Here is a 116,772-nt window from a genome sequence, read left to right on the forward strand (position 1 = left end):
ATTTCTGGGATCTAAACCAGAAGTCCTTGAAAACAAATAGTACCAGCCACTTTGGGGAATGTATGCTCAATGTATTAGGTTATTATGGGTCTTGTGCCCCTGGCTGTGTTATGTTACCCGGGAGTGGAAGACAGCCTGGTACTTGGCCATGGTGGTAGTCTGGTTTACCACAAGATGGCACTCATACATTTGTTTTTGTATGCATTCATGAGAAATAAGTGACTTACACATGGTTGCTGAACATGATTCATGACTTATGTTTCAGAATTTGCATAGCAGATTTTGAGTCATTTTGATAGCTTTACAAGGGAGTCTTTTTCCTCTGAAACAAGAGAGTAGAGCTCTTTCTTTCTCTTTTTCTCTGATCTTCATGCTAAGAGGTGAGAAACGCTTAAGAGGTTATTTAAGGTACAGTGGTTGTTGTGGGAAGAGGAATGGGTTCTCCAGTAGAGCTTCCTGCAAGGCCCAGGAAAATGGACCCAACAGGTAGGGGAAAAAGCTAGACTGTGTCACCCTAGACTTCTCATCTTTTTCCAAAGAGAGTTACTGTGTAGATTTGAATCTTTTTATTCTCTGAGTCTGTCTCTGAGCCTTCGCCTAAGACTGACCATTGTCATCTTAAATGAGAGACTTTAGACCTATTTTAAAATATTGTATTTTTCTACTGTAAAAGTAATATAAGCTCGTTAGAGAAAAGTCTAAAGGAAGAATAAAAATCATTGTCTTTTCTCCATCTAGAATAGAACTAAACTTTGATGACATGTTTATGGATTTCCTTTCAGTATTTAAAAAGGCATATAATATGTATAATATTTAAACAAAGTTGAGTGTCATACATATATACAGGTTGATATCCTATTTTTCCCCCCTCGCTTAATATGGTATCACAGGTAATTTCCTGTGTGTTTAAATCTTTGAAAATAGATTTCTGGTGGTTCTACCTTACTTTTACTATTTGTTCCCACCCTGTTGAAAATTTTGGTTGTTTCAAATCCTTTGTTACTATCAATGATGCTGTAATGAACTTTCTTTTATATGTATTTTTGACTCTTGTACATATACTAACTTTTGTATATATCTTTGCTAATTTCTTTAGGATAGAATCCTAGAAATTGGATTGTGAGGAGGGGGACTCACATTGCTGGAGTGGGTACAGATTGATGGCACCTTTTAGGAATATATATCAAGGGAATGCTTCTCTTTGACCTTTTAGCTCCAAGCATCCCTATGCGTTCAACTGGGCTTCCATATGAGTAGCAGTAAGAGGGGCCTCTCTGAGTGCTCCCTGATCGTTATATCTGTAGGCCCTGAGTCTCTTCTGTGCGTACTTTCTGTCTCCCATCCTTATTTCCTTATTGCTTCTGTGTAGTATCTTCTGAGAACACTTTGTGTTTATTTTTAAATAAAAATGTAAAAAATTTTTAATTAAAAATAAAATTTTTAAATTTTAAAATAAAGGTCATAAACAGATTTTTTTCCTGAAGATAAACATTTCATGATTTGCCGTCCTAGAGTGAATGAGGCACAATATTCAGGCATTAGTTGCCACTTACAAGTGCAGCCATAAGTTACTTATTCATATCCATGTCATGGATAGAGATCAGATGACAAAATGTGCTCTGCTGAAATAAAGCCATTTTTAATCCTTCATTTTAGACTCTTAGGAACCCAGTGGGCAGAAAGAGCTTTTGTTCAGCTTCCTGTTCTGCCTGTTAGGGGCCCTAACATTTGACTATAAGTTAAATTCTTAGTTTAGTCTGCCTGAGTTTTACATTCATTCATCTTTCCTTCCTTTGTTTCTTCATTATATCTCATGCTTATGAGAGGTATCATTTTTTCTTTTAAAGGAGATATTTTCTCAGTTTGGTAGTTTACTAATTATGTATTTTAAATGAATCTTTTTTTCTGGTCTTTTGTCTTTTCTATTGTAAGGCGGTCATTTTTAGAGTATGTAATCCTCTCAGGAATACAGTGAGAATCAGTTTTTCTTGGATGAGATAAGCTGAAAGAGGGTGTAAGAATGATTATTGTTATGATTAACTCTTTATCTTAGTAACATAAAAATAATACATAATCTCCCAAATACTTTTATTTATTTATTTATTTTTTAAAGGATGACTAGTAATGGGATCTTAACCCTTGACTTGGTGGTGTCAGCACCACGCTCTCCCAAGCAAGCTGACTGGCCATCCCTATATAGGGATCCAAACCCCTGGCCTTGGTGTTATCAGCACCACACTTCCCAAGTAAGCCATGGGCTGGCCCCCCAAACGCTTTTATTTTGGAACTCGGCTATACTTTTCATGCATTCATCAGTTGCCCCCTAATGCTGGAGCCATACCTTCTGCCTGTCCCAATCCTGGAGCAGTTTTACGTCAGATGATGGAGAAGGGCAGACACGCAGCCAAAAAGCTCACATGTTCAAAAGCACCAATTCCATCAGCCTGCCAGGACATGCGTTAGTCACTCCCTTTGCTTGAGGCCCCAAGGCCTTTGCTTAAATGCCCACATTATTTGGGAATGTAGGAAGTACATTAGACCATTGTTTCCTTCTTACCTTAGCTTTGTCTGTGGCCAACTCTGGCTGGAGGCCCATGGGTAACTGAGCCAAAAGATTAGTCATTTGGGAGATAATCAAGAACTGATTTCCTTTGCATAGGGAATGTCAAAGGACCTCACTCATGCATCTGGGGTTGTATCCTCTTCTAGTATGGTACAAACTGCCTTAAAGGTCATTCTCTGCTCTAACTGAAAGTAGGTAGCTAATCTCATATGAACTCCAGGTAAACTCATAGCATTTGCCTTTCTAGCCTACTTTGTTATTAATTCTTGAATTTTTCTCTTACTGTTTGGGTAACCTGTTGCCTTTCTGCCAGCATAAGCTTCAAACGCTGCTGAATTTAGAATCAGTTTTATTTTATTTATTTATGATGTATGGTCCAGAATATTCCTGAGTTGGAGCTTCTACTTATATTCTACTTCTGCTTCCGAAAGATCTTCCTTCTTAGGCTGCAATACGTTGGGGTGGGGTTGGGATTCTGACTGTTCAGGCCACCAGGGTATCTGTTAAGTCCTGGATAAGAATCAGAATTTGAGCTTAGTAAGCTAAGGGCTGAAAAAGAAATGGGAGATTGAAACATGGGTTGTTTTAAAGGAGTTATGTTTACTTGGTTGGTCTGGGTGGCATGAGGGTCGTTTATGGATTTAACTTCATATTTTGCTTTTTCCTGTACCCAGTCTTGTCATGTGTTGGAGGATCAGAGAAAATGGGCTGGTGTCCTGGGTACTGATTCTAGCCATCAGCCGTGTATCTTTGATCCCATGTCTTTTATTTTTTTATTTTAAAAAAATTTGTTTTGGTGGCTGGCCAGTATGGGGAACTGAACCCTTGTCCTTGGTGTTACAAGGCTGTGCTCTAATTGGCCAGCCCATGCTGTGCATTTTTGGACACTTAACTTTTCTGGACTCCTTTTTGTGCCTATTATAACTAGAGGTTTGAATTAGATGTGCCGTAAGGGCCCTCCTAGCTGTAGCACTCTGTAATACATCCCACTGTTTCTTTATGTGGTACTTTCCCTTGCGTACTATGTACCTTCTGCTTCATTGCACACTTTTATCCTGTCCCCAGCCCTGGGAATGGAAACTGCATGGAAAGAAGGGTAGTGAGGGAGGTAAGATGCCATGCCATGTCCTCCTGGCCTCATTGACTAGGGAGAAGCTTACTCCCTCTATCTGGTACTCCACCTGGGGTCAAAATACCTTCTCAAAAGAGATGTGCTTTGTGTGGCTCTAGGGAACTCATATTTCCACTCAGTCCACTATTTAAACATAAAGAGAGAAGGGAAATCTTTATCTTTAACCATGTGGCCAGTGCTGTAAGGTTTAGTAAAAGATAAATGTAGAGTGGAAATATGGCAAGCATGCCACGTGTTGTAGATGGGAGGATATTGAGTGGAAAAAACCTTCTCATTTTAAGGATAAGAGAAATTAAAGATATGTCATAGAGACAGAATTGAATAGAATTGGGTACTTTAAATGGAAAACATTAAACCAATAAGTAAAAATATTCTTTTTTTTATGTTGTCGTGACTGCCTGAGAAAATTTGAGGCATCCACAGTGTCAACACATTGTTATCCATTTGTGAGTTCTAAGACATGATTAACTCACAGGAATACTGGGAAGAGTCTCTGGAACCTCTGTCTTGTATAGCCATCACTTGCCTTGGACTCTGTCCTGCTACGTTTGCCTTTGCCTGGATGGATAGACATATGCAATATGTGAAGTTTACATTTTATAAGCTGCTGAAAGATGTCTCTCTCTATATATAGTCATTTCCTATGGCCTGGGAGAAAATGTATTTTCTTTTCTTTTTTTTTTTTGTCGTTTTTTCGTGACCGGCACTCAGCCAGTGAGTGCACTGGTCAGTCCCATATAGGATCCGAACCCACGGCGGGAGCGTCGCCGCGCTGCCAGCGCAGCACTCTACCAAGTGCGCCACAGGCTCGGCCCTAGAAAATGTATTTTCTACTCCATCCTTGTGCTTAGTTTCAGTCCCAAAGAGAGTTTATTGGCTTTTCTTTGTGTAACACAGATTTGTACCAAGTATGCTGAACTTGGAGCTCTTTTCATAATAATCACCTCGGTTAGACATGAGCTCCAACTTTCTACCAAATTGGGTCTTTTTTTTTTTCTCATTCCAGAAAAAGTGACCAGATAGCCAAAAAAGCTCAAATACATTTCTCTGCCCTCTCCTCCTTGATGGACCCTAACTTTATCTAAAATTCTGACATCTTTTGTTATATCCCATAGAGCCAACTAAAGCCCCAGTCAGCTGGCTTAATTCCTTTTTAATCAAGATATGTATGTTTGGCCCTGGAGGTTTGGTAAGTCTGAGCTGTAGCACATATGGCTTCCTCCGAGTTCTTGGGATACGATGAGCAGGACTAAAATTGGCTCAGAAAAGGAACAGAAGATGACTTGGGGTTAGTTTTTCTTTTTTAAGTGTTATACAAGTGCAGAGCAGTTGGCTGCTATCCCCCTCTCAAACCATCAGCAGAGCTTGACCTTGGCCAAGATTTTGCTTCATCCTCTCGGCATTTCAGCATAGAGTTGCGTTTCAGGCATGGAATGCTTAACCAAAAGCACATGCTATAGTGGTGGTTTCCAAAGAGCAAGTTTTTGCAAAAAGTCCACATAGTATTGTTTTCTCAAAACAATAGCTTTCTCTGAATGACCAACCCAACAAACCTCTAAATGGTAGGTTTTTTGGCTTATTTGTACACAAGGGCTGTAATTTTTTGGTTGCTGTTAACGATACTTTATTGAAGTGTGGTATAATTAACATACAACAAAGTGCACAGATCTTAAGATTACAGCTTGATGAATTTCGACAAATGTATGCACCCACATAACCATCAAGGGCTGGGTTTTTTTGTTTGTTTGTTTTTGTTTTTTTGTCTTTTTCGTGACCGGTACTCAGCCAGTGAGTGCACCGGCCATTCCTATATAGGATCCGAACCCACAGCGGGAGCATCGCTGTGCTCCCAGCGCCGCACTCTCCCGAGTGCGCCACGGGCTTGGCCCAAGGGCTGGGGTTTTTAATGAAAGACCTATCTATACTGATGATGTACATTTTGAGATTGGAAGATTGTACATTCATCAGGCTTAGTAAATTACTGTAAAACAGTAAGTCCAGGTCAAAATGTGATGACAATTTGGTAGTCTCATCCAGGCAATTTGCCCTTTTGTCACATCTAGTGGACTTGGTTACTGCAAAGCTTCATGGTTTGTTTTTAATAGATTTTTTTTAAAAGAGGTAATATGTGCACATAGTACAAATTTTTTTTTTTTTAAGTATAATGAGAAGGAAATCTCCCCAGTCCTTCCCCTTTTTGAAGGTAATCAGTGTTGCTATTGCTTGTGCACTGTGCATTCTTCAGAGAGATTGTATGTGTGTGTGGTTTTAAGTCCCAGGTTTCTTCTTTGGTGGTTAACCAAGAATATGTCTCTCCACCCCTTTTCTTTATACTCCAGGCCCTAGTCTAGGGCATTTATGCAGAAACTTTTTGGATCCTGCAGCCTCAGGATAGAAAGTTCATCGTCTATATCTGTCATTTGGCTCAAAAGCAGGATTGGCCATGAGCTGATAATTGTTGAAGCTGGGTTTATTATATTGGGCTCTCTACTCTTTCATAGGTATTTGAATATTTCCATTAAATTTTTTAAAAAATTCATATTTCCTTAGCAGTAGCTCTTGAAACACAATCATCTGCTAAATTTTTTGTATGTCTTAATGATTAATTGCAACCTAAAAGCAAACTATAGGTGATTCTGTAGACAGACACCCCCCCAATCCAAATCAGACATTTAGAATTCCAAATTTACAAACATGAACTGGGATGATTATTCACTTTCATAAGCCATCCTTCTCTTTAAACAGGATCGACTTCAAATTTATTTTGAAAAACCAACTTCTCTGGCAGGCAAAATTTGATCTGAAGGAAGTCACCGAATCTTTCCCAGTGGAAGTGGATACTACAAGCAGCCTTTGGGACTGTGTTCAATATGCTAGGAGTTTAGTGGCCTGGCAGCTTGGGGGCAGGTGGTAGGGAAGGAGGGGGTCATTCAAGATGGGGCTGGGATCTTCATGGTCTCAGCCTTATGGTCCCTGCAGGGTCCTAATGCTGGGACAGTTCTCTCAGCCTTTGGCTCCAGCCTTTTCTGGGCAGGGAAACAAGGCAAAATGCCTGGTATGTTTTAAATCGAGTCTGCTTACTGCAGCCAGTAACCCCAACAGCTTGGAAGGTGAGTGACCCTTGCTGAGATTTATGTTGCGCCTTTCTTCCTGCCTCCAGCTTCTTGAATACTGACCACCCCAACTCTTCCTGCCCTTCTCTTCTCTGACCTAAATCCACTAATGTTAACCATCCTCTTGCTGCTCTCTGGATGGTTTCTCTTTAGGCCTTTCTGCTTTTAGTATTTATTACACTTTTATTGGTTTTCACTCTCTGCTTTTGTTTCCCTGGAGCTGTTCTTCCTCATGCTCTCTCTCTTTTTGTCTCTTGGAATCTGTTCATGTCCATTCTACCAAGTGCACATCTCTATTTGCTGCATCTTGTCTGACTCTGTCATGCCTTCTTGACTGTCCTCTTGCCCCCACCTGGGCTTGTGTGCAGTTGGGCTAAGCAAGAGAGGCACAGTGTTGGACACTGGGGCTAACAGAGTGAGGTCAGCATTCAGTGCTCCAGCACAGCCAGGTAGCTGGGGTGAGCATGAGCAGCATGCAGAGCCATGTTCAGAAGGTTCCTTCTAGCATAGAGAGCCTGAGGACTTCAGAGGACCAATGTGGCCTCTTCCCACCCTATCCACAGAGACCACTTACAGGACCTAAGACCAATTTTAAGCATATTTTAACTTTGATCTCTGGATCTCCAAAAAGAGGTACTACAAAGGAAGGAAAATAATATTTTTATTTAGTAACAAGATTGACGATGTAGATCCTGGAAAGAAGTAGGGTGTGGGGAATGTGAATAGAAGGTAGAGGAATCCACCTTGAGCAATCTCAGTTGTGGGGCAGGTGACAGTTCCAGACTGGGAAATGGACCTCAGCAATGGTAGCTGTTTCTTGGCAGTGCAGCAATGCATTAGGTAAGCCAAAGGAGAGGGAATCAGAGAACTCAGAGGAGGGGCAGAGGGAAGTAGAGGACACAAATGATGGGCTAGCACTTGTCTAAGGTTACAATCAGAAAAGGAGGCAGAAGAGGAAGGCCAGGTGGAGGCTAGATGTTGTGAGGGAAAGCTTATAAAAAGCTGGCATTAGGGGACCCTGCCAGAGGTGGCACAGCCCAGCTCTGCCAGTGGAAGCAAGCAGTGTGGGGATGAGGCCAGGAGAAAAGGGATCCCTGAAGGCCCCTTTTCTCCTCGTATCTAGCCCTTTTGATCTTTTTCTTTAATGGTTCTGTCCTCATGTTACATGAGAAGAAGAAAGCAAAAGAAAAGGTAGCATGTCTTTTACAGTGAATGGAAAGGTCTGGATAATTTAAGGCTGGATGCACTTCCCCCTTTGCTGAATTCTTAGGCCTCTTTGCCCATCTGGTTGCTGGAGTTAAGAGAGCCAGCCCCTTACTGAAACACCCTGAATGGAGTTCCTGTATATAGCCTGCCAGCCCAGAAGAGTGCCAGTGGCAAGGGTAGCAGCAAGGGTTTGCACTCACAGAACCCCTCCAGGCCCGTGGGGCAGCCCAGCTGGAGAGCTGGGGTTTGCCTTAGGCTGGGCCCAGACTGAAGGGCAGCTTCCATTGTGACTCTAGCTCTATCACTGGGCTCCTCTTCCCCTAGGAACTGAACTGCAGAGAAGCTTGTGGTAGAAAAAAGAGGAAAGAACTTTTCTCTTGCTTAAAAAGTATTTTTGGTGAAGAGGTAACAAATGCACATGGCAAGAAATTCAAAAGGTACAAAAAGATAAACAATGAAAGGTTCTCTCCCACTCCTGTTCTCTGCAAGTCCCCCTCCTCAGAGGTGTCCCCAGTGTGCCAGTTTTTGTACATTCTTGCAGTTACTCCTTTTTAGGTCTGCTGTGTTCCAGAAGTTTTCAGATTCTTGATCCTGTGGAATATTTTAATCATTTGGATGTATATGTGCCTTTGTAATATATAGGGGGGATCAAATGAAAATAAAATTGTATCCCAGTTTATTGCCAATAATTCTTGCTGGGGCAGGGAATGGTTTAAAATATTAAAATAAGTAAATAGAACTCTGAAATGCTAGCACTAGAAAGGTAACTCTTCCAGGGTTACCAGACTAGCAGATGACATACCTAGGACTAAATTCCAGGTTTCCCACCTCCCAAACATCCCAGTTCCCAAAGAACTTACTGAATGCTCCATGTTTAGGTAGTGAACTTTGTAAAGATATGTGCTTCAGAGATGGAAGGAAAGACAAATGATTAGACATGTATTTAGAAGTTTCCAGTGGACACAAACATGGGGGAAGAAATCTATTATTCCAGGAAAGACGTGAAGTCAAATTCCAATAGAAAAATAGACTGTATGTGTGCACCCCTCCCCCTCCCACAGGCATTGGCAGAAGGCAGAGATGACAGTCAGCAAAGTCTGTTGTCTGTCATGCTGGGCGCCAGGCAGAGGCCGTGGGAGGTACAGCAGTGCCACCCCTCTGCTGAAGAACCTGCAGCCCTTGGACCTACTGTCACTGGGCTGGAGGCAGAGGCAGGTATTTTCTTGTTGGACAGGAGGGAGAAATGTCAACCTGGACTACACTAAGAGGACAACCCATGCATAGACACAGGGGCAGGTGTGTCAGGGGAGAAAGGATGATGTGGGGAGGATGTGCCTGGCCATGCCATCATGGAGCTCTGCCACACTTGGCTCCATGGGATAGACAGCCCCAGCTGTTTACCACCTTCTACCAGGAGGAAATCCCCCAAGATTTATATGCTGATAAAATGGTAGGATGATTTAAAAAAATTCTCTCTGCTCTGGCACCAACCAGCTTCAGACACTGTGAACAATTTCAGTGTCCAAGCCAGACTGATGGGCCTTTTGATGACGTCAGAGGGTGGCTTCATTGAGAGGAGACATGTACGACTGTAAACACTGGCTGTAAAAACCTTCGGTTGCTTTGAAATGGTAAATTTTCAGGCAATCTGGATCTGATGTTACACGCCTCCTGCATTAACAGCTTTTTCTTCCTGTTCAATTATTTTGACTGGTAAGGGAGTAGAAATTACACTTCAAAATATATCGATGGATATTTTCAGCCTAGCTGAGTGCTTCATAATATATACCAATCCCAATAATATTCCTTTAATTTCTGCTTCCCAGGTTCACAAGGAAAATGGAGATATCAATTATAGGCACCATTAGACCTAAGGAAATGCAGGACCAGGACCACAGGTCTCTTTTCAATTCAAATTCCCTCTACTTATTGCCTGGCCTCTTTGATTTTGAGCCAGATTTTGTTCAAGCCCTTGGACCAGGGGTCCATCCTGATATATACTGGATGATGAGGTCCTTGATAAATAAATGAATATTCCTAACAGCCTGGGTCCAGGGGCTTGAATCAAGACTATCTGACAGGCAGAAAGAAATGCCAGTTCTCTATCTCTTCATCTTCACACAAGGGATCCAGAATCCCTAATCTCTGATGCAGATGGCCTCTCCCCCATGCCTAGGTACTGGGTACATGGGCAGCCACCCAGCAATGCATTTGCACCAATTGTGTTTCCGGTTTTCTCATCTCTACCTGATTGGCCCATCCACTCTTCCTGAGCTCCAGACCTGGATTTATAGATGTCTACTGGACTGATCAGAGAGAACTCAAGTTCAGTTGAACATGCCTTTCAAATCCGTTCCTTGTCACGTATTCCCCATTTCAGTGAATGGTTACCTTACACCAAAGCGCTTGTCTCCTAAGCAAGAAATTTACATGTTATTCTCAAATCCTTTCTCTCAAGTCCACCTCCAACTGATCACCAAATCCATTGAGTCTACCCTCTTTCTCTCCTGCTTCAGTGTTACTGCCCTAATCCAAGCTGGCAGCATTGCTTGCTTGGACAATGGCAATATTATTGTGATTCCCTGCCACTAGTACTCAACCTCCTCTAAAATTTATAACTGGTCATGTCACTCTGTTTTAAAATTTTGGATGGTTATCCTTGGTTTACCAGAGCAAAGTCCAAATTTCATACAAAGGCATAGAAGACATCTGGTCCATGCCTACCCTTCTAGCCTTATTACCATCACCATGCCCTACCCCATAAACACCAAGCCTCTTGCCATTTCCTGTGCTCCCGTGCACTTATACATCTTAGTGACTTTTATTTGTCCCTCTTTTCCCAGGATGCCCTTCCAGGTCTTGTCCACCTGCTTATCCTTTAAGCCTCACCTCTCAAATGACTTCTGACTTGTAAGGATGCCCCTCTGTGCTTCTGTAGAGCTCTAGTATATCATCTTGTGGTGATTAATGTATATTTCCCCACTGTCAATTACTGGAATCCTTAGAGGCTGGGACCAGATTTTGTTCATTTTTCTCCCCAGTACTTAGAAGTTCCTGGCATGGTAGGTATTCAAGAAAAAAAGGAAAGGAAGGGAATGGAAATGCCACCCCGATGGGCAAACAGGCAGTGGCTTTACAGTCTGAATGGGCTACTCAGCATTTTCATGGGACAGAACGGGGAGTAGCAGCAGCCTGCTACCCTAGATATTCATTCATTCACTTACTCTGCACAGATATTTAGTGATGCCCCACACTGCTAGAAACTCATGATACCCCAAAGAAGTTTGCCAGGTATGGCTTAGAGGAACTCACATTCAGTGGGGAGAGACAGGCATGTGGTGGGCACTGGCCTGGCATCTTGGTGGGCCATCTGGTTTGCTCTGAGGAACTTTGCCCTCAGCTCTGCAGAGGCTGTGGAGAAGTAGAAGGGGCAAAGGAGAAGGTGGTGGAGATGGGAAGGTCAGAGGGCCTTGGAAAGGGCTCTGCCCCGGGACCAATTCTGCCGAGCTGATAGCTTTATTTATGCATTTCTCATTTGCATGAATTCCTTGCTGTTAATAAAAAGCATTCGACACACTTCTAATTAGCCTGCAGCCTCTGCAATCCTATTATCCCCAAATGCAACAGCTGGGCCATTTCATAATCAGTGATAACATTTGTAGTTTCTGCAGTTGTCCACCAGAATCTGGACCATTCCTTCTCTGACTTCTGATGGAACCACAAAGGGCTTTCTCACTCATCCTGGGGTAGCAGGGTTCAGCCTGTGACCCCATGATTGGGAGAGGAGAGCGCTGTCAGGGGACTCATCACACTGGCTCACCCTGACCCTAGATGAGTTGCCCCCTTTCTCTGGGCTGTAGACTTGCCCCTGTCTCTCAAGTGCTTAAGAGAGAAGGGCATGTTTCATAGAGCTACCCTACCTTGTTTCCTCCCTCTTTCTCTCCTACCCCTTCCTTCTGTCAACAAATATCTAATGAGCATGTACTATATACCCCTACTATAAGCAGTGTTCTAAGCACTGTGGAAACAGTGGTGAACAAAACGTGTAAGTACTCCCCTCATGGAGCTTACACTTTAGTGGCAGAAACTAATAAACAAAAAGCCAGGATTATCAGACAAATAAGAGGATGATTGATAAGAAGACTGTTTCTTTCAAAGAGCCAGATCCTCTCCATCTATAATGGTTTATAGAACCTTATACATACATACCTTTTCCTTAGAGACAATTGGTGCATTAAGTGTGGTCAGCTGGCAGTGGGTAGCACATGCACCACTTGATGGCCGGAGACGTCTGCAGGCATCAGTATCTTCATTGGTAAAATGGGATGATGGAGCCTTCCTCACAGGGTCGTTGTGAGTATTCTGAGATCATGTATGGGCATAGTGCCTGTTATGTGGTAACATATGTTCTGTTCAAAATTTCTGCCTTCTTTCCTGCTTAGGACAAGGGGAGGGGTCCAATCAGGTCTCCTCACCCACCTTCCGGGACCCTGCTGCAGCTGCACACAGGACAAGAGGATTCTGAGCTGGCCCAGCATCCTGAGGGTAACCAGCATAGAGAGGTCAATTCTTGGCAGCAATGTGAGCAACCCCCTACATGTTCCCTGGGCAGACCCTTCAGGAGTAGCAGTGCCTGTGGGAATGGCCCTCCAGGCGACTGGGTGGTTACTGAGCACTGGACTTTACGTGCTTTATTTCATCCTACTTTCTCAACAAGTTAAGGGTTTCAATGCCCTCATTTTACAGTTGAGGAAACTGATGTTAGGAATTTGCCCACACTGCTCTTCTAACATGTGACAGAGTCAACATTTGAACTCAGGTTGATTCCAGAACCAGGGTCTTACACTGAGCTCTACCCTTTCTCCCCTCTGTATCCCCTCCCCTAAATCCCCACAACAAATGCACAGGGGGCAGAGAGCTCCAGGGGCATGTGGCACTTTGCCCAGCTTACCCTGAGTGCTGGCTTTGACAGCTTTAAAAGAGGTGAACTGTGCCTGAGAGAAATTCTGAAAGGGAGAAAATGCCCAAAGAACTAGGGTTCAAATGGCAAAGTTGGAGAAAGCCCACAGGACATCTCTCCATATTTCTTCTTTTACAGAGGAGAAAATGGAAGCCCAGGGTAGGAGGTGAGGTCCCTCCATACAGAAGTTCTGACTACCTGCAGACTGCCCAGTGGCCTCAGAAGCCCTACACTCATGCCCAGACACAGGCATTGAAAATGGTCCAGCTCCACCTGCTGTATAAGTCCAGGCAGGTTGAGAAGCTTCACTAAGCCTCAGTGTCCTCATCTGCAGGTAGGGATGATAATCGTCAACTCAGCTCAGGGCTGTGGGAGCTTCAGAGATAATATATGTGAAATGCTGGTACACTGGCTGGCACCTGGTAAGCGTTGAGTAAATAAACTGTAGCTATTATGATTAGTTTTGTTTCCAAAGTTCAGTGAATATCAGGAAAAAGCAAGTCTCTTAGCTTTGATTCTGTGGTTCTGCTGGAATCCATTCCTAGGACCAGAGAGGAAACTCATTGTCATCCCTGATCATTAAAATCTATTTCAGGGAAGGTTAGGCTCAGTTCTTCTCTCATTTGGGATTAGAATCTGGAAGAAAGACCATAGGCTGTAGCTGAGGAGGCAGCTCCTAGTCCCCAGCTCTGCAGAGTATCTGTGACTTGAAGCACATCACTCAAAAACTGTGTTACATATCTGTCTGTCAAATGATTATGGTAATTACCTGTCCCCTTATCACCCTTCCCCATCCTTCAAGGAAGTTTACCCATCTGAGGGAGGGCTGTTTGTGAAGTCTAACACCTTCTAGAGAGGCTACTTTCCTGTGGGGGTTTTCTGGTGGTGGGTAGGGAAGCCTTCTCTTAGGGAGTGACAATTTGGTGCTGATGTGTACATCCTCACTACTGAACCCTGGGGAGTAAGTGGTGAGACTTGTAGAAACCCTGCCAAATTTCAGCTCCTTCCTCCTCCTCAAGGAGTCACCAGAAATCCCATCAGCCTGATTTCAGCTTGGCATGGTCCAGCTTCATTCCCCATGCCAAGAGGTGAGTTTGGTGACTGTCATCAGGAGTTGTTTTGAGGTATTCAGATCCCACATCCTTTCTCCTGGTTATCTCCAGACTGAAGGCAAATAGACATGTATAAACCAGGCAGCTTATGGCAACAGAAGACTATTCCCCCAGTTTCCACCTGGCTGACCTCTTGAGAACCTGTGTGAAAATGGGGGCACCAGGAGGGCAGTTCCCTTAAATTCTGTCTTGATTGACTGGAGATGCCTGTGGAGCCCAATTCCTAAGGAGCAAAGTCTTTCCTGGCCTCCCACAGATGACATGACCACTGGATCTGCCCCACAATTCCTGCGGAAACCATGCAGTAGCTTGACAGTGGTTTTCTCCATCTAGGCAAATGAACCCTGGCCCTTAGCGCAGTCTGATTAAACTCCCCAGGCAAGAGAGACCTGGGAGAGCAAGGCTGGACTGCTGCCCCTATTGTTTGTGACTGCCACACAGCTCATGCCTCAGACTCCCTGCTGCCTTTATAGACCTTTTTGAGACTCTTTTTTGTGCATTATATTTTTCTCCTGTCACATTCCTGGTTGGGCCATTTTTGGACTTATCTAGGTGTTTTCATGAATAGTCTTCTGAGTGAGGGTGTTGTAGTTGCAGTGATGACCCTTGGTTTTCTGCAGAAAAAAACCAATTAGGGTCTTCTTCACTTCACCAGAAATGCATTGCACATCTACCATGCACATAGTTCAGTCCCGAGTGCTGGGGAAATGGAGAAAAGCCATCTTATTTCACTTCGGTGCCTTAGAGTGGTGCTGATGGGTGGCTGTGGGAGAGCATGATCCTGTGACCTCACTGTTTGCCTGATTCCCCAGGTGGCTTCATTTGGAGGCCTGACCCTATCTGGGTCTTCAGAGGAGCCACAGTGTCCAGCAGCACCAGCAGGAGGCAAAATCCCTGCCTACTCTGCCCCTGGCATTCAAGGACCTCCTGAGTCCAGACTTGCCCAGCCTGGCCAACCTCAACTCCCATCAAATCCTTTCCAGCATCCTGGGGACCTGGCAATGCCAGGCAGCTCTCATCCTTGAGTATACTAAGTGCTTCCATCCTCCTGATCTTTGCTCTGGCTATTCATGCAGCCAGCACCCTGCTTTCCCCTACCCCTTACCTGCCTCTTAAGGATGTATTCAAAGGATTTATCCCCTTTCTCTGAGAAGCCTTCCTAAAGACCACCTTGTGATAAATTATTCCTTCCTCCGAGATCCCTACTTCGTTGTTATTTCACATCTATTGGTTGAGCGTTTTGCTCTGTGCCCTACCCTGTACTGGTTTCCTAGAACTAATCTAGCCCACCTTATCTTCTGCCCGGACCAAGAGTAGTTCATGCCTGATTCTCAACGACTCCAGGGCTGGGGCAGGATCTCAATGATGTCTGTGTCCTTGTCTCTTACCATGTGTTTTGCACTTTGTCGGAAGTGTCAAATGGAGAGATGGCTTCTAGACTTGGCTCTGCCCACTAACTAGCCGTGTGGCCTCGGGAGAATTGTCCGGGTCTCTCTTAGCCTTCCTTCTTTCTGATGAAATGGTGATGATGATGATACCTCCGGGTTGTCCAGGGGACAAAGAGGCGGGGTGGAGGGAAGTGTCATGAAAACTAGGAGCCCCAGGCCAGTGAAAGATGTGGAGTGGTTGTACCCCTATTCTCCCTGTACCGGCTGTGAGGTAGCGTCGCCTCCCCTTCGCTCTCCCCGAAAGTCAAGTGCACCAGCTTCCAATCCCTCCTCGGGGCGGGCCCTCCGGCGGCTCCAAATCCTAGGCTGCGGAGGATTCCCGTGCAAACTCAGGACTCTCCTCCCCCCACAGCCGCCCCTTCCTAAGGACTCGCCGAACACACCTTGAACCCCGCGCCACAGCGCAGTTCGGAGCGCAGCCCGCAACCGCAGCTCCGCGGCGCGGGCCCAGGTCGGGGGTCGCGCGTCTCCTGCGGGTGACTCAGGGCCGCTCAGTCCGGGGGTGGGTGTGAGTAGGCTGGACCGACCAGGGCCGCGCGGGGGCAGCCGCCGGGCGCTTGGTCGCCGAGCGGTGGGAACCGAGGCTAGCTCTGGCCCGTCGCCATTCCGCCGCGGGTGTCTGTCTCGCCGGGTTCTCGGGCGCGGGAGGAAGGCCCGAGCCGCTTCCCACCCGGCGCGCTCCTGTCCCGGTGCGCAGCGGCCCGGGCGGCCGGCAGCGGCTGGAGCGCGGGGCCGGCTCTGCGTGCGAATGAATGGGCGGCCGGGGGACGCGCGCGCTCGGGGATGAAGGGCATTAGGACCGTGAGGATCGCTCAGTGCTCCTGTCTCTCCCTATCACCCCCCCCGCCCCCCATCTCTCCCTTTTCTGCTCTGCAGGACTGAGCAGCCGGGCGCAAGCGAAAACAAACAGCTGGGGCTGCGAACGCCCCCTTCCCCGGCCTCGAGAGCACGCCGGCCCCGGCCCCTACCCGGGGGGCCCGTTCGCCCACCATGAGGAAGATCCGCGCCAATGCCATCGCCATCCTGACCGTAGCCTGGATCCTGGGCACTTTCTACTACTTATGGCAGGACAACCGAGCCCACGCAGCATCCTCCGGCGGCCGGGGCGCGCAGAGGGCCGGCGGGAGGCCGGAGCAGCTCCGCGAGGACCGCACCATCCCGCTCATTGTAAGTACGCCCTGCGCGCCGGGCGGCTGGCCGGAGAGCAGCGGCGTCCTGCCCCCGCGCGGCAGCCAGGGCGCGGGGCCCGGCCGGGGGCTGCGTGCTCGCTGCGGCGGGCCGGCTTTGTATACGTTGAAGCATTCTTGCCCGTTGTTATGGCAACCTCAGCGGGGCTGGCGGGGCCAGGGCGCACCGACGAAGGGAGGGTGACAGTGGGTGGGGGCTGGGAGAAAGTGCTGCAAGTTTGGTGGGCCCGGCGTGTGCGCGCGACTGGGAACGTGGCGGCTCTCCCGGCATTGCGCCGCCGGGGCCGAGGGCCGTGGGGCTGCGGGGCTGCGGGCGCCTAGCCCGCCCCGGAAGGCGTCTGGACCTAGCGCGCAGACAGCAGGCGGTGCGAGCCGCTCGCAGCTGAGCGCGTAGGTGGCGGTGCGCACTCCTTCTCCAGCCTCCAGGGGGCAAAGAACGTCGGGTGGTGGCGTGGGTAGGGAAGGGTCACTCGGCGCTACGCCTGGCTTTGCGCCGCCTTGTGAACCTGGGTCCACTTGAACCTGCTTCTTCGGCACCGACACCTCTCCCTTCCTCTCCCGGAGTTCTTTGGGTGAGGGAAAGGTCTCGAACTGTACGCGCCCCTCACCCCTAAGATAAGTATCTACCGCCACCGCTGAGCGGACAGTGTCTGCGACCTGGCCTGGCGATTTCCTCGCACGAGGTCAGCCCCGCGACGCCTAAGCGAGCGGGGAAACAAAGGTGGTGTGGCACGGCAGGGGCCTCGGCGGAGCTGCGGGGGCCCTTGGTGCTCTGGGGACCCGGGCGGGGGCGTGTGGAGCCCCAGCCGCCCTGCTGCGGGCGTTTCTATTGCTTTATGTAGCTAGGCGGGGCACCTGTTGAGGCGGGAGGCTCCGGGTCCCGACGAGAGTGCGCTCGGGCGGGTGCGTTCTTCCTACTGGGTAGGGTGGTGGGCTAGAGCCTTGGGCGACCTTGGGGACGGACTGCGGGGCGGGGACAGCCCGACTGGAAGAGAACCAGGAGGAGGCAGAGCAAAGTGTGGGGCGGGGTATTGGAGTGGGGGAGGGTGGCAGTTGTGACGCTGAAAGATCTGGGCCTGGGGAAGGAGGGGTGAGAACCTCCTCGGGGAGGTGCTGGGGTCGGGAGGGCCGAGGCTTGTGTGGAGTAGAATCCGAGATACTTGTCCAAAGGCAGCTCTTGAACCCCAGTAATATGGGGAGGGTCAGTGTGGACGCGCTTTGATATTCCCATCCTGTCCCAGATTCCGTGTTTCGTTACCCACCTGGGGAGAAGTAAAAATCCCCTGCAAAGAAACCATTATTTCCGGGCTTGCCTGAGGAGATTTTTAGGGGTGTGGGTTTTGTCCTAGATCCCAGTCTAGAAAAACTCTCTGGGGGCAAGCCTGATTAGGTGTTGCGTTCCCTTTGGGGTTGTTGGTCCCGTCCCTAGGACACTGTTTCCAAAACACTCGTTAATGTTTGGACAGAAGGACTAATGAGGAAAAAACCTCTGTGCTAAGCCCCCAGAGTGTTGAGATCTGAATGCACCGACAGGTTGGAGCTGGAACTAGCCAAACCAAACCAGCAGTGGCCTTCAGACCCCCAGGGAGCTTCCACACCAAGAGCCCGAGCTGTCCCCATTCTTACTCCGGAAGGGGACCAGCCCTGGTCTCAGGGAAGGTGGGTCTGGAGCAGGCCACATGCCGTCCCACTCTCTGGTGAGGTGATGGGAGGAGTGTGTGAGCCGGAAGGGGAGGAGGGAGGAGATGCAGGGAAACTGCTGCTCAGAGCCTCAGCTTGGGAACCCTGAACCTGACCTTGCTCCTCTCAGCACCCTGTGAGATCCTGGGTAGGCCACTCAGACTCTGAGAGCCCTGAAATGGTGAGGAGGCACTGCTGGAGGGACTGAATGCTCGTTTTGAGGGCTGGGAATTGGAGGTGTTGGGGGGACGGTGGTGCCAGTGAACATCCTCTATCCCTCTCCTTATTCCCACGAGGTTTGACTTGCTGCAGATAAAAAGGCTAAGAACTGGAAGCTAAGTTTAAGGTGTGACGGAGTATCAGGGAGATACCTGGGAGTGAAGTAAGGTGCAAGAAGAAAGGAAGGGTGGAAGTCTGGGGTGTGGGGAGTGGCAGAGGCTTCTCTGGTCACTTAGGGGCACAGCCAGCTCCTTCTCTGTTCTTAAGCTTTAGCTCTGGCTGTCTTTTCCACCAGCATTGGTCCCCAGTCACACACTGCCTTTAACACTGCCTTGCATTGTATTCCTAATTCTCAGCCGAATGTAAGCCACGGATGCAGGGACTATGTTGGAAGCTCCTTGCATCCCCATATTGATATGCACAGCAAGACTTAAAAGTACTTCTTAAAGGAGTGAAATAGGATTTTTGCCCATTTCTGGAAGCGGTCAATGGTCCAAGCTTCATACTCCCTTAGTATTTTATTCCCAGCTTCAACTCGACTACAGGTAAGGAGATAGGGGAATACATGTTTAAGATTTTCCAGGAGTTGAACCCTTTGTTCAATTTAAAAGGGGCAAGTGCAGTTGAGCATTTGCTTTCTCCTTGAAATGTGTGGTAACCACTCACTGTCCTTGCTATTCCAAAACATTTCTCTGTCTAGTTGGGCCAGGATGTTGCACGTAGATTTTCAGATTCTTAGAGAATGATGTGGCCGGGCAGCCCTGCTTTCAGAGGCTGAACAAATTCAGAAAAGCGTCATCATCACTCCCCTGGGGGAATCAGAGAGCTGAGCTGGGAAAGGGAGGGTCTGCATGAGAGCCTGGACCAGGAGGCAGCTCTGCCTTCCTAATGTCTGGGCTATTCGGAGCCAGCCAAGTTGCTTCTGGACCAGACACTTGTTTAGCATTGTGGGGTGTCGGCATGGCAACCATATAGCTGGATTTCTCAGGGAGGTCTTGATTTTTAATATTCTCTCTTGCTGTCAGTCCATGTGTCACAAATTTTGATGTGAAAAATTTGGTTATGGAATCTGTAAAACTAATATGGCTGCCTACAATGTGGCAAGGTTAGTGATTTTTCCATGCTCAACTTTATGGGCAAGGCAGTGGCTTTGGGGTCATCCCCTTGAATCTGCATTGATACCTGCTTGGCACAGAACTCAGCTAAAGCAGGAGGCGGGCAGACATGGCTGGCCTGAAATCTTTAGGCCCTATAGGTAGGGGGAACATTTGTGGTTGTTTTGGTTTGAGACTCAGGTTTTCCATACACCAATTCTCTAACAGACATGGGTGAGAAGTGAAAGTGTGATATGGAATTGCCCTTTACATTTTTCATAAAGACTGTATTATGGGTATTTTCAGCATAGGTGTACTCATTTGTGACAAGTCTTCTATTCAGAACTATGAAAGATTTCAGCAAGAATTTTTCTTTCCTTTTTTTTAAAACATGACTGGTTTTTTTTTTTTTTTTAAACATGACTGGTATGGGGGCTGGCCCGTGGTTCACTCGGGAGAGTGCAGGGAGAGTGCGGTGCTGACAACACCAAGTCAAGGGTTAAGATCCCCTTACCGGTCATCTTTTAAAAAAAAAAAAAGGGAGTTCTTCTGAAGAATGTTGTGAGGTTTATGCTTATAGAAGGACATGCCCCTGTCAGGGGGAGGTCCCACAGTAACCCTCCAAGCCTTGCAGGAGTCCCCACTTACCTAGCAGACAGGTGATGGCTTTTCTAGTGCTGTTCTCCGAGAGCAGAGGCTGCAATAAGAGATGCGTGAGTTTATGTTTTATTTATAATGTGTGCATTTTGGAACTGTGGGAATATGATTTGCCTAAATGACAGAAAATGATTCTGTATTTAATTTGTCTAGGTGCCACATGCGAGAAAAAGGATGGGAAGGGAGAAGCACAAACACGCACAACTCCCTTTGCCAAAATGTTGAGATTTAAAGGGCCTGATTTCTTGTCAATAGAATCCGTTCCTGGACCATTTTGAGACCTGCCTAATGGGACGTGGGGACAGCCTAGAGGCACCCAAGACTGCTGGGGGCCTGAGAGCCTAACAGTCACCTTCCTGAGAGGCCAGAGACCCAAGGGCACAGGATTAGTTTTAAGGTGCTTCTCACTCTCCTGACAGGTCCTTTATTTCTGTGCTGTAATAACTATTCCCTCAGCAGCTGCTCTGAGGGTTTGGGAGCATGGATTCCTTCTCTCATGGCTGTGTTTGTCAGCTCTGTGAGCAGAGGAAGCCCTCAGATCTGGAAATGCCATTTAAGGTAGACATGGAGGGAGCACTGGTAGGCAAGGCCAGGCTGAGTTGCCCAGGGGACTGTCTTGCTATAATGGATGAAACTGCCCTGAGGTCAGAAGGAAGCCTATAGCTGAGCCATTCATTACAGTTACAAGATTGAAAATTTATACCCTGTCTGCTTCTTGAGGAGACCTGAAGCACTTTTCCCATGAGCAGCGGGCAAAGACACAAGGAGGCTAAAGAGACATAAGGCCCAAGTCTTCTGGGAAGGAGCAGGGAACTGAGCTTTCAGACGCGAGTCAAATGATGATTATACTTTGGCATTAAAATCGATTCACTTGGGCCGAGCCTGTGGCGCACTCGGGAGGGTGCGGCGCTGGGAGCACGGCGACGCTCCCAGCGGGCCGCGGGTTCGGATCCTATATAGGAATGGCCGGTGCACTCACTGGCTGAGTGCCGGTCACGAAAAAGAAAAAAAAAAAAAAAATCGATTCACTTAATCAGTACGGTCACAGACTGTGTGTAGTCCACTCGGAAAACAGTTTCAAGTGGCTTAGTCTCTCTCCTCTGAATGCTTGTGGACTTTGATCTGTACTTGTCTCACCTCACTGTCTACTCTGCATTATTATGGTAGCTACATTCATTGGATGCTGTTTACCTGTTTTACAAGCTTTACCTCTGAATCCTCTCAACAACCTAACAAGATAGGTACCATTATCAGGTCCAGTTAACGTAGGAGTAAACTGAAGCTCACCCACAGTCTGACAGTTTGTAAGTGCACTTGAAGTTAGCTGTTTCTGACTCAAAAGTCCTGCTCATGTCTTCTTTCCCCTGGAATATCTTCAGGGCAAGATCCAAGTCTGATGTATTAGTGTGTTTTTCCTGGAGCACCTGGATCAGCACTTTGCTTGTATTCACTCTGTAAACATTTGTTGGCGGGAAAATGCAAAAAACCAGAACAAAATGTTAATAGTAGGGAATTAGGATTATGGGTAATCCCTCCTTTTACCTTTTGGTTTTTTTCCTCCAACATATTTTCTATATTAAGCATTTTCTAAAATAAGCATCTATTAATGTGCTAATGATAAAACCAATAAAGATAATTATTTAAAGAATATTTGATGATCAATTAAAATCACTCGACTCCTCAGTGAAAGCGTAAACTTCTTAACCGTGTCTCACACTTCTGAATTGCCCATCAATGCTTAGCACTGAACGAACAGAAAAGACTTATTTGAATTATTTTAGGATTCCAAGGAATAGAACTTTGACCAGTAGATCAAAGTTGCAAGGAGAGAGATTTCTTTGTAGCAGAAAGAAAACTTTCTTGCAGAACCATCCAACACTGAAGTGATCCAAAGGCCAACCAGGGTTTCTCTCCACACTTCCGTCAGCAGATAAGTGCTTCCAACAGTAGTGGGTAGGGGAGAAAAAAGACTCGCTGTCATGAAATAGGGTCCAATTATTGCACTGCAAGGGACCTGGAGCCTTGGGAAGCAGAGCTGGCTCAACACACTGAGGCTGGGGAGGGGGGCAGCTAAAAGAAACCCATAACTGCTGCTGTGCTCTCCCCTCCCAGATCTTTTGGTGCTGCCAAGCAGGGAGGAGGAGTGCAGCCAAAGCTGGTCAGAGGCAAAGCTGCAAAGTAGAAAGCACTGGTCTTAGTATCTTTCCTGCTCCTGGGGTCTGAGGCCTAAGAGGCGTTCCTGCCTGGTGGAGGTGCCTTGAGGCCGGCCTTCCCATATTCCACTTCTATTTCCTTGCTCTAGCCCAGGTATGGTTTACAGTGGCCTGGCCTGTCTTCAGGGCCTTGACCATTGCTTTCCAGGGCGGTGCTGCTGGCCATGCCCTTCTGAGCTGTGCATTTTTGCAGGAGGCTGAAGTCCAGGCCTGCTTGTCTCCCCACACCCCTGAATTTCAGCTGCCCCCTTGAACAGTATCTGGCTAGAGACAGCATGACCACCCAGAGGACTTTTGCAATAGGAATATCAGGAGTGGCAGGCTGGGGCTACTTAGGGAAAGAGGGGCAAATGGAAGAAGCTTGTGGATTATACTAAATAGGCAAGATAAAGCTCAGGCGACATTTGAGGAGGCATTGAGGCAAGTCTGTTGCAGCCTTTCCATCTCTGGAAAAAAGCTCCACATTCAGCAGGATTTCAGAACTCAGAGGTGTGTGAAATCTGTTAACATGAGTTGTGAGACCTGCCATTATGGGATTTCCCCTGGGCCCTATCTGGGTCTGGCAGAATGGAGTAGCCTAGGACAGAAAGATCCTGGCTGTCAGGGATGTGGGTGTGTGGGGCGGGGGAGAGGATGTGAATGAAGGCCAAGTGTCTCCACTTCTAGGCTCAGCCCTGCCCCCAGAGGGACTGTATTTACTTGGGTGAGTCACTTCCACTCTCTGGGACTTAAGTTTTCTCACCTGTCAGATGACAGTTGAACTAACTACAGGGTCTCCGAGGTCGCTCCTAGCTCAAACCATCTTTGATTTTTTTGAACCTCTTCTGCGAGAGGGAGGTGGCCCTCAGCCAGCGCTCAAAGTCAGACAGTGCTTGAATTAAAGAGAATAAGGCCAGAGGGTGCATTGTACAAAGGTCTAGACCACTTGTATTCAGAAGTGCTTGAAACTTTTAAATTTTGTAAGGAATAAACTGGCCCTACCCCTCCCTGTTCTCCTACCTTAAAACACCATCTGACAGAGCTATGCAGCTCCCCTTCTGCTGAACTAGAAGCCGTCGGTACTTGCAAGTGTGTCTGGGGTTGCACACAGACATGTCTGCAGGTGGACTTCAGACATCTCAACAATCTAAGAAGACCAGAAGGAAGCTACAAAGACTCCTGAGCAGAGCATCAATAATCACAGCACTCATGGACTTGACTCAGAAGACAGGCATGGAATTGCCCTTAGGCCACAACCTGGAAATTAACATTGTTTATAAAAATCAGTTTAAGCAGTTCAGGAGTTTGGTAAATCTCCTGGCAACTGTCAGCTTTTTCTAAGTTACAAATAAAGCAGATTAGGTGAAACAAGATGAGGGAATTGTTAGGAGCTGCTGGAACATTGAGAAGTGACAGCTGACAAGAAAGGACCAGCCAGAAAGGGCCATGTGAGGTAGGAATGAGCCACCTTCCACATGCACACACTAGTCAGAATACTGAAAGCATCATTTATTCATTCTCTTGACAGTTATTTACTGAGCGTCTACTATGTGCCAGGACTGTTACAAGCGCTGGAGATAATGAAACAGGTAAAATCGCTCCTCTCAAGGAGCCAGCATCCTATCGGGGGGAGAGAGACAATAAACAGTTACACATATAATATGTAAGGTAGTGGCAAATAATACTATGAAAATAAAATAAAGCAGCATAAGGGAGCAGAAAGGTAGAAGATGGATGACCAGGAAAGGCCTCTCTGATAAGATGACATCTGAGCTGAGGCATGAATGGAAAGAGAGAGTGAGCCATACAGACATGCAGAGAGAGAGAGAGTGTTCGAGACAGCCAAGGCCCAGGGCACCATCCCTGTAGGGTGTGTGCTGGTGCACTTGGTGGGGGCAGCCTGAGCACTAGGAAAAGCAGCCAGAGGTGAAGGCCAGATCATTAGGCCTCATAGGCTGTGGTTAAGACAGGCTCGGAAACATGTCCCTGAATCTTCAGGAAGTGATAAATTACATTCAGTGTCTGGGCTTGGTAAGTCAAGGAACTATGTCATTCATTTCAGAAAATTTTCCAGCAAGATCGTCAAATTTATTACTAAGTGTTGGTTCTTAAAGAGACAAACATAAGTTCTTTGGAAAATGTTCTGTGACGGGAACACTTCGTTTCCTTATAATGTGGGATCAATGAGGTACCTGTGTGTTGTGTGTGGTATGCATGTGTGGGGTGTGCGTGTCATGTGTATGGTGTGTGGTATGTGTATGTGGGGTGTGTTGGGGGGGTGTTATGTGTGTTGTGTGTGCGGTGAGGCTGGTACAGGGGAAGGGAGGGTGCTGGTGCCTGAAGAGATTTAAAAGACAAAAGATAATGGGGCCCTTGTTGAAATATTGGAGTAGGGTAGGACGGGGGAGGATTCTGTCTCTGGAGGGGGAGTTTTGTGTGGGAAGGCGAATTCCTCTAAATGGTGGTACCTGATCAATCCGCCTTTGTTTCCTTGTCTGTTTCATGGTGTTCTCTTCAGGTACAGCTGGGACTCTGGAAATGACGTTTTCTGGCAAGGCAGGAACTTGGAATTCTTGCCCCTTCCTGCCCCTCACCGCAGGTTCCCCTTCTGTACAAGCAGAGCCTGTGAAGGCTGAAGCCTTCCAGGGCATTCCCTCAGACACAGGGCTGGACACCTATGTGGGTCGGCACGAGGCCTGGTAGGATCAGGGACCCCACATAGCTTTTGTCCAGGCAGGCTGTGGATAAAAGGGGCTGTTTTCAGGAGGAAGATGGCTTTGCCCAGGCCTGTCTGAGGCTGTGTCCTCTGAGGCTTGAGTAGCTTCTCCAGGCCCACATGGCTGGGATGGGTGGGATATCCCTGGCAAGGTGCAGGTGCTTTCTTTTGTGGTTCAGGTCACACATGCTCAATTCCAAAGATGTGTCAGTCATGCCCTTTTAAGTGCTGCTTTTCAGAGTTCAGATTTTCATCCCTTTATCTTCTCACAGGCTTTTAGTTTCTTTAAGCAAACTATTAGGGAGGGCTTCTGACATTTCAAGACCTTTCATTTCAAAGGGGTCTGGCCTTGTGTGGGGTCTGCCGCCGGCCAACCCGAACAGCCCTAGCCTCATTGCTTTCGGTGGGCGAGCGAATGGCCCGGGATTCCTCTTTCCCTCCTGTCCCCTTTGGAAGGAGACGGGGGAAGAGAGCCATGAAGAGAGGTGAGCACAGCCGCCAGCCCGGTTAAAGGACACTCAGACTCAGCAGCAGGTTCTGTTGAGCAGTTCCATTTATTATCACACAAGCACTTGCTTTTATAGGCGGATAGGGAGGGGAGGTTTTTTACATAATCTTATCAGCTTAAAGGTCAAGAGAGCATGCATCCTGTCTCAATGCCTAGCTATTGCAACCTCGAGCGCTTCCGCGCGTATTTCGCCAATAAGGACTAAGGCAAGGTTCCCGCAAACACTCCCACCCTACTTCCTCCTGGCACAGTCTTAGGCTGCCACGTTAATACGCCCTTGTGGGCCCATAATGGCGCCGCTTGTAATGTCACTTAAGGTGGCGTTAGTTTTTAAGGCCCGACAGCCTTGGGGTTCCACAGCCAGCGGGGACCCATGTTGCCTTCTAGAGTTGCCAAGTCTGTGGTCAGTTCCAGGGGGTTTGCTTCTGTTGTCTCACAAGTCTGTGACCAGATTCCTTGCTTTGAAGCCATCTTTTCCCCTCCCTGTGGAATCTCTCAGTGGGAGCAGGAGATGCGGGGAGTGTGGGAGGCTTGCGGCATTATTCCAGGGATTGGGGTAGAGTCCAGCCAGAGGCTCAGGGAGAAAGAACATGAGATCGATTAGTGATGTCTGCTGTGGTTTTGGTGGCTTGAAGGGGTGAAATGGTCAGGACTGAGCACAAATCCCCAAATAGTTCACCAACCCAGGAGGCCAGATGAAGAAACTGAACCAAGAGACAGAACAAACACACTGCAGGGACCAGGAAGACAACTGGGGGCCTTTCAGAGCAGCGAGCCAAAGGGGATTCTCCAGGTAGAAATCAGAGGCTGCCCATGGTCATATTTTACACAGTCTTGGTGCCACCCTGTGGGGGCATGAAAATGGCAAGAGCCTTCTCCCAAAACACCACAAGGAAATGGCTCATCCCTGATGCACCCCAAGATTGCCAACATCTGTTTTGTTGTTGTTGTTTTTCTTGCACAGCAGAGAACACAACATCACCTAAATAGCCCTTCGAGACAAGTAGGGCCCCTGAACCACACCTGGGTCAGGGCTCTGGGAGCTGGAGCTCAGAATGAAGTGGGGATGAGCAAGCTGGAGAACTCTGAGTATGGAGCCTGGCAGATTTGGAAGCCAGGTTGGTGCAAAGCGGAGGGCTTGCCAAGCAGAGAGTTCAAGAAAGGGCCTGGGCAGAGAGTAAAACTGGGTAAGGGGTGACAGGCCTGAGAACATTCAGAAGGGCCAGCCATAGGTTTTGTGGAAGACCTGAGCAGAGTCACAGGGGCTCTGATGGGAGGTGGGCAGCTGCCCATGGGTGGGAAGACCAGGGCATGGTCCAGGCCTGCACTGACCAATGCAGTAGTCACCAGCCACATGTGGCTACTGACTGCTTGAAATGTGGTGAGTGCAACTGAGGAACTGAATATTTTAATTTTACCTAATTTTCATTGGTTTAAATTTTAAAATGTATACTTGTTTAGTTGTTGGAAAATTTTTAGGGGTGTTTCAAAGAACTTGCTATGTAGACTTTACATTTTCAACTGAAAATTTTATGAAATCTCAAGTATTTCTGGTGAAAATTTAGTATCCAAGTTGAAATGTGCTATAAGTATAAAATACCCCCTCAGGGTTGGCCAGTTAGCTCAGTTATTTAGAGCATCACCTTGAAACACCAAGGTCAAGCGTTTGGATCCACCTACTGGCCAGCCCCCAAATAAATAAATAAATAAAACACCTCTCTAGTATTTTTTTATGTGTTGAAATAATACTATTTGGATATACTGCGCTAAATAACATATTATTAAAATTAATTTCACCTCTTTATTTTTACTTGTTTAATGTGGCTACTAGGAAAATTTCAATTACACATGTGGCTTCCATTCTATTTCTGATGGACAGTGCTTGTGTTCACATTCGTTCATGACCCCTGTCTAAAGTGCTAGGAGGGTGTGTGAGGAAGGTTATAAATAAAGTGAGGAATATGGCGACACATCTTTGTTTAATTTGACTTCAGGATAGGTCCTTGCTGGTCCAGCTGCGGCTGAGCCGTGGTTCCTAATTCACCATCATCTATGGCAGGGGACACCTGCCAGCATGGGCCCTAGTCCTCATACCACCATTAAAATCAAGGTCAATATTTTCTTGCAGTGTCTTCTCTTTGAGAAATCCCTTCTAAGCTCTCACTGTTATGAAAATGGGTTTTGGAGGAGGGGTAGAGCAGTTGAGGCAGGAATACTTTTACTCCTCTGGAAAGTAGAGGAATTAGTTCCAGTCTGTTGCTTTTGGTTTCGTCTTTGTCCTGTTAGAGCCAGAATGAGAAATAGGTCTCAGCTCTAATGTCAGCTCAGAACCTGTGGAAGTGGCAGGCAGGAGCCCCGTGGTGAGAAGGATTCTGAAGCTGCATCCAGGCTAAGTGGGGAAGAGGCCATGATCAGTTAGCCAGGTCTGTAAAGGGCTTGGAAAGGGACGCTAGAACAAGTGCCTTGTATTTACTAATCCTGCATTAGATGAAGTTGTCTTCTTTGAGTGATTTTTCTCCACTTTGGAGACCTGATATGCTTTAAGGTATTGGCCCCTTTGAAGAAGCAGGGATAAGACTTACATTGAGTCAGAGACATTGGTCATGGGCCAGAACCCTAATTAAGGAGATAAACAAAATTTTAGTAACTACTCTGTCAGGAAAACCTCAATACCTGCTTCCCTTAACTCAGTGGAGGTAAGCTTGGCTCTGGCCCAGGGCCGGCCTAGTGGCAGCATAGGAGACAGAGCTGAAAACCCAAGAAGAAGGGTAGAAACCTGGAGGGTCTGGGGGGAAAAGAGGAGGGTTGGCTCTTTTTCTTTCTCTTTCTTTCCTCTTCTCCTCCTTCCCTTAAAAGTGGGTGCCTTGGATTTGAGAACATTTCTTGCTTCTTGGTACCAAATTTCTGGTTATGGCTCTTTTGAGGATACAGCATGGTATAGAGTTTATGGGTACAGACACTGGAGCCAGAATATTGGGGTTCATGTTCCAGCTCTGCCACTTACTAGTAAGTCATTCAAGCATTCTGTGCCTCAGTTTTCTCATCTGTAAAATGGGGATACTAGTAGTCTCCATCTCAGAGGTTTGCTGTGAAGATTAAATGAGTTAATTCACATAAAGAGTTTAGAATTATGCCTAGCACATAGTAAGTGTTATACTGCATTAGTATGCAAGTTGTTCGTAATAAAGTTATTATTTGTTAACTTGTTTTATCTAATGCTGCTTTACAATTCACCCTAAAACTTAATGGCTTTAAAAAATAATCATTTATTCTCTTTCATTGTTTCTGTAGGTCAGGAATTTGGGAGTGGCTTGGCTGGGTGGTTCTGGGTTTTCTCATGAGGTTGCCGTCAGATATCAGCTGGGGCTGTAGTCATCTGAAGGACCGAAGATGTTTCTCTCACATGGTGGCAAGTTAGTTTGGCTGTTGGTGGGAGGCCTCAGTTCTCCATATGGGTTTCACCACAGGCCTACTTGAGTGTCATCATAGTATGGTGACTGGCTTTCTCCAGAGTGAGCAATCCAGGAGACCATGGTGGATATTGCAAAGCCTTCTTGATCTAATCTTGCAAATCACATAATATGATATTGAGAGATCTCAGCGGCTGCTGGTTTGAGAAGTACAAGGGCAGAAGGACTTTTTGGCTACCTTGTATGTGCCTGATACTCTCCCCTCTAACCATCACAGCAGGCCTATGAGCTGTGTATCACTGCCCCATTTTACAATTAGGAACCGACGCAGAGATGGCAGGTCACCTGCCAGCAGAGCCAGGATTTAACCAGGGCTGCCAGGCTTCAAAGACTGTGAAGACACCTTCTTCTCAGGATGCCCACCACATGATGGCATAGCTTACGAGGGGAAAACAGATTCTCCGAAGGATCTTAACTCCCTTATCTCTTAAAGTCAGGATGGAGAGCCTAAGAGGGTAGAGAGGTATTTATGTGTCAGACAAAGGATCAAGGTGAGGAAGATCACATCAGGCAGGTGACAGCTGTGGGAAGACAGAAGGACTGCAGTGGGGTTTGGAAGGTTTTATGGACTAGAAGGATGTAGGCTGGGGATAGCTCCTGCACTTAGCTTAGGTTCTCCAAGTGAGTGGCACCTCTGAGGTCAGGGAAAGTCTTGGCATTACTTATACCCCAGAAAGTTCCATGCAGAGGGAGCAGGCCTACCCACCTGGGATGGAATACCTTACAGTAGTAAAATAAATGAATTAGATCAATTCATATCGCTATGAACGGAGCTTAAAAACATGACGTTAGAGGGAGGTAAAAACCCAGTCACAGAACAAGATGATTTAGTATACCATTTATGTAAATTAAAATAATACAAAACAATTTCATGTATTGTTTCTGGGAGTGTGTGTGTGCACATGCATGCATATATATTTAAAAGTATAAAAATGGACCAAAGAGGATTAATGGAATACTTATGACAGTGAGCATCCCTGGAGAGACATGGGAAGGGGTCCAAAAAGGAGTTTGATTCTATTTATAATGTTTTGTTTCAGTTGTTTTTTATAAGAGCAATTGAAGCAATTGAAGCAAATCTAATAAAATGTTAACAGTTATTAATTCTGGTGGCAGTGCAGGTAATTGTATTCTTAGTCTTTGTACTCTTTGGAATTAAAAAAAAATTTCAAATCTAGAAACATTTTAAAAGTTAAAGAAATAGCTGGTGCTCCAAGGTTGCTGGATCTCAGCTGCATGGAGGTGAGAAGGATGGTGCAGTGGGGAACTGAAGATGTCCCCTCTCAAGCTTGTCACCCACGGGGCACTGCTGTCACCTGCCTGGAGGGCAGCAAAACAATTCTAGATTCTCAGGCTTGTCTTCTGAATCCAAAGGTCAACCCGGATGGGCTGGTGTTGAAGGCACTCATTTGAATAAAGAACTTCCATGCCAGGGAGCCCTTGTCCCTCAGACAAGGGACAGTGAGAGCCTGGGACCAGGAGGCCCATCTGCAAAAGGGCATGAGTAGCCAAATGTGTGCCTCTTCACCCTTCTTAAGGGGTCAGAGGATGACAAAGTCTTCTGTTGGAAAGGTGTGCAATCGAAGACAAGGAGCTTTTACTTTATTGTTCTTTTTTCTCTCTTTAGACATAACACATGTTTAATACACAAATGACAGGAAATCAAAAAGAAGGAAATAAAAATCAACCCACATCTCACCATTCAGGGTTACTGCATTAACATTTTAGCAAATAACCAGTTCAGATCTTTTTTGACTGGTTTTTAAAAAAAATGAAATCATAGTGTTTTTAGCTTGTTCTTTTCATTTAACACTGTATCATGAACATTTTTCTATGTCATAGTCTTCCAAATATTTTTTAAATGGTTGTCTAGTATTTTGTTATGTAACTGTTCCATAGATTACACAATCACAGTTCATTAAATGCTGGATATTTAGATTAGACTGAACTGTGTGAAATTGTTGTTTTTTAGGTTAAAAAAAAAATGGTCAAATTTCAGCAATTTCATATGGTCCAACCAAATATGTGTCCAATGCTTCATTTTTATAAACAACACTAAAATGAACATTCTTGTAGGTAAATCTTTGCACATAACCTTGATTAATTCCTTAGGTAGATACCTGGAAATGCAATTGTTGGACAAAACAGCAAAATTTTAAATAAAGACAGAATTTGATAGGGCTAGAATTAGAATGAGGTGAGTCCTGTCAGTGCAGAGTCAGATCCTGTCTTTATCTAAAAATTTAATATTTTGTCCATTAAGGATTTTTTTGTGTTAATTTTGATTTTCAGGAGTATTTCATTAATGTATTATGCACCTGGAATACTGGGTTTTTGGATCCCTTTTACATTTGGACCTGAGGTGAGTGCCTCCTTCACCTCACCCTGATCCTGGCCCTGAATAACAATAGTACTGACCTTTTAGAATTGTCATGAGTAAACCCCTTGTAAATCTCAGAAGTGTCCATAGTAAGTGTGCACAGTCAACCTCCACGCAGAAAACATTGGTTTTCTAGTGTGCGACAAGCACTAAGCCAGAAGCTGGGATCCAAGGATGAATGAGACCCAGTTCCTGGCCTCAAGTTGCTCGGGCTTGTGAGGGAGCCCAGTGAGGTGGGAAGGGTTGTAGGTACCATAGTCCAGCCGAGTCTTGGCCGACTTCACTAAGAGGTGATTAACGTGGGCTGAATCTTTGAAGATGAGCATGTGCTGGTTGGACACAAGTGGAAGGTCTGAGCAAAGGCTTGGTGTGGTGACCCCAATTCCAAGTCATCTCTTATGGGCATAGCCTACAGTGGAGCAGAACTAGGCTGAGAAATAAGACTGGGTGGTAGGGAGAAGAGATGCTATTTCACCCTGATGCCCATATCTGTTCTGTTCCCAAGCCACACAGATTACAGGAGAGCCTAGTTTAGAACCAACCACTCATGCTTCCTGTGTAACAGAAATAATGGTGATGTTGATAGCTAGTATTGATTTCTTCTTCTTTTTAAAAATTTTTAATTGTGGTAAAATACACATAACATAAATTTTACATTTTAACCATTTTCAGATGTACAGTTCAGTGGTATTCAGCACATTCATGTTGTGTAGCCCTCACCACCATCCACCTCCAGAACTTTTTCATATTCCCAAATTCAAACTCTATACCCACTGAACACTAACACACTGTATTAGTCTGTTTTTGTTGCTCATAACAAAAATACTTGGAACTGGGTAATTTGTAAAGAAAATGAAATTTATTGCTTTCAGTTTCAGAGGCTGGGAAGTCCAAAGACCAGGGAACACATCTGGTGAGGGTCTTCTTTGGTGGTGGCTTTACAGCAGCACAGGGGTCTCACATGGCAGAAAATGGCAGGGAAGAGAGAGAGAGAGAGACTCTCACGTGCTCTCTTTTTGAAGCCCTCAGAACCACACCCCGACCACCATTATTAATCCATTCACTATAGCATGGTCCTACAATCTAATCACCTCTTCAAGGCCCCACCTCTCAATTACCATAAGAGGATTTCTCATTCTTAACAGTTACAGTGAGGGCCGAGCCCGTGGCGCACTCGGTAGAGTGCTGCGCTGGGAGCGCGGCGACGCTCCCGCCGCGGGTTCGGATCCTATATAAGAATGACCAGTGCACTCACTGGCTGAGTGCCGGTCACGAAAAAACGACAAACAAAATTAAAAAAATAAATAAATAAATAAATAAATAAATAAAAAAAAAAAAAAAAAAAAAAAAAAAACAGTTACAGTGAGAATTAAACTTCTAATATATGAACTTTGGGGGACACAATTCAATCAGTACAAAGCACTCTGCATTCCCCCGCAACCTCCTAGCCCTTGGAAACCACCATTCTACTTTCTGTCTCTATGAATTTGACTATTCTAGTTACCTGATATAAGTGGAATCATGTAAGCACTGTCATTTTATGATGGCTAATTTTCATTTAGCATAATGTTCTCAATGTTCATTCATACTGTAGCATGTGTCAGAATTTCCTTCCTTTTTAAGGCTGAGTAATATTCCAGTGAATATATATATATATTTTGTTTATCCAATCATCCATTAATGGACATGTGGGTTGCTTCCACCTTTTGGCTATTGGGAATAATGCTACTGTGAACATGGGTGTACAAATATCTGTTCAAGACCATGTGTTCAGTTCTTTTGTGTATATGCCAAGAAGTGGAATTGTTGGATCCTACAATAGTTCTCTTTTTAATATTTTGAGAGCCTCCATACTGTTTTCTTATTCTTATTATTTTTACCAGATAAGGGAGCAGAGGCACCCAGCACAATGCTTGCCTCTAGTAAGTGTGCAGTGAAATCAGTTAACAGGATGAGGCTCATAAAGGTTGAGACACCTGTCCAGGGTCCCACAGGTGGTGGGGGTTGGGGAGGGGGGGATGGACAGAGCCAGACTCGAACTCAGAGTACAACTTCAGGGGCCAAAGGCTCTTTAACTCCAGGTTGTACTGGCTTCCTGAGAGGGCCTGGCTTTAGTCAGTGCCATGAGAAGTCTCCTTTCTTCCTTCCCCTTGGGGCAGAAGCTGAGGATACAACCCTTAGGGGACCCCCCAACCTTGATGCAATGAGTTGCAAAGATTGCCAGTGGTAGTTGCCACTCTCAGGAAAAGAGAGGAGCAGGTAGTTCTCAGCTCCGGTCACCTAAATTCAGGTAAAAGGAGATGCTTGAGGTGCCAGCCTGTGGCTCACTTGGGAGAGTGTGGTGCTGATAACACCAAGGCCACGGGTTTGGATCCCTATATAGGTAGGGATGGCTGGTCAGCTCACTTGGGAGAGAGTGGTGCTGACAACACCAAGTCAAGCGTTAAGATCCCCTTACTGGTCATCTTTAAAAAAAAGCAGATGCTTGGGTTGCTCACAGCTAATAAAAATGTGGTGTCTTCACCACATGCCCATGCACACTACTGCTGTGTTATCAACTTGGCCGTGTTATAGATTGCTTTTCCGTAGCTGTTCCTTGTAGGCTCAGTGAACAGGGTCAGTGGTTGTACTTGACCTCCACAGCACCTGCTCTGTGGTGAGCACTCAGGGACTCTGCAGTGATTGAGCCTACAGGACCTACTGTGTGCCAGGCCTGGGGCAAAGAGCTTGAGCTAAGGACTGTCAGTATCTCCACTTTACAGATGAAGCTGAGGCTCAGAGAGGGCATGATGGCTGATCAGTCACAGTGCTAGGACATACAGCAGGCATTTGGGCTCCCAACCACACAATCTCATAAAGAGAGGGAAAACCTCGTGCAGCTCTAGACCTTGCTAGGTGTGTGGGGTCCCACTCAAAGCCGACATAGAACCCCTGGAGTGGGATGCAGGACAAGGACAAGAAGAAAAGAAGGGCAATTGCAAAGCCGGGGAACCCAATGCTCTTGCTTGTCTGCCCTCCCCTTCCAATGTTCCTTGAGCCTGGTGGTGGAAATCCCTCTCTTTTGTTGCCAGCAGGGCTCTAGGCTGCATCCCTGTGTAGTCATGACACCAGCCGGATCCTCCACTCCTCCTGGGCTCCATGTGCTCACATGACCCTGGGGAGAAGTGGCTTGCTCAAGAACACTGACGTCATTCTCTTCATCCCGCTTGTGGTATTTCTGAGACCTGATATTTCTCAGGCCTGCACTAGGCAGCCCAATACAGATTCCATTACTCCAGACACAGTCCTTTGCCTAAGGGTAGGGTGGTGCTGGAAAAGAGCTGAGCCTGTCCCCAGGGCCTGTCTAAACTCCAAGAGACCATGATGGTCATTAAAAAAACAATATTCATTCTGAGATTGCTTCCTGCTCATAAGTACTTGCATACAAAGAACACTTCAAAGACCAAGCATTGGGATTATTCATTTTAATAAGGTACTTGGTAGGGTTTGTCCCAAAGGACCTGTGAGAGATGTCAGAACTGACAAAAATTATGTCTGCACCAGCTGAGGTTTTTTCCTTTTTGTGCAGACAACTCAAGTTGCATGGTGAGGTTTCAGAAGGGCTTGTAACCCAAGACTACCCTTGTCTCCTGGAGGCAATTCCTTGTGTAGTTCCCTTGCACACTGACTGCTTGGATACAGTGTTGTGTGGTGCTGGAGTACACAGGCCTGGAGTCAAATGGGCCTGGGTTCAAATCCCCCACTTTGCTGATCTTTCATTGTTCTCTCTGTTTGCTGTGCTCCAGTTATACTGCCCTCCTTTCTTTCCACCATTTTTGGTATAGCAGATATTTCTTTGCTCACAGTTTGGTCCTTTGTGGGCTGCATCACCCATGTCTTGGTTGCCAGGGTCACACTTGGTCTCTTAGGGGTCCTGACTCAGGCTGGTGAGGAGCTTTGGGTAATGTGCCAGGGAGCTTTTCCAGGGTAGAAAAGATATGATGGTGGTCATCACAGAGATGAAGGCTACAGACTCAAGTCTAACTGTCTGGGTTCAAATCAAGCTCCACCGCTTACTAGCTGTGTGACCTTGGGAAAGTTACTTAACTTCTCTGTGCTTCAGTACCTACATCACAGAGTAGTTAAGAAGATTTGATTAATTACTATAAGTGGTACTATTAGCATGATGCCTGGCACTTAGTAAGTGCTTTGTTAATTTTATTATTGTCCTTCTGCTTTCTCAGCTTCCCTGTATCATGTATTCTTTCATTTAAAATATGTTCATTAAGCACCAACTATGTGTCAAGAACTATGCAGGTTGCTGGAGAATCAAAGGTGAACAAGACATGCTGGCTCCTGTCCTCAGGTGGTTACACAAAGGTGGGGAAATAGACATGACGGAGGCATGGGGAGGGTGTACCTAAGGAGAATGATTCAGTTCAGCCTCACCCTTCCTGATTTGGAAAAATGGATTCCTGCTTTGTGGTGCTCACACCTTCCTTGCTGTACGATCTTTGACCCTGTCCTGAGGCTAGAATCATCCTAACTTCTCAGAGCTGGCAGGGCTGTTGAGATTCTGGACCTCTTCTTTATCTTCCACCCAAGCACCCTGCTGCAGTTCTGCAAGGAGAGGAACCGCAGCACAGAATCTGGATGCCCGCAGTGGGGCCATCCTTCCACCATGCAGACTCCAGGGGCTCGTGGGCCCGCCATCATCAGCGAGGAGAGATCCACACAGCTGCCCAGGGAGCTGCACACAGATGGGCTGCAACTTTCAGTTCATTCACCCTGCCCGGTGTGTGCGGAGGAAGCTGATGGTCAAGAGCCAGAACGAGCAAGCTCTTCACATATGGCTGCTCACTCATGACACATATCCCAGGACAGAAAACTTGCTGCGCACCCTGGGCACAGCTCTGGGGCCTCTACTGAGCACCTGCTTGTTCAGCAAAATGCCATGACTCAAGACCTCTTAATACGGCGAATTCTGGTTCCACAACTTACCAGTGGCGTGAACTTGGTCAATTTACACCTCTGTTCTATTTCCTCAGTGGCACAATGGGGACACTAAAAGTATCTGCTATGCAAGTAGGATTGTTGTGAAGATCCAGTGAGATTATCCACACACAATCTGTAGTTCTGTGTTTGGCTTTCATACCTTTGTTGTTGTTGTTGTTGTCACTGTCATTATCATTTTCCAGGCATAGATAAGTCATGCCTATAGCTCTTCCCACCGCAGAAGGAGGATGGATCATATTTAAGAAATATCCTTTAATTTTCTTATCCAACTGTCAGTTTTGCACCTGTACTGTGTTTTGTCACCTACATTTCCCTTGTTACTGGGGCCACTGTAGTCGCATGGAGGAAAGCCTATTTAGGTCACCTCAGAGAAAGATGGTCATGTGAGGACACCAGAGAACTGGAACTGCAGCTGAAACTGAAGGAAACTGAGGCCCTCCCACCCATCTATCCCTCAGGGATCATGACATCTCTCACACAGTCTCTGTCTCCTGGGCACACACCTCGTTGTCCTCACTAAGCCCGGCTTCTGCATCCTTCTGCGGGCATGTTGTGACCCCAGCCCTGGATCTGCCTCAGCGCCCTTCAGCTTAGCAACCTTGTCTGATCAGTTCAATCTCCCAGTTTCCAACTTCCTGAGAGAGCCTCTGATTAGCTCGCCTCATCCTGCTGAGCCAGGCCACAGAGGTTAAGGATCACTCTTTAGCCACACCTGGGTAGGCTGGCTGCCTTTGGCTTAAGTGCCCACCCTGGTCAACAGCCCTGGCAAGGTGCTCAGAGTCACAGGGTACAGAACACACAGGTTAGGGCAGCAAGTGATATAGGGAGTGAGGGCAAGGGCAGAATTCTCTAAAAGGAAGTGGATGAGGGAACTTTCTGGAGTGATATTAATGTTCTATTTCCTGGTAGGGATTTGGACCACACAGGTGTATGCATTTATCAAAACTCATCCAGGGCCGAGCCCGTGGTGCACTCGGGAGCGTAGCGACGCTCCCGCCGCGGGTTCGGATCCTATATAGGACTGGCCAGTGCACTCACTGGCTGAGTGCTGGCCACGAAAAAGAAAAAAAAAAAAAAACTCATCCAAAGGTATTCTTAAGATTTGTGCATTTTAGACACACTCCTTAAACAAATATTGAATTCTAATTAATGATATGCATGCCTGAAGTGTTTAAGTGAAATATACTGAGCTTTACAGCTTTCTTTGAAATGCACCAAAACTATTAAGATGGATGGATTGACAGATGAAAGGATAGATATAGGGATAGATATATGATAAAGCAGATATCACAAAACATTAAGGGTAGAATCTAGGTTGTGGGTATGTGGGTGTTCACAATTCTTTCAACTTCTTGTTATGTTTGAAAATTTTTATAATAAAATGTCAAAGTTTTTTTTTTTTTTTTTTTTTTTTTAAAGATGAGCAGTAAGGGGATCTTAACCCTTGACTTGGTGCTATCAGCACCATGCTCAGCCAGTGAGCAACCGGCCATCCCTATATGGGATCCGAAACCGGCCTTAGTGTTATAAGCACTGCACTCTCCCGAGTGAGCCATGGGCCGGCCCTAAAATGTCAAAGTTTTAATAAAAATCAAGGGAGTATGAGTGAGCAGGCAGGCATTGGCTGGCACCTCAACACATTCTTTTTCTTTTTTTTTTGGTGGCTGGCTGGTAAAGGGATCGAACCCTGGACCTTAGTGTTATCAGCACCGCGCTCTAACCAACTGAGCTACATGGCCATCCCAGGCATCTCACCACAATTTGCTCCTTTTCCAATCAAAAACACAGGATGCTTATTCCCCCAGCCTGCTTTGTCTAGCTCCTGTCAATGAACACTTGAGAGAGTCTCCAGGATCTGTGTCACTAACTGCTCATGGTTTTCTGGATCAAGTCTACACATCAGACCAGGTGTGGCATCACTGGTTGTGATTTGTGATTTTGCCCACTGCTGGAACATCTTTGTAGAATTGCAACTCTGCATCACGCCCTCCACTTTTATAGGGCTCCTTTCAGCATCTTTTGTACAACCACCATGGACACCATTGTTGTATTTCCACTGTGTGAGAATCCCAGAGATAAAATCCCTGCTGGCTCCCTGAAGGCAGAGACTCTGGTCTGGTTGCTATTATAGGCCCAGCACAGTGGCCACCTGTACAGATGCTCAGTAAATGTTTACTGGCTAAATGCAAAGATGAGCAAATGGTAGAATTCAGTGCCAGAAAGAGTGTCTCTCCTGGCTGATGGGTAAGCTTTTTTTTTTTAGCTAACAGTGAGAATTAAGTAGCTCATAGTGCTTCACTTTTGGTACAGCTAGAAATTCAATATAGCAATTATAACTGCTCTGGTAGCCTGGTCTTCCTCTCTAGGTGTGGCAGAGGTACTCATTCCCTCCTTTACACAACTGTAGATTTTTTTTGTCTTCCTATCTCTAATGCTACAGGGAATACATAATAAATAAATGAATAGAAATCATCAAGATCAACCTCTTGTTTTTCTGGCAAGGAAACTGACTCATAGAAATTAAGTGACTTGTCTAAAGGTAAACAGCAATCTGTGGGCAGCAGAGCCAACAGAGATCCTGCCCTCCCTGCCTCCACAGTTCTTTCTCCTGGACTACACTGCCTCTTGTGTTCAGATCTGAGGTGAAACCACAGCTTGGGAATGATGCAAATATCTCTAAGTGAAATATGCTAACCAAAAATCCTATGCTTGGCCCAAATCCAGTAGAAGATTCTCCACTTGCACCTCGTTTGGGTACTTAGTGACTAATTCTGAGGACTCAAAGCTCTGCATAGCACCAGGAGCTCTGAATTCTCCTGGAAGTCCCCAGAGTTCTCAGAGACTGAGATGCTAAGAACCCAGAATGCTTCCTGGAATCAGTGAGCCTCCAAGTCCAAAGCAAACTAACAACGGTATCTGTCACTACCTATCTCGAGTTCTTGTATACTGCTTTCCAGCAGGGACTGAAAAGAGGGCCAGCAGAATCTGAGGAAATGATCTGGAAGGCCACCTAGTGGCCTAATTTATAGGGGAAGAAATGAAGTTCAGGAGAGAGTATCATTTGTTTAAAGTCACACAGCTTGTTGGGGCAGACGAGTAGGGAATCCAGGCCTCCTGGCCATGACTCTTGCCACTACACTATGCTGCCAGAAAGCCATGGTTCTGAGTTAAGGCAAACCATAAGGCAGTTGGAACAGGTTGACAGCCAGCTGTGAAGAAGCCACTGATGCAGTTGGTGGTGAATGAATTTTAGTGGGGGTGATACCAAACCTGAATCCACCGACATGCCAGGCCCATGTGAGACAACAGCTCCCTGCCAATAACCTGGAACCAGTAGCTTCCCAGCCCCAGCCCAGTGGGCGACATTTATTTCCTTCACTCAGTTTGCATGGAGTAAGCACCTAGCCAGGCCTGGCAAGTGACATCCTCAGACCTCACTTGTTTACCACCTGGAATTACTCAGATAATGAGATCCATGGGACCTTCAAGGGTACATCCTCAAGAACCAGAAGCTTCCAGTAGGTTTCAGTCAATCCACAACACCACAGATAGAAAAATAGTTGGTCTCTACAGCATCAGGCACTTAAAAACTCAACAAAGGTCTGGAAAAATCAGCACCTGATGTTGGTATGGGCTGTCTTCCTGGCCAGTGGTAGAAGTCTTTATTGTTTTCCTTTTGGGGCCTCTGAGGGATCCTGAGGTGCTGGAGGCCTCAAAGAGTCTGAGAGTGGCTGGGTCTGTGTAGAAGTCATTGCTTTGATGGGACCACCAACACTTTCACTTATAGGAGACCCAGTGAGTCCATTTTGAAGTTTCTGGTTGTAAGTAAGTATGACCAGCTTAAGTCATCAGAGAATGTAGTGCTGAGATATGGGGGAGGCTGGGAAGCATGTTGCTCCAGAAGCTCTCTGTGGTCAAAACCTCTGAAGGCTTCTCCTTGCTGGGAGTCCCAGACTCTACAAATTCCCTGTTGCTGGTCTCCACTGTAAGGCCTGTGGTTGCCCTTTGGTGAGAAGGAGTGTAATGTCTCCAAAAGGACTTGAAAGGACTCCTGTGGCTTCTGTGGTGGTGGCGGGGGGGGGGGGGGGGGATGACAGACCCTTGGTTTTATCCTCCCAGTGAGTTTGCCCTCAGAGACAAAAGGGAATTCCCTAAAAGGAAACTAGGATACTCTTAGGAAGGTGAAATGGACACTAAGCTTTCCAAAACAAAGGTTATCCTCCACACCCAGTGTAGAAATTGTTCTGAGTTACTTTTGTTAATTAATTTAATATGAACATATGCTTCGCTGGTCAATATCAATGTTCTAATGTGTAAGATTTTAAAAAGCAAGGGACAGTGCTGCAAGGGTCGTTATTGCTGCATAGATAGCTACATGTACATCTTATCATCAGAACTGCCCTGTGGAGATGCTCTCAAGTTTGCACTGTTACTAGATCTTGCCTGATCTTTACAAGGTTCCTGGGAGGTAGTTGTTTTGCTAAATTAGTGCTTCCTGGAGAAGGACCCTTTGCCTCAGGAAACCAACATCTTGGATGGCCTTGCAAGCAAACAGGAAGGTGGGAGAAGAGAAAGCTGTTCCAAGACATCAGAATTGAATGCAGGCTGCCTGCGGCTGGGAACAGCTCTGCAGGGCAGACTCCCAGAATCATGTCTACGGTGCCTCCCCAGAGCAGCTGAGCTGGCGTGGGCTTTGCCATTTGGTTTCACTGTTGATGATTTTAAACTGACATAAGCAAATGAAAAGGTTATAAAAATAGTAAGGCTCTCAGTGACCCCAAGATGCTAGGGTGGAGAGTGATTGAAAGATTCACGTTAGGAACGTGGCTCTTCAAAGCGCCTTCCAGCACTCAGACTGGCGTAGGAAAATTCCCTGTACACTTCACCTCTGGGCTCGGAACAAAATCATAGCCCAAATGGTAACAGTCTCAGAAAATTACCAGCCCTTGAACATGAGGGTGGAAAATGAAAATGCTATTTCAGCCCTAATGAAAAGAAGTAAATGCCAAAACCCTCCATCTGGGTCCCATGACTGACCATGGTTAGACTGTCAGAGGAAGCAAACGTCACCTGGGAGGGCTTCCCACAGCTTTCAGGACCCACAGGGCACATGTGGCTCTCAGGGGCGCTGTGGCCCATGGGCCAGTAGAGAGGTTTAGAAGCTCACGTGTCAAGGAGGCTTCCAGACTTACTGGGGCTCAGTGTCCCTCTTTTCACACTTAAATTCTTTACTTTAGGGTTAAGGGATAAGGGAGATGCTTTTTGGAAGAGTAGATCTTTGCTGTTGTTGTTGTTGTTGTTGTTGTTGTTGTAATACTTAATATTTAAAAATTTTTACATAGGCTTGGTTTGTCCCCAAGCCTCCTGGGAGGACTCAGCTGTGACTTTCCTGAGTCTCTACGCTGTGTGACCCCAGGTAGGCCAGCTGTGGAGACAGCTGCCTTTAGGAGGGCACAACCCAGTGAGACCAGTACCTATCCTCATCCATCCTGCTCTTGGTGTATGTCTGGTGGAAGGTGACCTCTTCCACCAGACATACCCCAAGCGCTGACCTTGAGCCTGGCCCACCAGACCTCTGTCCTGCACCCATTGACCACTGGGCACAGGAGCTCAGGAGGAAAAGGAGTGTGATGGGGCAGCACAACCTTCACTTCTGCCAGGAAGGCTCAAGGTCACATGGAACAATATAGTCCAACACCCTTCTTCACTAGTTGTGTGATCGTCCTTGACTCTCCCAGTTTCTTGTCTATAAAACGGCTATATTATATAGGCTTATCATATGAGAGTTCAAATGAGACAGTGCATGTGGAATTAATTGCTTTACAAACTGTCCAGTTCCATAAAGCAGAAAGAACCACTGTTATTACTGTAGTAGGTGCCCCAAGTCCTTTAACTGGTGTGACCCCATAAGTACTGCTAACTTAGAAGGGGTTCATTTACCCTCCTAGGCACAGACCTGATGGTATCCTAGGTCTCTCCTCAAGACAAGAACCTCCGGTGGGGAAGGGGACCTGTGGATGGCTTTGTTTCAGCCACAACACTAGCTTAATAATAGCTGTTAATTATGGAGTGTTAACTCTGTACCCAAGCATGCTAAGCATTTTACACATGTAATCTCATTTTCTTCTCCCAGCATTCCTGTGGGGTAGGTCCTGGGACACAGAGGAAACAGGAGCACAGAGAGGTTAAGTACCTGGCCCAAGGCCACACAGCTAGTGAGTGTCAGAGCTGGGACTCCCATCCAGGTTATCTCATTCCTCAGTTAGTGCTCTTAGCTGGTATGCCAGGTCACCTCTTTATTTCCCATTATGACCTCTGTTCTGAGACAGAGAGGAAAAGAGGGTCAGCTGCTTAATGGTGCTGTCCCTGCTGGGCCCAGCTCCTCCTGGGAGAGGAGACCAAGGCCAGTGCATGCAGGGCAAGGGAGTGGGTGCACCATCCCAGAGCCCAGGAATGGGGTGGGCACACCTGACTGTTCCTGGGCTCATTCCTCATCCCCTGAAGACACAAAGGTGGGACTCTCTCCATACCCTTCGCTGGTGCTGTGACCCATGGGAAGTCCTTTATGTCTAATCTGGCCAGCCTCTTGCCCCAGCCTGGACCCAGTGCCTCTTTCTCTGTTCTCTGGGGAGATGGAGAATTAGTCCATCCTGCCCATAATAACCTTTCTTGTACCAAACTCACAGATCGACTTAGAGCACCTCATCCTTCTCTCATTAGTCTGGTGAGGTTGGCTTCTCTTTGCCTGTTTGGTTTGCAGGGCACCCTGTGGAGAGGCTGGCTGAAGCCTCCTGGGGATGGTGGCTAAAGTCCCCATTGTCCCTCCAGGGTGATGTCTGGGTTGGGCAGCCTTTTCCCATTGTGGAGAGTCGGATTACAGAACTGAGAGCACAAGATGTTTGGGATAATCTTCCTCTACAAAATGCTACACTTCCTTAGTGAGCTGCCATGAGAAAGGTATCTGTAGGTGAGAAGAAAATTAGTAGAAGACAATAGCCTCCATTCATTAAGCCCTAAGTATGCACCATGAATCTATGCTGGGCACTCTGCATGTATTGCAATATATAATCTTCACAACCCCCAAGCAGGTTTTTTTTTTTTTTTTTTAAACTCATATTACAGATGAAGAAGGTGAAGAGAAGTTAATTATCTTCTCACTGATCAGACGGTCAGACTGGTGGAGGAGCTAGGATCAAATCCCATTCTGTCTTGCCCCAAAGCCTGTGCTCTAAACTCCTCAGCACACTTGCCTCACTGCCTTGCAAAGAAATGCAGGCACTTTAGGAAACACATTGACTTCTCTCTGTTCTCTCCATCCCTTAATGTCTAAACCAGACAGAAAAGGGATTTCTTTATGGTGCTCTGTAGAGTTTAGCACTTTTCTTTCAGACAATTTCTTAAACAGGTTTGCTTTTTTCTTCCTGAACATTTCAAAATACAATGGGACAAACCCAAGCCATTTGAGTCAACTAAAGAGTGGTTTCCTCCCGGGCTAGCATTTACTGAGCACTTACTAGATGTCAAACACTTTGTACTGATTGTTTTTAGTTAGTTCTCATAACAGCCTGAATTAGGTGATGTCATTGTGAGGCAGTGCAATATGGTGGTTAAGCATTTGGCCCTTAAAATCTAGCTACCATTTACTCTGCTGCTTGCTAGCTTTGTGATCTGTGTGACCATGGGCAAGTCACTTAACCTCTCTGTGCCTAGTTTCTTATTTGTAAAATGATGATCACAGGAGAATTGAGAGGCTTAAATGGGTTAACATGTATAAAGTAGTTGGAAAAATGCCTGGCATCATAGTAAGCATTAATTAGTATCAGGACCACTTTACATATAAGGACAGTGGAAGGTAAAATGACTCACCCAGCTACACTGGGAGAGCTGGCATTTTAACTCAATGAGTCTAATGCCAGGACCAATGCTCCTAACAACTACCATCTGTTAGTATCCCCAATTCCTTTACCTTTATAAAAAACTACTTTACTGAAGTATACTTTATACTCCATAAAATTCACTGGTCTGAAATGTACAGTTCAATGACCTTGTGCAACCATCACCGTAATCAAGTTAGAACATTTCATGCAATTTTTTTTTGTGTGTGTGTGGCTGTCTGGTACAGGGATCTGAACCCATGTTATAAGGCTGTGCTCTAACCAACTGAGCTAACCAGCCAGTCTGAATTTTTATGTAACTTCTAATAGGTAATTCATAAGGTGTTATGACCAAAGAATATAAAAAGGTGCACAGTTTCATTCTGGAAAGTCCTGTTCCCCTATCTGCTCAATTTTCTCCCACCCGGTGCCCTCCAAACATAGTTATGTTCATGTGTCCTTCCAGAATTTCTTTATGCATATGTAAGAAACTATAAATACATAGTCTTTTCCCACTTTTTACACAAAAAGTAGCATATTATATATACAGTTTTGTACCTTGATTTTTTTCAGTAATACAGCTTAGAAATCTTTCCATATCAGAAGATAGTTTCTTTTATTTCTATTTTTACATCTACATACTTTTTCATTGTGTGGATATGCCATAATCAGTAGAACCAATAGTTCTGTTTTTCAGCTCTTCCCTCATTTTCTTTCTTTCTTTTACTTTTTTGGGGTTTTTTGGCCTTAATTTATACATCTTTATGTTAAGAATTTTTGACCAGCAGATATTCTTGCTCACCTTGACTCATATTTTAAAGCTTTTAAAAATAACAGCTTTATTGAGATGTAATTCACATACAGACCATTCACCCTTTTAAAGTGTATCATGCAATGGTTTATAGTCCTTAGCCCATTTTTAATGCTCATCTCTAACCTTTAAGAAAAGTGTTTTTTTCTAATGGAAGTTTTACATGTCCAGTTCAAAGAAGCTGGAAGACAGAAAGTACGTGGAAAAATAATGCAGAACTACCCCACAGATATTATCCACTGTTAAGTTTTTTAAAAACAAAAGTGATACCATAATGGATACTGAGGATATCATAGTGATACTGAGGTTTGCTTTTATCATTTTCAGCTCTTTTCAGTCTCTCACTTTTTTTTTTTCTCTTTTTTATTTATTTTTATTTTTAATTTATTTTTTTGATTGAATCAAAATTGATTATACATATTTTTGGGATTCAACATTGAGATATGTTGATCAAATCAATATTACCAGCATATATTTTGTTACAAACTGTAATTATTCTTTATGCCCCTTGTCCAATCTCTCCTCATCCCCCTCTCCCTTCCCCTCCCCCCTCTAATTACCCTAGATTTCTTCTCTCCTTCTGAAACAATAATGGTTACTCTGTTGATTTGTTGCCTAGATGATCTGTCCAATGCTGAGAGGTGTGATCAGGTCCCCCAATGTTATTGTAGAGCAGATGCTTCTTCTGTCACTCTGAAATGGGCTTTGTGGAGAGAGACATCCTCTTCTTTTCTTTATTTCTGCTGGTGACTCTCCTTGTGTGAATGCACTCCAGTGGTTGGTGGACCATCTGAGTGGTGGTTGTGGCATCTAGCTGCTTTTGCGGCAGCCGTAGTTATTGTGGTGGCTGTGGTGGGCCACCCACAGGGAGGTGATGTTTTTGGCATGCTCCTTGGAGCTTCCAGTGTGCCTGGTTGTGGGGTATGTCTGGTCTCTGACTCCATGCCTCGGGTCCCCAGGCAGGCCCCAAGGCGCTGGTGCAGTGTGCCTGGTTGTGGGAGGGGGGTTCAGTCCCCTTCTCCATGACTGGGGTCCCCAGGCAGGCCCTGAGGCACTGGCGTGGTGTGCCTGGTTGTGGGAGGGATGTCCTGTCCCCTGCTTCAAGCCTCTGGTTCCCAGGCAGGCCCCAAGGCACTGGTGGTGTGCCTGGACTGGAACTAATTTTTTGTCCTTTGCTTACATCTAAAATGGGGGAACTTCCTGTGGGAATCAGTACTTGAGCTGTGTTTGAGCTAAATTGCTGCTTTGCTGCTGTTTCCCTAGGGAAGGCTTTTTGTGCAGCTCGGGGTTTAATGGTTGACCTCATAGGTACTTTTGGCTCACCAGAGACCTGGTGGATCTGGGTTGTGTAGAAACTCTGATCTGGGCCTGAGTTTTTTCATCAAACTGCACCCTGTGCAATTCTGCATTCCTGGCCACTCTCCTCTGAGTAGTCCTGCGCTGACTGGGGGGCAGATCAGCTGTCCTTGCTGTGTCCCAGTGGTCTCCTGGTGGGCCTGTCTCCCCCACCGCCTGTGTTCCAAACACTTCCCATGGGATGGGCCCTGCTCCGGTCTCTTGCGATGACTCACCAGCCTCTGAGTGGCTCCCCTTTTTCAGTTGTTCTGGCTCCTCACTCCTGCGTGGGTCCATGGGAGCCCTATTAGTGGTCTTGTTGTCCTGGGGGCCACCAAGGTTCTCTTTTCCCCTGCCGCCTCCAAGCAACTCCATCTGAAGGGCACAGCTGCTGCTATTGCCAGCTCTTGCTCCATGTGCTCCAGCATTAAAGCGGCTGCAGCCTGAAACACTCAGAGCAGTTTTTTCTTTCTCTTATCTTGGTTTCTCCTGCCTTCATGAACTCCATAGGTCTCTCTTCCTCTTCCCCTGATCTCCAGCAGCTCCAGCTTGGCTGATGTTACATTTTTATAGCTGTAAATTGGTTGATTTGTGGGAGAGAGTGATGCTGGGGACCGTCTATTCTGTCATCTTGACTGGAACTCTCCCTTCAGTCTCTCACTTAATTACGTCTTCAACCTGTAGGTCTGCTCATTGACATAATCATCACTGATGATGACAATAATAGCAATAATGATAGTGCTCCCTACTTATTGAGAGCTTGCTCTGTGCCAGGTACATATTTTATATACTCCATTTCAATTAGTCCTTGAAATAATTTGATGGGTTTGGTACTATGCTCATCCCCATTTTACAGCTAAGGAAAATGAGGTTTAGAGAGGTTAAGTAATTTGCCTAATGTTAAACAGGTACCTGGTGAAGGATCCAAGGCTTAAACTTTTATCTGTGTGACTTCAAAATCCCCGGTCACTCAATTATAGTTGAGACTAGAGACATTTAGACTGGTTGAAAGAAAAGCCCATCTGTTGGTAAGAGTCAGGAGGGCACAGGGGATACAGACCCTCAAGAGCAATCCTGGAGCCCCCAACACTAGTTCCTGATGGCTCACTCTGTCTCAGGGCTGGTGAATGTCCCATGCCTTTCCTCTGCACTTGCAGGATTCTTTCCTGGCTGTGTAAGGCCCTCTCTCTGCCCCTGGAGGGCCCTTCCCTCCTTCAGCTGACATAAAGGGAGTGGAGGACATGGGGAGGGGTCCCTGGAGAAGTGGCCTACATCACAAGAAGATGTGGGGACCCCTCTGGCATTTTACAGCCCTTTCAGCCCCAACCTGTTGATGGAGAATTATATAAACAATTCCCAAAGCACCAAACTGCACTTCACCAGCACCTTCCCATTCCCTCTCCCTCACTTCCCACGTCCCCCCACCATGTTCCAGCCTCTCAGACACTTTGTGGGTATCTTCTCCTGCAGTTCCCCAAGCCAAATAGCCGGCAGGAGGTTCCTGGCTGTTAGCTAGAACAGCAGGCCAGCTGCTTGGTTGCTGTGGCAACAGCTGTTGTAAGTAAGCAGTCCTGTGGCAGAAGACAGTTTAATAAACCAAAGCTGGAGACCCAGTGGGAAGATCTGGTAGAGGCTTCACTGGGTATCTTCTGTGGTGCTGGAGCTGCAGGCAGGCGGTGTGACTGAGAAGAGCTGGAGTCGGGGGAGGTAGGTGTCTGTGTTTACCTTGGGGTTGGAGGCTTTTACCCTGCAGAGGTAGGCCCAGCAATGGGAGAGCTGCATCTTGTGTCCTCAGAGACGCTGAGACTGAGCTGACACTCAGCTCTGGACGTCACCCAAGCCTGAGATCTTGCACTTCTGCTTCCAGCTGAAAAAGCATAAAAAACATCTGTGTGAAGTTGAAACTGAGGTGAACAGGGCAGGCATCCATACCTAGGGACTGATTTTGGCACATGCGGTAGCCCTGGGGAAACGGCGTGCTGTGTCTGTGTCTCTGTGCTACGTGTAAAATAGCAAAATGTCCAGAAAGAGTTGTCTGTGCTTGCTGTACTGTTTTCCTCCTTTCATTCTTTCTTGAATCCATTCCAATAGGGTTTTTGTCCCTACTGTTCCTCCAAAACTTCTCTTGTCAAGGTCATCAGTGACCTCCACATAACTGAATCCCATAGTTAATTCCAGGGCCTCGTCCTTCTTTTCTATCAGCTGCTTTTGACACCATTGGTCACTTTCTCTTCTCCTTGTCACTCTTGGCTTTTTATTTTCTTTTCTTTTATTTTATTTTATCTTATTTATTTATTTGAAGGAAAATATCACAAATTAAATTTAAAGTCAATTGATAAGGAACAAATTTAACACTCAAAGATTAACATCCTTAATGCAGAAAAAAAAAAAAACCAAATTAAAAATGAATTAGAAAAATATAAGCAGAAATTTGGTGAAGGACATGAGCAGATAAGTCACAAACCCAAAGAAACACAGATGGCTAATAAGAACATTCTAAGATATTGTGGGGGAGGGTGGGGCTTGAGGCCCATGGCCCCCATCTCAGAACCCTAGGCAGCTGGCTCCGTTGCTTGCCTGGTTGTCACTCTTGGCTTTTGAGACACCACACTCTCTGGGCCATTCCCTCCCCTTCTCTGTGCTGGTGCGTCCTCCTCCCCTGGCTGTTGAGCTTTGGAGGGGGCCAGGCTCAGGGATTAGTTCTCTTGTCTGTTCTAATCTTATTTGCTCCCTAAGGGATCTCACCTAGAGTTGTAGTTTCCTGGGAAGCAGACTCTGAAACAGAGATCTGCAGCAAGTTTATTGGGCAGAGCTTTGAAATGAATGCACCTGTAAGGGAGTGAAGGACACAGAATGGGGCAAAGGGAAAGGTGGAACTGAGATGCTGTTGCAGCAAAAGTTTCAGCTGACCTTGAGAGCAGTTCTAGAGCTAGGGTAGCCTCAGTCCCCAAGGTGGGGTGGGGAGTGCCAGACACTGCTTTGCAGGCATTATTTCATCCAGAATCTTCCTAATACCCTCGAGGAGGAGGTTCTGTTGTCCCCATTTTGCAGGTGCAGAGGTTGAGGCTGGATGAATTTACACAACTTGGCCGTTATGGGCAGCTGAGACTCAGACCCAGTCTTGCTGCCTCCCAGAACTCCAGTCTCACTTCCCTGCCATAGAGCTTCTAAAAAGCATGTTGACTAAAGTCCTGGGCCAGGTTGCTGGGAGGCCTTGTCAGGGCCCACAGCTCTGTCACTTGCTCCCCTCACCATGGTACCACACCTGTAGGGCTCCCTGGGCCTGTCCCCAGAGCCTCTCACCCTGCTGAGGGGAGGGAACACATCCCTCCTGAGGCCTGGGGCAAGGCCCGGGGCATAGCCTGAGGCTCCCCACAGCTGTGGGAGTCTCTTGTGTTGGGAAAATAGAATAATTTAATCAGGCCCCCTTGCCTGCCTGTCTGGTTGGGGGTGGTGTGGAGCATTCTTTGTAAGGAAATTGTGTGTGTGGGTGGAGTTAGTGCGCATGGGTGACTGGCTGGTGTCTGCCTCTGATGTCTGCACTGTGCAGCCATGCTCTCAGACCTATGGCTTCCAGGGACCTGTTTGCCGGTTACCTAGCTCATAGACCTGCATGTGAGGGGTCTGGGGACCCAGCCTGGTGTGTGAGGGGTCTGGTGACCCAGCCTGGCATGTGAAGGGTTTGTAGACCCAGTTTGGACAACAGGCTTGAGGGGTCTGTGAGCTCGAGACCCAGCCCTAGCTCGACAATTGGCCCAGTTGGCAGGATTATGGGCAGGTAAAATAGCTGGACATCTTGTTTCATTTGAAGATGCATGAGAAGTTTGTGCTTACTTCTTGTTTAATAGAACAGTACTGTCCTGTATATATATATACACATGGAACACTACTCAGCCATAAAAAGAATGAAATTCTGCCATTTGTAGCAACATGGATGAGCTTAGAGAAAATATGTTGAGCAAAATAAGCCAGACAGGGAGAGAAATACCACATGTTCTCACTCATGTGGAAGGTAAAAAAGTTGATCTTATACAAGTAGAGAGTAGAATAGTGGTTACTAGAGAATAGTTAGGGGAGAGGGAGGGGGAGGTCAGGAGAGGGTGATCAGTGGATACAAAGTTGAAGAAAGACAGGAGGAATAAGATGCAGTGTTCTATAGCAACATGGGGAGACCACAGTCAACAACAGATTACTGTGTAATTTTAGTAGCTAGTAGAAAGGATGTCGAATGTTTCCAGCATGAAAGGTGACAAATATTTGAGGTGATGGTTATACTAAGTGCCCTGATATGATCATTGCACACAGTATCAATGTACCCAAATATCATATTGTACTTCATGAATATGTACAATTTATCATGTGCCAATTAGGAAAAATAAATTAAAAAGAAAAAAATGTCCAAACCTTTGAACAAAAGGATGATGGGTCGTGTTTTTGTCCTGTCTTTGTGTACCCCTTGGTGGATTACCTTATGTCCATGAGGCTCATGGGCCATCCTCTGATAAGCACAGACAAACTGCTCCATCTAGCAGACATGTGGGCTGAGAACTAGAGCAGGTGAACAGATTCCGGCTTCTCACACGTCGCCTAGAGCAGTGCCCACCTTGAGCGCCCTGACCCCTCTTTCCTTTGCTTCCTCTTTTCCAGGCTCTGTGGCTCACAGCCCTAGGCTGGCTGCTGAAGACCCCCAGCTTCACTGTGGGGCTGTCAGGTCCCAGGGGGGTTGAAAGTGGTGGTGTGGAGGAGAGGCGCTCCCCCAGGTTCTGTCTCTACCTCCTCCTAAGACACCAAGGCTGCTGTGTTTCAGGGTCTGACAGAGCTCCTCTGAGATGTGCAAGCATTCGAGCAGCCCCAGAGGCAAGACTAAGAGATGAAGCCCCAGAGAGCCAGGCCTCTCTTCCTCAGCCCCCCAGCAGCTGCTTTTAGCACATGTATGTGCAAACTTTAGGGAGGGGTGTTTCATGTGGTGCTGCCTCCTTCTCCACAAATGGTTCAGGAATTTTGGGGAAAAAAGTCAATTCCAGAATAAGCAAATCTCTGACCATTGGATGAACCCCTCTGTGCCTTCCTGAAGAGCTTTTAGAGTGTGTTTGTTCTATACACACACAAGCATGCCCCCCCCCAACGTAAGCCCTGATACTCACAAACAGGCCCATGTCCACACCAAAGCTTGCGCTCATGTGCACATATAAGAACGCCATGCCACCCTCAAGCACTCCTGTGTGCACGCACAAACACACTTACCTGCTCACACAGACACGCAGACCTAGAAATGGGAATACTGAGAACACTGGAGACACTGGAACTGCCGTTGCTATCCCTGGGGCCACTGGTATTGGTGCTGCTGTTGCTGCCAGGGCCACCACCAAGAGCTGCTGGTCCCTAGAGAGCCCAGGCAGCATTCTCTGATCTGTCAGGAAACCACTCCTGCTTTTGCACACTCAGGGTCTGGGTGATGTCTGAAGCCTGCAAGAGTGGTTTTGAATGTTGATTTGAAGATTGGCCATTGAGTCATCTGCAGAATTCTCAGTGTCAATCAGGGTGTACACATTTAACACCCTTCCACGCAGTCCCCTTCCCAGGCTCCCAGCATTCTCCTTCACTTTGTCAGTTGGCAAGGATCTCAGGGTTCTCAGGGGCATAAAACTAGGTTGGTTCTCAGTACAGCCCACTTGAGAGACCCTTCAAAGTGAGAGGGCAGCCAGCTTGGAATTGAAGCAGTGGTCCTATGTCCCACCCCCAAACCCCTCCCTGCCCCATTCAGCCATCCCAAGGGCACAGACCATAGGAAGTAAGAGGTACCAACTTTGGATTTCCCTTCTGATTTTTCTTCTTGTCTGTGGGGCTCTCCCAAATTGAATGCTTTTCAGTGGTACTCAAAGTGCAAGAAATTCTTCCTCTGCATCATATTCACTGGCACACACACACAGACACAAAGTTTGCTTTAAAAGTGCTTGCTGCAGTGCAGTGCCCTGGGAATGCTGAGCTGGATTCTATCCCTGGCTTTGTCCCTTTTTTCAAAATCCATATTTAGCCAGTTTGACCCTAAAGGCATTTAGCCATGTTAGGGCTCCAGTGAGTGCCAAAGGCTTGGAATTTCACCAGGGTTTCTGAACCTGGACTCCAAGAATGGACCTCAGGCGTTTGTAAACCTACAAAACCACCTGCAGCAGCATATGAATTTTTGTGTGCCTTTCTTGCTTAGGAAAGAGTTCATAGCTTTTAACAGTGTCCCAGAGCAGGTGTGTGATCACTCTCCCTCCTCCAAAGAAGTTAGGAACCACTGCTTCTGGGACAGAGTAAGTAGCTTTATAAGGCAGAATAAAGGAACTCCATTCTAGAATCTAGGGAGGGGGTCTTAACAAGAAGGGAGGGCCAGAGGGGGGCTGTATGCAAAATTTTGAGAAAATATACCTTCCAAGAATAGGATACAGAGATTCATCAGATCCCCAGAGTTCATAACTTCCAAATTTAAAAATCACAGATACAGAGACTTAATGATGTTAAAGTATTAATGTTATCTGAGAAAACAGATATTTTTAATAGTGATTCTTTTTTCAAAATGTAAGTGTGTTACCTCAGAGTAGAAAAATCTAAAAAAAAAATCTGGAAGCCTTCCAAAAATCACCTATAATTCCAACACCCAGAGATGATAACTTTTTTAAAAAATAGATTTTTCCAGAATGTCTGATGTCTGTCATACGTCTGTCTCTCTCATTCTCTCTCTCCACATGTATGTGCACACGCAGAAATCTAGAACCATACTGATTTTTAACATGATTTTTTTCTACTTAATATTTAATAAATGCTATCTCCTATCGTTAGTTTTCTTAAATAGTGTTTTTTAAACTTCTTTTAGTAATGAAACCTTTATTTTCAAACTAAATCTTATGCAGAAGTCTAAAACATAAAAGATATAGGGTGAGAATTCTAGTTAAAGCACAGGGATAGAAGAAACACAGCTTGATTTTTTTTTTTTTTTTTTTTTTTTTTGCGGCTGGCCAGTATAGAAGAAAAACAATTTGAAAGCCACTGCTCTAAAAATGTGAGTTTTAATGACTATATAGTATTCTACCATACGGATGTGGAGATGAGCAGATTTAGCAAATAAAAATATAAGACGTCCAGGTAAATTAGAATTTCAGATAAACAACAAATAATTTTTTAGTACAACTATGTCCCAATTTGAATTTCAGATAAACAATGAATACTTAAGACTAAGTATATCCCATACAGTATTTAGGACACACATATTAAAAACTTATTTGTTGTTTATCTGAAATTCTAATTTAACTGGGCATCCTAAATTTTGTATAGCAGCCTTATGATGTGCCGTAATTTCTCTAACCAATCTCTCATTATTGGACATTTAGATTATTTTCAATGTTTCACTATGGTAAAAAATATTGAGTAGTATATCTTTGTACCCACATCTTCATATACTTATTATTTTGTAACACCCTAAAATCAAAATTGCTAGACCAGAGGTTGTGAACATTTTAAAAGCTTTTGATACGTTTGCCAAGTTGTTTTCCACAAAGAAATGTGCCCTCAAGAGCGGTGAGTGAGACTGTCTGTTTTGGGAGAGGTCGAACATGCGTTGATCTGTTATTTGGTTTATATTAGCTTGTCATTCTGCCCCAGCAAGACATCAAGCCTCAAGGCTGTCAAGTTTGAGCTGTAAGGTCGAAGATAGCCAAAAGGGATGGGGCCTGAAAGTGCTAAAGAATCCAAAGGAAGGGACTGGTTAGCCCAACAGCACCTGGGTACCTGGGGTCAGGGGTGAGGGTGATAAGAACTAGGGTAGAGATGGTAGAGACTTCACTCAGGGTAAGTGAAAGTAAGCTTCAGCCATTTGTTGAAGAGACCATACTTTCCCCACGTAAAGTAACAGTAATCTGTAAACCAGGCCCATGGGAGGCATTATTTTTAGTAAGCAGCCTTTCTTACCATAAAGACAACCATTCCAAGGAGGGGAGAGGCTACAGGGGGAAAAAGTCTGAAGGGATTTTTTTTTTCCACTTAAGAAATAAAAATTATATAAATATAGTAACGACAACTGAAAGGATGGAAAAATTGCCTGTAATCTCCCCATCCTAACAAATCTTAATTTTTGTTTTTTGGTATGCCCTTGTCAAGGTCCATAATTTTTACATATCTGCAATCATAGAGTATATACAATTTTTATCCTGCCCTTTCCTCCCATTATTGTGCAAGTACTTTTCTGTGCTGCTACAGAGCTTTCATAGCTAATATGGCTAATGTTATTTTTTCCTAATACCACAGGTAATAATTATTCATTAGGATAAATTAGAACATCCGGATAAACAAAAATGGAATCACAATGCACATACTAATTTATAGTTTTTCTCCCCATTTAATTGTGTATGCTGAACATCTTTCCATATTAAAAAGATTCATTTCTGCATCATTTTTTTTCATACTGAAGAGAACTTGTTCATTGGCTCACATAACCCGAGGTCTGATTTAGCAGTTCAGTGATGTCAAGAGCCCATTTTCTTTTCAATCTGTCTTCTGAGGTTGAGCTTCGTCCTGAACTGGCTTCTCTCATGGTGGTAACATTCTGCAGCAATTCTAGACTTCATATCCACAGTACACTGCCCAGAAGGAGTGAGAGAAATGGATTCTGGTGGCTCTGTCAGAGGAGTGAGTGACTTTTCCTAGAAGCACCCAGCAAGGGATCAGTGACCAGCTTATTAGCGATGGCATCTGCTGTGATGATTGGCTTAGGCTCGGGTTGCCTAAACCAGTCACTCTATGGCATGGAGGTATGGATTACTACAATTGAGTTAAGACGGTCAAGGCTGCTACCCAGGGAGGGAAGGATGTTGAGTCAGCTACGATGTCTACCACGCAGGTCTCCTCTTGGGGTGTTTTTTCACAGAGTTGCTTCTTATTTGGTGACTGGCTATGGTATGATACAGTGAATGAGGCCTTGCATATAGGATTACCAAACCCCCATGACAAATGTCAGAGGCTATCAGGGAAAGCCAGGACACAGATTCCATGAATCACAGTAGCACTGCAGATCACAAAGGGAAATATACATAATTTTAAATAATTGCTATGGATTCTATTTTCAGGTTCTATTATGATTTGATTTTATAAATGAAGAGATGGAGATCACATGTCAATGAGGGGGAGAATGTAGGTCTTCTAATTCCACTTGTTGTGTTTTCTTTTTTATTTTACTTTATTGTGGTAAGATCTACCCTCTTAACAAATTTGGAAGTGTACAGTACGTTATAGTTGACTATAGGTACAGTGTGCTGCAGATCTCTAGAGCTCATTCATCCTGCTTGACTGCAACTATGCCTGTTGTTTAGTAACTTTAGTAACTCCCTATTCTACACCCAGCCCCTGGCAACCATGAATTTGACATTTTGATGTCTATGTATTTGACATTTTAGATCCTCATGTAAGTGGAATCATGCAGTATTTGTCTTTCTGTGACTGGCTTATTTCACTCAGCATAATGTCCTCAAGGTTCGTGGATGTTGTCACAGATGGCAGGATTTCCTTTTCTTTGAAGGCTGAATAGTATTTCATTGTATGTATACACCACATTTTCTTTATCTATTCATCGCTGAAGACATTTAGGTTATTTCCACATCTTGGCTATTGTGAATAATGCTGCAATAAACGTAGGAGAGACTCTTTGAGAGACTCATATCAATTCTTTTGGATAAGTACCCAGAAGTGGGATTGCTGAATATTATGGGAGTTCTATTTTTAGTTTTTTGAAGAACCTCCATACTGTTTTCCGTAATGGCTGCACCAGTTTGCATTCCCACCAACAATGTTCAAGGGTATCAATTTCTCCACATCCTTGCCAACACTTGTCTTTTTTTTTTTTTTTTTCTTTGTTTCCAATAATAGCAATCCTGACAGGTGTGAGGCAGTATCTTATTGAGGTTTTGATTTACATTTCACTTATGACTAGAGACATGAGGATTTTTTCATATAACTGTTGGCCTTTTGCATATTTTCTTTGGAGAAAGGTCTATCCAAGTCCTTGGCCCATTTTTGAATCAGGTTATTATTTTTTTGTACTGTTGAGTTGTAGGAACTCCTTATATTTTTTGGGAACTAACAATTTGTCAGATACATGGTCTGCAAATATTTTCTCCCATTCCAAAGATTTCCTTTTTCACTCTGTCGATTGTGTCCTTTGCTGTGCAGAAGAATCTTTTTAGTTTGATTTAGTTCCACTTATTTATTTCTGTTTTAGTTGTCTGGGCTTTTGGTGTCATATCCATGAAATCATTGCAAGACCAATGTCCTGAAGCTTTTCCCCTATGTTTTCTTCTAGGAGTTTTATAGTTTCAGGTCTTATGTTTAAGTCTTTAACCCATTTTTAGTTGATTTTTGTGTGTGGTATTAGATAGGTTCCAAATTTTATTCTTTTGCATGTGTATATCCTGTTTTCCTAGCACTATTTGTAGAAAAGACTATCCTTTCCCCATTGTGTATTTTTTGGCATCCTTTTAGACATTCAGTTGACCATATATGCATGGATTTATTTCTGGACTCTCCATTGTGTTCCTTTGGTCTATATGTCTGTCTTTATGCCAGTACCATACAGTTTTTGATTATTGTCACTTTGTAATATATTTTATTTTATTATTATTTTTTAATAAATATGACTGGTAAGGGGATCTTAATCCTTGACTTGGTGTTGTCAGCACTGTGCTCTCCCAAGTGAGCTAACCGGCCATCCCTATATAGGGATCTGAACCCGTGGCCTTGGTGTTATCAGCACCGCACTCTCCCAAGTGAGCCACGGGCCAGCCCTGTAATATATTTTAAAATCAGGAAGTGTGATGCTTCCAGCTTTGTTCTTCTTTCTCAAAATTGATTTCACTATTCATGGTTTTATCATAACTTATTGAGCCAATTCCCTATTATTGGAAATCTAGGACTTTTTCTCCACAAGCTTTTGCTGTTGTAAATGGAACCCATTCTTAATCATTTCCTTAGGAAAAGTTCCTAAAATTGAATCACATGTACATGTTTTTCATATTCTTGATTCATACTGTTAATTTACCTCTGGAAGATTTATATCAGTTTATACTCTCACTAATAATGTATAAAAGGGTACATGTCCCCACAGCCTATAGTAAATATTGTAAATGGTTGCTAAATATTCTACTGCTGATGGAACATAATTTACCTACTCTTTCCCCTGCTGTTGACATTTAGATAATTTTCAAATTTTCATTCTTGTAAATAAGACTGTCATGAACATCTTTGTGCCTAATGTTTGTCTATAACTTGAATCATGATTAAAATGAGGATCCTAGATGAGATGGCATATTTATACATGTTGGTTCCTCTTTCCAAAAGTTAAATTTAAATCTTCTGGGTATATGGGAGATTTGGGGCACCCTGCCACGGCTAGGGAGAGGTAATGGACAGAATAAATAGAAAAGGGTATGTGCCAAAGGATATATAGCACTACAAATGTACTGCCAGACTGTTTTTCAAAAGAGTGCTAATTTAATAACCATTCTGATGGCTTAAAAACATTTTAATGTAATATTCAAAGATACTAGGTAAGTAAGAAAAGCGCTATCCACCATTAACACACAATAATGTCATTCCCCACGGAAGATTCTTCACCCACAATAAAAACACATCTCTGTCCTTCCCAGCCCCAAAGCTAGCTTGCCCATCTACCTAGCTCATGCACTTGGTGGAAGCCACCAGTGGGTCTCACAGGGTAACCTGCTTCCTGGGGATTCCCCATTCTAGAGATTTTTTTGAATCTTACCTCCTGTCCGAATCTCCACAGCCCCTGAGGTGGCAAGCACCATTTTGGTGACACTTAATCAGAGCTGCTGACCGCTCCTCCAGCTTCTGTGCAACCCAGGTCTCTGGGGCAAAATATACTCACTTCTTCATGAAGAAATACACTCTGAGCACCTACTGTGTGCAAAGCACAGTGATAAGTCACAGGTCTCTTCAGAAGTATTGTCCAGAGACCTTGTCCTCACTGTTTTGGCATTCGTTCTATGATCTGCAATAAATGTGTATTGAACGATGGTAGGATGAGTGGATGTTGTTTCAGATCATTTGATGTTCAAGGTGGAAGAGGCCTCAGGGATCATTATGCTCAACCCCCCTCCTTTTATACGATCATTGAGTGAAGGCCTCCCATGGACCTGATGTGATTTTATTTAACACGCTCAACATCCCTGGGCAGTATTGTTACCTCCTTTCTGCAGCTGTAGAAACTGCTGTGCTCAGAGGCTAACTCATGGCAACTGCAGAATGGCCTGGGGACTAGCCTGAGGGACTTGACTGACAGCCGTTTTCAGCTCTCCTTGGCCTACCTGTCCCCTTCAACTACATTACTAAGTTAGATATTCAACACAAGTCACTTTAGAAAAAGTTTTTAAAAAATAATAAAAGAGCCGAAATGGACAAAATGGAAAAGAAAATAGCACCACTCACCCATGTGCTTAAGGACCAGGCTCTTCAGGGTGTTCTCCTGAGGTCGATGTCTGTAGCATAGGTGAGATCCAGGCTTGGCTTCTTAGCCCCTACCCTCACCCTGTTTTCAATTTCTAGGCTTGTGCTTCGGGGAGAAATAAGGAGAAGTCAAGTTGGGTCTCTAAGCATCACCTGAATGATGAATTCACCGACAAAAAGACCCCCCACCCCACACTGCAGCTTAGCCCCCATTTACCGCTCCTCCCTTCCTTCCTCTTCTGTCCATCAGGAGGAAGCTACTCAGGACTGGTTCCTCTGCCCCCGATGTTACAGCTGAGACGGGGCTGGCTTTTCATCAATGTATTTATCCCTGAGGTTCATTCTGATGATGATGGTAATGATGATGATAGTAATTAGCTTAACCCTTTTATCTCAGGTAGAGAAGAATTAAGGCTCATCTGGTTTTTAAAAAGAATTTTATTATAAAGGAATAAATGCTTATTTATAAAAAACCTGACTTGTATAAAGGAAAAAGTAAAATTCTTGTTTCCCAGCTCACTCCTGTGCCACTTTTCCCAGGTTTAGCAGTTTCTACTGTTTAGCAGTTTGCCATGTATTTTTATAGATATATCTATGCATTTACATATGCATGTATTTATGAACTGTTCATACAAAATGACTCACACTTACATACCTAACTTATTCCTTCTAACACTCCTTGAGAATTCTAATGTAAAGATAAACCATAATTTATTTAATCAGTCTTCTACTGATAGACATTTATTTCCAGCACTTTTATTACAAGTAATGCTGTAATTAATATACTTATACATTTCACGTTCTCATGTGAGTTTAATAGTAAAGTTAATACCTAGAAATGTAAGGTGATCGTATGATCTATCACCTAAACCAGGAAAAATGCCTATTCAGGGGGCTCCTGAGAGCACAGATGCATACTAGTACTATCTCAGGAAAACCAGGTGTATTTTTACCTAAAAATGGAACTTCTGCTAAGTCAAAGAGTATATTTTATTTTATTTTATTTATTTATTTTTAGTCGTTTTTGTGACCGGTCCGGCCCAGTGAGTGCACTGGCCATCCCTATATAGTATCCGAACCCACGGCGGGAGCGCTGCTGCACTCCCAGCGCCGCACTCTCCCGAGTGAGCCACGGGGTCGGCCCTGGCTCTATTTCTGACCTCTCCTTTTTCTTCTATTAATCTGTTTGGTCTTATATCAGTAGTATCCTGCCATAGAAAGTCTGTAGTCTTATAATAAAGGTCTTAATATCTGGTAGGTCTATTTCTCCATCTTTAATTTTTTTCAGATTTTCTCTGATTGTTCTCCCATGTTTAAACTCATCCAGCTGGACCTACCCTCTCCCAACACAGATGTTATTTTGATCAGGATTGCATTGAATTTGTAGATTAAGCCAAGGAGGATTTACATCTTTACATCACTAAGTCTTTTTCAAGAATAAGCTTTGTCTTCCCTTTAAGGTCCAATTACAGGGTGAGTGGCCATAAAGGAAAACATCAATATGCATACTAATAAACAGCATATTTAGATTGTATTACAGCACATGACACTGTGTTACTGTTGTTGCTCATTAACAGTGTGTGGTTCAGTGCACTGTGAAAAACTGCAGTGAATGCCACATTTCCATTGATCCCTGCACATGCATCTGTGATACCCTGTGATCAGAAAATTTGTCTCAGATTTCTCATTGAATAAAACTGTGCCTTTAGTATATCCCAGAAGTAATCAAAAGCATCCATTTCTTTTAAAAAGTTAGTATTATCCTTGTTTCCAGGTTTTATGGCCACTTTGTATGCTGTACCTAGATAAAATGCCAGACTGCAGTCGGAGGTACCAGTCCAGGGGCATGGCCCTGTTGAGGGGACAAGTTACACCTGCTCCAGAAGTGGGCCTGTCTTAATCCATTTGTGCAGCCATGACAGAATACCTTAACTGGGTGGCTTATAAACAACAGAAATTTGTTTCTTACAGCTCTGGAGGCTGGAAGTCCAGGATCAAGGTGCCGGGAAGTTTGATGTCTGATGAGGGCTGCTATTTCTTCTTCCGAGACGGCGCCTTGTTGCTCTGTCCTCCAGTGGGGATGAATGCTGTCCTCACATGGCAGAACGCAGAAGGGAAAAATGGGGTGGATGCTTGCTGAAGCCTCTTTTACAAAGGCATTAATTCATTCATGAGGGCTCTGCCATGAGTCTTAATCACTTCCCAAAAGGCCCAACTCTTAATACCACCACAATGGGGATAAAGTTTCAACATGAATTTGGAGTGGACACGTTCAAACCGTAACAGACCCTCAAAAAAAGTCACCCATGAGGCAGGCTGCTTTTTTCCAAGTTCACTTTCCCCTCTCCCTTTTGCTTTATATTTAGTATGATTCAAAAAGTCTACCTCTGTCCCATTAGTGGACATTTTTGTGAGAGGTATAACCTGTTTAATTATTAGTCATAAACCACAGGTAATTTTCTTTTAAATTTGGCCCACAATGCCAATAATGAAGCACATCAGCCACTATTCTATTTTTGGCTCTTTGTTCTGAAAAGTGTTATAAACTGAGATGCCCAGCTGGTAATCAGGGTCTTGCTGAGTTCTAATGGGTTGAGCTTGGTCCTGGCCCAGCTGGTCCCACCCTCAGTCAGTGGGGCAAGAGGTTGCCACTACCCTTGCAATAGACACACCGTATGTGTCCTGTGTGTTACGTGGCCCATTATTGACTTTGTTTTTCTAGTTAATTTCTGACAGGCCCAAGTTCAATAGATTTTGACTGTGAAGCACCTGAAGTGTAATGAGAGCATGCAGACCTTGACACTTTACACCGGAGACTATAGCAGAACCTGTTGGCTGGGAGAGTGTTTGCTGGAGCCTGGGAGCCCTGAGGTTGCCCTGTCTCAGGAGTTCTTTCTGCTCACCTCCTTTCCCTCAGCAGCAGAGCATGGCCAGGTTGTTTGAGGGACCAGTACAACCTAGCAGACAAGACCATGAACAGGAGTCAACTTTGTCTCCCCTCTTTTTTTTTTTTTGTGGCTGGCTGGTATAGGGATCTGAGCCCTTGACCTTAGTATTATAATACCATGCTCTAACCAATTGAGCTAACTGGCCACCTCTTTGTCTCCCTTTTGATATGACTGCAGCTGATGGTCATAAGGACCCTGAGGGTGTCCCTGGCTGGGAAGACCCAGGAGGGGCTGGTGCTGACCCAGGGAAATCTGGTTGTGTGTTGTTTTGGTCTGAGGAACACAAACTCTTGTATTTTTCCATTTTCCATGTTCTTTCAAGCCACAAGCAGAAAAGTGTTTCCAAGCCCCTGTACGGGCCAAGAAGTGACAGCATTGGGTAAGTCCCCATCTGAGCAAGAGCTGTTCCCTGAGCCAAGGAGGGAGGCAGTCTCTAGCCTGCACTGTCAGAGACTTGTTATGTGCTGGGCACCAGAAGCGAGCCTGCTTCGGAGCTGAGGGACTCAGAATTGGAACGGGGGTTGCTAAGTACATCTGGGTCCAGGAGTTGTCTGAAGGCACACAGAGAAGTTTTGTGCTTAGACTCTGAGGCCAGACAGCTTCAATTCCAGTCCCAGCCCAGCCACTCAACAGCTGTGTGACCTTGGGCATGCTATTGTGCCTCTCTGGGCCTCAGTTTCCACCTTTGTAAAATAAGAATAAGAAGAGCACCTATTTTGTAGGAGTATTTGGAGATAGAGATAAGAACCTAACATAGAACCCAGTGTACAGTAAACCATCAATGAACAGTCAGTATTGGCTCATTACTGTAGAAAAGGCCCAGTCTTCCGTCATATCCTGGGCTATAGCAGCTGTGGCTGGGAGGTTAAGGTCTGGTACCCCTCACAAATCCAGGAATGCTGTACTCAAATAAACTGATAAGCAAACAGAAACTGAGCCATCATACCACATATCTCTGGCATGAACCACTGTCAGAATCCTTCCGTCCCCAGATGATCTCTGGGCTGGGCAAAGGGTGAGAAATGGAGACCCAGGGAGCCTGATGGACCTGGAGGGGATCCCCTTGATCTGAGCAGAGACTGTCTGGAATGGTGGGTTTGATGCCTTGTCCCAGCCTTGAATAGAGGACCCTGGTTGGCTCAGATCCCTAAGGAAATGGGCAATGTGCCTTTCCCCACTTTCTTGATGAGATCACTAAAACTCATAAGACCGCTAGAATTCTTTCTTGGGGAGACCACTAGTGTCATAAAGCTGTGTGGTCATCAATACCCCTGGGGAAGCCATTAGGATGTAGTGGGAAATCTAACTGGAGGCCCTAGGTTGGGTTCCCCAGGCAGCCCTTGTCCCATGCTCCCTGGTATGTAATTGAACTGGAGCCTTCTAGGCCTGTGGGACAGAAGTGTTACAAGGTGGTAGATTTCCAGAGTAACCATGGTGGCTCTAGCTGAGTTGCAGTTGGTTCTGCTGATGGTGGAGCTCCAGGGCAGTACACATAGAGGCCAAAAAAAAAAAAAAAATTTACAGTGAGGCTCCCTGGGAAGGGGATCAGAGGAGATAGCCTCTAAGGTCCCTTCTAAGATCCTATGATTTCACCAACCTATGACTATCCCTCACCATTGTGTTTGTATAAAACAGCGGCTCTCAGCCTTGGTAGTGTATTGGAACTGCCTGGAGAGCTTTAAGGACTTTTGATGCTTGTGTCCCACCTCCAGAGATTTAAATGCTCTTGAGTATGGCCTGGACATCGGGCTTTTTAAGATCTTCCAAGGTGATTCTAATGTACAGCCAAGGTTGAGAAGCACTGGTAAAGAGACAGGTGAGGGACTCTGCTCAAATTTTCTGTAAACCTAAAACTGCTATAAAAATTAATTTTATTACTTATAAAAAAAACCAGGTGAGATAATAATAATAATAATTAATAATTTCAATTTATGTGCCAGATACTGTGCTAAGCACATTATATACATTATCTCCTTTAATCCTCATGATAATTCCAATTTTCCAGATGAAGAAACATGCTCAGAAAGGGTAAGTGATTTTCCCAGGCCAGAGAGCAGTAAGAACTAGCATTCTATCCAGGGCCGTCAGATTTCAAAATCCTGGCTGGTCACCACTGTAATTACTGCTTTGGGGGCAATGTGAAATGGGAGATGAGGATGTGTCTGGGGCAGGACCCTCAGGGACCCTTGATAACCCTACGCAGTGTTCCCCTGTACCCACCTGAGGTTCCTGGCCCTGTGCCGCCTGCAGCATCTTGTCTGGTTCTGGCAGCCAAGCAGGGTTGGCTACATCCTGAGGCAGGTCTCCAGGAGGCCCTATAGGACCTGCCTTTTCATTTGGGAGAGGTGGAACCTGAGACCTTGAGCTCAGAGATGTTGAATCATTGCTTAGCCTTCCGGTTCTCCTAATGAATGGCCATCTTTCAACTTAGGACAGAGCATCAGAAGAGATTTTGCTCCCAGGGGAGTGGGGAGTGGTCAGGAATCACATTTTGCTCACCAGGTGTTTTTGGTTTATAGCGGACTCAGGAAAAAAAGTCAGAAGCAATCCATAAAATAGGGCCAGAGACTTTTTATTTGCAATTTCATTGAAATTTAGTGAAAGGCAAACCCAGCAGGTACCTGTTTTACTGGCAGTAAAAGGAAATTGGGCAGCAATTATTTAAAAGGAGTTGGAGTTGTTTAAATCTAAAATTTAGGGGTATGTGTATGTTTTAAAGGAAAATTTATAAGGCTTAGGGATTTAGGTTGAACTGTTTTTGATGAAAATGACATGGAAAATCTTTTCCTTTCTTATTTTAAACCTTCCCTTTTGCTGTTTATTTCCTCAATTTAGCAGTCCAGGAAGCAATAAGCAAATCTAGCTGGGAAAAGAAAAACAACAAAAAAGTGAAGAAAGTCAGGCAAGTTTCAAAGTCTAATTGAAGTGACGGACTAAAAATAAAACTCTCCAAGATGTATAGTAATTCCTCCCATTTTATAGAGCAGCGTCATTATTTCAGCTTAAACAATTTCAGATGTGATTGACCTTATTGGACACGGAAGTGCTGGATTTGGCACTCCCTAAAAGGACAAAGGCTGGAGAAGGAGGCGACTGCCTAAACTTCAGCCAAGAACTCTCTGCAGGAGGCTGGAAGGGTGTGGGAGGCTCATCAGGCCATCACTCATCACCCACTGTCTCCCCAACCCTCATTCCTCACCATGGCAACACAAGGGCTTCAGAAGCCGTGGTCCAGATGGAACCCCCATCTCAAAGCCTGAGCACACAGCCCTGCCTGCTGGGGAAGGCTGGGAATGCCCCACCTGCCTCTGGACTCAAGCCACTGGGCCAAACGCCAGAGACCAGCCTGATATCTTGGGATGGATGGCTGCCACCTACACTGTGACATTGACATCCATGGCTCATTTGCTGGTTTTTCATTGGTTTTATTTTTTACTTTTGGAGAATGGTTTTTTATTCATTGAAAGGACTGAAGGACTAATATGTTTGAACTTTTGGTTCCTAGAGAAGAACACCCAACTCAAACCATTTGGGGGAAAAAAAGGACATAGATAGATAGATAGACACAGATAGATAGATAGATACGTCTGGCTAAAGGGACCCATGCAACATTGTAGAGCTCTTTCTTTCCATCTCTTAGCTCCGATTGTTTCTTCTTGGTTTCATTATGCAGACAAGATTTCTCCATGTGATAGGCAGAAGATTCTCATATCCCGAGCTTAGCAGTGCTGATGAAAAGAGCTCATCATATAGAAAAGTCTCAGGGAGGATTCTGATTGGCCCAGATCAAATCAATGACCATTTCTGAACCAATCACCGTGTCTAGGGGTGCAGTAGTAAAATTGACCTAGCCTGGGTCTTGTGCTCACCCCCGTGGTGGTGCTTGGGGTGTTGGGGGGACAGGGGGACAGGGAATGACAGTCCTGCCAGGAGCATATGAGTGGGGAAGAAGATCCGTAAGGCAGGCAAACACTACCCTGTCATCTGCTTGGTCCACCTAAGTTTCAAGTGGTGTTTGGCCAAATGCATCTGGGGAGGAGTGAGAGGCTTGAGGTCACACATTTATCCATTTGCCATGGTTTCTGAGTGCCTATGATCACCACGGATCCAACATTAAACAAAACAGACAATCCCTGCCCTTGTGAAGCTCATAATCTTGTGGAGAGAAGTGACCCAAAAGATAAAATAAATGAGTAAAATACATGTAGAATATCGGATGGTGATAAGTTCAGTGAGGAAAAGGAAAGTGGGGTGGGAGGACAGGGAATGTGAGGGTCAGGTTGGGACCACAGTTTTACATATGGTGGTCGGGAAGGCTCACAGAGCCCTGCAGGAGGCGAAGGAGGAAGCCAGGCAGACATGGGAGAAGAGCCTTCCAGAAGGAGGCAGAAGGAGCAACAGGGCTAAGGGGGTGCCTGGTGGGCTCAAGGAACAGCAAGGAGTCAGTGTGGCTGGAGCACAGTGAGTAAGGGACAACAGCAGCAGCTGAGTTCAGCAAGGTGACAGATCATCTGCTCAGGGAGGGTTCCCTGGGCCACTATGAGCTCCAAGGCTTGCACTCTGTGGTAGAGAGGTCTCCCAATGTCATGTGATGTGTCAGAGGCTCCCATTTGTTTGCTGCTGTTTTCTCTCCAGGTGATTGTAAGTAATGTGAGAGCAGGGACAGTATTCAGGCATTCACTCATTCATTCATTCCTTTATTCAGTGAACACCTGTTGAGCATATACCATGTGCCACGTGCAGGAAGGTCAAAAATGAGGAGCTCACCATCTAGTGGAAAAGAAAGAGAAGTAAAGCACAAATGTTAGTACCATGTGACATGTGCCCCAGCCTGACATAAGAATTCACAAATAGCCCAGAGTACACTCACCCCCTCCAGAAAGGGCAGCAGTGCCAGTCCCATCCAGTGGCTCCAAGCTCAGGATCTCATCTCTCAGGCTGGTCCAGATATAGCTCCTCTTGGTCCTGCAGCCGAGTGCCAAATGATGCATTTACTCCCTCAATGATATGCTTGGTAAGCATTGTGGATGGAAGAACAGGATAGCCACAGTACAATACCCCTTTAGAAGAAGGGAAATAGCATTCACTGGGTCACCAGCCCAGGGTACATGCAACACATCCAGACTTCTGCCCCAGCTGGAGTTGGGGTGGGGTGAGGTTCCATGGTCAGTTTGCCAGCTGCCCATGCTCTAAGTTTGAGGCTGGGACTTTCTTCTCCATGATCCTCCACAGCCATGCCTGGCATGGACAGGGCAGGAAAGGGGCCAGATTCCTGGATTCCTCTTCTGGGGACCTTTTTTTACTTCTGCCTTTTGTTTATATCCATATTCCCAGCCTCTTGCACAGTGTTTGCACATAGATTTTTCAATAAATCTTTGCTGAGTTAAGGCTAGCGGTATGCCTGTGGGACACCATCTAGGGATACACAGGGCAGATGTCTGAGTCAGGCTGTGGAGCACAGGGAAGGACATCAAGGATGACCCTGGATTTGTAGCTTGGAGGACAGAGATGGAACTACCAGTCTGTGTAACAGGGAATACAGGAGAAGCGGCTGCTTTGGGTACAAATGGGGAATTAGCATTGAGATGCCAAGTTAGAGGTACTCATGGGATATTCAAAGGCCTGGAAGTCTCAAGAGTAAAGAATGGGACTAATGGAAAAAGGAGGAGTTCAGGAGCTGGAAGGAAATGAGTTATGGTCTGCACATGTGAACTGGGGTTGAGCTATCAGAGGTGGAATAGCTCTGGGTGGTGACTGGAGTGAGTCCAGGGAGGGACTGAGGAGAGAGGAAGTGACAGCCCTGCAGAAGTTATGGGATTACCATGAGCCACGTCCTACCCTTCCTCAGTATCCCCTCCACTTGGCTGACTCAAGGCCAATTGATGTTTCAGTTCCAAACCTGAGGGGCTACTGGGTCATTGTGAAAGAATAGCTAAGACCTCTGGGAGGGATTGGGCCTAGAGTTTCCATGGCACCCTTCTTCACAAGTGTCTCACAGGCAAAGGGTCTAACCCCAGACCCTGGGGCTACCTGGAGAAGGGTTGGATGACTCAGAGGCTATGGGTCTGTGGGGGGAACAGCAGACTTTTCCTGATGGCATCTTTGAGGTGTCTAACTCAGTTGTGAGGCCCTGGGAGCAAGTTCTCTGTAGAACCTTGGCCTGAGCAGATATTCTTCCACTGAGTGTCTCTGTGGCCCTGAGGAAGCTTTGAATGAGGTGTGGGAAGGCAGCAGACTGGGGATGGGGTACAGTCTCAGAAACTGACATCATTTTCCTGGCACAAAGGAGGTGCCTAGCAGAGCTTTGTTGAATGAATGAGTGAGTGAGTGAATGAGTGAAGTGAAGCATTCATCAACAAATGAATGAATGCTCAGGTGATCCTTGAAACTCCTGCAAGGGTGCCCCAGTGTCTGGTAGATGGATGACTCTCAATCAATGTTTATTTGGCAATTAGTGAGTATGGGATGAGGATCCAGAGGTTTCCTGAGCCCACAGAGTGGCCATAAGTCCTAAATAAATAAACATGGTTATTTCCCACAGCCGACTTGTAGGATTATTAAGTGACATACTCTCCCTCTGGGAGCTTCAAGAAAATCATCTCTCCACAGTTTTTCTTCAATTTTAGCTCCTTGGCCATCGACTGGAGGCTGCTTTCTGTTTCTCTGACCTGGAGCTGGGAGGAAGATGGGGTAGGGGTGGGAGGCAGAGTTTGCACTTTATTTTTCTGGGTGGGAAGGACACAAAGGATCGCTATCCCTTTCATTCTCACTCTCAGTGTTGGACAGCTTGGATCCTTCTGGCAACTTGGAGCTCAAGCCAGAACATTCTCCCTCTTCCTCACTCCCTCCCTTCTTTCTTGCCTCCTGTCTTTCCTAAAATGGATTTTGAGTCCATGGGGGGCTCTTCCACATCTGTTCAGTCCCTGCCATGGCACCAACTCAGAATTACAGTGCAGCGGCAGCCGCAGCATGTCATCCTGAACATACACACCCTGAGCATCTTGTGTAGCATGTGGCTAGGCCGGTGGACACAAGGAGATCTCCCTGGCCCTGCCCTCAGGAGAGCAACACTAGTGTAGGCTCAACACTACAGAGTGGCAGCAGTTCAGGAGATGAGAGCTCCCTGGACCTTCACAATTCCTGTCCAGTGAAGTCGGGGGCTGGACTCTCAGGGAAACATGGCGGCCCCGAGCTTCTGGGGCACAGTCCCCATGATCACCCCACACAGCAGTCCCCTCTCCCGCAGGTCCAGCTGCCTTGCTGGGATCATCCCTCTTTGTTCTGTGAAGGGACAGTTCTCACTTGCCTTCTTGTTGCCTCTCAGGGCTGGGGCCACTGGTTGGGTGGAAGGGCTGGAGTTGAGATGCATGCACAGTTGATGATATTTCATGGCACTCTGGGAGCATCCGGCCAGCAGTTTGGTTCAAGTAATGAGATGTCAGGATGCGTACATCCATCCATTCATCTCGGATGTGTCCTTTCCCAGTGTCTCTCACTGGGGACTCTGGGAGCACAGGGTAGGGTATGGCTAAGGAGGAGGGAAGCTGGGCTGTGGCGTCTGTCATCTATCACTCCCCAGCACTTAGTGCCAGTGGGCACAGTGGATCTGACATGGGGCTATTTCAGCAGCAAGCAAAAGTCCCTGAGAAGATGCATCATTGTGCATATGGGCTCTGACAGCCCAGACATTAGCCTGTGAGGGCTTGCTTGTCCTGACAGGCAGTCCTCTCCACAGCAGCTTGTCCAGGCCTGGTGTTTTACTGATCAGGCACTTCTTCTATCCCTCGCCCAGCATTAGGCCCAAGTCCATCCCCAGGAAACTTGATATCCAGGGTGCTCGGCAGGCTCCTTTCTGGTTTGTAGTCCCCTGAGGACACCTCATCTTAGGAGTCTAATGTGCTCCAGGTCTCACCTTCTCCATATCCAGCAAAGGTAGATCAGAATGAGCAGTCTGAATCCAGACCTTGTGACTTACTAGTTCTGACCTTGGGCACTTTTTTAAAAAGCCTTTTGAGCCTCAGATTCCTCTTCTGTGTAGTGGGGGAGATAATGGTCTCCTCCTCGGAGAGTCAGGATAGGTACAAATGAGCTAATGCAGTTGGCTTCCCGCTGGTGAGTACCAAGCGCTCACCATGTGGTGGAATCCTCTTGCTTGTGGCCCCCTCTGATGCTGACCTTTGTCTCAGGTGACAGGAACACCCTCCAGAGGCTTCGATGAGAAGGCGTACCTGTCGGCCAAGCAGCTGAAAGCCGGAGAGGACCCCTACAGGCAGCATGCCTTCAACCAGCTGGAGAGCGACAAGCTGAGCCCAGACCGGCCCATCCGCGACACTCGCCATTACAGGTGTGGCTGCCATTGTCAACAGAGAAAGAAAGGTTGAGAAAAGGCCGACATTGTTTAGCTTGTTTTCTTTTAGTCACGTGTATTTAAGAAATGGGGAAGATTTTCTTGGACTCAGTCTAGTGATTTAGACCTTTAAAAGCCCTCACCCTCAGCTGCTTTCCTGACTCCTCTTTATTTCATTGACCTACTGAGGGCCTGCGAAGGCCAAGGAAACCCCCGGCTGGGGCTGGGGCCGGGGCCGGGGAGGCCCCTCAGCACCTCAGTCTGACGTCCCAGCAAGAGTAACCTGCCAGGGGACCACAGGGAGGCCCGAGGGGTCAGGTGAGCCAGGCGCTCTTATTGCACCCTACTGGTGGTGCCTGAGGTGAGGATGGGACCCCCGCCCCACCCAGTGCAAACAGTGGAGTGCTGTGCACCACCCCATTGACATCCCTTCCCTCCTGCCCACTGCCCCACCTCCTGCAACTCCCAGACATGCTTCCCAGTCTTGTTCTTAGTTCTCCCAGTGTTGCGAAGTGGGAGAGGTCCTAGACCAGCTCAGGGAAGCCTCCATTTAACCCCAGCTCTGACTCAGCTCACTTGAAGTGACTGACCTTGGGCAAGTCACTAACCCCCCTCATTGGTTCAGGTCCTTGTGTGTCCCCTCTAGAGGAAGAGCACCACCTCCAGTCTTTCCTCTTCCTGCCATCACCTACAGGAACACTCTGAGCTCCTTATGCCAAGGCACGCCCCCCAGCCACACATGACCTGGCCTCATCTACCATTTCACCTAGCACGTAACGGTCCCACAATCCTATGCTCCTCTTTCCTCCCCTCTCCTCCTCTTCACACATGCTGTTCCCTCTGCCTGAACACATCTCCCCTACCCCACCTGTATCTTTCAGGACTTGGCTCAGTGTCCTCTCCTCTGGGAAAGTTCCTTGCCAATGCCAGCTAGTTCAGGGGCCCTCTTCTGTGCTTCATGCAGACATCTGAAAGACCTGATCCCTGCTGTTCTTGCAGCTTTCGGGGACCCACAGGAGCTGCGTCAGGTGACCCCACCAGAACTCAGAGGCAGGTGGGGCTCTGCCTGGTCCTGGTTTGAGGGCAGGTGAGAATGACTGGAGTCCAGATTGCTTTTACTTCTGAAGCAGCTACTCCACAGCACGAAGGCTGTATGTGAGATAAGTGTGCAGAGGGACCTGGTTCTAGCACCTTGCTCGTCACTCGTGGAGGTGCCTGAAGTCCAGTGGGCTTGGTGGCCTGTGCAAGATGCAAGGCTGGGGACCCCCAGACCTTGACCTCTCTGTCCTGTCCCCATAGCACTGTCAGCCTCCAGGAACCTTTCATGTACCAAATAAGGCAATAGTCCTGTCACTTGGCAAGGCCTCCTGCATAGTCTAATGGCCACTTCCAGGCCTCGGAAGTTCTTTCTTAGTTAGTCCTGGGGCAGTCTCCCCTCATGTTTGCCTGTGCTGCAGATGAGGTTATGTCTATGTACCTTCACTCAGCAACCTTCCATGGGCAGCCTAGCCAGGGCCAACCTAGTTCCCAGGGGCTAGAGTGTCTGGCGACTCCAATCTGTGAATTGAGGACCTGGTCTGGATAATCTCTGCCCACCCTCTCAGCCCACCCCCAACTCTGAATTTTCTCAAGTGTTCACTGAGAAACTTAAAGGGGACTTGCCCTTAGGGCTATGTACATTTTAAAGTGAGACTTTATAAATCTAAGGCAGTGGTGGGTTGGTGAGGTGCCATATACTGCTGCCAGGCCCTCTCAGAAGGCCCAGGTGGATCAGGGTTTGTGTCTGTGTGTGCGTGTGGTGGGGTGCATGCATATGTGTATAATGGGGAGCAAGGAGGTGCTGGCTTGGGTGGGCAGGGTCTCCCATGATGGAGTGGGATAGGCTGCGGTCAGCCTCCCTCTTCCTCTCAGCCCCCCAGGTGCAGTTTCTGCTGGACTCCAAACTGTCAGGCTAGTTCCCAGTCCCACCTCAATCTAGGAAGCCCCCCTCAAGGGCGGCAAAGGGAGGTAATCACTTAAGACAGACCTGCTTGGATCACAAAGAAAACCCCACCAGTGCCAAACTGAAAATATGGGCTTGGGACAAATCCCTTCAGAGACTCTTGGCTCCTGGGAGCCAATAAATCCCCCTCCTCATAGATATAAATCCCAGAGAAATGTAAGGAGGAGAGGGCCGGAGGGCCTGATAGGGTGTGTGGGTAGGTTTGCCCCCTGCTGGGAGAGAATGGGCAGCGTTATCCAGATTCCTTCCTTCCTGGGCACCGGATGGCTGGGGGACAAGGACAGAGAGCTGGGCCTTGGAGGTCAGTGCTGGGAGGGGGAGCCCAGGAGGTGTCCACCTCACCCAGCACACCCCATCCCCATCTCAACCAGCCTAGCCCACTCCTGCCCCCCGCCATCAGCTGGCTCTTGGGAGCATGGCACTTGGCAAGCAGGATTTCTCAGGGGAGAAGAAGAATCTGTCCCCCCACCCCCACTACTACCCCACATCCTCTCTCAAGGAGAATTATTTTAAAGCCTCTTAGGATTTCTCCCATGGGGGTCCCAGGCTAATGGGACTCCTGCCTGTCTGACCTGGTATGCTCTGCAGGGCAGGAAATGGGCCTGGGAATTTGGACTGTAAGCTGTTGTCAGTAGAATGAATGCCATAATGAAAAAATAGTCACTGCTGGAATAGTCAGAGAGCAATTGTAATAAAGATGATTGCTATGAAAACCAGCTACCAGCTGGCCCCCGGGAGCACCAATGAAGCATTCGCAGAGAGGACAGGGATGAAGTTGGCAGCAATGGATTGTTTTAATTCCCTTTCTGGAGGAGGGGAAAGCCAGTGGGCCGAAAATGTGGCATCTGTAGATGGTGGAGCCCAGAGCTGCTGGGGTGGGAGAGGTGGAGGGAGATGCCTTTGTGCCTTCCCAGAGGCCTGTTTCCTCCAGGAGACCCAGGACCCGGAGAAGCAGAGGAAGCTGCTCCCCTGGCTGTTAGTGCTGGGCAGTGAGAGGGAGGGATGCCCATGCCGATGGGCAGGGAGGGGGTGATTCCTCTCCAGATCCTACCAAATGTCCTGAGCTCGGGGAAGAGAATGAAGAAGCTCCATGTATCAGAAGACAAAAGAGAGGTGTTTTCCCTCTCTCCTCCTCCATTTTATCTCGCTTGGCCTGTTTGGTTCAGGGCTAGATTCTGCAGTGTCTGTACACGCTGGGGAGCCCACCTAAACACGTCAGTGGATGGGGAGCTCTGGGTGCTCTAGGTTTTTGGTAAAGAGGCCCCAGGCTGGGTGGCAACTGGGTGCTGGGCCAGTGTGGGATGGAGTGTGGGCGTGGAGGGGCAGGGGCCTGCATCCTGGCTTCAGGCTTGCCTTCTCTGTCTCACAGAAGTATTCTAGGGGGCAGCAGACTGGACAAAGAAAGGCCTCAAGTCTGCCCTGAGATGCCCCCAAGACTGGCCTCTGACCTACTTCCTTGTTCCCTTTTCAGTTGCCCATCCGTATCCTACTCCTTGGACCTGCCGGCCACCAGCGTCATCATCACCTTCCACAATGAGGCCCGCTCCACCCTCCTGCGCACAGTGAAGAGGCAAGTCCAGCCATGGGACCCTCATCTCAGTGGTGCTACCCCCCAAGGCCTTGGGGCATCTGCGGAGCCTCTAGCAGGGGAGGACATTGAGATTGGGGGCTGTGGCCAGACAGCGTGCCTACCAGTGGGCACTGGGAGGATGAGTCCATCCTTCTGAGAAGCTGGGGCTTGTGACTGAGGGTCAGGGAGACCCAGAAGTTCACAGAAGCCAAACATAAGGTCAGGTCTGCACGACGAGGGCAGAAATGCAGGGGTCAGGAGCAGAGTGAGGCAGAGATGGACATGAGGCCTTGGGAGGGTGGATGCTGGCCCAGTAGGTGCCTGTTTGAGAATGAGAGAGGTGCCCCTTCTGTCTTCCTCCTAAGCTTGGTCTTGTGGTCAAGTTTAACCCCCACTTACCCCGTTTCCTCAATAAACTTAGACAAGAATAAGATTTGGAAAGGAGTAGCCAGGGGTATTCCGGGGACTAAAGAAGCTTGGGTTTCCCTTTTCAGGGTGTGGAGGAAGAGTGGAAGGGAAGGAATGGAGGGGCTTCCTGAGAACACCCCTCCTGACCTTTTAGGCCAGAAAAAGCCTCACAACCTCTGGGCAGGCAGGCAGCTCTGGCCCACCTGGGCTGCCCCAGGGCAGGGCTTGTTAAGCTTCAGGCAGCTGCAGCTCCTGCCTTGACAACTCAACTAGGGCAGCACCGCCCCCCTCGCCCCTCCCATTTGGGATTGGTCCCTAGTGCCTGAGGGTCCAGGCAGCCATGTCCTTCGAAGAGCCTGAGGGGCACACTGCTTCTCAGCCACTGATCAGGGCCCAGGAGGTTTGCAAGCAGTTGCCCATGGCCAATGTGCTGGCCCAGAGCTGGGCAGCAGAAGAGCCCCATAGCACAGGGAGGGGTAAATGGAAGGTGGTCTCTAAATCTGACTCTTTCTCTGTCCCTGGTGCTGCTCCAGTGTCCTGAACCGAACTCCTGCCAACTTGATCCAGGAGATCATTTTAGTGGATGACTTCAGTTCTGATCGTAAGTGTTCACCTTCCTTTTTGCACCCCTTCTTACCCCACCCTCACCTCCGGTTCCCCAGGATTCTGAGGCAAGCACTCTTGAGGTTGTCCTGGCCATCACAGACTGACCTCTCTGCCCCCCAGTGAGGATCCTCAGTCTTTTCTAGGACCCCTCTCTGGCCGTTCCCTGGTGCCAAAAGAGGGGAAAGAAGAGTGTTGCTTTGGATGGGACAACACTAAGATGACACTTAAAAAAATGAAATGACATCAGCAACATTCATCATTTTTACAACTGCCATCGCAGAAGAGTGTCCCTTCAATATAGCTCTTTGAGAGCTGTGATGATAACCATTGTTGTGCTCACTGGTGCTCCCTGGGTGGAATGGGGAAATGCCACAGCTACAGGCATTCCTCAGTCTGGCCTGGGAGTTGTGGGCTGGGCCATCTTTTGGCAGTAATGACGACCCTACCCCTTCAATCCTCCCCATCCCCAGACCTTTCCTGGGCCTGGCATGGGACAGCTCCTGGGCAGCTCCCATGGCAGCCAAACCACTTGTGGTCTGATGCCCATGTCTGAATGAGCTTGCCTTCCTTCTGTGCACCCTCAGCTGAAGACTGTCTGCTCCTGACCAGGATCCCCAAGGTTAAGTGCCTGCGCAATGACCGGCGGGAAGGTGAGTCCCCTGACCTCAGGTCCCACCATGGACCCATCTTGGTGTAGTCCTTTGGACTCCACTCTCTTTTGGCACCATGTCATACCAAGCCAGCATGGCCCTGCTGCATTCCTGTGGCTGGGACCAGGGTCTGCAGAAGACCCTCTCCTTCTCTCCCAGGTCAGCCCTATCATGGCACAAGTGTAGGCGAGTTGCTCTACTTCTGGCTGCCTTAGTTTTCTCTTTTGAGAAATGTGATAATGATAGTACCCTTTACGCCTTGCAAAATGACTAGAAGGATTAAATGAGACAGGCTATGAGGCTTTGAGAAAAACAAAGGGAAGAATGAAGCACTTCCAATCAGAGGTGTTTGGGAGCTCCCACTATGGCATAGCATTGCGCACGGCACTCTAGGGGACCCAAAAGAAGCACAAAACGTGGTCCCTACCCTCAGAGGATTATTATGTAGCTGAGGGTCAGGATCCACAGCAGCAATGGGACAGTTATAGTTATGTATGAATAACGTGGAGATTGGAGGAGAGGGCGCTGAGGAGAGCTGGAGCGAGCAGAGAGGGCTCTGTAGAGGAACCGGCCTCTGTGGGGGATGGGAGAGGTGTCATGAGACAGATGAAGGGAGCAAGGGAGGGCAGGCCAGCCTCAGGGACCCTGCAAGCACAGGTACTGGTCAGGGATGAGAACGTGTGTAATCCTACCAGCCCCTCTTCCTGAGTGCTCACCCCGTCCGTGCCAGGCATTCACTTTGCCTATATTCTCATGTTCAGGCCTCATAACAGCCCATTGTCCTGCGTTGCAGATAAGAAAACTGGGGTTGAAGGAGGGTCAGTAATTTTCTCAGGGTGATGAATAGAGGAACCAGGATTCCAACCTGGGGGTGTCCAACCCAGAGGCCAGCCTTCTAACCTCCCTGTTCTTATAGTCCCTTCCCGCGAGAAGCCAGACCTGGTCAGTAGGGGGAATGGGTGGAGTGAATTGAGATGACAGAAGACCTTTGGAAGCCAGAGAAAAGTGTTTAGATTTGATAAGGCAGGTAGCAGGGAGCCACTGAAGGTTTTAGAGAGAGAGAGAGAGAGAGAGAGGTGATAGATATATTTAAGGAAGACCAGTTAAGTCGGGGGGCCCCGAGGATGTTGGTGAGGGAGACCTTCAAACTGGTATGGAAGTGGCCAAAGAAAAATGTCTCCCAGGCCACTGGGTTGTAGATACTGTCAGGCGTGGAAATACGCTGTCCTGGGGTTTTGCCAACAGCAGATGTAAATTTATGATTAGATGCTTTATAGATGCCTAGGGAGTAAAAGGAAGGGACTGATGGGCTTTTGGACAGATGGATGGCTAGTTATATAAAGGCAGAGTGCTGAGCAGAGGTATGGCCAGGGAATCTCTCCAAGAAGCGACTTATGTTCAGAGCTCTTAGGATGAGGCCCTTCCTTCCCCACAGCTCACCGGGCACAAATGGCTGCTCTGGCAGGGGCAGGAGCAGCTGGGCCTCTCTCTCCTGACCAGGCAGGTCCCAGCCCAGAGCAGGGAGCTGCCACCAGCCAGGTTACTCTTTGCTGGTCGTGAGTGGTGGGTGAGACTGCTGGAGAACGGGGGTGAAGAAAAGCAGAATCCAACACACACAGGCCTCTCAGGCACCAGCCTCTCTCCTTGTTGTCTGGTTTGATCCTGACAGGCAGGGATTATCATCTTTCTGAATCTTGTAGATAAGAAAGCTGAAGCTCAGAGAGGTTAAAGAACATGCTCAAGGAGAGTGAAAGGGCTGGCGTACAAACTCGAGTCTGCCCTATTCTAGAAGGTTCTCTCCATGTCACACATGGTGGTGCAGCTGGAAGGGACCAGGCAGAGGTTCCCAGGTGGAAAAGGTTTTGCTTTGTGTTTCTCCTTCAGTAACAAACCACACTTTATTGCAATTTCTACTCACTAAACTGTGACTTATCAGTGTGTCCCTGGAGCCCAGAACGGTGTCTGGCACAAGTAGGGCACCCAGGGAGTGACCCTGGAGTAATGATGGTTAATGGACAGATGAAAGGAAGAAAGAGAGGAAGAAAGAGTGGGAGGGAGGAAATGAACAGGAGTACAGAGTAAAGTCCAATCACAATAACTCAGAGGATACCTCAGTCCCTGAAGGGGCAGGGAGCTCTGGGACTTTGGGGGGACAGCAAGGAAGCAAAATGGTTCAGTCCCAGCACCAACCCATTGCACCCCCATTGCAGGACTGATCCGGTCCCGAGTCCGCGGGGCAGATGTGGCCGCAGCTGCCGTCCTCACCTTTCTGGACAGCCACTGCGAAGTGAACACCGAGTGGCTGCAGCCCATGCTGCAGCGGGTGAAGGAGGTGAGCCGGTCTGTCTCTCAGGTGGCTGGTGTCTTTTGGGACTCGCCACTGTGTTCCTGGCATGAGGGCATGTGGAACACTGTTTGAAGTTGGGCAGGCATCATAGGAAGCCTATATGGTCTGCTTCCCCCAGAGTGACTTCACCTCATTGAGCTTTGTCATCCAAAAATGGGAATAATTAGGGGCTGGCCCGTGGCTCACTTGGGAGAGTGTGGTGCTAATAACACCAAGGCCACGGGTTCGGATCCCATATAGGGATGGCCCGTGGCTCACTTGGGAGAGCGTGGTGCTGACAACACCAAGTCAAGGGTTAAGACCCCCTTACCGGTCCTCTTTATAAAACAACAACAACAAAATAACCAAAAATGGGAATAATTATATTTTTCCCACTGGGTTGTTGTGAGAATTAAATGGGATGAAATCCTGGATGCTGTTTTTCTCCTGGGAGAGGCAAGGTCCTGTGCTGGGGGAGCTTTTGGTCAGGCTGGGAAGCCCTGGAGGGACGGAGGGGAGGGTGGTGTTCTCTAAGAGAAGAGTGGATGAAGGGCTCCTACTATGTGCTTGCTGCCCTCCAGAACAGGGAGGATTGGGACAGATGGCAGAAAAAGATGAGGCCATTACAACTTATCCATAAAAAGATATACAACCCAATTTAAAAACGGGCAAAGGATTTGGGTAGACATTTCCTCAAGTTAGACATATGCAGAGCCAATAAGCCCATGAAAAGATGCTCAATATCATTAGTCATTAGGGAAAAGCAACTCAGAACCATAATGAGATACCACTGTATACCTATTAGGAAGACTGTGGTAACACAGGCGGATAATAGCAAGTGCTGGCGAGGATGGGGATGGATAGGAGCCCTCACACACAGCTGGTGGGGATGTAAAATGGGGCAGCCACTTTGGAAGACAGTCTGGCAGTTCCTCACACGTCGAGACAGAGTTACCGTGTGACCCAGCAGTTCCCCTGCTAGGTGTATAGCCAAGAGAAATGAAAACATAGGTCCACACAAAAACTCGTACACATGTGTTCAGAGCAACACTATTCAGAATAGCCAAAAGGTAGAAACAATACAAATGCCTACCGGCTGATGAATAGATAAACAAAACGTGGTGTATTCAAGCAACAGATTATCCAGCCATAAAAAGAAAGGAAGTACTGATATGTGCCACAACATGAATGAACTTTGAAAACCTGATGTGAAGTGAAAGCCAGTCACAAAAGGCCACATATAAAGTGATTTCATTTATATAAAACGTCTAGAATAAGCAAATCCATAGAAATATAAAATAGATTAGGGTTGTGTGTTGGGATGATGAAAATGTTCTGGAACTAGATAGTGATGACGGTTGTGAATATGCTAAAAACCAATGAATTGTCAACATTAAAATGGTGAATTTGGGGCTGAGCCCGTGGCGCACTCGGGAGAGTGCGGCGCTGGGAGCACGGCAACACTCCTGCCGCGGGTTCGGATCCTATATAGGAATGACCAGTGCACTCCCTGGCTGAGTGCTGGTCACACACACACACACACACAAAAAAAAAAAAAAATGGTGAATTTGCCTTCTAACACCAAGGTCATGGGTTCAGATCCCTGTACTGGCCAGGCAACCCCCCCCCCAAAAAAAAAAGTACATCTAAAATGGTGAATTTTATGGTATGTGAATTATATCTCAGTAAAAAAAAGTCTATAGAAAGGATGAGGCAAGTCCTCGTGGAGCACTGAAATACCGTCAGTGGTCTCCCCTGAGCAGCCCCTCTGGGCGTTTGTTACACTGAGACGGTATGTGAGCTGAGGGGCAGAGCTGGATTCCTAGTCACAGAGGAGGATTTTGATAGTTGAAAGCAGAGTTGGGGAAGAGAAGAGAGGAAAAGGCTCCATGTCCTTCCATGGAGAGAGAGAGCAGAGAGGGCTGATAAAGGGTGATTAAGTTTTGCATGTGGTATATAACATAATCCATCACCACTTCCCACCCCAAAAAACCTCAGTAAAATCAACGTAACTGACCACCGTTTTGGCGTTGGATTTGTGTTCTGGGAAGTGATGGAGGGAATGGTAAGTCTGACCTTGGAGTGGACGTGGCATGAGACAAGTGGCCCCCAGCTTACATGGAGACCATAGGGTTCCAGCCCTCAAGCTGCTGGTGGTCCAGTTGGGAAGACTCAACCCAAACATGTACAATAATAAATGACAATGAACAAAACAGCAGATCAAGCCAAACAGAAGAGCCAGCTCAGGCAGCACCAGGAATCAAGGTCCCAGGAATTGTCTAGACTGTGATTGTGAGAGCAGCTTAAAAGAGGAAGAAATCCTTCAGCCTGCAGCAGTCAGGAAAGGCTTTACTGAGGAGGTGAGATCCCAGCAGGGCTCAAAAGGATGTGAGAAGAAGAGACCAGGAAAATATTGTGTCCATGGGATCCAGGTGGGGCCTTTCAGGAGCCCGGGTGTGGTGATGCCAGACAGCTCCCAGGAGCCTGCCTGGGCTCTGGGGCAGCCCTGGGCACATCCAGAAGGAAACACTGAGTGCCCCATGTCTCAGAGAGACCCTCCCTCAGAGAAGGCAACTGGGCCGTTTTTTGCAAAGAGTCCTGGCGTCACACCGTCTTGATCTTGCATCTCCTCTCCTAGGACCACACCCGCGTGGTGAGCCCCATCATTGATGTCATCAGTCTGGACAATTTCGCCTACCTTGCAGCATCTGCTGACCTTCGTGGAGGTGGGTTCTGCTCCCAGGGGAGGGGCTGTAGGCCTGAAAAGAGGCAGATGAGGGCAGGCAAAAGCCCTGGCTTGGTGCTCTTCCCAGCTGTGCTAGTCTCACCCCCCCCTTCCAAAGAAAATGAGGAGGGTTTGGGCAGAGCCCTGGGGTTAGGGGCAAATGGCCAGAGCTGGCAGTTGCAAGCTCCTGGCACAATCAGTGGCAGAGCCAGGCTGATCTCTCATATTTCCCTATCCCCAGACATTGACACATACTTCCCAAATGCTGTCAGCCCAGGGACCATGGCCACAAGTCCTGGCAGAGGCCATGATGTGACAGCTGTCTTGGGGTTGGGGTGGGGGAGTCCTTGTCCTTACATGAATTCCTAAAGTGTGCACCCTGGAGATGATCAAGGCCTGTGCTGTGTGATACAGTGGCTAATAGCCCCACTGACTATTGAGCTCTTGACATGTGGCTAGTCTCACAAAGTGACTAGTTGGAATCGAGATGTGCTGTGAGTATGAAAAACACACAGGTTTCTAAGACTTAGCATGACAGAATGTAAAATATCTCAGTAGTAATTCTTTACATTGATTACATGTTGAAATGATAATGTTTTGGATATATTGCATTAAAAATGTTTTATTCAAACTAATTTCCTATGGGTTTTTCTGATGGGACCATAGGAACATTTTTTAAATTACATATGTGGATTATGTGTATGGCTTGCATTATAATTCTTTTGGGCTGCTCTAGTCTAGACTCTAGCACTATGCTGTTCGATACAGTAGACAATAGCTATATTTAGCTATTTAAATTTAAATTAATCAAAATTAAATAAAATTTAAAATTCAATTCCTTCGTTGTACTTGCCACATTTCAAGTGCTCAATAGCCACATGAGGTCAGTGGCTACCATATCAGACAAAGCATTTTCATCACTGCAGGGAGTTCTATTGGACAGTGCTGCTTTAGGAAATCTGTTGTTGGGAGCTGGTGGGCCCAGGGGATTTCCTGTTTGTGGCCTGGACTTACAATAAATGAACACAGCCATTCGTTAGATCTTGGGTTTGGTGGGATTCTGCAGGGACCCAGACATTTCCCCTTTGGGAAATCACCACAGGGCCTTTTCACTTGCTGCTGCCCTGCCTGGAAGTCCTTTTCCCCAGATATCTGCATGGATCTATCCTTCATTTAGGTCTCTACTCAAAAAACAAACATCACCTCATCAGAGAGCCTATCCTGATTACCCTTACTGAAATAGAATGGGCACCCCTCTTTTATTTTCTTTTTCTTAGCACTTTTCACCCACTTGACATGTTATCCCTTCATTTATTTACCTTTGTGGTCCTTGTCTTAGGCAGTAGATTGTAAACTCCATGAGGGCAGGGGCTCATCTCATTCTGGATGAAGGAATGACTGCATGAAGAGTTGAGGGCCCTCTGCAAGTGAGGCTCTGACCAAGGGAGACTCTGTGGTGGGGAGAGGGGGGAGGGGGGTGAGCATCCCCCAGTAGGCTCGTCCCTGATCCCTGTCCTCACTTTGCTCTGTCCCTTAGGGTTCGACTGGAGCCTGCATTTCAAGTGGGAGCAGATCCCTCTTGAGCAGAAGATGACCCGGACAGACCCCACCAAGCCCATAAGGTCAGGGCTGCTGTGGGCTCTGGGGAGACCCCTTTCTTCCCTGGGTCAGGGGCCTGAGAGGCTCTGGGAGCCTATGTCAGTCAACAGGGCTCCTGAGGCTGTATGATCTAAAGCTGACTCTGTCCTGGGCCTTTGGATTCTGCCTGCAGGGGACAGAGAGGACAGAGGCCACGGGAACAGTTGTGGGGGGCCAGGGAGGTGGCCAGACATCCTAACCCAGTGACTGTGCAAGCAGGGGATGTGGGGGCAAATGGCCTTGGGTCCTGAGGCCAGCTAGAGGGGCTTCTCACTTCCCAGCTCATGTGTTGCCTCTTCTCTCTCCTTGCTCCCAGGACGCCTGTCATAGCTGGAGGAATCTTCGTGATTGACAAGTCCTGGTTTAACCACCTGGGAAAGTATGATGCCCAGATGGACATCTGGGGAGGAGAGAATTTTGGTGAGTTGAGAAATAACAACAGCAACAACGGCAATAATAATAATAGTTAACCCTGACCAGGCACTTCCATGCACGTGGCCATGTTCTAGGGACTTTACACATAGTAAGTCATTTAATCCTCACAAAGACCCTCTGAGGTCAGTACTGTGATCTCCATTTCTCTGATTAAAAAACCAAGGCACAGAAAGGTTAAGCCCAGATCCACACGGCTGCTAAACCAAGAGGTTTGGGTGTTCAGGGGAGCTGAATGTCTAGACATGTGTGGAGGAACACACAGGCTGTGCCACGGGCCACAGCTTACACAGTGTAAAGGCGGGGGTTAAACATCAGCAATGGGGTCAGATGGCCTGGGTACACACCCTGGAGGAGACAGAGGTCGGAGTGAAAACTTCAGTCAGGAGCTGGAGAGGGTGCCCCTCACACCCTCACTTCTCTGCACACAGCCTAGGGCCACAGAGCACTGTGGAATGGTCCCCAGGTGGGGTTGCACCCCAGGCTCCAGACTCCAGTATGTGTGGGCTGGTAAGTAGGTCAGCCTTGTGAACCTCAGTTTTTTTCATTTGAAAAACAGGAAGTGAAGGTCCCTCTCTCCCAGGGCTGCCAGTAAGATTGAGGTTAGATCAAGTCAGGGTCCTGGCAGGGTACAGGTGGCACGCCTGACGTGGGTGTTTATTACAGGGCCCATTTATACAGTGTGGGCAAGATATAGGGAACCACAGGGACAGTGTTGTGCTGTGCAGGGTTGTGACTGCCAGGAACTGTAACCACCTCTAGGTCTGAAGGATGGAGGAGACAGTGCCCCCTGGTGGGACTGTGGTCTTGGGGCATGTGCAGCCCTCTGAGGGGCACCCAAGTTCCCCTCATCTCCTGCTGGTGCTTCCTGCTGGCTAAAACTGTCAGCCCAAGAGGAGGAAGCCCAGTGACACAACCCAAACGAGCAGCCTCCCAGACAGAGCCAGGTGAAGAAGGGTGGAGAGCCATTCAGGGGTCTCCAGGAGTGTGGGCAGGTACTTTGTGGCCTGTAAAACACTACGGCCTGTTCTTGCTCTTGCAGTGGAGCCAGCCCCTGGCAGAGCCCTTTCCCACTGTTTCCTTTTCCATCCTGACCAGACTGCTTGGGCAGTAAGTAGGGCTGGTGGTATCCCACCCATTTGACAGGTGGGAAAACTGAGGTGGATGCTGCCTTCCAGATTTTGTCCAGGAGACTACACATCTAATAGGTATATGCAGCTCCTTTATCAAAGCCATCTAAATGTCATGGGATGTTATCAAAGTCAGTCTGTGTCTCTGAGACATTAGGAGCAGGGCTCTTTTCCTCTCTCTCCCTGATTAGGAAAACAGATGAGCAGTGGAGTTTAAAACAGGCCTCATCTCAACCCAAAGCCAACCGGAGTGGAAATGGGCGTGGGATTTTCTCCCTTGTAACCTACTCTTGGAAACCATTTCCAGGCAGGCATTTGGAGGAGTAAATTCTGGGAACTGGGGTGCAGTGACCCTTCCATTCTGACCCCCTTTCATGTATTTTGGGCCTAAGTGACCTCCTTTGTGTCCTCAGTCTCAGTCTGAAGGGAGCTTTGGCAAAGCCGGTTTCCTGTGAAGACTTAGAAAGCTGGGAAACTAACATCTCCCCTGCATCCAGAGGCCGTTTTCTTTTTCTTTCTTTTTTTTTTTTCCAGTCTGGAGACTGACAGAGAAACAAGTGAATGATCAAATAGCTTACTTCAAACTCTGCCTGAGGCCAGGGCTCAGTGGCTGGGAAACTTGAAAGGTGAACCGTGGAGTGATTCTGGCGAGGGTTTTGTTAGAAGAAATTCAAAGAAATGTCTAGGCTAGCTGCAGCGCTCAGACGTTCAGCTGCTGAGACCAGTTTTGAGCCGTGAGACTCCTGTTGCTGGTGGGTTTGAGTCTTTCATTTTATTCCTTTGTTGAAGGAAGGGAGATGCCTAAACTCAGACATGTTCCTGTGTCCCCCGAGGGACCCAAATTCAGGAGCCCAGAGGCCACCCAGAGTGGGGCTGGCAGGTGTGGAAATCTTGGGATTCGTGTTGAGGATCCTTTTAAAACTTAGTTGGATCATGTTGCTCCTCCGCTCAAACTCTGCAAGGGCTCCCATGTCACTCAGAGCGAAACACAAAGTCCTTACACTGCCTACGAGGCCCTCCACTGTCTGTCCTTCCCCCCAAACCACGCCATTAACTCTGCCGTCCTCCCCCACTTTGCTCGCCCCACCTCACTCCATCCTTGTTGCTCCTTGAACTTGCCAACCACGCTCTTACCTCTAGGAACTGGCCTTTGCTGGTCCCTCTGCCTGGAATGCTCCTCCCTGTATAGCCACATGACTCGATCCCTCACCTGTTTCAGGTTTTAGCTCAAATGTCCCCTTTTCAGTGGAAACTTCAGCCTAATTAAAAATGTAGCCCTCTTCCCCACCCCTAGCCCTGCTCAGCTCCCTGCCCTGTTTAATTTTTCGCCATTGCACTTATCACCATCTGATATGCTTCATATTATACTCATTTCCTTATTTACTCGTATTTTTTGTTTCTTTTGTGTCTCCCCCCATGAGAGTATAAGGGAATCTAGAACAGTGTATGATGTATAATAGATGCTCAATAAAAATTTGCTGAATGAATTAAAGAATCTGATTCAAACAGTGCAGCTTGCTGGACAAAGTGTGAACTTGATGTTGGAATTTGGCAACCGAGTATTTGGGCAAACTTGGAGAGTTTATTTAACATCGTTGAACTTCACAGTTATTTAAAAACATAGGGAAAATAATATTGACTTCACATGGTTGCAGTGAGAAATAGATGTCGGGTATAAAGGTCATGCTCAGTAAATGGATGATGCTCAGTAAATGGATGGTGGTTACTGCTATTGTTACTGACATTGTTAATAATAATGACATGGACAATATGGGCTGATTGGGATGAAGTGACTTAACTAGCAAAAGAAACTTGGTCTGGCAGAAGTGGAACCAGAATGCAGATCTGTCCCCCAGGTCCTGTCCCCAGTTCTAAACCTCAGTTGCTGAGGCCAGTTGCAGAGCTCTGACCAGGAGGAGGGATGGATGCCTGGCAGTTTATGGGCAGACCTGGGGAAGCCCAATAATATAGCCAGCCTGTTTGTGGGTCCAGGTATGTCAAGTTTCCAGTCCTGGCCCTGAGCCACATCTGGACATTGCCTGGTGCACACAGGCTGGCAGCAAGGTGGACATTACTCCTTCTTCCTACACTTCCCCTTCTCTAGTCACTGGGAGGGCCCTGACCAGCTGTGCCAGGTAAGAGCCCCCAGGCATGGCCTGGAACCACGAGTGTCCTTAGGTCCAACTGGTGAGTGGAAGAGGGACCAAGGCTGGAACTTATGAGAGAATGGTCTTTTTCTTGTAATTAAAAAAAAAAAAGGGGGTTATGGATTTTCTGGGACAGGAAGAAGGTGTTTTAACATCACAGAGTCTCCAACTATAGGGTTAATATGAAGGAAAGTAGGAAATCAGGAGATTATGTGAGATTCAGCCAGCTGCCAAGGTGGGTCCTTACCACAAATGGCAACTGGTGAGTGGAGAACAGAGTGGTAACTATGATGTTCCCTTTGAGGAAGCAGAATGACCACTTCTTCCATCTCCCAACACTGCTGGGGACCACAGTCACCTGCAAAAGCTTGTTCAGCTCCACCACCACCATCAAAAGGAAGCATGTCTCAAGAGGCCAGTGACAGCTTATACATGAACACTATTGGGGCCAAGAGGGAAGGCTGGGGCCAGCCAGAAAGATGCCAGCTGGAGCAGCCTGTGGTTTGGTTGGCGGTTGGTTTTCTGACATCGCCAGTGCCCAGAGCTGGCCGACGAGCAGATATGTTCTTCCATGGCTCATGTCTGGCCAGGGATTTCTGGACAGAGGCTGGAAATGATGCTGCTCTTTGGTGCAGTTTTCCTTCTACTTATGTTCTTGGTGTTCCTTCAAAGCTTTTCCCACTGCTCTCCCAGGGCTCATCTGCAAGAGTGTGTGTGTGCATGCACGCACACACTCACACCTGCATGTGAGGTGTGAGCAGTCAGGAACATGAGCAGGGAGTGGGAGCCCTCCATTTAAACAGTCCCTGGAGATCCAACCCCAGCATGTACCTCCAGTGAGATTCCAAAGAGAAGGGAAGCCAGCCCCTTCCCACACTCACTTGCCGAGGGGCCCCTTCCCAGTCCTGATGCTGCCATCTCCTGCAGAGCTCTCCTTCCGGGTGTGGATGTGCGGCGGGAGTTTGGAAATCGTCCCCTGCAGCAGGGTGGGCCATGTCTTCAGGAAACGGCACCCCTACAACTTCCCTGAGGGCAATGCCCTCACCTACATCAGGTAGGTCACAGTGGAAAAGAGCACTGGACTAGGAGCAGGACCCCACAGCTCTAGACCCCAGCCCCACCAGTTACTCACCATGTGACCTTGGGCAGCCCACTTCTCACGCCTCAATTTCCCCATTCCCCCCTGCCCCCCCCCCAGGTCTTCCATTCTGGGATTCCAGGTACCTCCCGGGGGGAAAGTAATGAAAGCTGGGAGTATTGCCACCAGGTCCCTCTTGCCCTGACTCCCTTTGTCTTCGAGAGTCTTGAAAAACCAACTAAGTGGCCAACTAAGTGCTGCCCTCCACTCACTGGACCCCAGGTGCCAGTCATGGAGGCCAGTGTCCCGACTCTGACTTCATCAAGCATCTGTCCATTTATGTCTCCAGCTACAAGGTGCCTGGTCTCAAGGGGGAGTGGACAGTGTCCTGAAAGACTACCCTCTGACCCACACTCCTGATGGAGGTGGCAAAGGGAGTTCTCATGAGCACCTCCTCCTTATTAGAGTGATTCTTCATCTCATCAGGACAAGCTTTTTTGTGCAGGGCGCGCAACAGTTTGGAGTGGCAACTACCCAAGTCTAGCTAATGGAATGGCCTAGGGTTTTGTTTTGCTTCACTCCACCTCGTTTTTATTGTTTTTATAATTATAAAAGTCACACATGTTCACTGTAAAAATTCAAGCAGTACAAATATAATTATATATACATATTTATATTATATGTTTGCTCTCTATTATAGAGAAAAAAAGTGAAAGTCCTTTTACCCATTCTTACTCCTGTGTTTCCCACTTGTCTCTGCAGAAATAACTACTGTGCATAGGTTGCTGGCCTATCATTTCAGCCTTTAAATGCATCTTCGTATACACATAGTTTATGCACAGGGAGAGACGCTCACACACTGTGGGTGTCTGTGTTTCTGTTCTTATATGAATGTGGTCATGCTGTATGTGTTCTCTGAAGCATGCTTTACTGTCACTCAGCACCACGTTACAGGCAACCTTCCGTGTCAGCACATGCTAACCATGGCATTCTTTTTCAAGGCTGCTTCATACATACTTCATCATGTGGAAGTAGCTAATTATTGATGGGCATTTAGGTTGTTGCCAATGGTTTGTTAAACAAATATTCTTGTACATGTCCTTTTTGCTCAAATGCAGGTACTTCTGTAGAATAGATTCCTTGAAGTGGAGAGACAAAGAGTATATATACCTACAAAGTTGATGGATATTGACAGATTTTCCTCCAAAAAGATTGTACTGTTTTATACCACCCCAGTCAGTATTGTTTTGTGTACACCATGAGATTCTCATCACCCTGTACTGCACAGAGTTCATCTTTTCTTTTTTTTTTTTTTTGGTGGCTGGCCAGTACAGTGACCCAACCCTTTGACGTTGGTGTTATAACACTGTGCTCTAACCAAGTGAGCAACCAGCCACTTTTTAAAGAAATATATTTTTAATTGACAAACAAAAATTGTATAAGAGCTCATCTTGATCCTCACCCTAGCCCTGTTGCCTCCCCGATGACCTTATTCTGCTCTTTCCTCTCCTTTTAGGAATACCAAGCGCACTGCAGAGGTGTGGATGGATGAATACAAGCAATACTACTACGAGGCCCGGCCCTCGGCCATCGGGAAGGCCTTCGGCAGGTGGGCCCCCACAACTCCATTGTTTGTCTCCCTCCACCCACGCTAGCACAACCCAGCAAAACACAGAGCGGTGTCCACCAGGGAACCCCTCACAGCCTTCCTGGTAACTGAGCTCCCCCTCTAATGGGTCCCTCTGGGCCCTGGGAGGGTATGCAACATAGAGACAAGACCCTTGTCCTTGAAGAACATGCATTCTCCTGGGAGAGATAACAAGAGAAGCCTCACTTGTGAAAAAAGGCACCTGCCCACAGCTGCCTGCAGAAAAAGGGCATCTGTGGGAGTACTTAGGAAAGGCTGTCTGCGGAAAACATTTGAGGTTTGCCTCCACCCACTGTTCAAAATTGTGATATGTTAGCCTAATTTCCTGTCATGGACTGTTATGACTGCAATCTAGTTAAGCATTTTCAAAATGCAGATGGGTTGCAACATCAATTTAGTGGGTCGTGACCAGCTTTAAAAGAGAGAGAGAGAAATAAAACACTATACATTAGATTAGTACAGAACAGAATAGAAAATAAGAATTGATTGTAGTTAAGGGTAAGTGTTGTTTTATGAAACTCTTATTTCAGTTTTTGTGTGTGTGTGTGTGTGCACTCACACGCGTACCTGAATACGTACACGGATCACAATGTAAGATATATATATCTTCTACTTAAGGTTTTGGTCAGAAAAGTTTGAAAACATTATCAATGATTGTCAATGAATCTTCTTCCTTCTGTTTTTATCGATCCTTTAAAAAAAAAAGTTATGTCACTAAATATTTCTTTTAATGGGGAACTCATTTTCTGAAGACTTACCCTGTGCTAAGCACGTGTCCCCTTAAATTCATTCGATTCTCACAAGAGTCTTCCGAGGTGAGTAGTCATGTCCCCATTTATGCAGAAGCCACTGGGCTTGGATAAGTGGGGACGAGGGTCCTCGGCCAGGGCTGTGATGGTTGGTATAGCTGAGGAAGGTGGGGTGATTGAACTTGGGTGTCCTGAGGACACGTCAGGTGGTTCCTATTTGCCAAAACTCCTGAAAGATGTTTAAAGCTTTTTCTTCTTGTTGTTAGACTCTTTCTCCTAAACTGGAATGCAGGAAAGGAAAACTTCTAGTTTTCTCTGCTCTCTGCAAAAGTCAGGACCAGTTTATGGTATGCGAACTGAGGTCTCAAGTCCCCCTGTGCGCTGGGTTCATTCTGAAAGGGGAGCTCAGAGCAGGATTTGGGGAGAGGAAGGAGGAGTCAACAGGAGGCCTGGTGAGCTTGCAGGTCAAGGAAGTACCTAAAGCAAGTGGCCAAGGCTGGAGGGCAGCTGGGACAGCTCCTGGACCTTGCCCTCCTGGGGCCTGAGAAGGATCCTCTGCATCCTGTCTGCTGGCTGCCAGTGCCCGAACCTTGTCTCCTCCTTCAGTGTGGCCATGCGGATTGAGCAGAGGAAGAAGATGAACTGCAAGTCCTTCCGCTGGTACCTGGAGAACGTCTACCCAGAGCTCACGTGAGTGTGGCCCTAGTCTTGTGCATTGGACTGGGTGGGTGCTGTGCCGTGGGGGCTCCCCGCCACCCTTAGATCTCCCCATCCTGATAGTCTGGATCATTCTAGCTGCAGTATTTATCTTTATGTGAAGGCTGGGGCGGGGCGGGACTGAGAGGGCATTATCAGGAGTTATCAATTAGGTGTAGTAGGAACAGAATTTTTAAAAGTCTGGGTCTTAGACCTAGAAGTGGACATTGTCCCCTTAGGAAAACAAGACTGCATTATATAGCAAAGGCCACAGAAGCATTCTTTCCCTTTGACCCTGTTCTCACCTTTCTGGGACTTTATACTAAGGAAATAAAGCAACCAAAGCAAAGAATCATTGACCGATAGGTGCTGCAGACTCACCTGCTGCTGTGAAAAAACGAGAAACAACTCATGATCGGGGCTGGGTTCAGGGAATCACGAGACATTGATTTAAGCAAATATTGTGCGTTTATTAATATTATAATCATAAAGACTGTGAAAAAAACATGGAGAACTATTTGCTGTAGCAATGAGGAAGCTAAATGCGAATGGCGTGCACACCGAGCTACGGTCAGGTACAAATGTGCCTGCGGGATGCGTGTGGGGCTGCGGTGGCCACAGAGGCTTTCTCCCCCTATTTCTAAATCCTTTTCACTATCGTGGTCACATCCACACGGTTCTTTTCCTCATCTTCTTCAGGTCTTGGCTCAGGTTACCCCACCACTGCCGGCACTCTCTCAAGGATGCTGCTGTGGCTTTCAGGAACACTCCACCGCCCTCAGAGCCTGCATATGCTGCCCCCTCAAAAGGGGCAAATCTTTGTCCTTTGACGAAGATTTGATGTTTGGAAAACAGCCACAGTTAGGTGGAAGCCAAGTCCAGTGAATCAGCTAGATGGCTAACCCAGATAATATAATCCTGGTCCTGAATACCATGTAACTCAAAAGTAACAAGACTAAACTGACTCTGGGAGCAATTTCCAAGAAATTCCAAAATAATCTGAGCAACAGCAGCATCCTTGGAAGAAAGTTGGCAGTCTGGATAACCCCAGTTCCCTGGACAATAGCTGTGAAGGGAAGAACATTAACTTACAAAAATATAATAAATGGTCGACCTCCTGAAGTGATTACTTTTAAGGGGACAGTGCTCATTCAGACATGTAATTTCTGAGACAGAAAAGGAAATAGGAGGCAGATAAGATTAGGTACATGATCAGACTGTAACCCCTTTTGGCTCCCCATCACCCTCCGGTCGGTACATAATCCCAAAAAGCACTTAACCTATAAACTCAGATGCCCGAGCCTGTACCAGCCGGGGCCAGCTGCCTCCTTAGGCTCATTACCCACGGGGTGTCAGTGTGTGTGTGTGTGTGTGAGCATATCTTCCTGTACATATAAACTGCTTTAATGATATGATATTTTGAAACATGCCTGTTTTACTTAACAGTATGCTGTGAGAATTTTCCCATATTACCAGATACTGTGACAAAGTAAGTTTTAATGGCTGCAGAGTTTTCCATACTACAGATGAATAAGAATTTATTTAGCCCAGCGCTTATTGTTGGATATCTAGGAATTCCCAGCATTTTCAGTATAATCGACCACTCTGAGATGAATATCTTTTAACATATCTGTAACTATTTCTGTATGATAAATTCCTACAAGTGGCATTGTTAGGTCAAAGGTCTGCACATTTAAGAGCTTTGATACATGGTACCACACTGAAAAGTTGGGCTGATTAATGCTGTCACCATTTATGCTGTCACCGATAGGGTATGAGAAGACCCAATTGCACAGCTATTGACAGCACTGGGCATTGTCATTTTGAAGTATATGTATGTATACGTGTGTGAATACACACACGTATACATATATGGTAAACAAACAGTGGTGATGTTGTAATATCTATTTCTTAATCATTAGTAAGATTGAACACATTTTCATATTTTGAACTTGCCTCTTCAGAACGACTCCTTCCTTGTCATTTGTGATTGGTTGTTGAGCCCACATTTAGGCCCCAGCCTCTCCCTAGGTTTTCTTCTTTCTGGGCTGAGGAGCCCTATGCTTCTGGCCTGAGCTCTCTCCCTGCACGGTCCTCTGTGTCTCAGGCCTGGCCTCCAGGGCAGTCCCTGGGGCTCTGGGAACTGCTTGGAAGAACTCACTGGGGGCCTGGGGAACTACAGTCTTCCCAGGGCTGCTCCTGCTCCTCGCCTTCTCCTGTTTGCCATCCCCTGGTGGCCAGCCCTGCCCCAGAGGACCCCTTTCAGTGGAGACCTCAGTGCCCCAGGAGCTGACTGGGTGCTGCCCCCTGGCAGAGGGGGTGGGCGAGCGCAGGCAGGGCAGAAGACACGCCTGACTGCTGCCTTTCCTCTCAGTGTCCCGGTGAAGGAAGTTCTCCCTGGCATCATTAAGCAGGGGGTTAACTGCTTAGAATCCCAGGGCCAGAACACAGCTGGGGACTTCCTGCTTGGAATGGGGATCTGCAGAGGGTCTGCCAAGAACCCCCCACCAGCCCAGGTAAGCTGCTTAGGACCTCGGGGTCAGGACCAGGAGTGGGTGAGGGGCTTCCCTCTGCTCATTTTCATCCTCCTCTGTCTCCATCTTCCGCAGACCCATTTTCCCAGTGCAAGCTGTTCCCTTACACTCTGCTCCTTGGATCTGCTCCTGCCACACTCCCATCCCTTCTCAGTCTGCTACACAGGTGCCCTCCGTGTGCCAAGTGCATTCTCCTTACAGAGGGAAAAATGCTGCTCAAACAGCACCCAGTTCTCCCCTGGGATGCAGCTGTGGTCAGCTGGTGCGACAGGCAGCAGGGCATCCAGGACTCCTGTGTGCACACAGGTGTAATATATGAGTGTCAAGGCACCCACATCAAAACTAGAGCCGGTCATGGAGACCCCAGAGTGGACCAGCTCCCTGGCTGCCCTGGTCCCAAATCCTGTCATTATCCCTACCCCCAGCCTCTCTTGGTACATCCTCGATTGCCCTCTGGACCAGCTCCAGCTAAGCTCTCCACTCCAATATTTTATTATGAAAAATTTCAAACATATAGAAAAGTTGAAAGAATTGTACAGTGAATATCCATATACTCACCCCTAACTTCTACCATTATTTGCAGAAAGTTAAACAAAATGTACAGTATATTTGCTTCATCACCTGTCTACCCATCTATCCATCAATCACAGTACTTTTTGACACGTGCTTTCTGTTCCCCATCTTGCAGGCATGGCTGTTCAGTGATCATCTCATCCAGCAGCAGGGGAAGTGCCTGGCTGCCACCTCTACCTTAATGTCCTCCCCTGGGTCCCCAGTCATTCTGCAGGTGTGCAACCCGAGAGAAGGCAAGCAGGTAAGCCTCCCTGCCCCTGGGTGCAGATGGCCAGCAGCCTCAGGGGGACACACAGAAGGGATGGGAGGCCCTGGTAGGGGAGCCCCAAGCTTGAGCCGTATAGCTCAAATAAGCCCTTCCAGAGTGAGGATCTGTGGGGGCCTAAGTCAACATCCAGGTCATGCCTGTTATTTTACTCATGAAGAAATACTTCTTCAGGTAAACATTTGTTTAATGTCTGTCCTGCCAGTCTGTGAGCTCTATGAGGGCAGGAACTATTTGTCGTGTTAACACTTTATCCCTAGCCCTGGGCAACTACTGCAGCTCAAATAGTTTTTGCTTTGACCAAGAACCTACGCTAGGAGTTTTACATAGATCAACTTCTGTAATCTTCCCAGCCACCCAGTGACATGGGCCTTAGTACTATCTCCATTTTATAGGTGAGTAAACCAAGTCCCATTGGATTTAAAGAACATATGTCATATTACACATCTGAGAAGGGGTGGAGCTGGGATTCAAAACCAGGTTGGCCTGACTCCTAAGCCCACAGTCTTAACCTAGCACATAGTAGATGCTCAGCAAGTATTTTTTGACTGCTGCCTGACTGGAGAAACTGAGGCCTAGATATAGTAATTTCCAAGCTGGCTGACCAGCCTTGTCTGATCACTGCCTTTTCCATTTGTCCAACACTCTCATCCACACTGGCTCCATTAATCCTGGGAGACAGGTCAGGCCTGCCTATCGAGGAAGAAACTGATGCTCAGAGAGATGAAGTCACTTGCTTAGGGCACACAGCAGCCAGTGACAGAGCAGAACTGGAAGCTGGATTTCCACATTCGGCCTGGCCCCCTTCTATGCTGCTTCCTTCCTGGCTGGGAGGGCAACTCCATTGCCCAGGGAATGGGACCCCAAGTCCAGAGGCTGCCCCAGCCCTTCCTCTGCCCACCCTTCTCGGTAGTCCACCCTGTGCCTGATGCTGGCCACCCTGCAGGTCAGTGTGAGGCGGGAGCAGGGTGCCCGGCTCTCTGACATGGCCTGCAGGGTTTTTCTTCCACTCCTTTTCTGTTTGTCTGGATCAGCTCTTTCTTTAGGGATGACTAGCAGTTTGCTATTCCATCTGGAAAAGCAGCCACATTCCTTTCCCTCCAGCTTGGACGGGTGGGGGAAAGAGAGAGAGAGAGAGAGAGAGAGAGAGAGAGAGAGAGAGAGAGTGTGTGTGTGTGTGTGTGTGTGTGTGTGTGTGTGTGTGTGTGTGTGTGTGAAAGAGAGTGTGTATGTGTGTGTATTTGTCTGAGAGATCCCTGTGCTGTGGCCTGCTTGATGGCCCTGCTGAACACTTCTGAAGCACTTTCTGATTGGGGAGATACAGCTCGTTCTTTTGTGCCCTGAGGCTGCCCAGCCTTGCGGTTGGGCCTGTGCATAGTCTTCCCTTCACCTAGAGCACCAACCTCTCTGAGGGTAAACCCCACTCCCTTCTTGTTGAGGCCAGAGCTGGGGAGTATCTCCTGGGGCAGCTTCCACTCAGATACTTCTCTGGGGCTAAATCGTCCACTTTCCCCTTTGTGCTGACCCAGCCTGCAGGGGTGGAGGAATCTCCCTGGCCCCATTCATTCTGCTCCTGCAAGTCTTGCCAGGCTCCCAACAGCACTCTGGGCACCTGTGCCCCTCCCCTCCCAGGACGACAGAATGAACAGCTCTCCCACTGCCAATGCTTTCTGGAATCTGGGTCTCCTTTCTTGGTCCTCCTTTGGCCCTGTTTCCATGGCCAGTTGGGTTTTATGTGTCTGAGAGGCATCTGTGCATTAGACCAGGTGTGACAGAGTCAGCAGGTCCTGGCTCAGTCATTCCCTTCACCTCTCTGAGTCTCAGTCTCCTCACTTATAAAATGAGGGCTCCCTCCCCTGCCTACCTTGCAGGAAATCTGCAAGAACTAAGACTGTGGACATGGACGAATGCTGTGACATGATACTGTTTCTCCGGCCAGCCTCAGAATTAAGTGGCCAGGAGGGCTGGGAGGCCCTGAGGCTGTGCCTGACAGCACTGATAGGAAGTGAGAATCCTGCAATTTGGGGAGCACCTCTTAATGATTGGAGGATTCATTCACTCATTTATTCATTATAAAATGAAACTGCATCAGGTGCCTACCTTGTGCCAGGGAATGTACAGATCTTGATGGCCACAAGGATGAAAGAAGGACATGGCCCTTGATCCCTAAGGGACTTAACATAGTCTAGTGGGGGAGAAAGAGAAGGGATTCAGCACTACACTCAGAGGGCCAGGTGCTGAGACAGCACTGAGCACAGGCTGTGCCACCCAGAGGACAGCCCTGCAACCCAGATATAGTGGTTGGCAAGACCTCCTGGGCAAAGGGTGGACATGCTCTCCCCAGCTGGGCATTCCTGGAGGTTTGGCCCACACGAGGTAAATGTCAGGGGCTAGAAGAGCACAATGCAATAGGACGCTGTGAGTTGCAGGGGGGCCAAATGCCCTCTCTCACCCACTACCCCTGGCCTTTAGGCTCTCTGCTAGGGCTGCGTGGGTGCAGAATGTGCCTCACAGCCCTGCTTTCCCAAGGAGAGTGTAGGCTGCGCAGCCCCCACCTTCCACCCTATGTGCACGTCCCCAGTTGGTTCCCCTCCCTGCCCACCCCATGTCCCCCTGCAGCCCTGGCCCTGGCCCTGCAGCTGGGTGTGGCTTGTCTCTCTTCCCCTAGCTGTTCCAATGAGAACATGGACCCTCCCCCTCAGAGCTCTCAGGGCTCCATCCACATGGTCTCGAGCACTCCCACCTCTTATGGCAGACAAGGTGGACATAGGAAGAAGAGAGGTGATTGCATGGGAGGGAAATAAGAGAAAAACCAAAAATTGACCTATCGAGCTGGCTGGTTGACTCAGTTGGTTAGAGCGCAGCCTTGTAACACCAAGGTCAAGGATTTGGTTCCCCTTATTGGCCAGCTGCCAAAAAGAGTTGACCTTTCTTACTATTTATTCTTCCCTGAGCCTTGAAACCTGGGTCTCAGCCTCTCAACCCTTCTCCTAAGTGTTCCAAACAATACTCCATCCTCCATCTGGCACTTCCAACTCTTCTCAGGGGCGACTCTGCTCCCCCTTGTCACCTGGGGAAGGGGAGGCACCTGGAAGAGAAGGCACTGGCCCAGGAGCCCCTTGATGATGCTATGATCGGGGAACTCGACTTTGGGCCACCATCCCTGGCCTTGTCCTGTGTATCAGTCCATTTCTGTTGCTTATAACAGAATACACAGAACTGGGTACTTTGTAAGAAAATGAAATTTATTGCTTATAGTTTCAGGGGCTGGGAAACCCAAATCCAGGGAACCCATCTGGGGAGGTCTTGGTGGTGGCGACAGTGACCCAAGTGTCTCATGTGGCAGAAAATGGCAGAGCAGAGAGAGATGGAGTCTAACAGATCTCCTTTTAAAGCCCTCAGAACCATGCCCCTGAACACCATTATTAATCCATTTGTTACAGCATGTTCCTACAATCTAATCACCTCTTCAAGGCCCCTCCTTTCAAGTTCCATAATAGGACTTCCCACCCTCTTAACACTGTCACAGCGGGGTTCAAGTTTTGGAGGGACACTCAGCCCAAGGCACCAAGCATCTCTGCAGAGATGGTGGCCAATTCCCAGAGGGTGTAGGTAGCCGGCCTCACAGTTATAGGCCAGGTCAGAAGCTTGGGGCTACAGGAGGGAGAAATCTTGTTTGCAGAATTAAAAGATTCACCCAGGCCAGGACTCACAAACTCAAGTGCCGAGAGGGAGCTGGCAGGGAAACCTCTACAGGAGGAAAGTGGGACCAGGCAGGAACTACGGTGAACGGGAGAGCAAGAGTCCCACCTAATACAGAGAGCACCTCAGCACCAACTGACTGAAGCTACCTAAGAAACTGGCCCAACATCTAACTAGCAGCTCCAAACACAGATTTGTATGTTGCGACTAAGCCAAATTCTAAATAAACACCGTGCAGGCCAAACAAAATACATCTGGGTTGATTCAGCCCATGAGAATCTGCTTTGCTTTCTCTGATCGAGGCAGTAACTTCACACCAAACTGCAGAAGCAAAGGGAGCGTCCCATTGGGAGGGACGGGCTTAGAGCTTGTGTGGGGTGGGGAGGGGCAGCCTCTCATATGAGGGACACAGAGTCTGTTTTAAATGAGGAAGGCGTGTCCTAGGTATATACAGGGTCGTGTTCATATATGGGAAATGAAGGTACAAACGTCATTAGCGGTATTTTTCATCATTGTGTTTTCATCCACCTCCTTCCCTCTCTCCCTTCCTCCCAGAAATGGAGGAGAAAAGGATCTTTCATCCAGCATTCAGTCAGTGGCCTCTGCCTGGAGATGAAGCCCGCCCAGCTGGTGACCAGCAAGTGTCAGGCTGATGCCCAGGCCCAGCAGTGGCAGCTGCTGCCACACACATGACGGTAGCCCCAGGGCCTCCTGTACTTTTGCATGAGACTTTGGGACAGAAGGGGGTTAGGGTGGGGGAGTGTAAAGCGGGCCGTTTCCATCTCCTCACGTTTCTGCCAGAATCATCAGCAAACATCCCGCCATGACACACGTTTCTCCAAAGTTTGTTCTTGGGAGGGCACAGGGCACACCCTGATCTCCGTGCCGCCCTGGCCTTGCCCTGGGAGAGGAGATGGTCAGGGTTCTGGGCTGTTGCTGGACAGAGACTGGGCAGGTGCCATGGCCCTTTGTCCTCTCCCTTGGCCCTTCCCGGGGCCCAGACAGTGGTGGGTGGGCTCTCCCCTTGTTTCCGGAGGAGAGCAAGGACAGAAGACCACACAGGGGCCCAGTCGGGTCCTGGGGCCTGCCTGTGGGGACAGGCGTGAGGGGAGAAAGTGGGCAGCATGGACGGAGAGGCGAGGAGGGGGACGGGCAGCCTGCAGGGGCAGGTGAGGAGCAGGAAGGAAGTGAGAAGCTCAGTGCCCTGTCTAAGAGATGCCAAGTCAGGGGGTGCTGGGTTGGATGTGGGCGGCATGGGCTCCTGGGGATGAAGGATGGGTGATGTGCAGAAGAGCATGGATGGAAGAGCAGCAAAGCACCCAAAGAACAAGTCCGTTCCCCAGGACGCAGTCCCTCCACACGTACCTTACCAGCGCCAGGGCCTGGGCTTGACACCGTGCCTCTGGTTCTGCCCTGCAGGGACCCACATTCTCAGTGAGAGGATGCAGAGGGATCTTTAGGGGCAGCCTTGGGCATAGTTTATTAAACAGACTCCACTTCTGTTTGGCCACATGTCAGGCTGAGACCTCTCTCTTGGGCCTTCATGACCAGCTGGTGCCCTGTTTCCCTTGTCTATGCCCACCGGGAGGATGGGCAGCCACCACATGCCACTGACCAGCCCCATTCTTATTTGCAGTTTTTGCCTTCTGCTTTCTCAAAGGTCTTTGCCTCTGTAAATATAACATCATAGGTCAGGGTGACTGGTAAGAATGGAAACTTCTTTCTGGAGAATGGTCATCCCCTAAGTCATTAGGGGCTAAACCGTCAGGCTAAACCTCATCCTGAGTCCCCTCCCCATTGCAGGAAGGGTTCAGCTATTGCAGTGGGCTGGGAGGCTCGCTGGTGGCTCCTGTTTGTGTAGAGAACTCCCTGCTGCTTCTCACAGCCGCTAAGAGCATATCTACCACATCTACCCCATGGCCTTGTTTAGAACCGCTTCTGCTCTTCCCCACGCCCCTTTTCCCCCACCCCACTGGCTCAGGCAGTGTGATTTTGGGCAAAAGACTGTCGTACCAGGACCCCTGGGGGTCTCATTCCCAAAGAAAACGAGCCTGGGGCAGACACTCCTACTCCAGGAGACCCCAGACTTTCACAGACCGGGATTCGCACACCCACAGGGAGCTCATGGATTCGAGGGTCTAGGAATCTCCAGAAATTGTTCCCAAAATATTGCATGTGTTTGCATATCTGGGCAGAGGGTCCTTTGATTTCCTCAGCTTCTTAAAGAGGTCCATGATCCCCAAAGAGTCTGAATCTCTGCTCTGGATTGGAGCCACTATCCACCTGAGCTGCCATCCCCAATCTCCCTCCTGGTGTGCCCAAAGCACCATCACCCTGCTCCCTCTACATGGCCCTCAGGGTCAGGAGCCAAGTGTCAGTGGTCTGCAGCACCCACTCTGGAGGGTTCTCCAGCAGTTTCCTCTCACTTCCTGGCTCTCCCTGGCATCCTGTCAGCAGTGCTTCTGTGCCTGGCGTGCACCCCTTTGGATTCACCAGCGCAGGCCCTTTGCTCCTGTGACCACACTTCTGTCTTGTTGTGATGTTTCATCCGCTGCCATCTGCAGGCCTCAGATCCTTTGTTCATCTGGGAAGTCTCCTGCCACAGCTTAGGACAGAACTGGGCAGGGGCGAAAGCCTCTCCCTAGAGGATGGGGTAAGAGGCCTGGGCCATGCTTGAGCGTAGACCTTTCAGGAGTGGGAGCGTGGGCTTCTCTCGTTGAATGTTAGAGGACTGCTGCTCAGAGGGCCTCGATGAAGGTCTCTCCCTCGTTTCCTGTGGTCAGACCAGGCTTCACACCTGTCAGCCTGCTGTCCTTTGTGGGGACTCAGCCCTGTTCTGTTTTTGCTTTTCCTCTTCTTGACCAAAGCATGTGCCACTAGCTGTCCTTGAGGACCTTGTCTTTATGAAACATATACCTGGAATAAAACCACTTCTTACATGTTCTTGTGCACCAGCGTCTTCCTTTCTGACTCCAGGGCCAACCCCTTTGGCACCACTCTCCCCTTGCCTTGTAGGGGAAGTTGGCCTCTGTTCTGTAACAGTGAAACAGACATGCCAGAATCCAACCTCCTGCACCTGACAACTTGCTCCTCCATGCCCTACGTTACCCTAGCAAATCCCTTACGGCTCTAGGGAGCTAGCAAGTGGCCCTGCTGCTAGGCCGGGCCTGAAACCAGACCCCAGGAACCAGCTCTGGCCAGGCTGAGATCACACTTCTGTTGCCTCATTGCAGGACATGCCTTGGGGCTTGGAGATGGAAAGCAAGGGGTTTCTCTGCATGGATATGGCCCTACCCCCACACCTGCCTTTAGCCACCTCTCTGTCCTTCCCTGGGAGCAAGCCCCAGCCCCTCTGAGCTGCCCTTCCCCTCCCCTACCACACAAGAAGGCAATGGTAAAAATTCAGGCAGGACACTTTCTGGGTAAAAACAGAAAAAGAATTCCAGAAAGAGTCCTACTGGCCTAGCCTTGCTTGACTGGGTAGCAGATACTCTGCCTAATGTTTCCATGGAAACCAATGGAAAACCCCCACTATTTCTGTGATCAGAAGCTGAACTACCATGTAAAAATAAATGCTGCTTCAACGCACATGTTAATGCAATTGGCAGGCCAGTGTTCCACTAAGCTTGCCTGGACACAGCCATTTCTGCCCCCACCCCACCTTGTCTCAAGGCTGCCAATCCAGACTTCTCCACAGCTTCTGACTCCCAGGCCTCAGGGGTCTGGAACAAAGCACACAATGTGGCTGCAGCAGCCAGCTGAGTCTGGGCTGAGGAGGCAAGTCACCGCACAGGACCTGCACAGCCTGGCAGGGAGTATAGCCCACTGCCCCCACCTTCTCAGGCCTCCCTCCTGGCCAGGCCAGGCCAGCCTTCCACTTCCCATCCATTTGCACTCCTAGCCTTGAAGGCCTCTGGTGCTGGCTTCTCCTGAGTAAGCCTCTCTCCTCTTGCTCTCCTCCAAACCTACCTCTCCAGAGGCCCATTTTCACTCCCACCCCCCTTTTTTCCTGGGAACTAAGGCTCTTATCCTTTAGCCAGCTCCAGAAAGCATCAACAAAAGCCCTGGGGCTGGCCATTAATGATGGGCCTTGTGTAACCTGACAGAAGAGGCTCCCCAGAGTACACAGCGTGGGGGTGGAGGTGTGGCAGGAGGGACTTGGGGGCGGCAGGAGGGACTCTTCTGTGCTCCTATCTGACCAGCAGAGAGCAGCTCCTGGATCCCCAGCCCCTGTGACCTGGCTTCAGATTTCACACAAACTCTTCCCCTGACCCTCAGTAGGGCTCTCCCCATTCGCAGCTGGGAGGAATAACCCAGACATCGCTATCCTCCAAGGAGTCCAGCACCCCAAGGCCCGCGGGGAATGTCTTCAGCATCAGATGGGGGTGGTCCTCTCCCACCGGAGAACAGGAAAGGCAACCTGGAAAGGAAAGTCTGGAGTTCACAATGTCTACAGTGTTCATTCCCAACAACGTTCTCAGTGTGTTTGGTATTTGTGTGTCCCCTGCAATGGTCTGAGTCAGTGTTCCTCCAAAAGGGGGGAGGGGAACCCAGGCAGCTTCTGTCATGGTAAGAGGTCTTCACTTGCAGGCACTTAGCAAAGACCTCACCTGCTGACAGAGCAGGGGAGGGGCTGTCTGAGCAGCAGAGCTGGATTGTGGCTCCAGAGCCCTCTGAGTACAGCCCTCTCCTGTTGAATTCAACCCCATCATGTGCAGGGAAGAGTGTGCTAAGGGTACAGACTATAAATACCCGATCAGCTGGGTCCATCCCCACTCTGCCACTTACTAGCTGTTGATCTTGAATAAGTCATTTCATCTCTCAGCTTCGGTTTCCTGACCTGTAGAATGGGAGTACTCATAGCTCTAACAAGTTGTTGAGAAGACTGATTTATTTAATGATTGCAAAGCATGTGGCCCTTTCTAAATATTTAGGAAATCTGTGTTATTACATTATTAATAAACATTTTTTGAGTGCCTGCTACATTCCAGGTACTTTGCTAGGAGTCAAGACAGAAATGGTCCTGCCCTCAAGAACTAATATTCTAGCAGAGGAGACAGACAAATAAACAGGTGACTACAGTACCACATGACAGAGGCTGCAGGGGAAGGCAGGAGCTGTGGGAGCAACAAGAGGAGTCTCTCACTGTGGCCTGGGGGTCAGTGATTTGGTGCTCTATTCCTCAGAAGATGACATTCCAGGACAGTTTGAAATGATATCCTGGGCAATGCCTGCCTCAGGCTGGATAAAGAGTGGGCTGGGTGAGGTCTGGGGAAGTCAACTGGCCACACTAGCTGGGCTGGCAGCTCAGCCCCCTTGCTGGGGGGCCTGGGCTTTTTACCCCGGTGCACGCAGCGTTGTGGCTAAGTGGAGGTTCTTTCAGGAGAAGAAACTTGTCCATGGATAAGCAGCTAGGTTTAAACTCATTCTCACAGGAGTGTGTGGCAGTGGTTCTCGAAGTGTGGTCCTGCAGACTAGCATCTTGAGCACTACCTGGGAACTTACTAGAAAGGCAGACTCCAGGGCCCCACCCAGACCCACTGAATCAGAAACTCTGGGAGTGGGGCCAACCATCTGAGTTTAGCAAGCCCCGCAGGGGATTCTGATGCTGCTCAAGTTTGAGAGCCATTGGTTTGGTGACTGAGATGGGTTCTGGTCCCATCACTGGGGGCCATGGGTCACCACCTGGTGCAGAAGGCTCAGGGAGCTATGTGCCTTGGCTCTGCTAAGCAGGCTGCCTGCCACAGAGTTCTGGGTGGCGATGGTAGGTGGGCATGAGGCTGTGCTGAGGTTTGTTGCTGAGCAAGCTGCCACATGCCAAACTCGCTTTGAGTGATTTATGAGTTTCTTCCCCAACATCAGCCACATATGGCTGACTTCATTCTAGAAGAGCTTCCACCTGGAAAGCTCCATTAATCAAGGAATCAGTGCAGCACCACCCAACCTGTAGGACAGGCATGCATTTTACCACGGGTTACGTAGTAAAGTCCTTTCTATGGATCCTCGGTCTAATGACATTGATAGCCAGTCCTATCACTTATTGACCAGACACTGGAATTCACACCTTTCAACTTCTTTGATCCTTACTACAACTCTATCAGGTAGGTATTTTCAATATTCCATTTACAAACTAGGAAATTGAAGCCCAGATAGGTTAACACACTTGCCCAAGATTACCCAGCTGGTAGGAGGTAGAGCCAGGACTTTAAATCCACGCTCTTTACTGCCCCTCATTGCTTCTCACGTATTAGTTTGTATATCCGTGCCAACCCTGACGCTTTCACATTGTTATCCCAGCTTTGCTCTTGAGGAAACTGGGGCCCCATGCATGGCTCTCACGGTCGCAGTTGGCGTATATCCTCCACACCCCACATCCTCGCATGGCTGATTGTTAGAAGCCTGAATGGTAGGGCTGGCCAGGCTTGGTTCCACTAACATTGTTTTACAGATGTGGAAACAGGCTGAGAGGCTGAAACGCCTAAAGTCACAGAGCAGGAAATTTGGAGCACAGGACACGGTAGACCTGAGGACACCATGTTCTGTGACACAGCGACTGAGGTAGTCACCGATGGTCTGCCTAGTGTCAGGCATCTTATCTGGAGCGCAGGAGGGTGACTCCAGGATGATCTGGCCCCAAGGGCTACTTTGCTGCAAGGCCTGCTTTCTCCCTGCCTTCTGGCCAAGGCCTTTTTTCCAAATGTCTTCCTCACATTATTTCTCCTTAGATATGTCTTGCACTTGTTCAGACTTGGGTGTACCCTGCCCTGTGGCTTTGTCTACCAGGTGGGAATTTGAGGGTACTTTGTAGAGCCCCAGTGGACTCACCCACAGTTTTCACCATGGCTTTCTGCAGGCTCATCAAGCAGCTGGGCTTATTTTAAATTTATTAAAACCAAGCGTGTCCATCCCTGTTGTTTCTTGGCTGCTTTACTGTGTGGCAGCAAGGGTAGAGAGGAATGAGTTCTAGTGTTGCAGTGAGAAATCAATCGCTCCAGCTCTGGCCCAGCCATTTATGGACCAGGAGACGATCAGCAAGCCACTTGGGCCTCCTGAGCCTCAATGTTCTCAACTGAGGAATAGGTGTGTATAAACTGGAAAGCATGCACAGTAGTCTGGGAACCATTAGGGGCAGGACACTGGGGCAGGCCAGTACTGCTGGACCCCAAAGCTCTGGACTTTCCAGTTCATTAGGACATTCTTCAGCCATCAGGGCAAGGCCTTACCCTTCAGACATGGTGGCCCAAGGGGGTGGGAGGCCGACCAGGAAAAGAAGACGTGGGGAGTCCATGCACCCACTTCGAGTTGGAGATTACCGAACTGACTATGAAACCCTTTTTATGGCACTTGCTTTTACCTTTGAGAAGCAAGGAAAGTAAATTCAGCAAGTGTCTTGATATTCCAACAAGGCTTTGAAAATATTCAGATCGGAGGGAGGGCTCTGAGGCTGGAGAAGTGGTTCCATCTGGGGTCTTCAGAGCAGAGCTACCCCTCTTATCTGCATCCCCTGCCTGACATGATTTAGGGTTCCCTGGGCCTCCCCCTGGTGGCTACAGACACAGTCCTAGGCTAATGCCTCCATCTGTGGAGGACACAGGGCATGGCCTGGCCACTATCAGAAGGTGTGAGTGAGGATGGCAAAACCACGCTGTTGAGAAGAACCCATGGCATTATCAATGATAACAGGCAAAGCTGCTATTGAGAGGCTCCTTCCCAGGCCAGAAATCACTCTGCCTGGCAGAGGAGAAAGAGAAGACGCTGTGGAGCCAAACCTAGGGCTGAGGCCTGGTTCTGTCTCTTACTAGCTGGGCGATCTGTGGCAAGTTATTTTAGCATTCTGAAACTTGCCCCCCTCACTGGTAAAACAAGGTTCATAACACCTACTTCTTAGGCATATGGTGAGATTTAAATGAGGTGATATTTGTAAATGAGCTGAAGCAAATAAAAAAAAGGAGTCGTGGTGCCCAAAGGAGTGCCCAAGCTCTTTGAGGGGAAAGCATGTCTTGTTCACAGCTGAACCACCAGAGCTTGGTATAGAAGAGGTGGCCAATAAGTGTTTGCTAGTAATTGAATGAATGAACAAATGAATGAACAAATGAGACTCTGTGTGAAGCACAATGAGCCTATCTGGGAGGGCCTTGACTTTAACCCCAGTCCCAACCCTGGCCCAGGGTCTGCAGGACTCCAAAAGGGGGCATGTGTTCAAGACAGGTGTGTGTCGAGCTTGTTGACTTTGTAGATAGAGGAATCCCTGGCAGGGATGGATCACAGAGCTGGACAAATGGATGTAATTCATGGACAAAAAATGCTAGGAGCTTCCCAGAGATTCTCCACCCCCAGCCCTAGCCACTGGGTGAGGGCCCTCCTAGTGGTTTCCTGAGTGCCCTTTCTACCTTGAATCAGGCTCGTATCGGAATTGCCAGTATTTTCTGGACTCTCATTAGACTGTAAACGTCATGAAGACAAGTACTTGTCCACAGCACCGAATACAGTGCCTAGCATATGGTAGGTGCTCAATAAGTGACTGTTGAATGAATGTAGATGACTACAATAAAGCTGCTGTTCTCCCTCAGTTCTGAGTTCCTGAGGTTTGGGATGCATGTCAGTTTGTTCTCAGCTTTCTCTTCTAAGCTCAGCTGTTGACTTGAGCTTTCATGAAATCAGGTGAGGTTTGGCTCAATGAAAATTCTTTTTCATTGGGCACAGGAGACCCAGCTCTCACAAGCTAATGCCAAGTCACTGAGTGATTAAACAGACAATGAGTGTGAGAACAAGAATTACACCACAGAGATGATGCAGTAAATACAGATGGGCATGCATCTACCTTGTTAAAAACTGCCTTACATACCAATGAATTCGTTAGAAGGCCAAGGCAGTGGAAACTGCCACTTTGGAATTATCTCAGGTTTTGGTTTAAACTGGCAGCAAAGAGAAACTGATGAAGGCTTCTCTGTGGTCCAGGCAGTAGTCTTCATCAAGCTTTTGCCCAGGGCCATGTCTCAGCTCAGGGTACAGGATCTGTTGCTTATTTGCATACAAATTGCAAACTTCTAAAGTCTTTGCTTAAGCAATTTTTAAGCAAAATGTTATTGCTTCCCTGAAGGCTATAATTCCTTGGTTTTTCTCTTGAATATTCTTCTCACTTAGCAGCCACTCACACTGACCCAGATTTTTCACCCCAGGAGTGTGCAGGATTGTGGAAGGAGCCAAGGGAAGGGGGAGTAGATGGCCAGGAGATCCAGCCTGCTTTTCAGGACACCCAGAACCTGACCTAAGTGTTTTAAGTATTATTTCAATTAATTCTCAAGCCAACTCTGTGGGATAGACACTGTTATTATCTCCATTTGTAATGAGGAAATCGAGGTTCAGGGATGTTATGTAAGTCTCTCAAGGTCACACAGCTAGGAAACGGCAGGGCCTGGAATCCAAGGATGCTGCTCCTAGAATTTATTCTTAACTGTACTATCTCTGTAAACCACTTACTCTTTATACCTCCTTAAATATATCAGGCAGTTCTGTTAAAATTAACAATAGTATGCAGGGTCTACTGACTTGCTCCTAAACTCTTTTCAAATCTGAATGTGCTGGGAGATTTCTGGAGTTAGAGTCAGGGTAGGATTAGCTACATGGTTTTTGGAGTTTACTGCAAAATGAAAATATGGGTCACCTAATTCATAAATTAAGGATTTCAAAACAATTAAAGCAGAGCATTAGTCCAAGTATGGGGCCCTTCTAAGCACAGGACCCTGTACCACTGCACAGGTTACATACATGTCCATAAAGCTGGCCTGAGTCGGGGTTCTGGGTGGAAAGCACGCCTGTTTTGTCCTGGTACTTGGCATTGGTCTGGCGCATGATAGACATTAAAAAACAGTTGGTTAATTGAATTAAACAAAGCAATAAATATTTATTGTCTGCTACATATCAAGCAGTGTTGTAGGCACAGGGGACATAGTAATGAACAATACATATAAGCCCCCGACCCCAAGGTGCAAATATTCTAGAGAGAAAAACAAGTAAACCAAAAGATGTACAAGATTATTCCAAGATACTAATAGGTGTTATGCAGAAAATAAATTGGGACAATGTGATTGAGTTTCTAGGAAGGTGATAGAAGGAGTAAGGCTCACTTTAGATGGGGCAGGATTAGAGGTTTGTGTGTGTGGGAGTTGAGGAACTAGACAAGCCCATAGAAGGAAGAATGGGTAAAAGGCACGGAGAGATTGTGTGATGTACCTGGGAACTGTACGAAGTGTGGCTGGGGCAGGGAGCAGGGAAGGAGGTTGGTGGGAGCTGAGTTTTGACAGGTAAGCAGGTGCTAATCATGAAAGATTTTGGGTGTCAAGCTAAGAAGTTTGGATTTTAAAAGTGTGCAATAGACTGTTTTTTGGTGAATTTATATGTTGAAATCCTAACCCCTAATGTGATGGAGTTAGGAAGAAAGGCCTTTGGGAGATGATTAAGACATAAGGGTGGAGCCCTCATGAATGGAATTAGTGCCCTTAATAAAAGGGTCCCCAGAAAGCCCTTTCTCTCCTCTCTTTCTGCCACATGAGGATGCAGCAGGAAGGTGGCGCCTGGAAGAGGGCCCTCACCAGAACCTGACCATGCCGGCACCCTCATCTCGGACTTCTGGCCTCCAGATCTGTGAAAAATAAATCTCTGTTGTTTATAAGCCACCCAGTCTGGGGTATTTTTTTATAACAGCCCGAACTGACTAAGACAGAGTGATAGAGAGCTTTAAGAATTTCAAACAGGAAAGTGACATAATCAGATTTTCACTACAGAAGAATCTTTCTTCCACAGCAAAGAAGAGAATAGACTACTAGAGTCTATTTTTTTATCAGCCAAAGCTACTCCCCCATCCTTTTCCTGGGAAATGCTCTTTCTCTTGTAGTTTGAACAGAAACTTCCATTTTATTATAGACTCTATTGGCTATCTATTGCTGTGTAACAAATTACCCCACAATTTAGTGGCTGAAAACAATTAACATTTATTATCTAACAGTTTTCTATGAGTAGGAATCCAGGAGTGGCTTGTCTGATGGTTCTGCCTCAGAGACTCTCATGAAGTTGTAATCAGGTTGTCAAGCCAGGGCTGCCATCTTCTGAAGGCTCAACTGAGGCTAGAGAATCTGCTTCCAAGCCCACTGACACGGCTTTTGGCAGGGCCTTGATGATCTGTTTTTTCAGGCTTACATGGGCCCCCTCCATGGGGCTGTCTCCCAACATGGCAGCTGGCTGGCCCCAGAGCAAACAGTCCAAGAGAGAGTGAGAGAGAACACCTAAGACGGAAGCCCCAGTCTTTCTGTAGCTTCATATGGGAAGTGAGATCCTGTTACTTCTGCTGTATTCTACTTATTCAGAGAGTCATTAATAAGTCCAGCCCTGGGCCGAGCCCGTGGCGCACTTGGTAGAGTGCTGCGCTGGGAGCGCGGCAACGCTCCCGCCGCGGGTTCGGATCCTATATAGGACTGACCAGTGCACTCACTGGCTGAGTGCCGGTCACGAAAAAACGACAAAAAAAAAAAAAAAAAAAAAAACCAGCCCTCACTTTAGAGTAGGGGTTTATACAAGGGCATGACTACCAGGAGGCAGGGATCATTGGGAGCCACCTTAGAGGCTGCCTTCCACACAGATCCCACCTCATTCATAGGTCAGGTGACCCAAGCTGAGCCAATCAGAACACTTCCTTGGGATTTTTGAACCTGACTAGAAAGAAGAAGTTTTTTTTTTTTTTTTTTTTTTTAAAGATGACCGGTAAGAGGATCTTAACCCTTGGCTTGGTGTTGTCAGCACCACGCTCAGCCAGTGAGCGAACCGGCCATCCCTATATAGGATCCGAACCCATGGCCTTGGTGTTATCAGCACCGCACTCTCCCGAGTGAGCCATAGGCCGGCCCTGAAGAAATCTTTCTAAAGTTGTAAAATGTGAAGACTCTGTGGACAGCTCTTTCCCTCATAATGAAGCTGACACTTAAAGGGAAGCAGAGATCACAAACAGCAGACACTCCTGTCTGCCCACCAGTTTCTGCTTCCATTTGACCTTGAGACTCACCTGTGCTCTGCCCATTCCTATAGATTGGTTACATGAGTCAATAAACTATACCCCCTCTCTTGTTGGCCAAGCTAATTCAAAGTGGGTTTCTGTTCTTTGTAACAAGAGAATAATGACTGACTAACTGATCCAGAGTTACACTGAGGCAGGAAGATCAGTTAGTAAACTACTGCAGGAAAGAAGTGATAATGGCCTGAACTAAGGCACTGGGGATGGTGATTAGGGCCCAAACAGGAGAACATATAAGAACTGAAGGCAGTGATCATGTAGGACTCTTATTTACCATTGTATCCACAGGGCTTAACATTGTTTCTGGCACACAGTAAGTGCTCAGTAAATATTGGTGGAAATGAATGGCTGAATGAATGAACGAAGGTAAGGAGACAAAGGTAAAAGCAATACTTGCTGACCAATAGAATATGGAAAATGAGAAAGGGAGAAATTGAACTGTATACTCAGGTCTCAGGCTTGAATGGCTGGCTGGCTAGCAACCCTGTTCAGGAAGAGCTTGCTCTGGATGGGGTCAGCAAGAAGGGGTGATGGTTCAGTTTTGAACTACCAGCACGTGTTTTCAAGGGGAGTGGCTAATCCTAGGGAACAGAGTGGTTAATTAATCTACATGAGGAACATTCGTGTCATTGGCCTCTTTGGCTTGTCCACATAACCACCTGAGTGATGCAACTACATGTACTCAAAACCTATTCTCTCGCTAGAGAAAGACATACTTTTGCAAACAGGCAATGATCGCAATCACCTCAGGAACTGGTGGTCCTTGATTAGGAAGGAACAGTCTAAAGTTAGCATGACAAAATCAGCTGTCAAGTGTCAGCTTAATGAGTACTTCTGACTCCCAGAACAGTTCTCCAGGGTCTCCTGTATGACAGCTTACTTCCTGACTGGACTGGGGAAGATTATGGAGATGAGGTGAGAAGCTTGAAATTGGGTATTCAGAAAACACATTTGCTTTCCTCCTTTGGGGATATCCACACTGGACACAGCACTGTAAAGCTGTCAGAAGTGAGAAATGCCCTTTTATACTGGCACTCTGTGTATAGTCAGAAGCAGTCTAGGCAGGTGGTTAAGCAAGAGTTGTTAAATTTCACCAGAATAGGGCCGGCCCGGCTCACTTGGGAGAGTGTGGTGCTGATAAATTTCACCAGAATTTAGTTTGAAGCGCTGACTCTGTTTACATCCCTGGGTGAGGCTCATTAGCATGTGTCAGAAATGCAGCTTTAGTGCTTCCAAACATCCTCTGCTGCTTCCAGGCTTGCAGAATGCCAGCCTGACACAGCAGAGCCACCTTAGCTTCCCTGCAAGTTCCTCCTGCCAAGCAGCCAAACAATCCAATGCAAAGGCTTCTTTTGTGGCCCAAATACACCGTGTTTTGAGAATGCACCATTCCTTCTGAGCTCAGGTTGAGTTGAGGGGAGGGATGGGCACTGTATCCAGGCTGAATGGAGTAGTGAACATGGAGGTCTGTGAATGGTAAGTCCCTATGGAGGTGTAAGGGACGAGTTCACATTGCCAGTCTCAGCAATGTTTCTACTGGCTTCAGCACTATCGCCATGCAGTAGTCAGGGCAGGACATAACTTCATTATCGAATCTTTTTTATTTTTTTAAGTTTTTCATTATGGAAAATTTCAAGCATTTAAGAAAGAAGAGATTCATACCCATCATCTAGTTTCAACAATTATCAATTTGTAGCTAATCTAGTTTCATATACAATCTTCACTGGATTATTTGAAGCAAATTCCAGATACTGTTATTTTCTTTGTAAATATTTCAGTATACACACTAAAAGATAACTTTAAAAAATAACTATAATAGCATTATCAAACTTATTAGACTTCACAACTCCTTAATACTGATGGAATCTTATCCTGGTGAGGGAGACTTCCAGAGCTCCCTTCTCCTTTGCCCTCTATCTCTAAGGGGAGCACTGTGCCAAACACAGAGCAATGCACAAGGTGAAGGACCGAGCAAGGAAGGAAGATTGCACCCACACTGGGATCACCACTGATGTGTTTAGCACAACTTCAGCAGTTTTAAAACATTTCTTGAAATAGTTTAATAGAAAATTTTTTTTTAAACCCAACGGCCTTCACATTTTAATCAGACCTTTGGGCACTTACCAGTGCTATAGGACAGACAATTAGAGAATCAAGAAGTGTCATAAGGTGAACAAGATTCCTTGTCTTAGCAGCTTGTGGCTGGATTGCCTAAAGGTCCCAGGCCTCACTAAGATGCATGGGTAACTTTGCCGTAACATGACTTTTTAGACTTTTTTTTGGTAGTATTGCATTAATAACAATACTAAATATTTCTGGGGAACAAATTTTATTAAGGTATGACATAAAGAAACTGCTATTAGGACAGCTGATCATATAAATGTGAAATCTCCTTTATGGATGAGCAGGATGTTCCCATGAAGGAATGGCCCAGAGTGGGGAGCCAGAGCCCCAGTAGGGACAAGAGATTGACTATGCAGAGGGCGCTGGCTTGGGGTGGCAAGAGGAGGGAAGGTGGTGTCAAAGGCCTGCTGAGGTGAGGAGGTTGTCCATGTGGGAAATCCTAAGTGATCCTCCTAACCGTGAGCTTGCAGGACAGCATGCCCCATGGGGGCTACCAACGCTGACTTACTGTGGAGTGGTCTATTGAAGTGCTGATACAGAATCTTTTCTACAAACTGTATAATCTTCATATCTACACAGGTCAGTTGCAGGAATAACTGGGTGATATTACAGAGATGCTCACTGTTCACATATAGGTCACATTGGCCTCAAATACTTAATTCTCAGTAGTGATCATTAGCCTTTTACATGAAGATAATTTCTCAATAGAGGTATCTGAAAAGATCCCGAGGCCTGGCTCAGAGGAGGTACTACACACATTGAGGTATCAAGACTTTCCATCTTTAGATCCCGTAGAGCTGCATCAGGACTTTATGCTAATAAGCAATTGCCCTCAACAGACTTTCAGTATCTGTGCCTTCAAATCCTTCCCTGACACTACTCTGAAGGAAGCATGAGGCTTCCTCCTCTGTCATGACAACTGCAAGCTCCCATTGAGATTTGCCTAATAACTCAGATGAGCATTACGGTAATCCTTCCTGGAATTGCATTGTGGGTGGAAGTGGGTAACCATACTTCTAACAGGCATCTGGACTCAATGACAGCATCAAGAGCAAAGCGATCTCTGGGATGGCCAGAGCTATTAGGGGGAAAGGGTCCAGCATTGCTGTGCACTCTTCAAACTGTTCACCCTGGAGCACACACTGGAAGACTCAACCCAAGACTAGAGGGGCAATATAGTTGGCCAAGCCTGGGGGTCCTGGAAAAGAGTATGTACCGCACAACAAATGCTTGTTGGTAGGAGTTAGCATTACCATGACAACCCCATCCAACCCCAGACTTATAAGGAAGAAACCATGATCTATCCCATTTCTCTTAAAAGTCCAGAGACCTTAAATTAAAACATCTGTTGACAAGAACACAAGGCCTGTCTCAGTTAAGCAATGTATTCAGTTCGCATTAGTCTTCTCCCTACTCTCTTGAAAAGCATAAAGGAAATTATCTTTGGCATAGAAGTGGCTTTTAAACCAACCTTTCACAATATGTCTCAATTGGAACATCCAGTTTAGCATATAATTACGAAAAGAAAGGAGTGTCCTAGATAAGTTGACACAGTATCTCTGAGTGTAGCCAGAGGGATCACTATTGTCTTCAAAGGCAAAACATCTTTCTTAAAGCAGGTTTACAAGTCAAACTATGTAGTGGAGTAGACAGGGAAGTGAATCACTAAATTATTCCCTTCTAAGGTTTCTATCATTGAAATTTCCCTCTGATCATCATCTAGCTTCTTCTAACTTCTCCATCTCCCAAATGTCCTCATGAATTCAGCCTCTCAGCCCTCTTATCTCCCAGTCCATCACTCACTTGCTTTAATATCTAGCCTAGAGCTGGGTTAGCTTTTCAATACCATGCTTGTTACCTATGATTCCTTTTACCCTTAACATTTTTCCCACCCCAGCATCCCCTCCCATAACAATTTTATATTTATCCTTGTACTCAAGTTTATGCTCTTCTCTCTCCATGCTGCCCAAGATCATTCTTTGTTCATTTTTGTAGCCAATTATGTGCCTTGCACTGTTTAGTCAGATTCCATCACATTTACTGTGCATCTAATACATGTCAGGCACTTTTCTATGTTACTTCATGGAAAGCAGTGTGGTGTAGGATACCCTGCTAGTCAAAGTGTGATCACCTGGAAATTTGTTAAAAACACAAAATGTGGGTTCACCTCAGACCAAACAAATTAAAATCTGCATTTTAACGAGATACCCAGGTGTGCAACATTCAGAATGAGAAGGACTGGTATAATGCACATCAGAATCTGAGCTTTTCATTTCATGTATTTTGAAATTCTGTTATTGGGTGCATATTATACATTAGGATTGTTAGGTCTCTTGATGAAGTTGCTCTTCCATCATTACAAAGTGTCCCTCTTTATCCCTGGTAATTAATATTCCTTGTTAGGAAGTCTACTTGCCTGATACTAAGTACAGCCACTCTAGCTTCTTATGCTTAGTATTTGCATGGCATATTTTTTCTTTTGCACTATTAGCCTATCTGTGTATTAATATTTAAAGTGGGTTTCTTATAGACTGCACACAGTTGTGTCTTGCTTTATTGATCCAGTCTGACAGTTCCAGTCTTTTAATTGCAGTGTTTAGAAAATTTACATTTAACATAATCATCAATTTAGACTGGGTCTAAATCTACCATCTTTCTACTTGTTATACATTTACCCACCTGTTCTTTGTTCTGGAGGTCCTGGAACAGAGTATGTACTCCTAACAGATGCCTGTAGGCAAAGATGGGAGTTAGCATTACCATGGCAACTCCTCCAACCCCAGGCCTCGACATTATCTTCATATCCTACCTTCCTTTGGATTGAATATTTTTTTTAAGTGATTGCTCTAGGGTTTACAATAGGCATGTTTAACTTCACAGTCTACCTTCAAATGATATTATACTACTTCATGTTAATATTTCAACCATGTACTTTCATTTCTCCTTACTGTCCCCTTTGCAGTATTGGTGTCATACATTTTAATTGTTATTAAACTCACAGTACATTTTTAAACAGTAAATTATCTACTAAAGAAATTTTTCAAATAGAAAAAAGTCTGCTACATTTGCCCACATATTTACTATTTCTGGTGCTTTTCATGTATTTGTGTAGATCCAAGTTTCTGTTTTTATCTATCTCCGCTTGAGGAATTTCCTTTAACATTTCTTGTATGTATGCTAGCAATCAATTATTTCAGATTTAGTTTACCTGAAGAATCTTTTGTTTTGCCTTTATTTTTGAGTATTTTGCTGGATCTTAGATTGTCTACACTGTACCAGATGCTTTCTCACATTAGATTGACAGTTTTTCCTCTCAGCATTAACAAAAATGCCATTCCATTGCCTTTTGGCTTGCATAGTTTCTGATGAGAAGTTTGCTGTTACTCATTTGTTCCTCTGTATGTAATTTGTGCTATTAAGATTTTCTCTTTATTGCTGGTTTTTCACAATTTATTGTTTTTTATTTTTAAGTTTTTTTTACATTCGAAGACATTGGAGAGCAGGTGGGGGAGGGGGGAGGGGTGAGGGGAAGGGGGAGGGAAATAGGATGGGAAGAGGAGAAAGGGTGGGGCATGGTCAAGGCCTGTGGCACACCCCTCATTCTGGCAGGGGAGACCAAGGGGCTTTCAGTGGCAGCTTGGTGTTCCTGGCCTGGATGCAGATGTCAAGGGGGTGTGACTAAAGCCCTTGGCCTCCTACTGCCCTGGCTTGGGAGACCGGGGTGCTTCCTCTGGTGGCTCAATGGTCATCACTGGGCTGGGTGTGGTCATCCGGGGGGCATGGCTGAGGCCATCAGCCCCCCACTGCCCCAACTCGGGAGCCTGGGGCACTTCCAGTGGTGGCTTGGTGATTGCTACTGGGCTGATTGTGGGTGTTGGGGGGCTTTGGCTGAGGCCCTCTGCCCCCCAGCACCCTGGCTTGGAGCCTGGGGTGCTTCCAGTTGCAGTGTGGTGGTCATCACTGGGCTGGGTGTGGTCATGGGGGGGACGTGGCTGAGGTCCACAGCCCTCCCCCATCCCTGGCTTGGGAACCCAGGGTGCTTCTGGTCCTTCTAGGTTTTATAGGTGTTCTTCCGTGGTGGTAGACCTTTACTAGTTAATATCAAACTTTGTTTCTGATCTGTGGGCATTTTGTGTTTTCGTTCACTTCCGTGTTGGATATTAGCTACCACCACCACTTAAACTCTGCACTGGAACTAATTTGTTGTCCTTTGGTTACTTTTAAAATGGAGGAACTTCCTGTGGGGACCAGCACTTGAGGCCTGTAGTTGAGCTAAACTGCTGCTTTGCTGCTGATTCCCTGGGGAAGGCTTTTTGTGCAGCTCAAGTTTTAATTCTTGACTTTGTGTGTATTTCTGGGTCTTGTGAGGTCTAGTACATATGGGCTGTGTGGAAACTCTGGTCTGGGCCTGAGTCTTTTCAGCAAACTGCACCCCCTGCAGTTCTATATTCCTGACCAGACTCCACTGAGTGGGCCTGTGGTGACAGGAGGACAGACGAGCTGTCCATGCTGTGCCCCAGTGTTCCCCTGATGGGCTCTTCTCCCCCACTGCCTGTACTCTGAACACTTCCCATTGGATGGGCCTGCGCCAGTCCCTGCACCAGCCTCTGAGTGGCTCCTCGCTCCTATGTGGGTTCACGGGAACACTGTTAGTGGTCTTGCTGGCCTAGGGGCACAAAGGGCCTCTTCTCCCCTGCTGCCTCCAAGCAACTTCAAAGGGCACAGCTGCAGCTTTTGCTGCAGTATGTCTGGCTGGCTAGTATGTCTCCACACGCTGTATGAATTCTGAGAATTGTTCTTCTGACTCCCTAAGTTATTGTATAATCAGCCTGGTACTAGCAAAGATGTAAGGAAATTCACATGCAGACTGCTGGAGTTCTTTTTCTGTGTAGCTTCCTTTCCACTCAAATGCCAATCCGTCCCCTCAATTCTGCAAGGCAGCTGGACTCTGGGTTCCCCTTCATGCCTACATTCCACAAAAAATGCCTCCAGGTAGAGATGTAGGGCTCATTTCCTTTCAAACAGGATTCATAGTCCTGTGCTGCCTGTTGTTCAGTGTCTGAAAAACAGTACCTTCATGTGTTTTGGCCAGTTTTCCAGTTGTTAAGTCTGGTCCTTGTTACTCTATTGTGGCTAGAAGTGGACATCTGGGGAGCCTTTAAAAAATGCTTATTTTCTCTGGTCCCAACTGAGACTGACAATCCAATTCTCTAGAGTAGTCCAAATCCAGGCTACCGTTTATTTTTGTACGGCTGGCAAGCTA

General features: G+C 47.1%; 1 protein-coding gene across 1 annotated transcript; it reads left to right on the forward strand.

Moving 5' to 3' along the window:
- Nucleotides 1-16,435: 16,435 nt before the first annotated feature.
- Nucleotides 16,436-100,209, forward strand: GALNT16 (polypeptide N-acetylgalactosaminyltransferase 16). Its single transcript, XM_063089795.1, has 15 exons — nucleotides 16,436-16,701; nucleotides 70,282-70,439; nucleotides 73,916-74,014; nucleotides 74,956-75,023; nucleotides 75,613-75,678; nucleotides 77,889-78,010; nucleotides 80,643-80,730; nucleotides 82,267-82,351; nucleotides 82,684-82,787; nucleotides 87,004-87,130; nucleotides 88,671-88,763; nucleotides 90,158-90,241; nucleotides 92,622-92,763; nucleotides 93,470-93,595; nucleotides 97,877-100,209. The coding sequence occupies exons 1-15, from the start codon at nucleotides 16,525-16,527 to the stop codon at nucleotides 98,012-98,014; spliced, it is 1,677 nt and encodes a 558-aa protein (XP_062945865.1). The 5' UTR covers nucleotides 16,436-16,524; the 3' UTR covers nucleotides 98,015-100,209.
- Nucleotides 100,210-116,772: the final 16,563 nt, after the last annotated feature.

This window comes from Cynocephalus volans, chromosome 3, assembly GCF_027409185.1.
Source record: "Cynocephalus volans isolate mCynVol1 chromosome 3, mCynVol1.pri, whole genome shotgun sequence".
Classification (NCBI taxonomy): Eukaryota; Metazoa; Chordata; class Mammalia; order Dermoptera; family Cynocephalidae; genus Cynocephalus; species Cynocephalus volans.

What these genes read in the sequence shown, in the direction of transcription:
- GALNT16 (XM_063089795.1), top strand. Translation starts at nt 16,525, where the DNA reads ATGAGGAAGATCCGCGCCAATGCCATCGCCATCCTGACCGTAGCCTGG. An exon ending in CGCGACACTCGCCATTACAG is followed by an intron (nt 70,440 to 73,915) that starts GTGTGGCTGCCA and finishes TTCCCTTTTCAG; the next exon opens with TTGCCCATCCGTATCCTACT. An exon ending in ACCCGAGAGAAGGCAAGCAG is followed by an intron (nt 93,596 to 97,876) that starts GTAAGCCTCCCT and finishes CCTTCCTCCCAG; the next exon opens with AAATGGAGGAGAAAAGGATC.